General features: G+C 43.6%; 4 protein-coding genes and 1 long non-coding RNA gene across 9 annotated transcripts; 3 read left to right on the top strand and 2 right to left on the bottom strand.

Moving 5' to 3' along the window:
- Positions 1-21,017: 21,017 nt before the first annotated feature.
- Positions 21,018-45,794, top strand: HSPA4 (heat shock protein family A (Hsp70) member 4). The gene is made up of 19 exons (XM_082212174.1): positions 21,018-21,520; positions 28,221-28,278; positions 29,203-29,343; positions 29,588-29,710; positions 30,850-30,949; positions 31,789-31,922; positions 34,655-34,899; positions 36,534-36,610; positions 37,212-37,363; positions 37,877-37,983; positions 38,285-38,418; positions 38,827-39,008; positions 39,919-40,023; positions 40,338-40,490; positions 40,636-40,761; positions 41,081-41,188; positions 42,120-42,239; positions 42,613-42,774; positions 43,812-45,794. The coding sequence occupies exons 1-19, from the start codon at positions 21,414-21,416 to the stop codon at positions 44,016-44,018; spliced, it is 2,541 nt and encodes an 846-aa protein (XP_082068300.1). The 5' UTR covers positions 21,018-21,413; the 3' UTR covers positions 44,019-45,794.
- Positions 45,470-47,650, bottom strand: LOC309526271. The gene is made up of 2 exons (XR_014216699.1): positions 47,445-47,650; positions 45,470-46,426 (listed from the first exon to the last, which is right to left on the bottom strand). It is a non-coding gene; the product is annotated as an uncharacterized lncRNA (long non-coding RNA).
- A 797-nt stretch (positions 47,651-48,447) lies between these two features.
- RNF14 (ring finger protein 14) lies at positions 48,448-61,466 on the top strand. Of its 4 annotated transcripts, none has more exons than XM_082212176.1 (9): positions 48,448-48,607; positions 50,259-50,410; positions 52,870-53,032; positions 55,703-55,854; positions 57,383-57,883; positions 58,604-58,832; positions 59,722-59,894; positions 60,791-60,921; positions 61,280-61,466. In XM_082212176.1, the coding sequence occupies exons 3-9, from the start codon at positions 52,879-52,881 to the stop codon at positions 61,329-61,331; spliced, it is 1,392 nt and encodes a 463-aa protein (XP_082068302.1). In that variant the 5' UTR covers positions 48,448-48,607; positions 50,259-50,410; positions 52,870-52,878; the 3' UTR covers positions 61,332-61,466. The 4 variants fall into 4 exon arrangements, with proteins under 4 accessions (XP_082068302.1, XP_082068301.1, XP_082068304.1 ...); XM_082212175.1 differs by having other exon boundaries at positions 48,491-48,631; XM_082212177.1 differs by lacking the exon at positions 48,448-48,607 and adding an exon at positions 48,655-48,827.
- Positions 61,467-62,997: 1,531 nt separating this feature from the next.
- On the bottom strand, positions 62,998-70,458 carry GNPDA1 (glucosamine-6-phosphate deaminase 1). 2 transcript variants are annotated; one of them, XM_082212180.1, is made up of 7 exons: positions 70,336-70,458; positions 68,116-68,245; positions 67,214-67,315; positions 65,622-65,804; positions 64,900-65,084; positions 64,033-64,207; positions 62,998-63,506 (listed from the first exon to the last, which is right to left on the bottom strand). In XM_082212180.1, exons 2-7 carry the CDS (start codon positions 68,237-68,239, stop codon positions 63,409-63,411), a joined length of 867 nt encoding a protein of 288 aa, XP_082068306.1. In that variant the 5' UTR covers positions 68,240-68,245; positions 70,336-70,458; the 3' UTR covers positions 62,998-63,408. The 2 variants fall into 2 exon arrangements, with proteins under 2 accessions (XP_082068306.1, XP_082068305.1); XM_082212179.1 differs by lacking the exon at positions 70,336-70,458 and adding an exon at positions 69,564-69,587.
- A 5,842-nt stretch (positions 70,459-76,300) lies between these two features.
- Positions 76,301-105,748, top strand: NDFIP1 (Nedd4 family interacting protein 1). Its single transcript, XM_082213524.1, has 8 exons — positions 76,301-76,632; positions 94,503-94,590; positions 95,639-95,769; positions 95,957-96,044; positions 96,522-96,646; positions 98,489-98,555; positions 100,531-100,636; positions 104,791-105,748. Exons 1-7 carry the CDS (start codon positions 76,570-76,572, stop codon positions 100,632-100,634), a joined length of 666 nt encoding a protein of 221 aa, XP_082069650.1. The 5' UTR covers positions 76,301-76,569; the 3' UTR covers positions 100,635-100,636; positions 104,791-105,748.
- Positions 105,749-122,592: the final 16,844 nt, after the last annotated feature.

Here is a 122,592-nt window from a genome sequence, read left to right as displayed (position 1 = left end):
TCGTTCTCCCTTGCGTTAAGAGAAGAACTCCCTGCAAGTGGAAATCTAGCACTGCAGGGAGGACCCGAAGTAGTTTGCTTTCTTGCGAGCGATGTTGTTGTGTGGTATCATAAATTGTGCGGCCCATCTGCATACTTGAGTTGGACAGTCCGCTTTACAACCTTTGAATAACAACGACGGAGTGTGCCGTTTCAGACTGCAGGTGGTCCATATAATGGCTGATTACTCCACGTTTAAACAAATTGCAAGAGGAAAACTACCTCATCAAAGAGAAACATTTGCCATGCCCCTTTCCCTGCTGTCTAGTTTTCTACTTACAGGGCACCCTGTTTTGTTTTAATGTCAGACAGCATCTGCAGTACTAAGTGATCCATTCCATTCAGTCACTTCAGAACTCTTTCCTCTAATTCCTCACCTCTGCTGCATGTGTGGATCCAACCTGTAATATGAGAAATCTATAAAAACCCAAGCGAAGCATCACTTTAATTGATAGCATGCTGCTCACAGCGTAAGATACAAACCTTGGTAGCTAACAAACACCATAGATAAGGTGTGTCCTGTTCAAGTGTTGGACTAGGACTCCAGATTCCTGCTCAAATCTCCACTCTGCTATGAAGCTCACAGGGAGATCGGGTCCCACTATCTCAACTTGCCTCTGTTACAAGATGGTTGTGAGGATGAAATTGGAAGAGGGGAGGAATGAATAATGTATGATGTCCTGAGCTCCTTGGGGGAAAGGTGGACAAAAATAAAATATTTAACAAGTAGGTTTATGTGACATACATGCAAATACTGTAAACAGTGCCAAGCTATTTTGCACCCTTGGCACAGCTAAGGGCTTCCTCCACCCACTCCAAATTGCTAATATCAGTTTTCAAAAATAGATGTCTGGTATAAATGATCAAATTCTTCAAAATATAAAATAAAAATCAAATATTACCAGAAATTTGTAAGATATACCAAAAACTAATCTGAATAAAACTGTGCCCCTCAAAGGTCAGTATTCTGCACCCCTCTGAAGTCTGTACCCTAGGCAGTCGGCCTAATGACAGCACTAGCCCTGACTGTAAGCCATACATTCTGGGCTTCATTTATGTTCACACCCCCTACAGACTAAATCTCTGCTGCACAAGAAGTTAACTGAAAGTAAAGTAAAGGTACCCCTGCCCGTACGGGCCAGTCTTGCCAGACTCTAGGGTTGTGCGCTCATTTCACTCTATAGGCTGGGAGCCAGCGCTGTCCGCAGACACTTCTGGGTCATGTGGCCAGTGTGACAAGCTGCATCTGGCGAGCCAGCGCAGCACACGGAACACCATTTACCTTCCCGCTGGTAAGCAGTCCCTATTTATCTACTTGCACCCGGGGGTGCTTTCGAACGGCTAGGTTGGCAGGCGCTGGGACCGAACGACGGGAGCACACCCCGCCGCGGGGATTTGAACCGCTGACCATGCGATTGGCAAGTCCTAGGCACTGAGGTTTTACCCACAGCGCCACCCGCTTCCCTTCTAACTGAAAGTAGACTTCCATAAGGTTGCACCTCTGTGCATTGCAACCTCTGCCATCCTATCTTGCTACTACAGAATTATACAGCTTTCTTCTGCTCAAATATATTCGGCTCACTGACACACACACACAGCTTGCAATCCAGCTCACAGATTAGATACAATCACAGTTTACAAGTGTAATTGGCATCATAGGACACAGAATATCCCTTCTTGCTGGTGTTAAAACTTGCCACCAATTTAAGCTACTACGTATCTTCAAGTTGATATGGTATTGTGTTTATCTGTATCTATCAGACTTACATACTGTACTACCTTTTGTCCAAAATCTCAGGGGGGTTGCAAGCATAAAGACAAGTGAAAATCATACAAAATGTAAAAGTTAAACATGTCTGTTTATTCAATGGGTTAGCTTAAAAGGGTTGTACAAACAGATATTCGGCTGGCCCTTAAAGTTATGCAGTGTTGGCACCAGTTTAACCTTCAGAGAGAGGCATTTCTATAACTGAAATGCTATTGGGATGACAGGCATAGGATCACCCTTTATTTAACTATGTGGCTTAAAAAAAAACAATGAATGTTTGCACTATTACACAAGTTCGATGCTGCCTGTTTTAGATTCTGCCGGGAGGTTTTCAAACATCCATGCTGTATGGTTATAAACAGAAGCTCTGTGTCTTTTTAAGATGCAGAAATCAATAAATGAATATTTCCCTCTGTATAGCGATGCAGTGATGGAGAGAAAGTTTCTTCTATTGACAGATGCCCATCATACTACTAATTGAAGGCACAGAGCCTTTGCTCAGAAAAAAATAAGGCTGGCAAGCTTATATCCCACGAGGGAGGTGAAGGCAGGTACCCCCAAATATCATAGGGTATGGCTGTGATCTTCTGCACATGGATTTAACTTAGCAGTCCCATTTGTCTCAATTGCAAAAGAAAATGTGATCGCAATTCTCGGTGTGTAATGCAGCATGGGAAAAACCAGCAGAAAAGAAAAGTAATTACATTTTAAGTAATTACATTCAATTGATGAAACAGAAGAATAGTAGTTACCATCAATCAGATTACTTACTTGGGGGAAATTGTGAATAAAATCCAAACTAGTATCTGAGTTTTGTCAGGCTTGATCTGATGTATATTGAGACAACCCTGTACAAATAAAATGTTTCTTGTGCAGTCCTTCCACGACTATGAGTGACGTAAATGTTCAGATAATGTTGCAGCATCTTGAGTCATCCATGTTCACATATCATAGCTTATTTAGATGGCAGCTTACCCACTAAGCTGCAAGTGAGAATAATCCTAGGTAACTATTGTAGGTAGGGCTGGGAGTGGGGAATGTTTTCAACACTGACCAAATGGTGAAATGCCCTCCTGTAGCTGTTCTGGCATCTTTGGGTGGGTGGGGAATGCTGCCAACTCACTTGCAGGTGAAGTTAGCTGGGAAATTGGTTTCTGGATACAGTAAAGCTGTGCTTCCTCCTTCCACTGTTGGAGGCAGTATATCTCTGAATATCAGTTGCTGGAAACCACAGGAGGGGCGAATGCTATGGCACTCAGGTCCTGCTATGGGCTTCCCATTGATTTCTAGCTGGACACTGTGTGAACAGAATGCTGGGCTGGAGGGACACAGATCCTGATCTGGTCCTGGTCTGATCCACTGTTCTCATGTTATGTGCTGTTACAGAGATAAGGCAAAAATGGGATTGATTTATTTTTTAAGTGCCAGGTTGATGTGAATGATTTTGGGGCTAGGGAGGGAGTATCAATGCTGTTATTGGGAGTACAGTGGTACCTCGGGTTACATACACTTCAGGTTACATACGCTTCAGGTTACAGACTCCGCTAACCCAGAAATAGTACCTTGGGTTAAGAACCTTGTTTCAGGATGAGAACAGAAATCGTGCTCCGGTGGTGCGGCAGCAGCAGGAGGCCCCATTAGCTAAAGTGGTGCTTCAGGTTAAGAACAGTTTCAGGTTAAGAACGGACCTCCGGAACGAATTAAGTACTTAACCTGAGGTACCACTGTATTGTTTTGTTTATTGTTTGTAATTTATTACTGTTAAGCGGTTTGGATTCCCCTCCCCCATACGTTGTATGGAATATATGATCCTCCCCCCCCCATGGTTGAATATGTTTTGTGTGTGTGTGTGTGTGTGTGTGTGTGTGTGTGTGTGTATTCAATGTAAGATGCTTGGAGACTCTTTGGGTGACAAGCATCTAATAAGTTTAATAAATAAATATGTACTGAGCAGGGAATGTGTGCATTCAAATTATATCAGCTGTACATAAGATGATACCTCTGTAGAGATCCTAAGTCTCCATATCTCTCTCTTCCAGCAAAACTAATCCCTGTACTCCTCAGTGCTTGGGGAAGTGAGGCATGATTAACAATACAGTACTAAGTATACGTGTGTAATATTTGGGGAATTTTTGCTCCTGCTCATATAGCGCCATTTGGACAAAAAGTTTGTTTCCAACAAGGTGTCCTCTGGCAGATTAAAGTTTAGGCATTAACAGCCTCACTATTGTATTGATGCTCTAGTTTTCCTTCTGTATGCACGTCACTGATAAGCCTGATCAATAGAAACTCTTGAGTCTCTTATGAGCATTCCACTTTTAACCATTCATTTCAGCCTACGGAATTATGCTGTGCAAAGTAGCTTGACTAAAGTGATAATTGTCTGTTCTATTACTGCTCATGACACAATGCCAGTCATGAGAAGTGCAAACTGAACAAGCCAGCACCAATACATTTTGTTGCCTGAGGCAAAGGACAAGCTGGTGCCTCCCCACCAATCCATGTATGAAAACTGGAATCTTACATCAACTCTGGCAGTGGGATAAATGCCCTCCACAGCAGGCTAGCTTAGAGGATACAGGACAGGACAGGATACAGGAGAAGGCTCATACAGCTCTGTCTTCAAACACCTCACCACTACTCCCTGACACACACCCTCCTCCATGTTGGCTACTTGATTTGGCTGCCTTCCGGTAGGGCAGGCCTGAAAGCTCACTTTGGACTCTGGTGGAGACAACCAAGGGAGGAGACAGAAGAGGGAATGGAGAGGCAAAAGTAACAGAAGTATTGCATTCATATGGAGGAGTGAAGGTCAAAGGTAAGGACGAAATGGGAACTATGAAAAATAGCATGGTGCAAAGTCACTGAGAGCTTTAAAGATAAGGGATGCACGCATTTGTGCTGAATTCATAAATGGGCAAGGATTTAACAATATATGTAATGAGCCACATAAATAGATTTTTTAAAGCAACTACCGGTACTCTGTATTTAAAAATACTGCCAGTCTTAATGTGCTACCACTAGATATTTCATACAAAGACATAACTGTAGTATGACAATCAGTTAGGATGTGCGCTGCAACAGCCTAACATAAAAGCATTGACATAAGAAGCTGAGATGATTCCTTATGCTAATCTGAACAATCAGTTCTATGATATGAATTTCTATTAACGGCACATATGACAATAGCTTACAACAAACATTTTGGGGAAACTTGCTTTCCAGCGCTATCAGAAACTGAAGTTGGGGCAGAATTTTATGACCCACTTAAAAGCTGGATAAGAGCTGATGTCACAAATGTTACACCTGCGTACACAGGCCTGCTCTGACTTCTTAGGCTTTCCAACATGGGCCTATTTCAGGACTCATTTTGTGCCATGAATCTAATGCATATTCTAATATGCTCAGAACTGAATCTATATTGCTTTTTCCTAAGAAATACTAAGTACCGTAATTGTTACTGATGTTCAAACATTGACTCAGTAAAACTAGCACTTAACTGTTTCACATCAGGAATTTCTGAAGGCTTGCCATATATAAAAAATGCTTTATTGATTTTGTTTAAGGAAAGAAAATACATCCCCTTGCCTCACCTGCCATTTAAACTAATCAAGATTTTGATTTGATATTCAGGCCTCTAAATTATCACTGTTAATTACTTCATGACTCATGACTGAATCCCAAAGCAACTCCCATTTCTGAACATTTTAATTGTAATGTTGAATAACTGCTTGTGTGCTTGCACTCTTAATGGTGCTACTTGATAGTTCTGCTCCTTTTCAGTTTTACTGCTTGATTGTCGTCTATATGATACCATGCACTTATATTGTGATTACTCATATCTGCCTCTTGTTTTCCACCACTGCAACGTTTACTGCCAAATATCCAGTACAGTACTTCATTTAAGATGCTTCCTAGACTGAGCAACCTAAATCATGCTTACTGGTACTGCTACCTCTCAGACTACTCCTATGGACCCCTATGCCCATAGCTGTCAACTTTCCCCTTTTTTAAAGGGAAATTCCCTTATTCCGAATAGGATTCCTTGCAAGAAAGGGAAAAAGTTGACAGCTATGCCTGTGCCAATAAGCAAAAATCAAATGTAAGAATTGTAGCATTAATGCTACTTTTAAACCAATGTGCTGCAGTGACAGAGCAGTGTCCTACAGTATTGGTAACCTCAGCTATTAGTATTTGTGGTGTAACAGAAGTAAGCTTGTTGTTACATGAAGATGGCATAGCTAGGGGTGTGGCTGTCAGAAAAGTGGGACAGGATCAAGGACAACTCACACGTGACATTAAAGGTCACTGAGACACAACAGAGGCAACACTTCAGAGGTCAACACCTAGAAACACCCCCCCCCCAGTAATCTAGCTGATTGTGGGTAAAAGCCTCAACTGGCCCTGTTTTTGCAAATGCCTTCAAAGCAGCAAAATCTATCTGACATTTCCTTTTACAGCCCTGAAGGGCTACTGGTTTACTAGCTAGTTGGGATATATCACCAATGGATGGACATTCTGTTGGCATTATTTCAGGACAAAGGAGAACTTTAACAAGATACTGCAATATATTCTCATCCCCTCCCAGGAGTGTTGCTGTTTGGGGCCCCAGCCAGCCAGCCAAGCCCACTGACAGAAGCCATTCCATTTTCCCTCCACCACCCAAGTCAGTAATTTTTCTTCTCTAACCCAAACTCCACATTCTGTAGCTATTGAACATGGTCAGTCCCCAGCCCTCGTTGGGTTGGTTTCTTTTTCTTTTCTTTTTGCAGGGTGCCCTCTTAGGGTTTGGTGTTTTATTTTTGTTTTATATTTCTGAAACTACAGTGCTATTCTTACACCCCCCCCTTGTTTCTCAAGAGGCTGTGCTTGGCTCATTTTCTCACCACCTGAATATGCTAACAAGAGGGAGTGATAGAGGATTTGGCGAGGGAACTGTTTGATCTTGCCTTCAGCTCATGCCTTCCCTGTCCTTTATCCCTCTGCTTCAGCCTACTTCCCTGGATTCCAATCTTACCTCAAGCCTAGCTAACCGTGATGATTACCTTTCCTCTGAAAACTAATGCGTACATTAGCATTAGCAATTCAAGCCCATCCCAATCTGGTTTTCACAGTCTGGCAATGGCACTGACTGTGTTTATGACCCAGACTGATTATCTCCACCTAGAGTCTGATAAGAGGCACTGCACCCTCTTAATCCTCTTCCATCTTTACTGTGACCTTTGATACAGTTTACCATGAGATGTTGACGATGCGATGCTCTGATTTGGCAAGGAGGACCTATAGTTTGGTGATGGGTCATTGCTCATCAGGTGGTTCCCTGTGACATTCTCCAGAACGTCATTGTCTCTGCCCACTGAATGAGGCACATGTCTCCCGGTACCTCATTATAGGGCAGGGAGGGAAAACTGGATCCTACCAGCAAGCCACATCTTTATCTACTCCACCCCATGTCCCACAGGCCAAGGTTGACAGGTGGGTGGGGCCCTCTACCTGTCAGTCACCTGAAGTCACAATGACTTGTTTTTGTCCACATGGTTTGAAATTGAATTGTATGGCTCAGGGCACAATGCTTTGCAAGCTTCAGTGATTACCGTACTTTGTATATTGAGCATGCAAAGTGCAGAGCTTTGCAGGCACTCAGGATCAGGTGATCTTGGGTGTTTGCAAAGCCCTGTGCACAGCACTTTTGCACGCCTCAACGATCAGCTGGTCATCAACACTTTCCAAACAAGGTGTGTGCAGCTTTGTGGGTGCCACTCATCAGCTGGTGGTTGGTGTCTGCAACCTCCCACCCTTTCGGCTCAGTTGTAGGGGGCAGGAGGGTGTAGCTTGGTCAAAACAGGCTCACAGGCCAAATGAGGAGGAGTGGCAGGCCATTATGAGGCCCACTGTTGTTCTAGGGCCAGCCTTGATAGTGATGACTTTCCTAACTTTGGGTGATTTAGCACTGATCAGTAAGAAACCCATATCAATGTGCTTGCTTATTTATGGAAGATAAAACAGTTTAAGCATAAAAAGTGGCTTTTGAGGTTTAGCATGCCCTTCCAAAAATATAGAGAGTAAAAAAATGTAATAAGACCTTATGCAGGCCACCCACTCACATTGCCCAGATCAGCATGTAGTTATAGGAAGGGAGAAGGCTGAAGATGGGGGGTGACCTTATATGGAGATGTGGGGCAGAGCTTTAAGGATCCAGCTTAGCTGGTGGGGAGGAGAGTGAGAGAAAGAATCAGAAAGGGGACGAGTTCACATTCAACCCACTGGCCTTCTTGCTTTCATCATAACTGAGAGAGAGCAAGATTAGGGGACTAAGGAAGTTGGAAAGAAGTCATAGACCTATGGGGTGCTCTGTGGTCAGAATCAAGAATCAGAGCATTACAGCACAAGATAAGAAGGGGGCATTTTGTGGCAAGTCTAGCTAAGAGAGGCCCACAAATACTGTATGTGGAGTTCCTCTGGTGATACAGTGGGTAAAGCAGGGTTGGGGGGGGCAGAGAGGGTGTAATGAAGACTAGGAATCCACTAATGCAGCTGTCGTTCCTAACAGTGGAAATCACTGCACCCCTGCCTTGCAAAAATATATAGTTGCAATGGCACTGGGCAAGGGCTCTGGCAAAGATGCTTATTATAAATGGTATGTGTGAACATTGCTGATAAACAATAATGCCTTTTTCTTTTTCTTCTAGACACCATACATGTGACAGAGAAAGCTGATAAAAAGCATAGGTGTGCTGATCCCTAAGGCAGCATAGAGTTTGCCTGTATGTAGGCTGCTTTGGGAGCCTTTTTGGCTGAAGAGTGGCAGGACAGGTACTCTAAATATTTGTTTTATTTGTTAGGAAGCTATCTCACACCTTTCTGCTATATTGTGTCACAAACACCCAGCACCTAATAGCCAGTTGGCACCTAACGCAGAAAGTCCTTAGTGCGGCATGCCCAAGTATCTGTGTTATGTATCACAGTTCATATGGACTTGGGCTGCTGTCACTAGCATGAAGGCCTGGGAACCAGAAGCCAAGATCACACTGAAGCATCCCACAGCTGCGACCATCCCACAGGACCACCCTGGGGGGTGGGGGTAGATAGGTGCTGTTGTCCCTCTGCAATATGTGCTCCTCGTCTCTGCCATTCATTTAAAGCTGTGGGTGTTTGACCTGTGCATCTCTTCTCATGGTTAGCAGAGAGGAAGCCTCTCCCATATTACTCACTACAGTTATTTCCAGGGTTGCCTGGGTTTTACGCTGCCCCACCCACCAAGGCTGAGAGACATCATCCATTTCATGGCCTTGCCACTGGAGGTCCTTGCAGCTTATAGTCCTGCTAGTTCTCCTTCTTCTCTCTCATTATTGCTAGCAGGACAGCAAACTCACACACTGGGATGCCGTAGGGTGAAGGGAGAGGGAGAGAAACTACTCTCTAGCCACTTTCTCCACACCACTCTACCCAGGTGTTATGTACTGAGTTGAATAGGATCCAAACTGCAGCACTCTGATTGGTCCTAGAACAATAGGATCCAAAATACAGCAGTCTGATTGGTCCTAGAACAATAGGATCCAAACTGCAGCAGTCTGATTGGTCCTAGAACAATAGGATTCAGAATGCAGCAGTCTGATTGGTCCTAGAACAATAGGATTCAGAATGCAGCAGTCTGATTGGTCCTAGAACAATGCAGTAGTATGATTGGTTGGCAGGAACCACCCAATCCTGCTCCAGATAGAAGTGAATCCACAACCTGATTGGCTTACAGTAGAATTCCGGAATTAGCCAATCATGGGCAGCCCATGTGTAAATAATGTATATAAAGCAGAGACTGTGAGGGGACTTTCATTCATTCCTCCTCACCACTATGAGCTGAATAAAGAGCGTGAAATCACTTTGCGACTCTGAGTATATTTCACCAGCAGTGGGTTGAGCCAGATAAAGCCCAGAAGGTCAGTTTCATGGAAGCAGACAGAGCAAAATAAAAACATCTATGGTTGGTGGCAACCATGATGTGAACATGAAGGAGGAGCTTGTTTTGCGTGCTTCCCTGCCCCCTCAGTCCATGTCTTTATTGCCCCCTCGTGGTGAGAGCTGGTACTCAGCAGAAGAGAATGAACTAATTCAGAAAATACAAAATAAGAAAACAAAATACATAGTAAAATAAAAACAAGAACAAACCAATAACCCCCCTGGCAAAGGCACATTTAAAAGGCCATACATAGATTTGTTTAAGCAGCCAAAAAACCCATCGGGATGATGGATTGAATCCTGATACTGTACTTTCAGAGAAGAAGCGCAGGAAAGCCTTGCAGCTAGGGGGATGTGTAAATACTTTTATTGTTCTTTGGGGAAGAGGGTGGTTAAAAGGCGTTGGGAATTGGAATGATTGACTGGGGTGGGTGACAGTTTCATGTTTCTGCATGCCATCCACTCCTCTTTCATGACGTTTTGATGATGATGTGAGTGGTGTATTATGGGAAATCTGGGAAAGTTTCAAAAGTCTGTGCAGCTCCATGCTCTTGGTTCTTTCTCTTTTTGCATTTGAACCTTTGTTGCAACAAATAATGACCAGGTCTACTGACCGCTGATTGGCTTCTGTAACTTGGCTGAAGACTACTTCTTTGCTGACTGGAAGGACCCGCGGGGAGTGGCACCCCGACGAGCTGGGTTGCGGAGTAAGTCCTGTACCCCCATTATAGGGAAATGTTTTCACCTTGCGCCTAAAGATATGTAATGAAGGCACCAGGCAGGCCTATTTGGGGAGTGCATTCCACAAATAAGGACCCACTACAGAAAAGGCCCATTCTCATATTGTCACCTTCTGGACTTCTTGTGGAGAAGGCACCCAAATAAGGGCCTCAGATGATGATTGCAGGGTCCAGATTGGTTCATATGAGGAGAGGCAACCCTTGAGGTATTGTGGTCCTGGGCCATTTAAGGGATGATGAATATTTTTTTCAGACAAAGCACTATATTGCCTCGTGGGGAACCTTCCATGGGTCCCTCTCATGACCTCATAGTTACTAGATCCAAACATGGAACATAATATATTTTGCTGGGTTGTACGCCAAGCTGTATGAAAAATCCATACAGAACTCCCCTTTATTTTATATATGGTTCTATAACATAATATTAAAAAGTGAGGGAGTTGGTAGAATATAGAAAGGATTATCCAGGTGTAGCAAACATATTGATTAGGACCAAGCTGCTTCAGTACTCAAGGGTCAACAAATCTTCTGTTGGTTTTTGTTCTAATTATCTTTTCTCAGGCCTTCTGTTTCATGCCCTGTGAACCTGATACTACTGATTCATTTTAATGTAATGTTCCCATGGAAACATGCTGTTGCCTTTCTGTTTCCTTAGTAAATGCTTGCATGGTGAGTGTCCCAAGCATTGGACTATAAAGATCTGCGGTATTTTTAGATGCTGAACTCACATTTCAGTGAACATGGCGTATCTCTGTGTGGCAACAGTTCACAAACAACACTGCTAGAATGTGATGTTTGTGGGTGTAAGAAGGATATTACTGAGGTGAATTATTATTATTATTATTATTATTATTATTATTATTATTATTTTATTGTTTATACCCCATCCATCTGGCTGGGTTGCCCCAGCCACTCTGGGTGGATTTGCAGAAGCATACAACTTTCAACAAATTATTGGAATGTATTTCATGTTTTATGTACATCTACAAGTGTTTCTCTTGTGCAATAAATCTCAATCTTTAGTGACTATGAAGCCTGCCTCTATGTGTGAAGTGGGTAAGTAAACATTGGCGAAGGAGTAGTGAATCATTCAACTGTCTTTGCTGTACTATTCCCAATCCAGTTGGTGTTGTTATAGTAATCTGCCAACATGACTCCCAAGGATATTCCTTTTATAGCTCAGAGGCACCTCTGTCATTCCCTTTAACAGAAAACTTAGTCAATGCCCACTGGGCCCAACATCAGCACCCAGCATACCCAAGAAGCTATTGGGATACACCTGCCACAGCACCTTGCTTCGACTCCCATAACTACCCCACCTCAGCATTGTGGTGTTTCACACCACTGCAACCACTGTGCACCTTGCTGGTGGCCCTGAAGATCCTGGATAACTTGTCATCTGCTCTACTCCCATGGCCCTGCTATTAACAAGCCCAGGCAACGTGTCGGTCCTCTGGTCGGAAGGCACTGCAGGAACAGTGGGCTCTTTAGGATTGCTGGTGATGATGAGTTTCTCTGGGAGCCCTGTTCCTCCCAGAAGACCTCAGGCTCAGGATGGTAGATGCCAGCAGAAATGGAGTCCAATGGGACTTCCAAGAAATGAGAGGATAGCATGTTCACAGAAGTGTTTTGTTTTTTTAGAAACCAATAACAACCAAGAGTGGGCACCCCCCCAAAAAAAAAAGCTGCCCAGTGAGGACTGATCATGCTCAGTGGTCACTGGGAGCTGCAGAATGTTGAGTGTCCGCTGGGGGCAGGGGAAACCGAAGCTGGTAGGGGGAGAGGGACTTGGCCTGTTTGCATGCCTTACAGATTATAGCTGCCAGGCAGCCTTGCAAAAATGTCACTGTCAAATGGCAGACTAAACTGATGGAATATGCAGAAGTGGCAAGACTGAGGGGGAAGATCAGAAACCAGGAAGACCAAGTATTTTTAAAATATTGGAATGACTTTTTTATATATGTAAAAGACCACTACAGCTAGCTGAAATCATTGGCAGGAGTACAGTGACACTTGTAAAGTGAAATGAACTTTGGTTACTATGATTGCATACTAGATTGATAACGGTAAAAAGATTCAGGGGGGAAGGAATAAATCTTTAGAAATGGAACCCATGGAGGGAGGGGAAGAGATCTGAAGGTTCAAAGGAACCTTTTTATTTTTATGTTTTGGAATGGATATGGTCAGTGGGTTTTTTCTTTAAAATGTTTAGGGGTACTCTCATTTTGACTAAAGAAAATCACCATTTTATACAGTAGTTCAAATCAGGAAAAACAAATACAGTATATGGGCAAAAGTACAAAGATTCACAAAATGTTTAGGGGTATGCGTACCCCTGCGTACCCCACAGAAAAAAACCCCACTGGATATGGTTATTGTGTATAACTTTATGTAAAAATAATTTTATGTTATTTTATTTTATTTTTAAAAAGAGAATTCTAGTCAGCCTTATGGTATTGTGAGTCATACCAGTTGGGTATGGTTTAGTAATTCCGTTCATGTTCAATAAAAAGCGGTGTACAAGGGGAAAAACCACACCCACCAAAACCTGAGGGATAAAAGTTCAAAAAAGAACCCACAACCAGATTCAAAAAAGAACTCACAACCCGATTCTTTTCTGGTGCTGTTTCAGATCTTTCATAAAAGTTGAACTATCTGTGTTAGGAGAAAATATGTGACTGGAAGGAGAGGTCGGCATAGGAGACTTTCAAAAAGATAATGATGTTGTGTGGAGCCCTGTGAAAACCCCCATAATGAACCATAAAGAAGTCACTCTGCTTGGAAGCACCCTTGGATTATTGACAATAAAATAAGATGCCACTGAACTTATAACCAGGCCTTTAAAACAGAGAAGTTTTATGGACCATATAAATAAAATACAAATTTCCTACAAATATTTGGAAACTTGTTCTGGTGGAAAGTGGCTTACATACAACTTTCAATTCCACAGACAGTTGGGATGTTCTGAGAACTGTGTAACATTATCTGCCGACGATTTGAATGTGGCCTCTGAGAAACATGATATTCCTGAGTGCAGGAGACTACAAACGCCACTTGTGCATGCACACCCGAGAATAGCACTATGAGCAATATGTTACATGACATGCTAGGGCTGCGTGCAATGACATCAGGATTGATTGAGACAAATAGTAGCTATGGTTTATATTCAGGTCACATCTATTTTAACGCTCAGGCATCTATCAGTGGTTTTCAGGCCATGTCACAACATACAAGGCCAGGACATCTGGACATAAGCCAGGATATAAAGGCAGGCAGGTGTGAAATGTATTCCTGCACTATTTTACTTTTTCACAAGGTAAATAAAAGGAACAGGAGAAGGAGTTAATAATACCCATATGCTCTAATTCTGTAAGTGGGAATAAGTGCCATTTAGCTCAATGTGACTGACCTCCAAGCCGATATGTCTAGGATCACACTGTTAATCAGATACAGTACTTTGTTTTCTAACCCATTCAGTCCTACTCAGAGTAGACACACGGAAATGAATAGACCAACATTACTTATATCCATGATTTCCATTGGCTACAACAATAATGCTGGGAACTCTTTCTGATAATGAAATATAATTGAACAGAAAGGATGACTTATTAATGAGAGAAGGATACGCGCTGGGAAAGAAAGGGGCTCTTTCTCTGGTTTATAAATTTATATCCCAGTCATATAGAAGGCAGAGTTTTCACAATAGAGCCTGGGAACCTCTCTGATGCAACATAGTCTGATGAGGCCCATGGCTGAGACCCAGATCCACCTCCTCCTTGCTGTTTCTGCCTATTCACTGCTGCCTCCAAGGCTTTGGTGGGGCTGAGCCAAGCAGTGATATCAACAAGTAGGACTAGCACCTTCAAGTGCCCTGCCCTCTCCTTCTGGGCAGTGGTATGGATTGGGCCCAGAGGGAGACAGTAATGGCAATGGCAAGAAGGGGGGACAGACTCAGGGATGGGAGGCAGCTGAGGACATCTTGCCCAAGGCTGCCGTCTCAAAACTGTGGAGCTGCTATTGGTGGTGCAAAGGATGGCACTCACGTTATGCTGGCATTAGCCCTGACATAACAGCCGCTGGGATGTTGGATCGTAACAGGATTAGCCTGCCACAGCCATGTTCTTCTGATGGAGAGTTTCCTTGCCATATATAACTATCAATATATATTTTTTTCTAGCAGGGAGAGCTTCACTGAGGTGTCAAGTGACATGCAAAACAGGTGTGAGGAGACAGTTGTAGGCTATTATATCAGCATGAAAGATCTTGTGATGCATGTGGGCTGCTGTATCCCATCCCGGTCATGTTCTGGCAAGGGATCTCTTCAAAAGGAAAGTGAAAAAAGACAGAAATACACATGACGTCAATGTTAGCTTTCACAGTGACTTTGGTTTATTCTGTCCTGTAAACTACAGACTTTCCCATTATCATTATGTTTATACTCCACCTTTCCTCCCAGGGGCTCAGGGTGGAGCACACAGTTCACTCCCTTCTCCGTTTTATCCTCACAACAACCTTTTGAGGTAGGTTAGGCTGAGAGAGTGTGACTGCCCCAAGGTCACCTAGTGTCACGAGAACAATTCTGTTCCTTAAATACTCAATCAACTGCTGAAGATATTTAGCACGTAAGTCATATGACCTCAATAATGATACTTATCCTTTTTATTTCACTTACCCTAAGTGCTCACATGCAACCTCTACAGCAGCTTTATAAGGTGTTTGGTTCATTTCGCCAATACAGTATAACAGGAGGCAAGAATGAGGGCGATAACACTTGTCTAAGTGCCTAGAAAGCATGAGTCTGACCAGATTTCCATTTGCCTTGATGCTTTCCCTGGAAAACCCACTGGTTACCACTGAATCAGAGCTAATGTCAATCCACAAAAAAACCCTGATTTATGTTTGCTCTGATTCAGTGGTAAACAGCAGGTTTTCCCTGGGGGAAAGTGGCAGGACAAGCCAATGTGTGGATGAGCCCTAAGGCTACCTATGACATTAAGTCAGGGGCTTTCAGCTCACCATTGTGCTTTTACCCAATTACCAAGCATTGCATTAGAATTCGGTCTCAGGGCCTTTAGGTAAAGGTAAAGGTACCCCTGCCTGTACGGGCCAGTCGTGTCCGACTCTAGGGTTGTGCGCCCATCTCACTTAAGAGGCCGGGGGCCAGCGCTGTCCGGAGACACTTCCGGGTCACGTGGCCAGTGTGACTAAGCGGCATCTGGCGAGCCAGCACCAGAGCAGCACACAGAAACGCCGTTTACCTTCCCACTATAAAGCGGTACCTATTTATCTACTTGCACTTAGGGGTGCTTTTGAACTGCTAGGTGGGCAGGAGCTGGGACCGAACGACGGGAGCTCACCCTGTCACGGGGATTCGAACCGCTGACCATACGATCAGCAAGCCCTAGGCACTGAGGTTTTACCCACAGCGCCACCCGCGTCCCTCTCAGGGCCTTTACAGACTGCTTTATTGCACGTGTCTTTAATCCCATAGCACAGCATTAATGATAGATTTATTTTGCTTTCTTTTTTGTTCTGTGATGCTTCTCCAATGCTTACCACACCATTGCTATCTGGAGGGGTTATAACCAGTGCTTTTGTTTCTCTAGGAAAAACAGTGCCGGTGCTCAACAGAGGTTCATGGTGATCTGCCTTCCACCACCGCCATCCCTTTTCACAGGGGTGCATCACGGAGCCCCTCAAAATGTCCGCCACCTGATGAGCCAGACAGCCAGACACCTATCCTGTCCCTTCCCCTCATAGCAGCTAAGCCACACTGTACCTGCACTGCCGCTCAGCCATGCATGCACATGCTCACAAGATTGTTTTTTGGGGGAAGGTGCCAGTACTGTGTCCCACTGAGTAACCACCAGAAAAAGGACTATAACACAACAAAAGCAGCAACCCCTTCTACACACAAAAACACCATAAGATTTGTGGCATGAAAAGTTATATGATTTCAGCAGGAAGTTACAAGCTATTCACTGATGGGAAATGAAGCAGTATTACTGCTGCAAAGCCTCTGCAGACGCAAACGGTATTGAAATCAGGAACAAATTGTTGTGAATGAACAATAAAAAAGACGTTGAGGGGCACTGAAGTTCTTCTGACTTGCAACCCTTCCACCTGGCTGCTGATAAAGAGTTAGGGCTGGGAGTTCACTCGATTGGCACAAGTCAGAGACCAGCTTCCACTCAACTGTTATCCTCCATGAACTACCCTATTTTTTGCTCTATAAGACTCACTTTTTCCTTCCCAAAAAGTAAGGGGAAATGTGTGTGCGTCTTATGGTGTGAATGCAGGCTGCGCAGGTATCCCAGAAGCCAGAACAGCAAGAGTGATTGCTGCTTTCCCTGCACAGCGATTCCTCTTGCTGTTCTGGCTTCTGGGATTCAGAATATTTTTTTTCTTGTTTTCCTCCTCCAAAAACTAAGTGCGTCTTGTGGTCTGGTGCGTCTTATAGAGCGAAAAATACGGTATTTCCATTCAACCTGGTCATTATAAGAACTATGTAAGTTTAAGAATTAATACTGACTCAGTTTGCATAACTTTTCTCTTCGAACCTCATTCCTTTCCCCTTTCGTGTCTCTCTTACTAGACTGTAAGTCTGAAGAAAGGGGTTGCCTTGGTTTTTTAATCACAGTACAGCACTAAGTAAATTTTAGTCACTTCATAAACGAGATACCATAATAATCATAATATTTACTTACCGCAGAAATCCTGATCCTCCCCACCTCCCTACGCAGGGTCATGAGAATGTACCAAATCCACTTTATTTATGCAGCCTGAATTTGGTGGAATGCAAAATACTGACAGTCTGGCAGCTGCCTATGACACTCAGGGACAAAATATTTTGGTTTTAAGCCCTGTAAAAATGTGGCTTTCTCACAACAAAGGCATGACTAAAAGATCTTTGAATCCCATGCTGCAGTTGAGGAATTATTCTCTCCCCATCTTCCAGTTTCAGTGGAAAGCAGACCAAATTCTCTTTGATAAAGCAAAGTGAATGTCAAAAGTTAAGCCCACAGCAGGTCCTGAAGTTTTGATCTAATAGATGTCAGGCAAAGATTCAGCTGGCGCACCGCTACCCACACCTGGCCGAGGGGAAGAACTACAGGGAAGTAAATTAGCCCACCCAGACCCAGTGATTTGTCAGTTTTATTTATTTATCAGCAAGGCCTAGCACTTTATTTCTTGCCATTACTAGTTGCCCCTGCTCCTCTCCTCTTGTTCTCAAGAAAGCAAGTTCAGGCATAAGGCTCTGACCTACATCTTCTGACCCACAGATGCATCTTCTCTGTAATCTCATTTTCACCCTTGACCATATCTTTGACTTCCTTCTTATCTAAAGGTCCAATCTACTGCCTAGTCTTACTACTAATGTAATTTTAAAAAAAACACACATGTTGCTGCTCTTTATGTTTTTAGCAATGTGACCAGTTTCTGCTTGCATTTCTTTTGCTGAAGTGTGTTCTTTTTCCCCATTTGGACTTGGGAGTCCTATATCACCACCCACAGCAATTCTGTGGAGCAGTGTGGCCCTATTGGGATTTCTGGTTTTTTGGACTCTTATGCCCTTTTTGCACCACCACCTTCAGAATGCCCTTCCTATGTCCCATTGCTTCTTTCTATTTTACTATGTTTTATTCCATTTTACTATGCTTCCTACTGTATATTTATGCCCTCCTCTTAACACCCAACACTCCAGCTTGCCCACCTGGGCTTGGAGACTGCTGGCATTAGCATATAAACATAGGTTATCTCTCCAAATGTCTTCCACACATGTTTTACCTTACGGTGCTTTGGGTATCATACAAAGATGAAACCTCCTCCATGTGACACCTGCCATGCTTCTCCAGGTTAAGATTATCTTGGTCCTAGTGTATATGGCCTAGATCATGACAGCTAGATCATAATACATCCTTCTACTACTGCTGAATTGTTGGATAACTGCTCTGTGTAGTGTGGGTTCTGCTCCCTTTGACACAGTCATGTTGCTAGGCAGACATCTAAATGATGACTGCCTTTTATTCAGACCCAGGGACCTGCTCACACCATGAAATCATAATCTATAGCCCTTCCTGCTTGTTAGTGGTAAAGTGGGTGACAACCAGAGAAGGATGTTTTCAGCTGAGTTTCCTTCCATGGGATGCCTTTTCTAGAGACTTGTCTGGCACCATCCTTGCTTTCTTTTAGGTACAGCACAGAACCTAGTTTACCCTCCCAGGCTTTCAAGATATTTTAGGCATCTTAAAATATTGCTGATTGTGCTGCTTTATCTGCTGGCTGTTTTTATTGGGTGGTTGTTTTTTGCTTTTGTTATATGAACACTGTCATTGTGGAAGAATGTTTCTTAAATGAATTTCCATGGTAGGGTTCAGATCTGAATCATTTGCCATACAAGCGCTCTCCTTAGTGTGTTACTAGCATGTTTAAGGTGCCGTTTCCATCTTGCAACAGTTGCTTCATTTAAGCTCCCTGACAAAAGACTTTGAATGAATATTGTTCCTCCAACAATAACTGCCAACACTTGCTACATGTTATATAGGTTGGGGGGGGGGGGAACCTCCCTAAACCATAGAAATTAATACAGTGGTACCTCGGGTTAAGTACTTAATTCGTTCCGGAGGTCCGTTCTTAACCTGGAACTGTTCTTAACCTGAAGCACCACTTTAGCTAATGGGGCCTCCCGCTGTTGCTGTGCCGCCGGAGCCCGATTTCTATTCTTATCCTGAAGCAAAGTTCTTAACCTGAAGCACTATTTCTGGGTTAGGGGAGTCTGTAATCTGAAGCGTATGTAACCTGAAGCATATGTAACCCGAGGTACCACTGTACAACCATACCTTGGAAGTCGAACGGAATCCGTTCCGGAAGTTCATTTGACTTCCAAAACCAAAGCACAGCTTCTGATTGGCTGCAGGAAGCTCCTGCAGCCTATTGGAAGCCACGGAAGCCATGCCAGACATTTGGCTTCCAAAAATCGTTCGAAAATCAGAACACTCACTTCTGGGTTTCAATCATTCAGAAGCCAGTTGGTTTGGGAGCCAAGGCTTTTGAGATCCAAGGTACAACTGTAAATAGTAGGATTCTGACTAATTGGGACATGAAGAGAGAAATACAAACTGGAGAGGAATTCCTACTCTAGCCTATGCCAAAACAACCTGGCTAAGCAAGGGCCATTAAGAAACAATAGAGGGTCATTGAGGGCCACTGGCAATGCAAGAAAACTGTCCTTCCCTGCTGCCCTAAGGTGTGAACAGAGACAGGAGATTTGGAAGGTTGCCAGCATAACTGGACATGATGTCAGTGGAAGAGTTTGGGGCCTTTATGTAAATATGGCTTGCAACCATATAGCAAAAAGGGGCCATGAGAATTCAGTGGTGAGGAAAATAAAGTATTTGTACGCTCAGATGGATTCTTCTTCCAGCGCCAAGGCTGGCACGGAAAACTCACTCTTGTGTGTATTTTATAAGTTTTGATGCCAAGTCCTGGCCCAGATTCTACCCCTCCCCCCAAATCAGTTTTGAAATGAGCACTTTGGAAAGTGTAGGTACTGGGGAGATCCTTGTGGATAACAGCACTGCTGCAAGAGAAGCCCAGAGACAGATATGAAGGGATTCCAGCACACTTCTGAGGCAAAGGCTAGCAGTGGAAAATATTTTTCAGCCTTGGGACCACATTCTTCTGTTCAACCTTCTGAGCACTGAATGTCAGAAGTGGGCGTGGCCAGGGCCAAAAGTGGGTGGAGCAAGAAATGTTATAGGAGGAGGCTAGTTTCCATACATCCCCCTTTCTAAGCCTCCATCCAGACAAACAAGAAACTTTCCAGCCAGGCCCCAAACACCTGGGAGTGCAAAGCAGGGTCAGTGAAGGGTGTGGCCTGGGTCAGATAAAGAGGCTGGAGGCCCTATTCCTCCCTCCCTTCCCGCCCCCTCCAGTAGACAAACTGTGAGTGTTTTATGCTGAAGGGATGGCGCCGTCAGGGAGAAGCACATTCGGAGTCTGAGTGCTGGCGAGTTCGGAGGAAGGTGCGAACTATGCTCCAATCAGCGACCAGTCAATTGACTGGTTGGTTGTAAGTTGCCTTGGGTTGCCCTGGGCAAGATAACACGACTAACAAATTACATAAATAAAATAAAAGACCGACTAATAAGCTGCCATGTATTGAGTTAGATAGACCACTGGGTCCATCTAGTTCAGTCCTGTCTACACTGAACTCCTCTGGTTTCAGGCAGAGGCGACACCAGGGATCGAACTCGCCGCACACGAACCTTTGCATACAAACCCCAAGCCCCCACCACTGAGCTACGGTGTCCCGGCGCGCCCCACCCCGTGCAGCCAGTGACGATCGGAGCGTGCGCAAGAGCTGCTTGGGGGGGGGGCTTTCGGAGTGTCCCACCCCCTCCCGCCTGCCTTATCCTGGCTCCCTCCCACAGCAGCCGCTGGGGGGGCGGAGCCACAGAGCTTATAGACTACGTACGTGCGTGCGTGCGTTGCGTGTGAGAGCAGGACTGCGCGCGCACCGCGGGAACCCGCAGAAATGGGAATCTCGCGAGACGCTTTCCCGCCTCCCCTTCCTCTGGACGGGACAGGATCTTTCGAGATCTCTCTCTCTCTTTCTCTCCCCGGCTGCCTCTTGTAGCGCCCGCCCTCCTGCCCTCCCTTCCCCCTCCTCGCGAGGAGGCAGCCACAGCCGCGCGCGCCGCTGCCGCCGCCACTCATTTAAAACTGCCCGAGCGGCCGCTCTGTGAAGCGAACCGAGAGGCGGAGGAGGAAGACGGGACCTGTCCCTGGCCTGCCTAGCCGGCTCTCGCGGCGAGCTTCCTCCCTTCCCTCGGGGGCCCCTCAGGCCGCCTTGCTCCGTCTCCGCCGCCGCCTTCGCCCCCTTTCGCCGCCTTCGCCCCCCTCAGGCTCAGCATGTCGGTGGTGGGCATCGACGTGGGCTTCCAGAGCTGCTATGTGGCCGTGGCCCGAGCGGGAGGCATCGAGACCATCGCCAACGAGTACAGCGACCGCTGCACCCCGTGAGTAACGGCGGGCAGGGAGGGCGGGCGAGTGTCGGGGGGACGGACGACGACGACGAATGGGGAGAAGGGCTTCCTGGGGGCGGGGGGGGGGAAAGAGGCTCCGGGGAGGGAAGCAGCGCAGTTGCGGCTAACTTGTCACGCCGGATCACCCCAAGGAGCCAAGTATGCGGGGCCTGGAGGAAAGGGCCGGCTCTCATCCAGATTCCCCCTTGCCTTCCCCTCCCCGCCCTCCTTTGTTGAGGTGGGAGAGTCTTTGCACAGGGTCTTTGCGACACCTTTTTACCCCCTCAAAAAAATGGGAAGAAAGCGGAGGCTGAAGGTTTAGTCTATGAGTAAGACGAGCCCCTGCGCCGAGGAGGAGGAGGAAGTGCCTTTCTTTTCCCCACCCCTCTCCTTCCCCACGTGCGTGCGCTAGGGGAAAGATGGTGCATTAATGGTTGGAGGCGACCAGCCGGGGGAAGCTGCGCTACCGCTTTGCGCAGAGGGGGCCAACCGGGAGGAAGCGGGATCTCGTGCTCTGCGTTCGTGGGGTTGCAAAATGCAGCCCATGTGGAAGCGTCATTCGTTGTTTGTTTCGAGAATATAGTTCTGTGTTGCTCCCATACTGTCCTTTGCTATTCTTGTGTGTCTGCTTTAAATGCCTGAAACCATCTGTGAGTTGATAATTGACCTTTCGGATTTGTAAATTTACCCCATAAGGATGGCTTTCTCAAATGGTATGTATATCTCTGCATGGTGCTGATTTGTGGGTCCTTCTGGTGTCAGCTGTGACAGCAGAAGTAAAAATTTCTGCCTATGTATTTGGGTGAAGAGCTGAGAGGCTTGTGTTAAAAACCACAAGTAAAGCTCTCCGCAAAAAGGTGAGGCAGCAAAACACATGCATTATTGGGAAATAAAATTGCAAATGTTGTTGAAGCCAGCACTTCTCAGCTGGTATGAATTCTGAGTTTGCTTGTTTGGTTGCCTTCTCTTGTTGTATTTTTGGGATAGTTTTCTTATGCACCACACACTATGACATTTGTATTGTGCTTTTTTATTGAAAACTCACCAAAGTGTCACATAGTTGTGGCAAGCTTGATTTTCAGAGTGGTCCCAATAAAGGCGTGTCCCATTATGGTATTTTAATCGACCAATATGGCTACCTTTCTTTTTATTGTCTGGTGAGCTTTGATATCTCACCACCAACCATGGTCAAGAATGCCTGTGTTCCTTTGGGAGGAAGGGTAAGATATAAATTGATGCAGAATTCAGTAACCAGGTTGTTCACCGGGGCAAGACAGTTTGAGCATATTACACCAATCATGCCCTGACTTTACTGGCTGCCAGTGAGTTTCTGGGCCCAATTCAAAATGCTGGTTTTGACCTATAGAACCATAAATGGCTCAGGACAACAATACCTCAAAGACTGCCTCTCCCCATATGAATGGGTCTGGATCCAGTGGTCATCTGAGGCATTCTTCGTTTGCCTCCCCCATGAGAAGTCCATTGGGCTCCCCTTTTGAGAAATGCTCTGCCAGAGGAAGTTCTCCTGGTGCCTTCATTATACAACTTTAGGTGCCAGGCAAGAACATTCTTCTTCAACCAGGCCTTTTGCTGACATCCTATATCCTTTTAAAGGTGTGATGGGGAAGGCGTTGCTGGCAGCATTCGAAATGCCCATTGTTCTAGGTGCATTTTGCGACAAGGAATTTCATTAATGTGAGAAGTTTCTGAGCTCTGGGTGCAGTACTGCGCCTAAGATTTCAGATTAAAACTGCCACTGCTGGAACAAAAGAAGGACCTTTTTCTGCCTCCCCACTTCCAGCTACTCTCTGAGGACTAGAGAAGGGACCCTCATAAGAATATTAGGGAGGTAGGCAGGGGAAGTATGGTTTTGGTTTTTGCAGTCCTCAGATGAGGACTAGACCATGTGAAAAATGAATATAAGATTTTAGTTGCAGTTCATTCATTATTAGCTTTGTATTCTTGTTATATAAAAAGTGCCCCTAGACATTCTGTTGTGGCACCCATAACCTAGGTTAAGTTGCCATTTAGCTTTCATAGCAGTTTCTAACACTGGTTGCTGGTTTGTTTTGTTTTTATGTATTTTATGTTTTTAAACAGGTCAGTATTAACCATATATTGCAGATATTATTTGTGAGTGAGTTAGTGAGAATTGACTTGCCTACCTAGTAAGCCTGTAACTGAGGTGAATTTTGAAATTGTGACCGTGGCTCACATCAGCTCTTGGTACCAACTTGCTAAAAATTGGTTTTTTTATCCCATGGGAGGCCAGATGGAAGCTAAACTTTCAGAATGTCAAATAGATTGTCTTAGCTACAGTACTTAGTGAACCAGGAACAGGTATACAGGCAACTCCCTGTTGGCGCGGGGATTATGTTCCGAGTCACTACGTGTGTCAGCCAGTGTTTGAAATTAGCCAGGTAGCTCTCGGCCACTTGCTACCAAGTGAAGATGCCTGGGTGCTACGATGGCACATGACCTGACATCTCCACCATGTGGAGGTGCATGCCTAGGGATCACTGGAACTTGACAGTTTTCACACACTCATACCACATCCTGTAAAATTCTGTCAGTTATAGTTATCCGCACAATCATAATAAATTTCAGGAACCAAAATGCTTTTTCTGTGCAGCCTGAGAGGGAGTAGTGAACAACATTATAGGTACAGTAATTTTTGTAGCTTGTCTTCACTTATCCCACCCCACTACCCTGCTCACAGTTGTGAAGAACATTCATACGTTATAAATGGTCAGTATCATCATTAAGAAAAAGAGGTAGGAATAAGCCAATATTTATGTGTACTGTCCCTGGATAAAGTGACTTTTCTTCAAGTTTTCAAAGTTTTTAACCTAGCTCAAGGTTGTCATCTCAACTAGCCAGATGTTTAACTGATAATCAATCAGTCCATTTGAAAATGCCCCCAAATGGCAACTAGACATTCCATTTTGGCAACTGTAACTTGGTTTAAGGAGTCATTCAGCCCCTAGCTTTTATATCTATATCTGAGTTTTTAACGCTGCACCTGAGCCTCAAGTGACAGCAAAGGATCCAGGAGTACCCCAAGCTACGTACCCACTCCTTCAGAGGGGGCGTAACCCCATCAAGAGCAGGTGACCTCAAATCCATCTGGTCTAGGGAACCACCTGCTAACAGTGCCTCAGTCTTACTGGGATTGAGCTTCAGTTTGTTGGTCTCATTGTAATGGAAATGATGTATCAAGGAACCTAAGAACTTTAAAAGTCTTGTATTCATTTACTTATTTCTGAGACTTTTATCCTATCATTCAGTGTCTGATATGCATTCTGAGGGTGGCATACAAAATAAATACAAGTAAGTTGCTATTAAGCCTTTCTAAAACTGGTTTTTGCAATTAAATTTGCACTTTCTGGTAATCTTTTGAATTCCTAACACTTAAATTGTGGTGAGGAATGGCCTAAATTTCAAGCAAAACAAGGAGAAAGACAATCCAAGTGCAATTTGCTTGAAACAAACTATTCTTAAAGTAGGAAAGAAATGTTAACATCTGATAAGTTGTGATTTATGAACAGTTGAGAGCAATATAGTGTTACCTTAGTTTCTGGGTGATGTCAATGCTTTTTATGGTTTCTGTTTTTATTGCCTTTTATAGTGCACTTGAGGGCACTGCTAATGTTGCATAGTTTATTTGAGTTTGCTACCAAGATGGAGATTGCTGTCTGCCTGGAATTGCTGTTACCAAAATGATGGCACTACGGCGCTATTTTCAAGAGCTAATTTGGGTTTAGGCACAATTTTATTCTAGGATCTCCTCTTGTGAGATACTGTATCCGTCTCAGTACACTGCTTAAAGGGGTTTGGATGTGTCTCATTGTGTCCACATCATACCCTCTGACCACAGTTTGCATGGTGGTCTCTGCAATTAGGGCTGTTGTTGTGTGTTACTAGACCCTTAGTAGGCTAGTAAAAAAATGCTGTTTTTAATGGGCTTTTTGATTTGTGCACGGCTGCCTATATGCGCAGTGCCAGGAAATAATTAAATGATTTGATTCAAACCTTAAAATGGTGGAAGAGAGCTGGAGAGTTCTCATGGTGCATGAGGAGATCCCTTCCCGGAGCCCAAAGAGGACATCAGTGAGGACAGAGGAAGCCCCCAAAAGGAGGCACAGTGGGGCTTTGTTTACACTGCCCAGCCTCCCCTCCTTACTGCTGATGTGTGGGGTTGTGCAGCAGAATGGCCTCCCGCTGGCCCCAGAGCTTCAATTCCAGTTGTGGATATTTTTGGATACAGTGCAGTGGTGCCCTGCAAGACGAATGCCTCGCAAGACGAAAAACTCGCTAGACGAAAGGGTTTTCCATTTTTGCGTTGCTTCGCTAGACAAATTTCCCTATGGTCTTGCTTCGCAAGACGAAAACGTCTTGTGCTTTTTTTTAAAAGCCACTTGAAGAGGCGCAGTTGCGACGGACCGTGCTTCGCAAGACGAAAAACATCGCAAGACGAAAAGACTTGCGGAACAAATTCTTTTCGTCTTGCAAGGCACCACTGTATTTTTGATTGAAGAGAGACAGGGTTTTTAGAGGGTGCTCCCCACACAATTTCACTTATGTGTTTGGGGGCCTGGAATATAACCTCCACTAAGTGGGGTGTCGTCTGTATTTGTCTAGAAGGAACCTTTACTCAACCTGTCCAGATGCAAGACTGGTGCATGTTTAATGTCATCATGGCCTTTGCTGTTAGTCTGACATTGTAGGTTTACCCTGAGAAACAGGTTGGTGGAGGAACTCATCTCTTTTGTAAATACTAGCATTAGTTTGTAAAACTTGCCATGTACAGGAAAAGTATACATTTTGAATATGTTAGTAAATATATAGTGATGAAGTAAAAATGGTTAGAAACATATTAGTTAAAGTAATGTCATCAATACCAGAAAAAAATTGCATGGGCTCAAAATGCATGTTTACAGAACAGACCTTCTGTTTTACATCTAAAGGTTTTTTTCAACAATTATTGAGTCATGCAAGTTATAAATAAAAAGTGCTTTGTTTGCCTGGAACACGGGGGCAGTTCTGGCAAGTGAGGTGTATTCATAGCAATAAGTTGCATGGTTGTCATTAAAACTGATGACAAAACACCCTGACAGTTGTGCATAGGTTAGTTCAAAGGGGACATAAAATCTAATCTCATCAGATAGTGATTTATCCATGACAACTGAGTTATTGTCAGCTCTTCCACCCACAGCCCACCTCCTACTGATCTAGTACAGAACACTGGATTTGTGTGTCCTGCTGTATGCATTAAGCCAGATATAATTTGGGACAGGCCCATGAAATCCCAAGCCACTCCAGATATAGTGGCCTTGGCATGTATGTTGAAGTCCCCCCTAGGCCAAAAGCCCCCAAGGCTTGGTCAGGGAGACTCTTATGCAGCAAAATAGGTGGTATCCTTAACAGAATCTCAGTCCTGTTAACATATCCTTGCCTGACACATCCACTGCCATATTCTGTTTTGTATTACCTGTATAATTACTGTACATGTCCTTGTAATGGCTTGATATTCATTTCCCTTTGAAATGAATCCCCAATTCAGTGGACCTAACTAAAATAGCATAAAAAGCAATATAAATAAGTATGGTATCATTGTTCAAGAATATGCAGATATTGGCCTAAATGTTTACCCATGAAAAGTGTTGCACCCTGGGAATCACTCAATTGAACGATATAAATAAATGTCCTTTATTTTGAATATTTGTATCATAATAAAGCTGTATCTAGTTTAAGGAGGGGTGAGTGGATTTACTACTTCTGTAGCATCAAACATAGTATTATATTAAAATGCAGTGTGCCAGTATCAAGCATATGTGTAAAATCAGGGTTTTATTGCCTTAGTCTGATTGATATATTTTAGAGGGCCATTAATCTGTGTACTTGATAGTTTAGAAACAACAGGCAGCACAGTCTTGCTATTTTGCAAAGTTATTTTTCAGTATTCTTGTGATTTCAATTTTTGAAATAGTCGAATGAAGCAACATCTTTCTACACAGGAACCAATAGTGCTGATATTAACTTGGCTTCACCAGATGGGGCTTTTCTGTCCCTGTTACTTCAGCACTCCCCCAATCTTCAGGAATAGATTTTTGGGTAACCCTTGGGCATGGTGTGGGGGAATCCACCCTTGTGCAAACAGAAGGGGAACTTAGGATCCAAACTGATGATGCAATGAATAATCGTTATAATATGCTTGCTTTAGCAGTCAAAGTTAATCCCTGAGATAAAGGAGACAATAACAGCTTAGAAGAAAGTTGTGGGTGGATTGTGTTAATATTTTAATTCAGAATAAAGGCATTCATAACAAGTAGATGTCAAGGAAATAAACAACTATCTGATTTTTAGAAGACATCTGAAGGCAGCCCTGTATCGGGTTTTTATTTTGATGATGTAGTACGTTTCGAAATATGCTGTGAGCTGCCCAGGGTGGCTGAGGAAACCCAGCCAGATGGGTAGGGTATAAATAATAAAAATATTATTAGTGGCTATATTCCATAGAAGTGATCTATTGGTGGCAATTTTAACTTTACCTAGCTGATAGAAAACCTCTTACAAAAGATCTAGTATTAAAGCAGATATTTGTAAATGGATCCCTTTGATTATAATGTTTTCACATCAGGATAAATTGTTTTCAACCTGTGTCTTATAACTGAACATGTTCTTCTCATTGTAGGTCATGTATCTCCTTTGGACCCAAGAATCGTTCAATTGGAGCTGCAGCTAAAAGCCAAGTAAGGATTATTATTATTTTTGTATTTGGCAACAATTAATAGAAACACCAATATAATAAATAGGATAGTAGTAAAAAAAAACCCCCACACACAAAAATACTGAAAGCAGAATTTCATAATGCAGTTTTATTAAATATTTTCTGCTGGCTGTATTGTTTTGACTTTTTAATGTGTGTGTATGCTGTATGCACTCTGTACTGTATAGCTGTGTTGCATATCATGATAAACTGGCTGGGGCTGATGGAAGTTGGAGCCTAAAATACCTGGAGGACATCAGGTGGGTGGAGACTGTTTTACAAGATAAATTAAAGAATGTGCCTGCTCTTGTTAGGGCAGCGCTAGGGGCCAGAGTTGCTCTGGGGCTTAAGGAGTTACTGAGCCCTTTCCCCACTGAGAAACACTAGTTGTGGCACTAACTTTTGGCAGGTGATTTGGCCTGCTTTCTGAGCTAAAGCAGGAGAATGAGATCTCTGTGCTCACCAGTTCTGTGATCAAACTGTACTAGAGAATTCAAATAGAATAAATCTCATTATTTTACTGATAGAAAGCTAATTGTAAATGTAAATTTCCTGAGGAGCGTGTTAATAGAATTATCAGGAATATGCACAGCTGTCAACTTTTCCCTTTTCTTGCGAGGAATCCTATTCAGAATAAGGGAATTTCCCTTTAAAAAAGGGAAACGTTGACAGCTATGAATGTGTAATGGTAGTATCTTTTATATGCCACTTCCAGTAGATTTTCAAATGGTTTTTGCTGGCTTCTGATTGCTTTTGTGATATCTCTCCCCCCCCCTCCCCGAAATGCACTTGTTGCTTTATATATAACACGGAAGAACAAAATAGCTATAAAGTATGATTCATCAGGAAGTATTAGAAATCTTCTATGTTACAAGATGAAACTAAACTTTTTTTGTTTTTTTTATAGGTAATTTCAAATGCAAAGAATACTGTACAAGGTTTTAAAAGATTTCATGGCCGTGCATTTTCGGATCCCTTTGTTCAAGATGAAAAAGCAAAGCTTGCTTATGAACTTGTCCAGCTTCCCTCACACTCAGCTGGCATCAAGGTGAGTTGGTATGTATGTGTGCATTCAAACACACATACAAATATGCACATTATAGTGCCCCCTCCACGCGGTGATGTTTGATAGAAGTAAAAACAGTAGAATCCTTTTGGAAAATATCGAAAAACAGATATGGATGTGGTTTACTTCCTTTAGATGTTATTCTGATCAACACTAGAAATGCTTAGGGCTTTCTTGAATGTTGCAACATTAAAATGTGTTTGCTTTGTTTTATATTTCCACTAAGGTTATGTATATGGAAGAAGAACGAAATTTCACCATAGAGCAGATGACAGGAATGCTGCTTACTAAACTAAAAGAAACTGCAGAGAACGCGCTTAAGAAACCTGTAGTTGACTGTGTTGTATCTGTAAGTAGACAATATTTGCCTTAGTTTCTGTATGGATCTTTTGTAAATGGAAAGAGTATAATGGAATTTCAATCAAATTGAATGGGCACTTTGTTCCTCTGAATTTGGTTAACATGAAAATCTCCTGACTAGATTTTAATTCCTGTTATTTTAGGAATCTTTAGTTTTCTCTAAGTTGCAACCAGATTTCTTTGTGCTACTTAAGAGTACAATTAGGCAAATATTTGATCTAGCAAACCATTGTTTAAATTATCACATCTCGTCTAACATTATTGATAAGAGTTCATCTGAGACGGTCATCAATGTTGAACAAGATGACTCACCTTCATTACGTAATAGTAATAGTAGGGGAAGGAGAGGTGCCATTTACAAGTTTACAATTGGTCTGCAGATATGGCAGGGGCAGTTGAATTGCAGCTGGAGCTTCTGGGAAAGGCAAAGGAATAAAAATGCATTTTGTCCATTCAAAGCTATGTGGAGGTCTGCAGGCTCTCCGCTTTTCTGGTGTTAGGAGCTCCCAGCAAGGGCAGAGCCAAAGCTAGCCTTTAATTTTCTAATTTAGAGCTGGAAGGGGGATGTTATGCTATGGAATTCACATGCCCCACGTTTAAGTTTGGAATTTCAGAAGTGCAGCATGTAGTCAAGTACAAAACTTACATGGAAGGAGGGTCCTTGTCCAAATGTTTGGCTTCCAAGAGCTGCCAAACTCTGTGAACCTCTGCTTAATATTGCAGCTTCCGTCAATATTATTCTGGAAACCAGCCTGTGTGATTTCACCCTGTAGTAAAGAAGTGGGTTTGTTTGGGGTTTTTTAAAGTTAAGAATTGGTATGTTAATGTTCAAAGAAATGACTAGTGTTTTACTAATGAAAAAGTATTATTATTTATTAAATTTGTATACTGTTCTTCATCTGAAGATCACAGGACAGTTCATAACATAAAAATACAAACGGAACAGAAAATACAGAATAAAACAAAGAAACCAATAACCCCCTCCCACAAACACATTATAATGTGTTACTGTTACTGTAAACTGCAGTTTAGTTTAAAAATATGTACCCCAGAATTTGAAAAACTTTTTGTTAGACTTTGTTTTGGAAAATTAGTTTCTGTAAAAATATGCTTTTGTCTCTCTTTCAGGTTCCTTGTTTCTATACAGATGCAGAGCGGAGATCTGTGATGGATGCTACACAAATTGCTGGACTCAACTGCTTGCGATTAATTAATGAAACTACAGCAGGTGACTACTTAATTGTAATAAATACAGTGTGATGGCTGTTCCCATAAAGCTTAAATCGTTCAGGTTCTTTTGTATTAGGTTTGAAGGGTTCACCTGCTTTATTGTTGGTGTTGAAGGGTGAAATAATTTCCAGACACTGGCTGAAAACTTTAATTTTTGACTTGGGGCTGGCTCACACATGAATGACCATCACTTGCTTACTCGACTTTTTATGGCTATTTCTGTAGAAGGGCTTTGAGTTGGCACTGGGTGAAATGAAAGTTCTGTCTGGTAATAAAGCTTTGATGGCTTATTCATACATGGTCATCACTTGATGACAGTCAATGCAAGGTGAGCATTCGTATGTGAACTTGTTCTCTGGATGCCCCAGAAGCATGTAAGACATGCTTAGATTAAAAGATTTGAGGAAAACAAATGCTTCTGTTTTGTAGTTTTATTTGGAACTTTGCAAAGCAATTAATATTAAGACTTGTTTGATAAAAATAAAAAAAGCATCCAGAATCCCAAGGAAATCTTTATGGAAGCATCTAATGAGTTTATAGGGTAAGGATGGGGAACCTGTTTCCCTCCAGATGTTTCTGGACTACAACTCCCCATCATACTTGCTGGGGTTTATGGGAGTTATAGTACAACAGTATCTGGAGGGCCACGGGTTCTCCACCTCTGTTATACAGAGCATTTGTGCTTTGATAGCTTAGCTTTCTAATACTTTGCAGCCATATAAAATTTTATTTTATTGTTGCAGCTACATAATTGGGAAAAATCATTTTGTTTAAAAATAATGTATCTAGCTAGGAATGAAAATGTATTTCACTCATAGTGAACTGAACTCTCTCTAGTTGCTCTGGCATATGGGATCTATAAACAAGATCTGCCTTCATTAGAAGAGAAGCCCAGAAACGTCGTGTTTGTTGACATAGGCCATTCGGCATATCAAGTTTCAGTATGTGCATTCAACAAGGGAAAATTAAAGGTAAGTAAAGCTATGCACTTATTTTAATAATGGAATATATTGATTTTCTGGTATACAAAATGTTCGAGTCAAGAAGCATTGCTATGTCAAGATAACAAACTGGGTCATTAAATACATGTAATGTTCTAGTAGTTGCTGCTCTGTCATCACTTCTGCAAAAGAACACAAAGGTGTGATGGATCAGGCCAGTATTCCATCTAGTCCAGTATCTTTTTCTCATGGTGTTCAAGCAAATACCTATGGAAAGCACAACAGCACTTTCCCCTCCTGCAGTTTCCAACTACTGGGATTCAGAAACATATGGTCTCCAGCAGTGGCATGTATTCTGCTTAAAAGAAAACTCATGAAAGGTGTTAAGTTTTTTTGTGGGTTTTTTTTGGTAGATAATGCATTCTCCACAGATGAAGTCAGTCCAGTTTTTTCACTGCGCCTCTTACGGTATCTCATCTTTCTTGTAAAGATGTCTGGATTGACTCCAGTGTCAGAAATGCACTGTTTGCACAGGCAGTCATAAAGTACTCCTCTTAAAAGCGGCAGTGAGAGAGGGTTCAGCAGCTGGTGTTCAAGCTAAACTTTCTTCTCCCTGCCCGCAGTTATTACCAGAGCACTACTCAATAACCATATTGTAATCCAGCGGTTTTCAACCTTTTTGAGTCCACAGCTCCTTTGACCAACTACATTGTTTCTGTGGCACCCCTGTGGGGCTCAGGAGCCCAGTTATGTCACCCCTTGCTTGCAGAGCTGGAAGCTTCTCACCCTTTTTTCAAACACCTTCCCTTGTGGCGTCTTCCCTCAGCACCCCGACCATCATTCAAAGCACCCCAGGGTGCCACGGCACACTGGTTGAAAACCACTGATCTAAACCATTTGTGAGGGTCACCTGAGAAGTGGTGGATAAATAACAAATATGTAATGTTCCATTGCTGTTCAAACCTGTCATATTCTTATTCCCAAAAAAAATTTCATCAAAAAATATGTAACACACTTTGCACACAACAATGTGTAGGCAACTGCTTCATTGCCTTGTCAGAACAACTCAGTAGCGGTTCATATATAGAGGGCTATATATTCCTTCAGGGGTTCACCCATAAAAAAAATAACAGCTGATTGGATGGCTAACTTCTGTGCCTTCAGTGACTCACACGTTTAGTTTAGCTATCATTTCAAAGAATGTTGGTTTTGAAAGGTCTCTGAGTCTGGGTGAAACTTGGATGCCTTCCCTGAAGAGGTTCTATGAAATAATGGTAGCCACATTAAATGTATGAATGGCAACTTAGAGTTGTATGCAGTGAAGCCATCATTTTTGAACAAGGACTTCCACTTGCACAACGAAACTTCTTCATCACTTCTCCCCCCGTGCCCTCAAAATCTGTTCTGGGGGTTCCCCCAACTAACTGAACCAGATTTGGTGGGGAGGAGAGGGAGGGGAAATTCCATTGTGAAATTGGAAGTCCTTGTGTGAGTGGGTTGACTTGGCTGAATATGACTTTGTGGTTGGCCAGGTTGCATGCTGACACAGACGACATGGAAGTGGATAGGCTGGTGTAAAGCTTTCAACGTGCTGGTAATTTTCTCTCACACCTGAGCGTCCTGTTAGTGGTCTGTAAATAGTAGGGATGTTGTATAACTGTTTAAATCCTTCGAAGACAGAGGTCCTCTGGCTGGGGCGGGACGATATGGGATCGAGGGGGCAACTCCCATCTCTTGCGGGGGTGCAATTAGTGCCAGCACCATCCGTTAAGAGTTTGGGTGTAATCTTCGATACCTCCCTCTCTATGGAGGCGCAGATTACAGCTATAACAAAGGCGGCATTTTTTCATCTCCGCCAAGCTAAGCAGTTGGCCCCTTATCTCTCTCGTCCTGACCTAGCCACTGTGATCCATGCGACGGTCACCTCCAGACTGGATTATTGTAACTCGCTCTACGTGGGGCTGCCCTTGAGACTGACCCAGAAACTCCAGCAGGTGCAGAATGCCGCGGCGAGACTCCTTATGGGGTCTTCGCTGCGAGAGCACATTCATCCGGTATTATACCAGCTGCACTGGCTCCCGGTGGAGTACAGGATCAGGTTTAAGGTGCTGGTTTTAACCTTTAAAGCCCTATACGGCCTAGGACCCTCGTACCTACGGGACCGCCTCTCCTGGTATGCCCCACAGAGAAACCTACGGTCTGCAAACAATAACATCCTCAAGGTCCCAGGCCTCAGAGAGGTTAGGCTGGCCTCAACTAGAGCCAGGGCCTTCTCGGCTGCGGCTCCAACCTGGTGGAATGCTCTGTCACAAGAGACTAGGGCCCTGCGGGACCTGACATCTTTCCGCAGGGCCTGCAAGACAGAGTTGTTCCGCCAGGCCTTTGGTCAGGGCGCAGCCTGACTCCCTCCTCTGGCAACCTGCACAGAATTTTGCTTAATTGGTTGCCATATTTGATTTAATTAATTTTTATAATGAAATATTTTTAGATTTTGTGATCATTTGACTGATTATTTGATTGTTGTTAGCCGCCCTGAGCCCGGCTTCGGCTGGGGAGGGCGGGATATAAATAAAATTTATTATTATTATATTATTATTACAACGTTCTGTGTTACAATAAGCAATAACAATCATTGTGATAATTTCTAAACCAGGCACTGATTTGAGTGAAATGCCAGTTTGAGCTAATCAAATCATTAGTGATTTAGAATATTGAAAAGTAATCGTATTTAACTGAGATACTTTATGCCTTCTCTTGTAAAGGTTCTTGCAACAGCATTTGACACAGTACTTGGTGGCAGGAAATTTGATGAAGTATTAGTAAATTATTTTTGTGAAGAATTTGGAAAAAAATATAAACTAGACATAAAGTCCAAAATTCGTGCACTGTTGAGATTATCTCAGGAATGTGAGAAACTGAAAAAGTTGATGAGTGCAAATGCTTCTGATCTGCCACTGAACATAGAATGCTTCATGAACGATATTGATGTCTCTGGAACTATGAACAGGTAACTTATTTTAATTCAGTGTATTCATTTTTTTAATCATATGAATTCTGAATGTCTCTGAATGTCTTTCATAGCTAAACCAATGAAATTGCTACTAGCCAGATGGGCAGGGTATAAATACATTATTATTATTATTATTATTATTATTAGTAGTAGTAGTAGTATTTATTTATTTACATACATATAGCAAGATGTGATTTCCCCCCCCCCCCAACCCACAATGTACTTGGGGATATTACTAATTCAGTGCTTAGATTACCTAAAGCAATAGAAACTCATTCCATATTACAGATTTAAGATAATAGAAAGAGGAATGTTTGCCACAACCTGTTTTCATCATGGTCGAATATGTTGGATGCAGCTCTCTAACCCTTTACTAGAACTGGGGCTGAAGCCTGGAATAGGTGAAGTAGTAATAATCTCAAAAGAGGAGGTGGTTTCTGAATGCAGACTTAGAATTTTTTTTCAAGAATAACAAAATTTATAATTGACAAGTGCAAATATGAAAGAAAATATGTGTAAAACGAGCTTAACACTACAAAAAATTCTGTAAAGTATATGCTGGGTATGATGATAAATGTTAAAGGTGTGGATCACCAAAGGGAGATATGAACCACATTTCGTGGTTGTGGCCAGTGATAGACACTTTTGGGGGAGGAACTGATGAATCTCACACATGAACCTGGAGCTAAATGATTAATTAGTATAAATTGATTTATGGGGTGTGTGTGTGTGTGTGTATGTATATATATATATATATATATATATATATGCAGGTTTTGGTGTCTTCGGGTGTCTTCCCGTGTAAGAGTCGGGGTGTCTGTGCGACGTTTCGACAAGGTCTCACTCGTCATCTTCAGGCTGGTGCTTTCGGCTTCTTGTTACTGGAACAGAGCTCTGTTCCAGTAACAAGAAGCCGAAAGCACCAGCCTGAAGATGACGAGTGAGACCTTGTCGAAACGTCGCACAGACACCCCGACTCTTACACGGGAAGACACCCGAAGACACCAAAACCTGCATTCCTGTACCCGTGAAAATCTACGAAAGCATATATATATATATATATATAGTGAATTATATATTTGTAGTGTTACAATTTAGTAGAATCCTGTACAATAAAAATAAATATAGGATAATATCCAATGCTGGTAATAGTAAGAAAGAGTGTTATTGGAATCAATAGATTTAAGTAACTTAAGATAATTGATTTCAGTAAGTGGGTGTACTTGAATATGACATACCATACTGTCCCAAATATAAGCCGCACTTTCCCCCCAAATTCCGACCATGAGAAGTTAAAGTGCAGCTTATATTTGCAACCTTGCGGTATGCAACCAGGAGCGTGACTCTCCCCCCCCCATGCAGCCAGGAGCAGCGAGGAAGGGACTGGCTTATATTTAGGGTTTCTTTTTCTTTTTCTTTTCTCCCCTCCAATTTTAAAGGCGCGGCTTATATTCGGGCCAGTACAGTAATCAATCACCAATAACTGTAAAATTCTTAACATTGCTGCTACTTCAAAATACACGTGGTGTCTGTACCCCTTTACGTGCAACTTTGTAAATTTTGGAGAGGCAGGATTTAAGAGGCTGCAGGAAACAACTATATTTTATTTTCATATTTTAACTTACCCACAGGAGCAAATTCTTAGAGATGTGTGATGACCTCTTGGCTAGAGTTGAACCACCACTTCGCAGTGTTTTGGAGCAAGCTAGTAAGTGCCACTTTAGCTCAAAGATTAAAATAAATAGGAAAGGATTACACAAAGTAGTATAATATATAGAGGATTGGTACATTGAGTGTTCTATAATAAAAGCAGTAATCTTTGTTTTAGATGTCTTGTTAGCTTTTTGCTAGGCTGGCTTTGTATCCTCAAGGTAATGTTGTGGTTAACTCATTTTAGAAAACTAATAATACATATATTAAGTTTTTTTTTTTGTTTATAAGATTCTTTTATGTTAGAACAAGAGTTAAACTTAATATAGACCAATTGTTCTCTGAACTGTTGGAACAATAACTCTCTTAGCCATGAAGTCCACTTTCATTGGCAGCTGCTGCCCAGTTTACAGTATGTGAACAGAGACTTTCTTGGTGCTAATGAGTGGATCTAGCTGGGGTGTTTCAGAGGTGTTCATCTTCCACTAGGGAACCTATTTTCTTTGGAGAGACAGTAAAGTAAAGTTAACTTGATTTGTGTGTATCAAGTATAGCTGCAATTCCAAAATGCACTTGTAACTCACATTTCATCTGGTCAGATTCTTCCAGCTCAAATGAGTTCAGACTTTGAATGTCTCAAGTGTCTTTTCTCTTTACAGAGTTAAAGAAGGAGGATATCTATGCAGTAGAAATAGTAGGAGGGTCTACAAGAATACCTGCTATAAAAGAGCGTGTCAGTAAATTTTTTGGTAAAGAGGTCAGTACAACTCTGAATGCTGATGAAGCTGTCACCCGAGGCGCTGCCCTGCAGGTAGGAGCCACTCTTGGAATATTGTAGACCTTTATTCAGTGTTGCTTTGATCCTAGTTTCTTGACTGTTGAGACCTCTGGGTATAGGGCGGTATATAAATAATAATAATAATTAATGTTGGAAGAAGTATTCATTTAATTGAAAGGTAATACATTTATTTCCTACCTCATCAAGTGTGTTGTGTTGTGCGTGTGGTTTGTTTTTAAAGGATGTGCTGCTCAGGACACTACATGCTTTTTTGCAGCTGAAATCAGGCAACTTTTTTGGATTTTCTTAAAATCCAATGTCTCTCAACAGTTAGACTACGTTTTTGGGAATGCAATACAAATAGAATCTACTTGAAAGTTATTTTGAAATCCTAGCTTAAAGAGGTCCACTGAACCACAATAGCAGATAGACATTGTCAAATCAAATTATATGGGGGGGGGTAATAAACCATCAGTGCTTTTATATTACAGCTGACCTGTGCTTTAATATTGCACAACTTATTTTAATGTTTTTTCCCCTTTGCAGTGTGCTATTCTATCCCCAGCTTTTAAAGTGAGAGAGTTTTCTATCACAGATTTAGTGCCATATCCTATATCTTTGAAATGGAATTCCCCAGCAGAAGAAGGACTAAGGTAAATATTTAACACTTTAAAGTGCTTCTGAAAGACTAGCTACTACTGTCATACCTAATTTTATACTATATTATGTAGATGTGCATATGGAATATTTGAATACAAAAACTTCAATCTCAGTTGTTTGGCTTATAATGAAACATGCAATAAGTTTATTATAAATTGCTATGATTGTTGTAGGATATAACATACGTTTTCTGGGTCCACTAAACATAACTGCCCCTGTCTGAAATGGCAGGGTAGCATGTTCTTAAATAGTTTATATAAAGATGTACACTCAAAATAACCTCCCTTCCTATAGTGATTGTGAAGTCTTCCCAAAGAATCATGCTGCACCATTTTCCAAGGTCCTGACATTCTACAGAAAAGAACCTTTCACGCTGGAAGCTTACTATAGTTGTCCTAAGGAATTGCCTTACCCAAATCCTGCCATAGGTATGTATGCATAAGAAAGTAATGTTGACTTTGTAATATCACTGGAGTGAGAACCTAATTGCCAGTTTCCCTCTAATTAATTCTGTTGGTGAGATTCTTTTAATATTACTGCAGCTTCCATTGTGCCTAGGATTTGAATGTGTAAAAACGGGGAACTAATGTAAATATTAATTTGGTGTAAAGATGCCTACTAAATGGAAAGGTAAAAGCTATGGAAAGATGAGTTTTGGAACCAGTTTTGTACTCTGTTGGGGATGGGTAGGTGTTGAGTGCATGCCAAAATCAAGCTTCTCACTCAAATCACAAAATGTTTTGCTACTATTAAAATAGAACCACATGCTTGCTGTTAAGAACCACCTTAAAATTACTGAATTTGCTTATAATAAAGTTACTTATTTTCCTGTTTAGCTCAATTTTTAGTTCAGAAGGTAATTCCCCAGAAGGATGGAACCAGTTCAAAAGTTAAAGTTAAAGTCCGAGTAAACATCCATGGCATTTTCAGTGTTTCAAGTGCATCACTTGTAGAAGTTCATAAATCCGAAGAAAGTGAAGAGCCTATGGAAACAGATCAGCATGCAAAAGAGGAAGAGGTAACTTCTGTTCATTGTCATATGCCCTTGTTAGCCTAGCTTTTAGCAGTACAGTCGTACCTCCGCTTATGTATCCCTCCGCTTACATAAACTTTGGGATACGTAAGCGGCAACCCCAGGTTTTTGCCGCACGCGCAGAAGCAGTCACTCCAGTTGCGGAAACCTCGGGATCCAACCAGAGCTCCAGAACGGATCCTGTCCGCATCTGGAGGTACCACTGTCTCTTACCACTGATACGGGTTGTCCAGAATAATGAACTTTGCAAACACAGGATTTGAAACATTCCTTTAACAAGGAACGCTGAAGTTGCTGACAAGTAACTTTGACTGCGTCTTCACATGTTCAGTGAAATAGACTATGCAGCTGTCCCAACAACATAAATACATTTAGGAAACTAGAATGTACCTACAGGGATGAGGAACCTGTGGCCCTCCAGATGTTGCTGGACTGCAGCTCTAATCATCTCGTAACCATTGGCGCTGATGGGGATTGGAGTCCAGTAAAGGCCCATGTTCTCCCCATCCCTGATGTACATTTTTTAAAAAAACAAACAAACCCTCAAGTTACTTGTAAATAGTCTTTAAAAGCCAGAAGAACATATGTTATTGTCAAACGTATTGTGCTCTTGCTGAACATTACTGTTAGGGGTATGTGCTGTCTCTGAACTTTAAAGTGCTTAGAGAATTTGCTGAGAGAGGACTTTGACAAGTGAGAGAGCCTTTGCAGTATATGAGAAGTGAGTTCCTCCCTTTGCTCTGAAATGGAGAGCTTTTCTGCCTTCCTTTAGTAGTGGAAGTGTAGAAAGAAATGCACTACAAGGACATGAAAGAAATTCAGTTGGCTTTGTCAGTCACATTTAGTAAGATCTGTTTCCTTGATCTATATTCAAAGCTTTATTCACTAATTTCAGAAGATGCAAGTAGACCAGGAAGAACAACAGAAGGAGCAACAGAAGACTGAGGAACACCAGCAACAAGCACAAGCTGAAAACAAGACTGAGGCTGAAGAAATGGAGGTAAAAATTGTGTGTTAAACTAAAATGTGTTGACCAATAGCCTCCCTATCTTTGTGAGAAAGTTAGAACATATGCTAGACTAAACAGGCATTTTCTCTGTTTACATATTACTTCAATTATAAAAATACTTAACAGGACACAGGTAGCCAAAGGGACTTGAATAACAGTGATTTGTTTTAGTGTTGAGTTCTTAGTGAGAATGCTGGTGCCCAACATAAAAAAGCTTCAATAAAAAGAACTTGAAACAAATGTCTAGAAGCCACAATTGATTTGTCACGGTTTCTTTTTCTGTTTTGAATTCTGTTTTAATGCAGACAACTCAAACTGGATCAAAAGAGAAGAAAACAGATCAACCTCCTCAGGCTAAAAAAGCTAAAGTAAAGACTACGACCGTTGACCTTCCTATTGAGAATCAGTTGGTGTGGCAGATAGGAAAGGATATGTTGAACTTATTTATTGAGAATGAGGTAAGCACTAATGTCAGTGGAGAAAAGTTTTTTACAAATTACTGGTGGTTGATGCTGAGGTGAGGGGATCATGTAATAAATCACAAAGGCACAAAGTAACCTTATTTAAATTGAAATGAAAATGTAATAAGTATGTTTCTGACAGGGCAAAATGATCATGCAAGATAAACTGGAGAAGGAACGGAATGATGCCAAGAATGCTGTAGAGGAATACGTTTATGAAATGAGAGACAAACTCTGTGGCGTGTATGAGAAATTTGTTAGTGAAGAGGTAAGTGCTTCTAAAAACAAGTGCCATGAAAGTTAGGATCTGACCTGTTCATCCAGTATCAGCATTGGTGGCTTACATAGCCCACTAATCAGAGAACTTTCTCTATAAATCATTGATGGGCAACCTCTGCCATATTGGCTTAGTTTTCCCCAGCATAGGTCCTAATTTGGCCAAGAGGTGGTTCCACCAAGTTATGCCTACCTGCTACATACAGAATGTCATGTGAGCTAAAGATTCATATCACTTTAGTTAAGCTGAAATGCATTGTTCGGTAAAAAAAAAAGTACCCACAATTTGCTTTATTTAAATTTTTTCCTAGGATCGTAATAGTTTCACTCTCAAGTTGGAAGACACAGAAAACTGGCTATATGAAGAGGGTGAAGACCAGTCAAAACAGGTTTACATTGATAAATTGACAGAATTGAAAGTAAGTGGGACTTCAGAAACTGTCAAACTTGACTTAGCTGAAACCTGATACACAAGGGTCTATCTGCAATACATGAATGCTGCTTGTGCATTGTAATTACCGTGGGAAAACATTCTGGTGGCTGGGGTGGAGAGTGAACTAGCTGTGCTAGGATTATACAGGCTCATCCAGGTTGGCCAGATTGTATACAGCATCCCTCCCAACATTTTAGGAGGGCAGTTCAGGGTACCCTTTCCTCGCCTGCTCCCACTCCACCTACCTTTCTCCAGTCATCATCCTCCACAGCACCCATCCTGTGCCATGTTGGCAGAAGCAGTGCAGGCCTGGCCGACCTTTCGGCAGGCCACACCCAGCCTGCACTGCGTCTCTTGATACGGCGCAGATCCAAGCACCCATCTTGGGATTGGGAACAGAAGCCAGGGCGGCTTCTGCCAATCCGTCATGTGCCAAATAAATCGGGACACTTGAGGGGTCTGATACAGTAAACCTGCAACTTACACACATTTAACTTGTGTGCATTCAGCTTTGTGTGCATGGTGAAAGACACAAGGTTGGATTCAGTGAGTGGAGTGACATTAGCAATCCCACCCACAATTGAACCCAGTGTGTTTTGTCTATATGCGATTTTTGCTTTAGGCACGATCTGTAGAACATAACCCCTGGGTAAGTTGCAGGCTTACTGTATAATTGTTAACTTTAACATGTAAATTATACACTTGTAAAGCAATCACAACAAGCATCTTGAATCACCAGCTTTCCTTACAAGATATTATATTTAGAGCTTTTTTTTCTATGTTGCTACTACAGTTCTCTTCAATCAAGACATAAGCTGCTTTTAAAATTAATATGCTGTGTCTATCTTCAGTCCAAGTGTAACTCATCTTACAAGTGTGGTTCAGATCAATAACTGTCTTGGTAAACTTTTCTTCAGGCTGTGGGACAGCCTATTCAGGTACGATTTCAAGAATCTGAAGAAAGACCAAAAGCCTTTGAAGAACTTGGAAAACAAATCCAACTCTACATGAAAGCTGTTCTTGCTTTTAAAGCTAAGGTATCTTTATCTTTTATATGATGTTAGTATTTCAAAATTGTCTTAAATATTTTCAGTAGTGAACTTTAAGGCAGAAATCCTTTTTCCTTTTCAGGGCCGTATACGATAAATTTTCAGGTGATGGCTATGCTTGGAAATTGTAGTCTCTTCCTCTAGCAAACAAGCAGATTTTACTGCTTATCCTCCCTCTTAACTTGATATGTTTTAATCAGTACAGCATGATATAGTGCTCTTTGTTTAGTAGACCACCAGGATTCATTCATTCAGATTATTTTGTCAAACTGAGGCTAAAGTTTTTTTATGATTTACCAAAAGGAGGAAGTGTAGAATAGCATTACTCTACAAAGTCACATTTCACTACTTAAAATTTTAGGATGAACAGTATGACCACTTAGATCCTGCAGAAGTGGCCAAAGTGGAGAAGAGTGCAAATGATGCAATGGAATGGATGAACAACAAACTCAATCTTCAGAACAAGCGAAGCCTGTCTTTGGACCCTGTTATCACAGCTAAGGAAATTGAAGCAAAAACAAAAGTAAGTAATAAGTTTGAAACTGCAGGGGAATGATGAAGTTAAGAACCTAGGGAGCTGCCGCCTTATATGAAATCAGATCATTGGTCCCATTTAGCTCAGAACTGTCTGTACACAGATTCTCTCAAGCATTTTGGACAGCAGTATTTCCCAACTTTACCTGGAGAAGCTGGGGCATTTGATATGCAAAGCAGGTTCTTTACCACTGAGCTACAGTCACTCCCCATAAATTGAGTTAAACTAGTGTTGCACAGTGCCTTTAATTAGTATATTGATATTCTTGAATTTTCTACAACTGAGAGAATTGCAGAAATTATTGTACATTCTGATTCAGTTGGTCCATTCACATATAGTTTTTCAACTGTTTTCTTAACCTTATGTTATGGTTTATTTATCGACCACTTTTTGTCCCAAAGGCCTCCAAAGCGGAGAACAATGTATTAATCCATATCCTGCCCACTGCAAACATACAGCTGCTCCAGCTTCTCCCCTTGGAGCAAGCCAACACACAACTATGTTATTATTTAACAAATTCATAAACTGCTTCAGAGCATGAAGTCATCAGTGTAGAAGATAAAAATGGAATAAAGCACAAAACCACAAGCTCTAAAAGCAATAAAAAGTATAACGATCTAAAAACAATAAAACTATCTCTGCAGACATACAATTAATAATCTGTAAAAGAAACCACTCGCCCACATGGCTCCTTCACACTTCTCCCACCCCAAAGGAGGCACCCAAAGCTGGTGGTGACCAGCTGCCAATTGTGACCTCCAAAAACTAGGTTTCCCTGCCTTCCCGCTCCCCACCCCAAAATGTATTGCTGTGGAAAGTTCTTAGGTGTCACCGGCAGTTTGCCGGCAAAACCTTCCAGCCACTTCAGGCTGTTTTCCCCCAGGTACTATAGAAAGAAGCTAGGGAAGCTAATGTTGGTATCTAGCTGCCAGCCATGGTCCTGCTACTGCTACATTTTGGAGAGCAACCTTAACATAACTTTACTTAATTTCCTAGTGTGATGTGTTCTGGTTCTTTCATTTTAGGAACTGATCAGTATGTGTAATCCTATAATCAACAAACCTAAACCCAAGGTGGAACTTCCAAAAGAGGATCAAAAGCCAGCAGAACAGAATGGTCCAGTAGAAGGCCAGGGGGATGGCTTCGGAGCGTCACAGACTACAGAACAGAGTACTGATTCAACAGCCCAAACATCTACAGAAAAGAAACTTCCTGAAATGGACATTGATTGAATCGCAGTTCCTTGTTTATATTAGAAACTACAATAAAGCTTTAAGTTTGTTAACTTTATTATGTTCTGAGTATAAACGGGGAACCAAGTGAGAGCTGCAGCTTCTCACACTAACTCTTTTTAGATCAGATTGGTCAGTGTAAAGCATCTTGACTCTTGGGTAGCTTAATTAAACGGTCAGATAGGCTCGCTCTTTTACCATGACTTTAAAAGCCCACCAGTAACCACTTAGATTTGCAGTCACAGGTGATCATTTTAAAAGTGTGAGGATAACAGGAAGATAATTTTGTTCTAATCTGCCACTAGGTTTCTGTTGTGAATTGCAGCAGCTGCATTTATAAGTATTGATAGACAAGTTCCAGAAGTGTTTGCAGTTCTGGTTTTATTGCACAAGAGTAATATAGCAAAATACAAGTTTGTGATCTGTCTACAATTACAGAGGCAATAATGGCATGTTTCCTAGCTGGAAGTATAATTCATTTCACATTGTGCCATTGATAAGTTATGTGAGGTATATGGCGCCATGGATCAGATTACATGTTTGTGCTAAATTCAAAGAATTGAAAAGGCTGGAGTGTTTTTTCCAGTTCATGTCCGCACTCCATTATTGATGTCCTGGGCATTGTATCAGATTGTTTATCTGATATGCAGAGTAGCAAATATATACCTAAACCTGCTATTAGATATGCAAAAATGTATACTCATGGTAAAGTCGCCCCAGCTATATGAAATGCTGTATAAATTTCTGTCTCTAGTTGAAGTAGTTGCTTATGCGGGGGGAAAGAGGATACTGCTTGCTGTCCACACTTCTGGATAATTCTGATTGTTAACCCTGAAGAGGATATTTGCTTCCTTCATTTTGGAAGTGCTTAGCTTTATCTTCTGGGCAAAACAAGAAGTCTGACAGTTTCTCTCATGTGCTCCTCTACACTTTGGCTGTTTTGCTTCTAGTATTGATAATTGTCATATAAACTTGTATGTGTTGAAATAGGAATGGATACATCCATACACATTGCAAGAAATAAATGCACTGGATTGTACTGGATTTTTTAAAAACCCATTTATTGGTGAAAGACACAGCTTGGATTCAGAAATCTGCCAACAAAAGGGGGTGAGCGGAAGCCCACTTTACTGTTCCCCTGAAGTTCGGAGAATCCTGATAAGTGGTGTAAGGGGGTATTGCAGAAAAGTGAGCAGGTGCAGGGTCCTTTGGTCCTCTAGGAGGGGGAGATAATTTTGGGAAGCTGTAGGGACTGGCAACAGGAGGCAGGGGAAGAAATGTCAGCTTCTGCTTGCCTCCTTCTATTGCCAAATCTCTCTCTTTTTTTTAATCTCAAGAAATCTATGAGTTGAGTCCAGTCTTTTTGCAAATAGCTTCTTGTAAAGCAAGAAAACACTACCACACAACTGAGGTGGATTGTTTTAAGAAAGTAATGTTCTTTCATCAGTTAAGTCATACCTTAAAATCACACATGGATCAAACAATCGGTTCCGTTAGTTTAGACTAAACTGGTACTCTGCTACAGCAAAGTATTGTGTGCTAGTATCAAAGTGGTTCTTTAACATGCAGAAGTCCATTTTTTACCTCTGGAAATATCCAACTTTTAGTTAAAACAAAAATCATTGATTATGGGCTAAGAGAAGACTCCAGAGATCACCTTGAGTCTAAATGACAACTCAAAATATTATTGCTGTTTTTTTTTACCTGTTCATCAACTGCTGCCTGTAATTGACTGGGCAACCCTTCTACTGAAATAAAAGCTTTAGGTCTATGATGCCCCATTGTTTTGTCAGCTTTTATTTCATCGGGGGGCGGGGAATAGTGCAAGTTTCCTTAAATCTGAAAAAAAAATTGCTTTTCACTGTGCATGAAATGATAATCATACTGCTGTACATCTATACAAATATTTAATCTTACCATATTTATGTATGGGCTTGTATGTAATGTTAGAGCTAAATAGGGTGTGTTCTTCCCAAGTTTTTCAGAAATTTGGAAAGGGTGAGAGGTAGAACCAAACTGGAATGAAGGGGAATATTTAATGTGGGGAAAGACAGCATATGCAAGGGAAGAAAAAGGTGGGAGTATAAATATACAAGGTGCTGGTAGAAGGAATGGGAAGTCATGGGGAATAGCTGATATACAAGGTTGCAGCAATAGAATAAAGCATCTTAAGGTGTAAAGGTTTGCTTAGGAACAGTATGCTGCTTTCAGTATGTTGCTTAAGGCAAAAGGAGCAAAAAAAGGGGGGTTTCCTCTTTATTTCAGAAATGTTTTTAGGTGCAGGGTTAATATTTGTTCATCAGTGATCCAAAGCAGTCATTCCAATAAAATTCTGGTGGTGAGAATCCTGAGGGCATGAGGTTTACAGTAACCCAATGGCAAAAGTTTCCTGCAGTCAGCTGCTTCTCCTATGGAGAAATAGTACTAACTGAAATTACATCTATTTCCACAGATCCTTTTGCAATGAAGTCCATCTCATTCTTCCCACCTTTTCAGTAGTATTCATTTCATTACAACTACTGTATGCATCTGGTGTTTTGATACCCTTATAATCATCTGTGGAGAAAAATGTTAATCTTGGACAACAAAAACTATGATGCAGTTGTATCCTGCACTAGATAACCTGACCACTATTATACGTCCCATTTTGCATAGAGAGAAACAGGACAGATGTGTGAATGTTGTACTATGTTTTATACTAGCCTTCTAAAGGTGTGTGTGCGTTGAGGCTGATACATGCCTAATGCTCTTGAGTACACCTATTACATTATAAGCAGACTATTCCCACTGAAATTAATAGACCTGTTAGTCATGTCCATTAATATTGAATATTCTCTGAATATGGCTAATGGACAGAAGCCACTGAAATCTGTGGACCATTTCAATAGATCTATAATATCAGCATATCTTTCCAGGGACAGTCTCAGAATTACAGAAGCTGTCCCTGTTTCTGATGTGATCCCAGAATGTCGGTGTTTTCCTTTTTCCTCCACATCTCGGGAGAAGAATTAAAAGTGCAAAACTAGGTCCTGTTTATCCTGAAAATAAAATCCCTGTACCAAATTAAATTGTGAAGCTGGCATACAAAGCCCTTCCAATAATTTTGAAGGAAAAGGTTACGAATCCACTTTAAATTATTTCATTGCAATGCTTCAGCAGCCAGCCATTTCTCTGGAAACACACGGAGTGTTTATTCCTTTACTGTAAATGGAGTCTTACACTGTCTTTACTCAGAAATAAGTGCCACTGTTTTCAATGGAGCTTATTCACAGGTAACTGGGTCAAGACCAGGCAGCCTTACACTGCACTCTGAAGCATTTTTACTTAGAACTAAGTCACACTAAGTTCAATCGGATTTACTTTCTGGCCAGTCTCACAGTTTCTATTATTACTATTATTAATAATAATAATTACAGTATATCTCACCTCCTCCCCTGTCAGGGACTCAAGGCAGCTTACTGCTAAAACTTTATTTCATTCCATTCATTTGTGGAAGATGTTAAACACGATCCCTTCCCTCGCACATTTTTTTCTTTACAACAACCCGGTGATGCAGAGCCACCAATATAAATGTGTATATGACGTCTTACGTGGTGCAGGCGATCAAACGCACGAGAAGCTTCCTGATGGAGAATAGGTAAAGGGACCCCTGACCATTAGGTCCAGCGGCGCTCATCTCGCTTTATTGGCCAAGGGAGCCGGCATACAGCTTCTGGGTCATGTGTCCAGCATGACTAAGCTGCTTCTGGCGAACCAAAGCAGCGCATGGAAACACCGTTTACCTTCCCACTGAAGTGGTACCTATTTATCTACTTGCACTTTGACGTGCTTTCGAACTGCTAGGTTGGCAGGAGCAGGGACCGAGCAAAGGGAGCTCACCTTAGGGATTCGAACCGCCGACCTTCTGATCGGCAAGCCCTAGGCTCTGTAGTTTAACCCGCAGCTCCATAGGATGTTCCTATTTTCATCAGAGAAATGTTGGGAGGGTATGTGGTATCGCCCTGCGATTAATAACAGTTTAGACTGCAGTTCTAACCCCACTTGCTTGTAGGGTATAAATCGTACCGAATTCAAAGGGAATGACTTAAAGGTGCTTATGATGCCACGATCGCACCTTTCAGCAAATTCAACTGTTTTGTTGGCGAAACGCAACGTCACAGACCCGGATCTCCATGTCGCGCCGTAATCACACACTGCTGCTAAGAGGCAGCAGAGCCAAACTACACACCCAAAAAGATACACAGGTTATTTACGACAAGTTAAACTGATTTCGGCAGAAAAGGGCGTCTTGCCAAACACGTTTGCAATCAACCCACGTTCCAAAGCGGCCCAAAAGTTCTCACTGGGGTCGGGAGGGCGATCCCTCTCCCCTCCCCCCGGCCAGCCGGACACGAACGCGGCTGCCGCTCCATTAACTCCCAACCCCTCCAAGAACGTTAAGATGGAGACCTCCAGTCAAACCGGAAGCCGAAGGGCGCGCATGACCCGTAGGCTGCCAACCGTGCGGCTTCTCTACCCTTCTCCCCCCCCCCCTCTCTCTTCTTGCCGCTCTAGGAGTCGCACCCGGAAGCCGAGGGCAGGCGACTTAGGTGAGGGAGGGGCCGCTTCGGCTGGTGAGTGACGGGTCGGGGCCGGGGTCTCCGCGCGCGCCTGCCTGCGGGGCGAGCGACGCCCCTGCTCTGCTCCTGGCGGCGCCTTCTGGGGGCTTCTGGCGAGGCTGGAGCGGCCACGGGAGCTGGCAGGGGGATTTGCCTATAGGAGAGGCACGCTGGCGTTTCCTTGTGCACCGGCGGGGTCTGCCACGCCCAGGTTTCGAGACTCTTCGGGGTCTGGCCGGAAGCTAAGCGCAGTCTGTATTAGGAAACTAATCTGGAGTAAATGGTAGCCTGGTTGGGGGGGAGAATGCACCCCCCCAACAGTGAAGTCTAATGATTTGCACACCGGCTTCTTTTGTCCCCACCTACTATAGCACAAAGTCCTACATGCTGGCATTTTGAGTGTCACTGACACCAAAAGGATGCAGTTTCCCCGCCCCTTTCTCTGCATTTGTGCTATTTTTGTTTACTTCTCCCTTAATGCTTTAAGGACACGGGGCATCTAGCTCGTGAGAGCCATTGCAGTCAAGGGAACACTTTGCAGGATTATGCGAGAGTAGGGTTTGGCGATACATTGTCCCAAACCAGTTAGTAGTCAACATTGTGATAAGCGTTTCATAATATATCCCGAATCACAATGTTTTGTGTGTGCTATGTAAAAAATCACAATGTGGGAAAAACTGAAGCTGGTCATCGCTTCTCTCCTGATTCCTGCTACCCCTGTTGCTGTTCCATAAAATAACAGTCTTATCAATATGGTAAAGGTAGTTAAAAATGTAACAGTTTTAGGCTGCTAAGTAGTAGCAGTTTCCAGGACATGACTCCACTGGCCTCTACTTATTTTCATCATTTCAGACATTATGATAAATCAGTATATCGCATGGTTGATATAGCACAATGTTGAAAACCAGGTATCGCCCAGCCCTACGCAGTAGCTAAGGGAAGCTAAGGGTTTTTAGACACTGTGTAGGCATTTGTCAGGAATGCCTTGTTCTCCATTTTCTTCTGACGTGGAGCAGGAGTTTGTAGTAGATTTTTGTTGTTGCCTTCTGTTACACCACTATGACTTTGATTTTTGTCTACACATTAAGGGTTATATCCAGTGATGTCATACCATTTGGGCAAGGACTTCTGCTTGCACAACAGAGCAACACCCCTCATGTGCTCCTCAAATCTGTTTTGGGGTTCGCCTCAATCCTCCAGATCGTATTTTTTGGGTAAGGGCAAGAGGAAGGAAAGGGACAGCAAGGCTTGTTGCACATGCCAAAGTCATTGTGCAAATGGAACAACTTCATTGGATACAATCCCATCTTTTAACATAGTATATACTCTGGAACGTGCTGTAGAGTTAAAAACTAGCCAGATTTATAGTGCAGTTTTATATGTGCCTGCTCAGAAACAAGTCCCTTGAACTACAATGGGAATTACTCCTACTAAATGGGTTTGCTGGTTTAGTAGGGTGGAGCCTTTCTAAATTCAGTAAACCCTGTTGTGGGACTGAAAGCACCCACCAGGAATTTTATATTTTAGCAGAGTAGAAGTAATGTTAGAATCATAGAATTGTATAGTTGGAAGGGACCATGAGTGTCAAATAGTCCAACCCCCTGAAATTCAGGATTCTTACCTTTTATTTCTTTTTCTGCAGAAAACAAGCACTAAGCATCATTGACCCTCTGGAGACCACTTAAGACACCAATGCCATTGTCTTCAGCAAGAAGTTGTATTCCTGTTGCCCTAGATATTCAGTGGATAAACAAGTTTGATGATCAGGCCTTACTGATGTGACTAACTAGAAAGGTACCAATTTCTTACGACATTCCTCTGCTAAAATGAAAATCAGCAACGTTACACATTGGAGTTGCTTGTGTATTATTGTGTGTAGCTTAAGAAATAATTATTTTGATGGAAGAAAATGCATTTTTAATGTACCTTTAAGAAAAGATTGCTGTGCTGTCACCAGTGCGCATTTCACTTTATCAAGTATGAGGGGATATGTAAGCCCCAAGGAACTTACAAATTCAAAATCTGACACAAGAGTCACAACAGAGGATGAGAGAAGTAGGGGCAGGTATAAACAGGGAAGTAATAGGAGGTGTCAGGGTTACTTCCAGATCCTAGCTCACAGAGGATCACGCTAGCCAGCGATCGTTAAATAAAAGTCTTTATTGAGTTACAGTCTCCATTCTCGAGCTGCTGCGTGCAACCCTACGTCTTATGCTTAGATCGGCGAAGCTCCGTCTGAGTCTCCGCCCCTTGCGCACCAACTTAATATCCTAGCCCTGCTCCACCTTTTCCGCCTGACAGTTCTCCTCTGGGTCCCTCTGCCCCCCTGGGTCTCTTCCTTCCGGGATTCTTCTGACGCTGACCCCCCTGACTCTCCTGTCTCCTTGCGCCGGGCTTTAGGACCTGGCTCCCTTTCCGGGCTGCCTACTGCGCCACCTTCCTGTGCATTTGAACTTGGCGCGCGCGCCCAACCTTCCACTTTCCGTCTAACCGTCACTTCGCTCCCCGATGAAGGTGTGGCCACTCCTGACTCGTGCCCTCCCTCCTGTTGCGAGCTGCCAGCGCTTGCTCCCTGGCGCTCTTCCTCTTTCCTACTCTCTGGCGGTGACGTTGGTCCCGATATCCAACTGCTCCCCTCTGAGTCCCCTCTGGCTTTTTCTTCCTGGGGTGTCCCCCTAGTCTCCCCCCTTGCCCTGGCCACTGGTGCTCCTTTTTGTGAATCTTCTGATTCACTGGAAAGACTCGGAGATCTCGGGTCGTCGTCATCACTCATCCTTTCTTCTGCCTCCTCCCCCTCGCTCTCTGTTTCCTCCCTTGCCCTCGCCTCTGCTCCTGAACCCCTGACAGGAGGGTATTTAAGTTACATGTGCTTAAACTTAGAAAACCATTGCTTTCTAGTCTTGCTTTCTTCCTCCCTACTATTGTTGTAATGGACATGGGTGGTGCTGTGGTTTAAACCACTGAGCCTCTTGGGCTTGCTGATCGGAAGGTCAGTGGTTTGAATCCCTGCGACGGAGTGAGGTCCCGTTGCTCTGTCCCAGCTCCTGCTAACCTAGCAGTTCGAAAGCACATCAAAGTGCAAGTAGATAAATAGGTACCACTCCAGCGGGAAGGTAAACAGCGTTTCCATGTGCTCCGGCACTTGTCATGGTCCTCCGTGCGCCAGAAGCGGCTTAGTCATGCTGGCCACATGACTCGGAAAACTGTCTGTGGACAAATGCCGGCTCCCTCAGCCTGAAAGTGAGATGAGCGCCACAACCCCATAGTCACCTTTGACTGGACTTAACCGTCCAGGGGTCCTTTACCTTTACCTTTTTACCTTATTGTTGTTCCACCACTTATTTCTTGCCATTAGGTTCAGTATACAGGAGAGAGGAGAAAAGACAGTAGGAAGGCAGTTGAAGTTCAGAAGAGGTAACTGGCCACAGTGGTCCAGGAGGGAGGATTCCACTCATGAGACCTGTCAGTGGAAGCCCACAGAAGGACTTCTACTTGTGCACCCCTTCATGCCCCCCCCCGATTTTGATTCTTGGGTGGGGTGAGAACCCTCCCCCCCCCACAAAAAGTGTGCTGGTGGAGGTGAGGGGGGTTGTTCATTTGGCAAGCTGAATGCTTGCACTGATGGAACATTCGACATGAAGTTCAATTCCTCACATGGAAAGTGAATTTTGAGAAAGAGGTTGCTTGACCAATTAGCTGAAGGGATAACATCTAAGCTGGCTATATAGTAATCCAACAGGCTAAAGCTCACAGTAAAACAACTGTGTAACAGGAGGAAAACATCTTTGTCAGCATACAGCATCCATAAATTTTAAAGAGCCATCCCTAATTTTGTGGAAGCAGTGAAGTTTTACAGGGCTGACTGCAGCATGCCTTAGCACAAGGCCAGTCTTGACCCAGCATGGGTTCCAGTTTTGTCCCTAAGACAATTTTTGTGAACCATGCCCACCTATCAATCAGATGACATCACCTTAATGGGTGGGTGACATCTGCTGCTGGGCAGGTTTGATGGGTACGGTGCAGAAATCTGTATTTAACCCCCTTGCCCATTCAGTCCTGCTTTGTTGGTTACATGTTCTTGTTTCCTATGGCCAATCCCTTCAGAAGCCAGGATTATTGGTGACGGCTCATTCTTTCACAGTGCCGATCACCCTCAGATTGCCCTAAGCATGATCTGAATTAATGCTGCAATAGACCATTCTTGTTACAGAAGTCTGCTTAATTTATACTGGGGATATGTCCATCATTCACAGGAACTGTAAATGTCTTCAGAGGACAAAGAAGCTCAGGAAGATGAGCTACTTGCTTTGGCAAGTATCTATGATGAAGATGAATTCAAGAGAGCGCAGTCTGTACAAGGAGGAGAAACTAGAATCTCTGTGGAATTGCCACCAGGCTTCACCATATGTATGAGTGGTGAGTCCATTTCCGTGGATACTTACCTTCTTTGAGTTTATTGCAATACTATTGTATGTTCCAAGTGCTTTATTCAAGAAGTAAGGGCTGATTTGCACAGTGGCCTGATATGTTCATTCTTCACATGGTATTGCACAGGACCAAGCCTTGGGATCACCTGCTCTCCCTACCTCCACCCCCATATGGTGTGAGCAGATGGCTATGCCACATCCATGGATATATGATAGATGGGGGCAAGTATGTGTGATACAGGTTAGATCATGCAACACATTTTGTTGGTATAGGTCATGGGTAGGCAAACTAAGGCCCAAACGCCTTCTAAATCTGGCCCGAGGGTGGTCCAGGAATCAGCGTGTTTTTACATGAGTAGAATGTGTCCTTTTATTTAAAATGCATCTCTGGGTTATTTGTGGGGCATAGGAATTTGTTCATTCCCCTCCCCCCCCCAATATAGTCCAGTCCCCCACAAGGTCTGAGGGACAGTGGACTGGCCCCCTGCTGAAAAAAATTGCTGACCCCTGGTATAGGTTGTGTGAGTGTTACATGTTGGGCCTGAAGGTGAACCAGCCCTAAAACATTTAGCTAACTGTAAATTCTATAAGGGGTAGGTGCATTGAATGTTTGCCAAGAAAGCTGCTCAGGTTATGTGAGATCCCAGTCTGCTTATATCACACATAATCACAGAGCTTTGTCTTCAAAATAAAATGGCCTCCGTAGAGTGGGATTATTTGGGGACGAAATCAATATTGGGCTAAGGCGGTTGCTCCATCAGGGCAAGCATTTTGACCTGCCAGACGGATCAATCCTCCTCCTGCACACTGCTCTAGGGATTCTCCTGAAATCCCCTTCCCCATTTCAGGTTTTTTGGGAGGGGGAATGGAGGGGAAGCCCCAATGCACAAGCAGAAGTCCTTGCAGAAGGCTTCCGTTGATAGAACTCCCTAGTTTTTGACTGAATATGGTTGTGCTGATGTGATGCCAGCACAGATTGAGATGTTGCATTGACATAATATTGTGTTTCACCCTGCCTGTATCTTAGCTGACATAGCAACTTAGAGGACTGAAGCTTACTTACACCTAAAGAACTGAACCTCACACTTCTTTTTAAAAAATTATGTGCTTTTCTATTAATTTTTCAGTTGTGTAGTATCTTTCATCAGAGCTTCTTAGAAGAGTTCTTGAAATATTAATTGGTAGAAAGAGAGCTGTTGGAGCAACCCTCCTGTCTAATATTGCGTATAAGCATTGGAAATGATGCTTATGTTTATAAAACAGCTGCCGCTGACAGAACCATGCTATTTTTAAGATTGTGAGCTCAACAACATTTTCCTACCGTTCTCTTCATTTTGCAATGCTCTTTTTACAGAGCAAAAGAGGGAGGAACAATTTCCTAATAAGATATAGAAGATAGACACTGAACTTAAGATCCTAGTTTAAAGTTTTCCATTACCTTATTTTGAAAGCTTTGTGGATTACTAGATATGGTTGGTATCATGTTGTTCCCTTCTGAAATATTTTATGCATACATTTATTTAGTTTGAAATCATGTGCACAACTAAATTGCCCCACCAGTATGAATGCACCTAACTGTATGGGATGACAGTGTTACTTAGGCTGAATTTGCTTGTCTGGCTTTTCTGTTTTGTTCAGGAGCATCTAAACCAGGCTTCCTCAAACTCTGCCCTCCAGATGTTTTTGGCCTACAACTCCCATGATCCCTAGCTAGCAGGACCAATGGTCAGGGATGATGGGAATTGTAGTCTCAAAACATCTGGAGAGCCAAGTTTGAGAAAGCCTGATCTAAACCATTCTCCTTTTGGGGAATTCAGAGAAAGGAATGGGCTTTTTCCCTAAGCCTGGAGTAGCCAACATGGAGCCCTCCATCCCCCTCAGCCAGCGCTGCCAGCTGTCAGGGATGATAATGTCCACAGCATCCACAGGGTACCACATTAGCTACCCCTGCTCTAATCACAGTGGTAGAAGAATTAAGAGGCTTCAACTGTTGCTTAGAGCAGGGATGGGGAACAGAAAGTCAGATCTGGGAGTGGCCAGCCCAACACCTGACACCATACAATGTTAGGTGAGTCAAACTTCAAGCTGAGGTTGCAAAGAAAAATTCTTCCTTTGCATCCCTGGCTTGAATTCTTTCTGAGGTTTCAAATATTTTATTGTCAACAATAAGGTGGGTATGGTTTGGCCAAAACAACCTGCTGGGCTTAATTTGGCCCACAAGACAAGAGTTTCCCTGTCACTGGTTTAGAGACATGTTATTTAGCTAAGGCCTGGTTCAGACATTGCAAAAATTGCAGGCTCACATCCTCAGACATAGTTTCTTGCGATGTCTGCATTGGGCCAATGACTGTTACTTACCGAGTGGGTATCTCATTCTTTGGAGACAAGACATGGGTTAGTGATAACCATGATATTTTTGCTTAACATCACAGCAAGCAATGGTTACTGTGAACCAGGAATGGGAAAAGAGAATTAAAAAACATGTTGGAAGGAGGGACCATGCAATCCAAACACCTCTCAGTAGAGTCTGTGTGAACTAGTTTTATAACAGAAATATTTCAGATGAAGGGAAACTTTATGAAACCATATCAAACAATTTTGTTCGGTAGTAGCACAGCTTGTTGCCTCTTCCTGACACTCAGATTTTTATTTTTTTAAGGCAACCTGACAGAGAATCTCCAAAACAGCAAGTTTGAATGCAGAGTTTGTTTTTTGCCTCCGATTGTGCTGCATTTTGAATTCCCACCAGACTACCCGTCAACTTCCCCACCTGTCTTCACCCTCAGTAGCAAGTGGCTTTCTCAGGCACAGGTTTGATACAGATCTTTAACAATTCGTGTAGTTCACCAGAATGGAAATATTTCTTGTTAATGATTAATATCGTGGTTGGTTATTAATCTGGACGCAGCAACAAAAAACTACTTAGAAGAAGCTTAAGAGCTAACTAGGAAGAATAATGTATTAATACTTCTTAGATGTATCACTGTCATACTTAAAGTCAGATGGTGTGAGTTTAAAACGTTTTTAATTGTTCTTAAAGCTGCTCTAAATCCTTCATGTCCAATGAACTTCGGCATGATTAGCATTGCTTCTTCTTTTGAAAAATCCTACCATAAATGGTGGTTTTCCTTTTCCCTTCTACGTCATCTATATATGTGCATCCATAATATTCTGCACACAAAGGGTTGTTGTGTGATGTGGGACATGCAGTATGAACACTGCACATGATGAGCAACTGTGCTCTCCTAAAAATGGTATGAGTACAGCAAAGTCCCCAGCCTTCTAGTTATCCAAACTCACTTTGTGCCCCATTCTTAGTTCCAAGTAAATAGTAATCCAGTTTATCAGAACACTGGATTTTCCAAAGGTTTTCTTACTCTATGTTTAGGACCCAAGTCAGGAAATAAAGGGGTTTCAACATTTGACATCAATAACACTAAAAATGCTTCATGAAAGTGAGAGTTAGATGCTGTTGCCTTACATTAAAGAAATAGCTTTTATTTTAGAACTATTGTTGTTTATGAAAGAGTGAGAGAGGTATGTACATTTTGGTTTAGTTTATTCTATCATGAGAAAAGTGTGTGGGTGATATCCAATGTAAGTCATGATCAGAGTAGACATTGAAATCAGTGGAACTTAGCTCCATTAATTATTGCAGTAACAATAGTGGATTGCCAAATGAGACTCCTTTCTTCTTTACTAGAAGTCTTGCCAAATTCTCTCTAGCTTTCCAGCTTACATTTTACCAATGTAACGTGCTAGTGGAATGAAGTTTTATGTTTTAACATTGTACACTGCTCTGGTATTTATTACATCTGGCATTTTATAAATAAAATATAAATACAAAGGACACTTAATTGCTTCTGGAATTGCACGTATTTTACACCCTGTGCTGTGGCTGCTGTCAGGGAGACCTCTAAATTCTTACTATATTATTAAGGCTGTAGCGCTAAGCTAGGAGCTTCTGTTCAACAGAATGCTCCATTGCACTACATTGAGTTCCAACCCCAGGAAGGAATTCAGCATGGTGCTATGGTAATCATTCTGTCAGCGCAAGCATTTCAGCTTTCCAGATAGAACAATCTGCTGTCTCCTCCCCCTGTTTGCTATTCTGGGGGTTCTTCTGACTCCCACCCCCCAGCTAATCGGGGGTGGGGGAGAGAGAAAAGCCTTGTTTCACCAGTGGAATTCCTTGTGTGGGCTTCTGCTAGTGGGACCCGTTACTTGAATCCAACCCCTAATCTGGAAATGGTATGCTTTCTTAAAAGATAAAGTACGATGCAGATCTCAGGAAGTGTAGAAGATGCTCTCACGTCCCTGCCGTTTGTTTTTCTTCTAGCTCTCTGCGCTTTGTAAGCATTTGGACAACTTATGGGAAGAAAACAGAGGCTGTGTGATCCTGTTTGCCTGGATGCAGTTTCTCAAGGAAGAAACACTTACGTATCTGAACATCAGCTCACCCTATGAGCCAAAGATATGTGACCAAGGACAAGAGCAAAGCAGGAAAGACAAAGAGGATGGGGCAGGCGCCGCAGCCGCGCATGAAGAAGCCCTCGATGCAAGAGCTGTGCAGGATGTTGAGTCTCTGTCCAGCCTGATTAGAGAGATTCTGGACTTTGATCAGGCCCAAAGGCAAAAGTGCTTCAACAGTAAAATGTACACGTGCAATGTCTGCTTTTCTGAAAAGCTGGGAAGTGAATGTATGTACTTTATGGAATGCAGGCATGTGTACTGCAGGGCTTGCTTGAAGGACTACTTTGAAATTAAAATCAAAGATGGTGAGGTCCACTACTTGAATTGTCCAGAACCGAAATGTCCTTCCGTTGCTACTCCTGGGCAGGTAACAACAATCATTTCTATGGCAATCCATTTTTTTTTAAAAAAGAGTTTGATTTTTTTGTTTTTAAGTGCAGCACTGTTCTCAGCCCCACAATAGATAGGCGTTAACCCAAAGAGGAAAGCCTGGACTTCAATGCAAAAGATTTGTGGCTATAAAGGACTAGGACGATAGTTTTGTGAAATAGATTTGCACTTAGACTAAGCACAAACTTAAATCCATGTTTCTAGTTTTCTGCAATGAGTTATTAGGTAGATGGCCACGGTAATTTGGAATGGGTGTGCTACCTGGAGCTTTTTGCGAATCTTTGATGCTGTCTGGAATTTGACTTGGTCTGGTACTGGAATAACTGGAACACATGTAGATATGCTGTCTTGGGCACTGATTGCTCTCTCCTATGATCTGCTAGCTGAAGCTCCTGTGAAAAGGCAACAGGTCTAACTAGAAAGTAGCTGATGAATACCTCAGCAGTGTGTCTTTTGCTTCTCTTAGCAAAGCCATGACTGAATCTTGCTAGGCAAATAAAGCCATTGCAGGCTCCTTCTTTTTCTGATAGTTGAAACTCATCATTGTGAGTTGTATCCAATGGCAGTCAAACTTAGCATAGACCCATTGAAATGAATGGGTTCATTCATTCATGGGTTCATTCATTTCCGTGGATCTACTCTTGACTAGAATGTAGTTGGATCCAACCCTAAATTTTATTGATCACCTTCATTTTAGGTAAAAGAGTTGGTGGAAGAGGAACTCTTTGCACGTTACGACCGCCTGCTGCTCCAGTCGAGCTTGGATATGATGGCTGATGTGGTATATTGCCCACGACCATGTTGCCAAACACCTGTAATGCAGGAACCATCTGGCACGATGGGCATCTGTTCCAGGTGCAATTATGCCTTCTGTACGTTGTGTAAGATGACTTACCATGGCGTCTCCCGGTGTAAAGTCACTGCAGGTGAGTTGAACTCAACAAAAGTAGTCTTTTAACTGTGAAATGTTTGGATGTTAAATGTATGTACTGTTCGCCTTTTGAGGTAGACACTTTTTTGATGATATTATTTCCATAGGATCATTTAAGTGGAGTTCTCTGAAGGATGTAGTTTATTCTGTTGTCTTCTGCGTAACATGTTCGTCCCACTGTTTCTGCTGTCTCTCCATTCCACTGGCCTCTTCACCCCATTAGAAGAAGAAGTACTGCCTCTAGTTTTGAGATTCTGTTGTGTACAGTCAGATGTGCACCAGAGTGGGGTGGGGAAACACTTTCCGGCCTGAAGGCTCCATTTCCAACCCTCCAAAGGCCACATGACAGTGGCTGACAGGGCTAGAGGCAGAAGAAGGTGGAGCAAGAAATGTACATTTTACCTTCGTACAGTAGAGCAACTTTCTACACACACCACACACTCCTCTTTATCTCCTACCCAGGGATGCCAGGAGCATTTTCAGACACACTCGATCCAGGTAAAAACAGTCGGGGTGCAAAACAGGGCCATTGAGGGGCATTGCCTGGAGAAAGAGGGCGAAGCTTGGGGAGAGCCCTGATAGCCAGACAGAGAGGGCTGAAGGGCTGTAATCAACTCCTCAATTAGCTCAGTGCTCTTAATAAGCCCTGAACTAATTATGTACATCAATAGTTTTGGAAATCAGTTTCGGTGGTGGAATTGATTGAGAACCCGTTGATTGCCCATGATTCAGCTGCTTCACAACCCCTGTTGATTGTTCCATATGGGATAAGCTGACCGGTAATGGCATTTGTTTTGTTTGAGAAGTGGAGTTGGGCACGTTTGTGAAGTTCGGTTTTGGCAGACTTGACCAGCGCCTTCTGTTCATTCTATTGTTTCCCTCAGAGAAGTTAGCAGACCTGCGCAAGGAGTACCTTGAAGCAGACGAGGCCACGCAGAAGTTTTTAGAGCAGCGCTACGGGAAAAGGGTGATTCAAAAGACACTGGAGGAAATGGACAGCAAAGAGTGGCTGGAAAAGAATTCCAAATCTTGTCCTTGCTGTGGGACTCCTATAGAGGTGAGAACAGGGCAGAGGGGGAAATGCTTCAGAGAATCAAAGGCATTTGTTTTAAGGATACTAACACAGATTCTTATAGGCAAGTAACTTAGAAACTTGAATGTTTCCTTCTTTAGCACCCATGCACAGTCTGTTTTGTGGGGGAAAGACTAAACCAAAGCCAGATTTCCCTTGAAGCTTTGGTATTGGGGTTCAAAAGCTGGAACACACACACACTTAGAAAATTGGCTTTTGTAGTTTTTAAGGAACATGATGTACCCAGGAAGGCAGAAGGAGAGGAAGGGTGTCCCCTTCTATTGGCATCAGGACAAGGGCGCTTGGAAGTGTAACTCTGAAGGGAAACTATAATTCCCATTATGCGGGAAGCCATGCACTTCAAATGTGTGTTGGATGTGTTTTAAACATGTGGTGTAGATCTGCCCTAAGGCCTGAATTCAGACTTAGTCATGTTTAGAGTAGGCCCATTAGAATCAGTGGGGGTTAGGCTAGTTATGACTAATTTGAATCCCACTGATTTCTGTGGCTCTACTCTAAGCATGCCCAAATCTGGATTCAACCTAGACAAATTTAAACAGCATAAGCATCAAATAGACCCTGCTTTGTCAGATGCATGGTGTGTTCTTCTAAATTGTGTGTGTGTGTACATCTGGGGCGAGAAGAATTGCAAGCTGTTTGTGCATGTGTTTTTCTCTCTGTGCAACCCCCTGTGGAAAGATCTTAAACTGAAATCCTGTGTGATTGTGTGTGAGAGAGCAGAGTTAATTTTCCCTAGAAGGGAATCAGCAAGTTTCATATTTTTGAATGTGCTGTGATTACAGCACAGATGACTGGGGCATAAGACATAATTGATGCTTGAAGTTGTTTGCCTTTGTGTCTTTCTTTCTCTCCACTGTCAGAAGTTGGATGGCTGCAACAAGATGACATGCACTGCTTGTACACAGTACTTCTGTTGGCTTTGTATGGGTTCTCTGCCAAGAGGAAATCCATATATGCACTTTAATGATCCAGCATCTCCCTGTTTTAATCGGTATGTATACTTCTGCAATACTGAAACTGTAAAGTTACATCAACTGCATTTGGGGCCAGTTTATTTGGATCAGCAGGAGCTGAAACCTAGAAGGATTTCAGCGCAGATTATTACCTAGTCGGCCTTCTCTCTGACATGCTCTCTTTTGGTGACCAGGCTTTATATACGAGTTTTGTTTGTGCTGAGAACATGCTGCCTGAAATATTGGAATCCAAAGATGTGCTTTTTCAGCACATCTGTATGAATGGGTCCTTCAGTAAGAGCTGAAGGAAGCTGAACCTCAGAGTGCATGTCTTGTTATGTATAGGTCCGTTTGGATGGTTTCCTGATTCAAGAGTTGCTTTCTTGTGTGTTTCAGGCTATTTCGAGGTGGGGAAGATGATGGCAACTTCTGGGAGGAGGAGGGCTAATCTGTACCCAGATTCCAAAGTGAAAGAAATCAAAGAAAAACGAAGTTGTGCCACCCATGATGTGTTCAAGATTGTACTTAAACATTGGCACTTGAGAAGAGTATACATACGCACTGAAAGAGTATGAATATAGAACTTTTTTTTTTTGGATCATCACTAAAAGTCTTCAAACTGGGGCTGGGGAACCATTTCCAGCAAGGGGGCTGGAATTTACCCCACAGGCCGCTGCCCGCCTGTCACTCAACTGGCATCAAGTGTGGTGCAGGTGGGTGTGGCTAGGGGAGAAATGGCCCGTAGGCCAGAGGTACTCTATACCCACTTTAAATTCACAGGCTGATTTGAAATCCTACGTAATTTTCAGATCCTTGCACCTTGAAAAAATAGAGCAAACTCACTAGAATGCCAGTTCTTGCAAATGTCTCTGCTGCCACTGAAACAAGTGGAAAGTGATTATTATTGTTATTTACCCATACTAAGGAGAAAGTGGCATTATAAATGTGCATTGCTATAAAATCAGGGATTCCTTAATGGTTAACAACTCAATCATGCTAGAATCTATTCCAGCAGGAGTGGAGATCCTCTCTGGCTTATGAACCTGAGAGCATGATTTATTTGATTTTTACCTTTCATTCATCACCTCCTGAAGCACTTTCCAACACTGAGGTTATTTGAACTTTTGGGACTCTTCCCATATTCATTTCTGAAGCTGGCCTTCCACACAGCAGATAAATATTTGCCGTCCTACTAGCTCACCCTACTGAAGGTCAACAGGTGCTATAAAATAGCTTCATATATATATTAAAATTACATACAAATTCACTTTCACCATCACACCTGCCTCTAGATAATCTAGTTTACGGCTAAATGATGCACTGGCACAATTAAGTCCTCAAACTATTGCCAGCATGCTAGTTTTAGGATTGTGTGAGAGAGGCGGCAGTTTCTGCCTGACAACCAGGTTGGCCTCAAGAACTTGCAAAATAGGGAGCAAGTGTCCTTGTCTCTGGAGAAGGCTTTGCAGTTAGTCAATGAGGTGTTTATTTCTGCTGCAGAAAGAGATGTATACCCTGGAAATGCACTAAAAATCTGCATTATCCCAAAAGATGGAATTAAAGAAGAAACGGTTCCATTGTGAAGAGACTAAATCAGTGCACTGTACATTTAAAGAATTTTGGTGTGCAACCTTAATTTTCACGCAAGCTATATACTGCTAGTATGATATTTGATGTAATAGAAAAGGAACCAAAACAGAAAACAAAAACTATTTACTATCCTGCATCCCCAGAAGCTGTTGTCGGTCTTCCCCGTGCAGGTGCCCTCCAGCTGTTTTGGATTATTACTCAGTTCTGGCTGGGGCTGATGGGTTTTAGTTCAAAACATTGGAGGCCAGGTTGGGGAAGACTAGTCCAGGCAGTAATAGTAAGGAGAGTTCAAGAGCAGGCTGGTCACTGGCATGGGCAATGTTTTGGCACCATGGAGGACTTAGAAGTGGGGGAATTATATAGTCATTGTATATGATGCACTACAGAATTGTGGAAACTTTAAAAAATTGTGTTCTCTGGATGACTTACAATTCTTGCTTTCTCTGATTATGTTTCCTTAGTTCCCAATCAGCCCCCAACAATGTTTCAATCCATCTTTCCAAATCCCACAGAATAAATACAACTTGATTTGGAAAAATGTACGGATTTTAATGTTAAAAAAATTAGTAGCAAAAGCTCCACATTTTCACGTTCCATTCTTGGTTACAGATCATCTTTTTGTTATGCAAACAGATAACAGGTTCAGATTTCCTTCTCGGTAATCCTTAAGTTATACAATGCTCTGTTAAGGAGAATAGACAGCCTCTGTTTTCTCATTTGGTCCTTAAAAAGGGGGCAAACTGACAGTTAGCTCTGCAGCTGAACAGTGCTTGGTGTAGCTGCATCCGTTGCTACTACCTCACCATTCAGAAAATGATGTTTTCCAATAACGTGTTTTGCTGTCAACCGTTCCCAAGATACAAAGGCAGGGTGTTTTCAACCAGCTCCATGTGAGTTTAAGGACTGCATAACCAGTTGGTCCAAATCGTAAGAGGCTAGTCACTATATGGCTTCTTGGACTGCCTTTTTTCTCCTCCCATTTCTTTCATACTGTATAGTGGATCCACAAGTTTGTTGTGAACAAGCATCAAACCTGAATTAATTGATACAAAACAGCAGACACTTAGTTCTAATGCAGATATTAGAGGAGTCCCTCAATAAAACTGGCAGTAGCTTCAAAGGAAATATTTCACATTCTGCCTAAACTTACAGTCACTACTAAAATAGCTTGGGGTGGTTACCAGTTGAAATGTTTTCAGTTCATAGTAGTATACTGTACACCCCTTGGAGCTTTAAAAAATATAAGCTGCACTCCTCAACATTTCTAAAAAAGAGTAGCAGCAAGTAAAGGAAAAATAATTAGTGACTCCCCAGTGAGGTAACAGCTTTCCAAATAGGAGAATGGACCAAAACAATCTGCATTGCATGTTATGGTCTCAGAAGATTCTCCTTGTATTTAAGGCTCCCAAAAGATAAAACAGGTGAGCAGTGAGCCGTACTTAGCAACCCAGGGGTAGTTCTTGTAAAGTCCTTTTGAGTGACCATATTTCACTTCCGTGTTTTAACGGCTGTTTACACACAAGGTGACCATCTCTGATCCTTATTACCAAGCTACTGACCTTGAAAGTACTTCACAGTTTTTACTTTAAGTTCCAGTGTGGCATCTTCATCGCATACAAAGACAGTGCGGGGATGTTGCTGAAAGGCAGACACTGTCCACATGTGATTTACTCCTTCCTCAATAGCCTTGTACAAAGCAAATGCCTTATGGGCTCCTGTGATTAGAATCATAACCTGAATTGTAAGACACAAGAGGGTTAGGCTTAGGTTAGGCTTAGGGCTTTTGTCACCTTCCGAGATAAGAAAAATGTTCCTTGCTACTCTCCAATATGTACAGATTTTAGGGTGGAGAAGGAGATGAGAGAGGGACGTGATTTAGAAAACCAACATTTTACAAATAAAGTAAGAAGAAGAAGAAGAAGAAGAAGAAGAAGAAGAGGAGGAGTTTGGATTTGATATCCCGCTCACTCCCCTTCAGGAGTCTCAAAGCGGCTAACATTCTCCTTTCCCTTCCTCCCCCACAACAAACACTCTGTGAGGTGAGTGGGGCTGAGAGAATTCACAGAAGTGTGACTGGCCCAAGGTCACCCAGCAGCTGCATGTGGAGGAGCGGAGACACGAACCCGGTTTCCCACATTACGTGACTACCGCTCTTAACCACTACACCACACTGGCTCTCAAGGGACAAAAGTTAGCGGATACTACCAATATTTGAGAGTGTCTGCCAACAAGGGGCAGAGAGAGCAAAGTAGCAACTAGAGCTATCAACATTGGAATGTTCATCATAGTCAGTGTGACGTTGATTTCCACTCTAAGATTCCAGCCCCTGTCAGTATTGCTAATAGGGATGATAGAAGCTGGTAGTTCAGCAACTTCCGGAGGACACAGGTTCCCTATCCCTGAAATTAAGGTACTGTTGTGCTAACCTCTCTGGCATCCATGACCGTACCCACTCCAACTGTAAGTGCCATTGTGGGCACTTTGGAGAGGTCTCCATCAAAGAATCTGGCATTAGCCAATATCGTGTCCATAGCTAAGGTCTTGACTCTGGTTCTGGACACCAGGCTTGAGCCAGGCTCATTGAAGGCAATATGACCATCTGGGCCAATACCTGTAATGGAGACAGTTCATGTTTAGAATCTAGCGAAAAGAAAGGAAACATCAAGAATACAAGAAAGTGATTCAGGATTAGGTGCTTATTGGGCTCAAGAAAACATAACAGGGAAGTTGCAAGTCGACTTTAGCTCATAAACCATCCTGTGAAAATTTACATACCCCTGATAAACATTTAGGAAAAGCATCTCCCATATCCCATTAGTGACCTGACAAAGTCACTAAAAAAAGGAATGGGTTTATCTACAGGGTAAGCAGAAATAATGAAACTAGACTGCCACAGCAATCTTCAATTAACTGACACTATCTGCCTCTTCTGTACAATATGTGTATACCACTTGGTATCTTATCCCTTCATGGCTCATCACTCTGGTTGCAGCATAAAATGAACTGCTTTTGCTACAAAGCACATGCTCTGAGGTAGAAACAAAAAGCCAGTGTGGCAATTTGCTGATCTATGAAGGTCATTTCACCACCTGCAAGTCACTGAGGGATGGCCACGCATGTTCAAACCTTGCCCCCTCTCAATGTTCACCTCCAACAAAGAGTTCGATTCCTCCAGCCTCTTTGATTTTTCTTTCAAAAGCCTCACACTCTGCTTCTAGGTTAGCTGCATTTCCATCCAGAATGTGTGTGTTTTCAGAGGAGATGTCGATGTGCTTGAAGAAGTTGTTCCACATGAAGGAGTGGTAGCTTTCTGGGTGATCCCTTGGAAGACCTGACAAGAACACAAGGTTAGCTCAGGGCTATATATTCCTGCATTTCTGTGAAATGAATGCAGCAGCAACAGACCAATGTTCTCCTGTAGTATCCAGCAGGGGGGAAAGTTGCATATTTTATTGTTGGTTTTGCAGATGAGTTTCTCTCCAGATGAGTTTCACACTCCCTCCACAGATACTATGTCACTACTTGATGACCCACGCTCCTCCTCACCCATTACACAGCAGTCTAAAGTTCACTCTCTATGGACCCATGATAAGAAAGTGTGGCCAAACAGAACAGAACAAATCTTTGGAGCTTGTTTTCTAATTCACAGCAAGCAAGGATCATGGGGAAGTGTCAGAACCTGCAGCATTCAGATTATAGCAGCTTCAAAATGTTCGTCTACATTACACACACTAAATTCTTGCTTCCTCTCCCAAAGGCTAAGTTTAAAAACACGGAGAAGCAATTTAATGAATATTTCTTTTATATATATTTTGGGTGCTTTGTCAGCTTGAATGAAAGCAACAGCAATGTGAAACAAACAGACCCCTGCCCACAAAAAAACAGACTGCTGAACTAACAATGTTTGGAGATAAGCAGGAATGGATTTTTGAATGAAAGGACCATGAGCCCTGGTACTAAAAACAAATCCCTTTGCTCAGTAGCTACTCCGAGGCACCTGGATCTTTAATTGGATGTGTATTTATGGAACTTTACAGTAGTATCTCTGCTTATGGACAATTTGTTCCGGAGGTCCGTTCTTAAGCTGAAACCGTTCATATCCTGAGGCGTGCTTTTGCTAATGGGGCCTCCCACTCCGTGCGCACCTCTGGCGCGGGATTTCCATTCGCTTCCTGAGGCAAAGTTCACAACCAGGAGCAGCTACTTCCAGGTTAGTGGAGTTTGTAACCCGAAGCGTTTGTAACCAGAGGTACCACTGTATGTCTTTTATACCTACAGTAGGTCAGATTGGTGGATCTTGAGGTTTTAGTAAAACAACAACAACAAAACAGATCCTGCAAGCCCAAAGTCTGCCCTCCCCTGTTTTGCTGTGCTTCATTCTTTGCTACTAGAGTTTGCTATCTGATAGTCCACTATTCGTTTCTGAAAGACAGTTCTTAGGTTTTCAGCATTCATACATTATCTCAGTAATCCTCACAACCACCCTTGCAAGGTGGGCCGTTATTATTGTCCTCGTATTGCAGATAGGGAAAAAAGGGCTGAGAGAGAGTGACTTGCTGCTAAGTGGCGAGATGCGAACCAGCCATTTCCTGGTTCATAAGCTTGGTTCTTGCTTCCTGAATCACTGCAATACTGTATAGAAATAAACCCTTATTGAGTTGATCACAGTAAATAAATGCTGTGGGCAAAGAATAGCAATTATTTCTCCCCCCTGCAGTTCTCAACAAAAAGGTGACTCACCCACATACTCATCCATATTGAAAGTTTTCACATACTTGAAAGAAAGATCTCCATTCTTGCAATATTCTATCAGTTTTTTGTAGCATCCTAACGGAGTACTTCCTGGAGATTAAAAAAAAAGCCTTGCACAGTCAGGGAGATCTAAATCTGGACCACAGAAATGGTAAGCAGCATGCATTTGACTAGAAATCACTGTGTGTGCTACTACAGAACAACAGCTCAGATGCCTGTGGGGCTGCTCAGTTCTAGCTCCACCTGATTCATTCTAATCAGTACTTCCATCAAGGTCTCCAAGACCATATTGGCACCCCAGCTCCAAAACACATTTTCTTGAAAGTGTTTTCTGTCAATAGTACTGGAAGAGTCTCTTAAGTGCTGGCATGCAGAGAAAATGATTTCAATCTGTGCATATACAGTGGGGTAGTACATGAATCAGGAATTTGGGGACGGTGTATGACGCAACACAAATAAGCCAATTAAGTGACAGAATCTTCATCACATGATCTAACAGAGTCCATAGTCTGTACATTCCAAGGAAGATGCTATCCCCCACCATCATTGCACCCCATCTTCCAGTTCTACATAGCCCATAGGATTTTGAGGCTGATTTGGGGTTATGTAAAACTGGGAATAATATGTGTAGCATGTGAGGGTAGTGGAGCAGTCGCACAACTGAAAAGTGTTTAAAAAAGAAGTTTCCATGGATCTTGATTTAAAAGTAGTTTCCCAAAATAGAGATGCCCTCAGAATAGTCACTTCTCATAAGGAATGGCAAATACCCTATATAAAGAAGAATGTCTATTATATAGGCTGAGCCCTCCAGCTGACTAATAGCAAAGTAAATTAGGGGAGGAAAACTGAGGTAAGAGCCCTTCCATCACAAAGCCAGGCTTGTCACTTACCAGTGGGAAGTCCAAGGGTGAAATATTTGCTTGGACCAGGACTAAACTGGATGATCCGATTCCTAATGTACTTTGCTGCCCATTCACTGGCTTGAGCATAGTTCTCTAGAATGATGAGTTTCATGCTAACCTGCAAATTTGAAAGAAAGGTTTGATTAACTGATTGCTAATAGGTGGCAAGCTATCAGCAGCATCACCACCTACCATTCCCTCCTAAAGCCAACAGCACTTCTTCTGCTTGGATGCATTTGGCCTGCTAGCCTAAAACTGCTCCCAGGTAAAAACAGTAATAAGGGTATTTTTAGGAAAGAAAATTCAGCTTATACAGAGTCTAAGGAGGGGAAACGAGATCAGCTTGGAACAGTGATCCTGAAGGATCAGACACAAAAGTGGTTTCTCTCCTGCAGGTCAACAACAGTACACTGTGAAAAGCAGTAGCTCACTGGCTGAGGAAATATATGCAAAAGGTCCCTGGTTCAACCCCGGCATCTCCAGTAACGGCACTCAAGTAACAGGGATGGACAAACCTCTGGTTCAGATCCTGCAGAGCTGCCACTGCCAGTACACATGACAGCATAGCATGTACTGCAAGAGCAGCAGTGGATGAATCTACTCAGCTGATGCTCTTCTTTCATCAAAGCCTTGGGTTATTCCATTTCATGCCTCACTCCACTCACTTCCTCCCCTTTTCCTCTGAAGTCTAGACTCTAGTCCTGTGATGCCTCAGACACCTGCACTTCTTCCTTGTTGCCAAGTGTTTATACAACATCTACACTCATCTTTTAGCTCCGATTTCTGCCTCTCCTCCTCCTGTGTTTCTCCCCTGCTACTGTAACATACACATTTGGCACAGGTTGGGTGGGTTGTAAGCCAGCGCACAGGGTTTGCTCTTTTCAGATTCATTTGTGTACTATGTCCAGTGTTGAGTAGATTAGATCAACAGAAGAGAAGTGGAGGCAGAAGAGAGCATGAAAGAAATAATGTTCATGCAAAGTTCACTGGTAAAAAAAAATCCCATAGGGCATAGACTGTGATGGTCCAAGAAAAGCTTTGCAGAAGAAGTAGGTTTTGAAACAACAACAATAGCAATTATTATTTGTTTGTACCTCGCCCATTTGACTGGGTTGCCCCACTCACTCTGGGCGGCATCCAGCATATATAAAAACATAATAAATAGCACCAGAGGGGTGATCTGAAAGGGAAAAGTGGTTTGCTAGATGATGAAAGGATCTCCAAATAACCCAATGAGAAGGGCAAGTGAAACAAAGGTGTTCCAAACCTTTATAAAGAGCCTGCTAAATCAGGCCATCCTGTTTTCACAGTGGCTAACTGGATGCCAGTGGGAAGCCTGAAAGCCAAACCCAAGTACAAAAGCACCCTCCCTACTTGTGATTCTCAGCAACTGGTATTCAGAGGCATAGGCCTCCAACCGTGGAGGTAGAACATACCCAGCGTAAACAGTAGGCACCATGAGCAAAGACCCGGACCTGGATATTTTCCCAGTACAATTCCCACCTGATGTTGTGAGTGTGTTTATATAACACACACACATTCATATTCCCTCCAGTGCACTGAGCAGAAGGCAGTAAGCAACAGGTTGCACGGGCACTTTTAGATCCACTAAGCAACAAAAGCAGCTAACAACACCTAGGGAAGAGTGCATTATCTGTCCCCCACATTATATCGATTGATCAGAAACACGGCCAAGTCTTAGTTCCTGATTCATAGCCATCAACCCAGGTTACGTGTAAGCGTGTCAAACTTAGAAAGCCCTCTTTCCCCTTTCTCTCTTCAACCCCCCCCCCCCCGATCGCGAGGCGGATGAGCAGTTTAAAAGGAATGTTGCTAGGAGGCATAGCGGAAGCCACTGCAGGAGGGAAGTAACCTTTAACTCCTACCTGCATGCCATGGGCTCAGAGATCAGAGACCAAACCGCGGGAAAGGGAACTTTATTTTAGAGCACTAGATGGAGAAGAGACGACGAGGAGGGAGACAGACAGACAGACAAACACACGCAAAAGGACCCCTCTGTACCAGCCCCGCAAGGCAGCCGCGTCCGGCAAGAGACCCAGGTCCTGCAACAGGTACCGATCTTCCGGTGCGGAACACGCCTCGACACGTCATTCAGCGCGTCCACACATGCAGGAACAGGCAACACCCCGGATTCGCATCCTGGATCGCTGCCCACACCGAACGCCCGGCATATTTCCTCCCACTTACCGTTCCGCTACAGCCCCGACTTCTCCAGTTTACTCCTGACCCGCCTCCTCGTTGAGCCTAGGCGGTCATGTGAACGGCGGTGGGTCACGTGGAGCCAAGAGCAGAAGCTCCGCCCCCGGCCCCCTCCCCTTCGATCGCCCGGCCGCGGCCGCCGTGCAAACAGGAACTGCTGAGCTTCGCACTTCTTCCTCCCTTCCGCTTAGTTCAGCTCTTCTTGGGGAGGAAAAGCCGAAGGCACTTCTGCTTTGCAAGCGGGGCCAGGCTGGCGACGAAACGGTGTAGTGTGTCAGCTCCGATGCGCCAGCCAGCCACGACCTTTCCCAGGATACTCCATTCTGTTTGCCCTCCCATCCCACTTTTCTAAGTTTTCATTGTTTATTTCCTCGAAGGTGTTGGAAACTGCTTAGAGGTCTTCATCATTTGAGGCTGGTTTCTAAATCTTGTCAGATAATACTAATGAAACAAATTCCTTCCCCAATTTTTTTCCTCGCAAGAACCCAGTGAGGTAAGTAGGTTAGGTTGAGAGGCAGTAACTTGCCCAAGGCCACCCAGTGCATTTCATGACGGGGTGGGGATTTGAACCCTGGTCTCCCAAGGCGCTAGTCTAGCCGTTTAACCACTGATTACTATTGCTGTATCTGATACAAGCTCAGACTGTTTGTTCATAATTAAATCTTTGGTCCAAAGGAGTTTTACAAGCTTATATGAATTCTGAAAACCTACTGAGTCTGTCCATCCTCGTCATCAATATGAAACAGACACACTTAGTGCAGCAGTTTCTGTAATTTGGCACAGTCAAGATTGTTAAACAGTCTTAATGGGGTGCAAACAGGCAAAGCTCTTGACAGTATCTACAACCAGTCTGGACTTTGCCTTTGTAAGCGGTTGGTACAAAGTAGACAAACTTCAATGGCCAGCATAGGAATGGGTTACCAGGCAGACCGCAGTGGATTCTTCCAGCAATAGCTCTTGGAGCAGAGGAAGCTACTTTATCTGTGTCAAAGCATTGGGCCATCCAGCTCAGCTTTGTACTAAACTGATTGACAGTGTAGAGTTTTAGACAGGAAGCTTTCCCAGCCCTACCTGGAGATGCTAGGGACTGAATCTGAGTCTTAGACATCCCAAGCAGATGTTCTGACACTGTACAATGGACTCGCTCTCATATAAAAGCTACCACCTGCAAGGGAAACTTGATTTTTAACACTGCTCTTTTGTGCGAATGCATTTCTGTGCAAAAGAGCCGTTTTAATTGTAAAAATAGAAATACCATAAATGTGCCTTCAGCAGTTGGTTGTGGGGAAAGGCAGACTGCAGCCTTTCCTTTGGGCTGATGGAAACAAAATGGAAGTAGGGGGCATGGAGGGAGACAGCACCCAGAAAAACATCACCACAGGCAGGGAGTTTCTTCATCACAGAAACTCAGTTCCGGCTCCTCTCAGGTGGGCACTTCCTACTGTAATTCTTGTGCCATTCATTGAATTTTAATAGGCTTCTGAGGAAAATAAAGTAAGATGCTGCCATCACATTTCCTTATGAAAGAAAACTTCTTATACAGTTTTATATGGATAAATATGCAAAGTTCTATTCTGGTGATGTTTTATAAAGGAGTCACATGTCATTCTGGAATGACCAGCACCACCTGAAATGTAGGAATATATGCAAGGAGACTTTAAATGATGAGGAAGATGTCTGGGTGTTGGCAGGCTACTTCAAGGCCCTACTGTAAATACATTCAACCCTAGTATGATACTTTAATACACCTTCAGTTTGTTCACCTCTGCAGGAAAATTAGGGAGGATGAAAAAGGCATTTAATAGGTTATACTGATTACCTCAATGAAGAAAAAGCTGCAAGTCACATACACATAGGGACTGTGATCTTATCAAGTCAACATTACAATAATAGGGTGCCCTTCTTGGGTTTGGGCTTATTAATCAAGGAGCTTTTTTGTCCTTACCGTTAATATCCTGAAGGCGTGCTTCTTCCTATACAGTGGTACCTCAGGTTACATACACTTCAGGTTACAGACTCCGCTAACCCAGAAATAGTGCTTCAGGATAAGAACAGAAATTGTGCTCCAGAGGCGCAGCAGCAGCGGGAAGCTCCATTAGCTAAAGTGGTGCTTCAGGTTAAGAACAGACCTCCGGAATGAATTAAGTACTTAACCCGAGGTACCACTGTACTGTACTGTCCTGCTCATGCATTTAAGATCTTCAACTAAGGCCCTTCTCCAAGTGCTGTCTCTTTGTGTATTGTGTTATACTTGCATGAAGGAGACAGCCATTTCCTGGTTGCACTCTAATTTTGGAAAACCCTCCTTAGATAGACTTGACTGGCATTGACATTACAATATTTTTGAAAGCAGGTCAAGTCTTTCTTGTTTGCCAAGTCATTTTAAAGGGGCTACATTTTGTTTTTAGCTATTGTATTTTGATCCTTGTTTTATGATGGCTTATGTTTTGGTTTTGTGATGGTTTCTCTTTTGCTTTTATGGTATTTTATGATTGATGTTATAACTGTACGCCAGCCTTCCTTTGCTCTGCAAGCTATCATATACTTGCTAAGCAAACAATAAAGATAAAATTCAGTTAAATAAAACATAGAAATAGGAAGGTACAGACTAACGGTACTTTGGAAGCTGTTTTACATGTGATGTTCCTAACTGCAGGAAATAACAGACACAATATAATTCTCTTGCATAGCAGTTTCAGATGACAACATCCAGGCATTTTGCTCTTATCAAGTCAGAAACCCATTTGTTACTAATTGCTGAAAATTAGCAGGTATAAAATCATGTTTATCATCAGGTTTGGTTACACAGCTCCTGGATAATTCATACCATATTTGGAAAGCAAATGACTAGAGACAGCCTTTATTCAAGAGATGTTTCCAACTTCATACTTTCATCCCTGATGTTCCAACAAGGCAGCCTTTTACCAACTTTCTTTCAAATTACCAAAGCATCAAGAAAAAGAGCTCCAATGGGGTCAGATTTTTCAAAACTAATTTTAAATCCTATGATCCAGACAAGCTAAGTGCAGCTACATTCTATTGGTTACACTGAGGAAGCTGAAAAGTTGCATATGGTTGCAATCCTGTACACATTTATTTGGGAGTAAGTATCATTGAATTCACTAGACTTTGCAGTTAACATGCATAGGAAGGGGCCGTAAATCTTCTATTAGTATCAACAGGACTAAAAAACACATGACTTTGGCTGTATTGAATCTGCCATATCTGATTACTAAATACCTGAAGAGGAACCTAGCCAAAGTTAACCATTTTTAGGTCCTGTTGATTTCTATTTATTGTCATTGATCTCTTTATACAATGAATTGTGAATAAAGAAGATGAAGAATTCCTTCAGAAGATGCAACAACTGGAGCAGGTACTGAGTGTGCATCCTAGTACACTGGTACCTCGGTTTAAGAACAGTCCTGTTTACGAACGATTTGGTTTACGAACTCTGCAAAACCGGAAGTATGCGAACTTTACCTCGGTCTACAAACGGAAACCGAATGGTGGAAGTGCACTGGCGGCGGGAGGCCTCATTAGGGAAAGCGTGCCTCTGTTTAAGAATGGTTTCAGTTTAAGAACGGACTTCTAAAACGATTAAGTTCATAAACCGAGGTACCACTGTATAACCAATATTCCCCTGGAGCTGTGCATTGCAGAGGAAGATCAGAAGTGGACCCCTTGACTTTCTGCAACGCTTGTCATCCTTCCATTGAAGAACCCATGATATGTTTGGAAGGAACCCCCAAGTTCCCTAGAACACAATTGAAAAGGCATGGCTAAAAATAACCACAGAGGTATATGCTGTATGTCAGTGTCACTAATTTATTAGACAGCCATTTGATATAGTGAACAACAGGTTCCAATGTCTTTGACTTCATTAGTGTTTTCATTTGTTCTCTCTCTCAAGCTCCCCTTTTTCTAGTTTTCTTGGTATGAAAAGTGACAAATCAAAGGTATAATTCCTCATCTATCAGCTAGTTTAGCTGACCACTTGGCAAGGTAGAATCAACAGCTAGCAGGTGAACATTTAGAGTGCATTGGATTGGCAAAGGCTGTTTTATTAGGATCAACGAAAATATCATTTATTCTTTTCATAGTTCTTTTTAATAAAACAACAGCAACTTATAAAAAAGCCAACAACTAGCAGGTGAAGAGGAATCTGAAAATGTCAGAAATATTTTATACTAGAATACTTGAATCTGATTTGTAAAGTAAATGCTTTTAATAACATTTTCAATTTGGTTTGTATTTCAGTACCTATGGCATTTTATGATGTTTCAGTATGGGGGGGGGAGAGTTTTACTTTCACAGAAAACAATGACTTAAATTTCTTAACAAATTTCCACTTGTACAAACCCCAGAACAAAATTGTTGATATGGGTGAAGAAAGCTGGAATGACTCACACTGAAGCCTTCGCTTTTATGTTACCTTCTGAGTACAGTGGTACCTCGGGTTACATACGCTTCAGGTTACATACGCTTCAGGTTACACACTCCACTAAGCCAGAAATAATGCTTCAGGTTAAGAACTTTGCTTCAGGATAAGAACAGAAATCGGGCTCCGGCGGCACGGCGGCAGCAGAAGGCCCCATTAGCTAAAGTGGTGCTTCAGGTTAAGAACAGTTTCAGGTTAAGAACGGACCTCCGGAACGAATTAAGTACTTAACCCGAGGTACCACTGTATGCTCTTGCAGAAGGGATGGCAAACTGTGAGCTGGGAGCACACCAACCTGGATTGCAGCAGCTCCTGTGATCTAAAGGAGGAGCGGATGTGATATCAGAGGTTCAGAATGGTACCTCACTCCCACCTAGAACTTTTTAAATTGCGCCATGAGCTCCCACGGCCTGACTTTATATAAACAGGAAAGCTGGAGGGATTCACAGGATCAAACGAAGTCAAGCCAGGCTCTGAACTGGCTATGTGCACCGTAATTACAATGTATTGTGTAATTGTCAGTCTGAGCTGCCTAATGACTGTTGATGCTGATTGTCCTTAGGATAACCTTAGCTCCCGTTCTCCATCCGTAAAATGGGCAACCGTTTTCTAGATGCTTAATGCCTTGGCCATACAATATGGGACTTGAGCAAGCAGGCTGGTGTGGCTTGTCTTACTCTCTTATCTGCTCTTCGGGCGAGTTAACTGGTTTTTGGATTCTGGCACAGTCCGAATGATGTGGTTATAAATTATAATCACTGGGTGAGGTGGGGGTGTCTGTTCAGATGATGGCACTGCTTGGTGGCAGGACGCTGGCAAGCAAATGTGGCTGCCATGCACCTCAGTTAAAGGGCCTGTTTCCTGCAAGCTCCATCACTTGAACCCAGGGCCGGATTTAGGTTGGATGAGGCCCTAAGCTACTGAAGGTAGTGGGACCCTTTATATGTCCAGCTGTCCTTTGTCAACAACAAATTGTTGCTTTTTTGTGTTGAATATATGCTATATGGTAATTTATGTACCTAATAGGTACTGTTGCTGTATGTAGGTTTTATTTTATTTTTTATCTTATATTTTGGAAATGTACATCCAGTTTTTTTCCCCCTTTAATTTTTTTTGGGGCCCTAAGCGATAGCTTGTTTAGCTTATAGATAAATCCGGCACTGCTTGGACCCAAGGAAGGGTGTCGTCGTTCTTACTGTCCGCATTTCAAGATCAGCGGCGAAACACTCTCCTCACGCCTCATGGCGATGATAAAACGAGCTCAAGGGAGGAACACTGGCATCCGATCAGTTCACGGGATGCGAAAAGCCGCGAGAGATTTTGCGCGGTCCTTGCGGTCCAAATGAAACCAGGAGGAGAAACGAAGCCGCCAGGGATTCTTGTGTGGAAGGTTCGCGCCGCGGCCTGGGGAAAGAGCGGGCGCGAGGGCCGTCGGAGGCGCTGCTGCGCCGGGGATGGCGAGGGGGCAGCAGCACGAGAGCGGCTGCCTGGAGGAGGAGGAGGAGTGTGACGGAGGAAGGGGAGGAGGACGGCGACCAGAAGGGGTTGGCGCTTCAGCAGGCAGCGGCAGCAGCAGCAAGTGACCTAGCTGGCTGGCTGCCGCCCTCCTCCTCCTCCTCCTCGGCCAAGACCAGCCCCGGCAGCGCCCATTCGGGGACGGGAGTTCGCGTGAGCCGTCCCCAGCGGGGCCCCCGCCCGGTCTCTCTCCCTCTCTCTGCGCCCGGCACTCCAGGCGAATTCTCTCCCGCCTCACTCAGCACGCTCGCTTCTTGCCCAGCGCCATGGCGGCGGCGGCGGCGGCAACAGCAGCAGCAGGCGAGCCTAGCAGCGGCCGATACCAGCAGGTGAGGAATGCGCTGGGCAAGACGGAGCACGGCAGCGCCGAGGCTTCTTAGGCCGCGGGAAGCGAAACGAAGAAGGAGCTTGTGGGGAACTGGGGGGGGGGGGAGGCTGGTTGTCTACGATCCACATTGAAGACGTGGAAGCCGAGCCCGGAAGGAGCGGGGGAATCGCTCTCTCCACCCCCCCCCGTCACGGGCCTAATCTTGCTTTTTTCCCTATCTGCTCCAGAACAGGGTCCCCCCCCCTCTCCAGCTGCTGCTGCTTGGGCCCTTTATTTGCGGGGCCGTTTCATTTGTTTTCCCACCCCCTTGCTTCGGATCGCCCACCCCGGTTCCCCCTCCCCTTGCTTCTGAAGGCCAGAAGCGGAAGCCGCCCCGATGAGAAGACGGCGGGGAGGCCCTTTGGCTCCCGGGCTCCTCGGGGATACGAGGCCCTAAGTTAAGCCTCCGTTCGCTTTGCTGGGGAGGGACGGTGCTTTTAAGATCAACGAGTTGCCCGGCTGCCTTCTCATTCCCACCCTCGGCAGTCGGGTCATTAAAGGCAGAGTGGCAGGGGGTATAAGTGCCCCCCCCCCGCCTTTCAGTGTGTACTTGCTTATTATACGGGGATTTTAACCAGCCTCGATTGCCAATGATGTGGAGATGGCTTGGTAGTTATCCCGGATTAATTGACATCGAGTACAATGAAAAGATCCTGAAAGCAATTCGATCCTGGCGTTTGTCACCTCCACCCCCCCCCCTCGCCAATCCCGAGTTTTCCAATGTAAGCAGTAAAAATCCAGCAGCACCAGTTTGCGGGCGTTTGTTGTTTTTAGGTTAAGGGGCGTTATGCATTCCTATGATCCTTGAATGTTCACAATGTTGAGATGTAAACACAGCCTCCCAGCCCACCTTGTGCCAGGGTTTTCCAAACTTGGGCCTCCAGCTGGTTTTGAACTACAGTTCCCGTCATCTCTGACCACTGGTCTTCCTAGCAAGGGATCATGGGAGTCGTAGTCCAAAAACAGCTGGAGGCCCAGGTTTGGGAAACCCCAAAACACTCTTGAATTCCAGCATTTGGGATTGTGTTTTGTAATTCCAAGGTCTCTTCTGTCCAAAACTCTGAAGACAATACTGAACTAGTTTGACCAGTGCAATCAGTACACAGTACCTTCCTATTTTGATTAAATTTGCAAAAGCAAAAGTTGACATTTGCAGAAAAGAACTGTGGTGGGGTGGCATTCCGTGGATAGTTATACATTTGCAGCATATTTCCTCTTCATGGGAATTACAGAATTTCCAGTGTTTCAGTAAATTTAGTGCTCTGAAAAGGCCCAAACTGTCACTGGGATGCCTTTGTTTATGCTTTCCTGAGTGCAGTTGGTGGGAGCCAAGGAGAAATGATAGTTGTTAGTCTTTGTTTGCAACCTAAATATATGGAAGCAGGGAGATTTCAATAAGTGGGTATCTTCCCACTAACAGCCACATATAAAAATAACGATGCAGCTTTTTGTTTTTACTTTACTCTTGTTTTAATCGGTTGGTTTTATGTTTTGAGTTGACCCTTTCCCTGTTTATTCCTGGACTGAAAATTTCAAGGCAACAAATGGTCATCTATTAAGTGCCTTTTTAAGGACATTTTTTGGGGGCTGAACAAATAATTACTCATAATTTGCTTACTCAGCAGTTTCAGATCCCTATTGAAGGGAGTCTTGCAAGCAAAGCTAGATTTCTCAGGTTAGAGGGAGGAAATTTATTTTATTTGGAATTAATGCTTATACATGTAGTTTAGCATACAGTATGCTAGGCCTAAAAATGACTCTGTCTTCCTTGCAGCGACATAAAATTTAGATGTGTCTGATGAGTGATTAATGATTAGCTCTAGAAGACATGCATTTCTGTGATAGCACATGGCCTTTTAACACTCTTAGTTGTGTGGTATTTTGTTAGAGCACATGATTGTTGGCACTAAATGACATTGTTGGAAAGAGAGATAAGCGCTCTTCCCTCCTAATATGAGCTCTAGCTGTGTTAGCACCCTATGCTCAAAATTATGGAATTTTTCAGATTTAATTAATGTATTCTACTTTTTATTTCATTTCTGCAAATTCTGTAAACAGGTCCCCACACCCCATATTTTCAGCCATGTTTCACCAGATGAGGATTTGAGTTTGAATTTATAAATTTAATTTGTTAGGATTCTGAGAACAGTCTCCAGACTACATATTGCCCACCACCAGCATAAATGATGGTCCTAACATTACACTTTGTGAGGGAAACATATTAAAATTTTCAGGACAGAATATTAGTTACTAACAATAATTAGTATCAGTGAACGTGAACATTCTGGACTACTTTGTTTTTTAGTTACTTGCATATTCTGTTCAAGGAACTTGGCAATATACATGGAGTTTCCTCTTAATTTTTTCTTACAATAACTCTGTGACGTAGGTTATGCTGAGAGCTAGTTACTGATCTAAGGTCACCAAGTGAGTGTTATGGTTGTATGGGAATTTGAACCTATGTCCAATTCCCAGCAATGTCTACTACATTACACTAGATCTTCTACCAAATCATGCAGCACCTCATAGTATATATTTCAGATTTTGATTTTGTATAGCTGTTTCTTCAACTTCCCTGTTGTACCTCAGATTTGGGCCTCTCAAGTGGAAATAAGATGTTTGACTTATCTGCAGCTTATACAGTTCATACTGTATTGTTAAAAAAGATCCAAGAGGTTATGCATTACATATAGTTTTATTGTTAAAAATGGTCCAACAGGTTATACATTTCATATTCTGTGGCTGTTAAAAAAGCTCTACAATTTGTACAATCAATAACAGTAAAATTGATTGGGTGTTATCTTCTTTCATTAGTGGTACTTAGCAAAGCTTGAAAAAATAGGACTGCTTATCCTGTAGTTGTTTTCCTACCATGCTTACCTGTCGAATTTATTACAATTTTTAAAATGTAAAATGTACCCTGCTGGGTTGAACCCTACTAAAATTTCTGGAGAAATTAATGTGAATAAGGACTTGCTGCTGGTGCATGAAAAGCCCAAGTAAATGTGATATAGGGTACAATCCTATGGTCCCTCACAGGGTGTCCTGAGGGTGAGCAATGGGATTTTGGAAATCTCCTCTGTGGGAAGAGTAGAAGGCCTATTCATTGCAACTGTAGAAAACTGCAGCTGTCTCTCTCCAGTGGCGGAAAGGACAAAAAGGAGACATGTTGCGGATGGATTAGAGGAGGTTTTGGATCTTTCTTTTCTCTCCTGTGGTATGTAATGGGATGAAAAAACTTGAATAAAGAAAGCTGTTGACAGTAGGTGTGGGGGGTAAAATGTCATGTGCCCTTCACAGTATTAGCCTGGCAAGGTTTGGGATTTGGCAGTTCACCCAGCCTTGATTGCCCCTCCCCAGACCAGGTAGGATTATTCTGAAAACTTAAACATATTATAGAATTAGCCACACTGAATTCAGTTATTTTATAAAAACATGCAGTGTGATGATGGTAAGTTTCCATTTTAACCTTTTAATGTTGCACAGTCAAATTTCCATGGGGTTTTAAAAGATCATACAATCAAAATTACCAACCACCAGAGCCTTGATAAAAGCTTGCATTGAAAAGAGAGAGAGAGAAATGAAGGAAAAGGAAAGAGAGGACAAAACACAAATGCGATTTTGTAAATGTGTGGCCCTCCAGAGGTTGTTGGACGCCAACTCCCAACAGCACCAGCTAGCATGACCAATCGTCAGGAATGATGGGAACTGTAGTCCAACAACTGGAGAGCCGCAGCTTCCCCCATCCCTGGAATTAAACATCAGTGTTCACAATTCAGATTTCAGTATCAACCAGTTCTACAGAATTTTGTGGTTCCAGAATATAGTGTACTACAAGCAGAGTAGAGCAATTAGATCTCATTTGATTGCAAGATGACCAAGTCCTGCCAAAATGATGTACTCGCAAAGAAGACACATGCTGTTCTTACACCACAATCCTATGAATGCTTGTGGCCCATGTGAAGTAGGTACGCATAGGATTGTCGTTCAAAATGTGGTAGATATTTAATATCCTACCAGGAATGACCTTTTAAACTGGGAGGGTGGGGGTATTGGTTTTTTTTTTTACTATGTTACATATATTTGTGTTTTTATATTGTAAACTGCCCTGTGATCCTCAGATGAAAGGTGGTATAGAAATTAAAATAACAACAATAACAATGGTTATATATCCAATTTGATTTGTCAATGATAAGTTCAAGTTGGAGCAAGTGTAAAGAACTAGAATGAGTGCAGGACTGATGTGAGGCCCACATCCTCAGGCTGAGGCAGCATAGAAGGGTGTGCTGAGATATCCTCACAGAGTAGACTGACTCATGAGGTGTCTGAATCTGAGGTCTCCTCAGGCAACACTGGGATCCTGAACATGGCAGTGGGCTGCCCACTGGAAGCCATCACTCTTCTGCCACTCACTTGCTTGGATGTAATTCCTTATTGTCAGTGACTGGCATAGTACACATTTAAACTTCATAACAGTTTTAGTACATAGAAAAGCAACTGATCTTTACAGATCATTTGGAAGGTAATAATGTGGAATGATTTAAAATAGTGTAGAGGCAACATCTGGGGATGAGGTACCTAGATGTTTCAAAATGGCTGAATAAATGTATGTTGAAAAATGAAAGGCATCGGCTAGAAAATGACAAAAGATGCGGGTAGGACTGGTGAAATGAGGCTTTTACCGTGTGGGTGTGACCCTGCATTTCTTTCAGCATTGAACAAATGACAATCTAGGTGACTTCTGCCTCTGTTTGATGCGTGTGTCTTCCTGTTGTGTCATTTAATAATCCTTAATTGGCAGCATCATGTATACGGCCTCACCTACAGGAGGTAGCGTCCATAAACTGGAGCAAATCACCTTGCTCTTCAGCAGGTATGTTTCTAAATGTAGTCATATACAGCTATGACATAAAGTGAAGAGGCACATTGATGAGGATATATGGTTCAGAAAGCTAGAGCCAATAAAGAAATGACTGGCAGTAATCCTCAGATGTAATAATACATTATGTTCCTATGGATTGAGATACATGGGTTGTATTTTACATGCTTTGTTGTGAAGTGCTAATGGTGTATTTTAAACATACCTAGAAGAGATCTTTGAGAACTCCCCTATGTTGCCATAGCAACAGGATGAGATTTGAGGAGTGGTATCTCTGCAATCTAGAGGCTCTCATGATTTGTCATTCTGGAACCAATAATTAATTTTTGTACACAAGTTAAGGCAATAGAATTCAGAAATAGAAGCCTATGTTTAATATTCCAGCTTTCTTTGATAGTTTTGGTATGAAGGCTTGCATTGTTCTAGGTATGTACATAAGCAGTTGTAAGGTAATGCCTGTATTGATTCTGTTGTTGCATGTGCATAAGAGGTTTGTTGTGTTAAAACTCTTGAGGAATAATGGATTAGCTTTTACTAGAAGGAATGAAAGAAAAACATAGGTTAGGAAATATTGACCATTCTTCTAATTTAATTGAAGTTTAAATGCCAGTTGTTTGTGTTTTGTTTTGTTTTCCCTTTCTACATTGCTTTGTGAATGTGAATATGAAAATTGTAATGGCCTGACCTTTTTCTTTTCAAATAAAGAAGCATCCTAATGGCTAGTGAACCAAGTATCCATTTTCCATTAAAATAGAATAAACCAATCACAGGCTTGTTTACACATTCTAATCTGAGTAATTTGAATAAGAGTAAGAGGCGCAAATACCTAATGAAAAGGGCACATCATTTTAAAATGTCATGAATAGTATCAGAATTAAGGAGTACCTAGCAAAAAAATGTACTCAGAAATTTACGCATTTTCATATTGAGCTAGAAGGATTATAGAGCAGTGCTAAGAACAAGGTGAGTGGAAAGTGAAGTTGCAGATATTCCAGCACCTCCCAGGCCCTGTCCTGGCCAAGGAATGTCCTGGCCAAGGGTGTTCTCTTCATTCTGGTAGTTTTTCTTCTTGTTGTTTTTAATTCCCTGCATTGATTTATTTTATATTGAGATTTTTTTATTGGTTCTTTGTTTGCTTGTGGGGGTACTATACCACGTCCAGATTGGTATAGTTGATGGGCCTGGATCTTGCAGCCTCTTGGAGAAGCAGAGGGCCTTCAGATTCATTTGACTCCTGACGTCCTCTACTGCTGGAATGCCTTGTTTCAGGGCCTGCTTCTGGCAGAAGTACTGCCAGTGGTAAATTTATGCCTGCAGAGCATCTGTGAATGGAGGTGCCTCCCTTTGATGGTGCTCCTCCCCACTGGCCGATGGGTCACTTTGAACCAATCCTAACCCCTTAGATTCAACAGATGGGGTTTAGGAATGGTCTGTTTTGCTCTATCTCCATGTTTTAAAGGAAGCGTAATTAACTACTGGCCCATGTGCCTGATCTGACCCATCATAATGTTTTTGACAGCCTTCCTGCCCTGAATACAATTTTCTGTGGGTGCTCAACAGCAAAGCACCCTTCCCTTTTATGATGTTATTTTAACTACCATTGGGAACAGAAAAGAGCACTCCAGAAACAGGAAGGAACTCTTCCAGCCTTTCTCAACCTTGGGTCCCCAGATGTTGTTGAACTACCAACTCCCATAATCCCTAGCTAGCAAGGCCAGAGCTCAGGGCTGATAGGAGTTGTAGTCCAACATCATCTGGGGACCCAAGGTTGAAAAACACTGCGCGGCTGTTCCAATGTTTCATGGCCCTTTTGTTATCACCTGCACTTGGGAAACATTATAGCAAATTGGAGTGCTGCTTCCTTTTTTTGGAGCACTCTGAGCTGCTCTCAGTGATGGCGAAGAAGAGAGGATGAGCAGGGTTTGAGAAAGAACCCATGCAAAGATAAAGCAGATGGAAAAAAGAAGAGTGTGCAACAAATGAAAAAAGCAGGACTAATGTGAGATAAGAAAAGAAAAGTAAGGAGGAGCATTTAAAAGTAGCAAGTCAAGCTGAATGCTGCCTGGAGCCAATGAATAAAATATTACAATGAGGAAATGTGATCATAGTGACATGGGCATTACATTAACCAGGTGGTCAGATTTTGATCAGAAGTTAATGGAGAAAGATGGAAAGGGAAGAGCTGATAGTAGAATATATTGCAGTAGTATAGATCAGAAGTGGATTCTAGTCATGCCATTATTAACTGACAGAAATAACAAGAACAAAGAGAGTGCCAGTTTCGTTTTTGAATCTCTTGTAATTGGGCACTTTTGCATACAAATTATGCTGTTGGAGGAGAGTGCTGTGCTGATATTTTGCCACAATCTCCGCTGGCATGCGATTCCGGTAAAGGGTTGCCTTGACCCTTGGGCAGAAAAGGTTAGCCACCTCCATTTTAAAGTAAACCCACTTCACCAGTTGCAAAAACACAAAACAGTCATTATCCTGGTTGCCCCAAACTTTGAGCAGGCCTTATTTTCTACCTTTCTGTGTTCCTCACCATCCAGTTGCTAATTCTCAAAAAATAAAACCGTATTGCAAGTGACAACTGGCCAGTTTTATGCTATTAGAGCAGCATTTGTTCATGTAAAAGTGTATGATATGATCTTCCTACTATGTGAATCTTTACTGTGCTAATAAGCACTTAGCTGATTTTAGATGGCTGGCATTGTTGAAAAAGAGGCTGTGTGCTTTGTCCATTAAGAGGAGGATCATTTTCATGTTGCTGGCAAGATGTAATGTTGAGTCTTGGAATTTATAGCTTGCCTCTTAATAGAACAACTGAATAGGAAGGAAGGAAGGGGCCTGTAAGGAGAGCCCATGTAACTTTCTGGACTTTGAAAAATGTATTGCATCTAAATTACCTAGACTTTGGTGCATTATAAATATCGTGGCAAAATAACAAAATTGCAGCATATTAACAGAATAATTCAACACCACTATTATTTTACTCTCATTTTCTCCGTGTGTGTGTGTGCGCGTATGCACACATATAACTATCAGCATCGGTGGAATTTGCTTGAATAAAAAAGTAAAAAAAAACTTCTTTTACTCTGCATAACAGAATTGTCAGCATGTTTTCTTGGTTGTTAATCTCCACCTTTCCTCCTCCTTCATTCTGTCATTCTTTCTATCTGATATTATTATGTCACCTCTTCAGTGGTTTCCCAGGGTTGACACTTAACTCTTAAATGATCTCCCCACCCCCACCCCGTTCGCCTCCAGCATGCCTTTCCTTCTTGCACCTAGAATGCAAAAGCAGCAGTTCTCCCATTTCTCTAGGGGAATTACCTTAACCATGTCTGTGGCATTTCTTCTTTCATTGCGTGCACGGCCTCAGATTTCACTCTCACTTCTTTCACAGGTTCTTCTGACTGTTTCTTCCTGTTCACAGAAATATATTCAAAGTAATCACTTCTCATTTATCTAATGGCTGTCCATTTTTTTTTGCAAATGTATACAACATGTAGCTGCTCCAGTACCATAACTCCTGTCCCTCATAACTATCTATCAGAGCCATAGACTAAAGTTAATGATTGCAACTGGTGGTCTGCAAGCCAAGTCCTGGTCTGCCATTTCCCATCTGCAACCACCTTCCCCTCTCACCCCTCCCTTATTTTTCTGCCACACCATTGTTGCTCTTTTTGGGTGGTGCAGGAAGTAGAGATGATTTCCAGCTTAGCAGCAGTCTTCCATGTTCTTCTGGGTTAACTGGAAGCTGAGAGGGGGAAGGAAACACCATCCCTAGGCTTGCAGTTTGAGAGGCATGGCCTTCCACTTCAGCCTAGTCATTCCACAATTCTTGCTGCAAACAATTGCTTTATGCCAGGAATGGTTGACTCAGACTGCTCTCTGCTCCTGTGGTGTCACAGGCTTTGGTGTGCGCCTTGAGAAGGAAGGGAGGCAACCAAACCCATCCCTCCTTCACCACTGTCACCAAGCAGTTCCTATTTTTCTTTAATTGGGCCTTTATTGAGAAGAGTCATATGGCACTTAAGTGTGAGGTGAATAACAAGTTCTCAACCGAAACAAACTGCTCTTTTACCTCAGAGTTTTTGTAAAGCATCAGACAAATAATTTTTTGGAAAACTATTTTAGAGAAAAGAAAACTTGTTTAGCATTTTGCTTAGTTACCTATAAGAGCATATAAAAAGAAACACATAAACACATCCAACTATTCTAGAGACTGTTTTTCTAACCAAGCCAATACTTAACAATTTATACTCTATAGTTCTAGGTCTCTTGGCATCCTCTAAAGCTATCTAGGTCTCTTCGCTCTTTCTCTTCAATTCTTCAACCACAGCTCTTCAGCTCTCTCCCTTACTATTCTGTAGTTTTACTTATATACATCATTTTCTGTCCCCTCCTAACTTTTTAACCAAATCACAAGGAGAATTGAGTCCTAGTTATAGTTCTGTTTCTCCTTAATTGCTTACTCGCTAAATGTTGGCTCCTTTGTTAAATACTGCAGTCAATATAGGCTGTACAGTGGTGCCTTGGGTTACATACGCTTCAGGTTACATACTGTCAGGGGTTCAGAAGCAGAGACGCAGAGAAGGGTGGAAACAGAGAGCGAGGGGGAGGAAGCCGAAGGGAGAATGAGTGATGATGACGAACCGAGATCTCCAAGCCTAAGCAGTGAGTCAGAGGACTCCCAAAAGGGAGCCCCAGTGAGCAGAGCAAGGGGGGGATCCGGGGGGACACCCCAGGAGGAAGGGAACAGAGGAGATTCAGAGAGCAGCAGCTGGAAGTCGGGACCCACGCTCAAGACTGAGAACAGCAGGGAGGAAGGCAGCCAGGCATCGGGTTCCGGAGGCCGTCAGCAGGAGGGAGGGCACGAGTCAGGGGTGGTCACGCCCTCCTCAGAGAGCGAGGCAACGGTCAAGAGGAAAGTAGAGAGTTGGGCGCGCGCGCCAAGTTCAAATGCAGCGGAAGCTGGAGCAGTAAGCAGCCCGGAGAGTGAGCCAGGTCCCAAAGCCCGCCGAAAGGAAGCGGAAGGATCAGGGGGGTCAGCGTCAGAGGAGAGTAGAAGGGAGGAGTCCCAGGGGGGCAGAAGGACCCAGAGACGTAGGGAGAGGCGAAGGAGGTGGAGCAAGGCTAGGGTATTAAGCTGGTGTGCAAGAGGCGGGGACTCAGATGGGTCTTCGCCGACCTAGGGCAGAAGGTGTAGAGCTGCACGCTGCAGTTCGGAAATGAAACCTGTAACTCAATAAAGACTCTTTTAAAGTGGACGCTGTGTGGCGTGGTCCTATGTGAGCTGGGACCTGGTAGCAGCTCTGACAGTAAGACCCATCTCATCAAAGCTTCAGAAACCTGAAACCTCGCAGCGGGAGCAGAAGCCGCTAGGGGAGGAAGAGGGGTGTCTGTAAGCAAGCTCACAAAGGTTAGCAAGATGACGGAAGAACAGAGGATCTCCGCGTTGCAAGAGGCAGTGACCCAGTTGTCCTCAGAGGTATTGGCTTCCAAGAAACGGGAGGAGGAGACTACAGCCGCCTACAGAGACCTACACGCCAGGTTTGAAATGCTTGTTAAGCAAGGGCAACCGGGACCCAGACCGGAGGGCGTGGGATTGGCACGGAGAGCAGGAGGGCTTGTGGCTCACTTCGATGGGACTTTGCAACAGTACCCTAATTTTAGGGCAGACGTAATGTGCGCACTGCAACTGCTGGCAAAAGACTTTAGAGATGAGGAAGAGAAGGTGGGGTTCATATTGTCCCATTTGCATGGGGATGCCAAAGCCTGGCTGCGCAATTTGTGGAGGGATAAAGATCCGGCGCTTCAGAATGCAGATGCCTTTATCAAAGCGATGGATGAGTGTTTTTTGTCTACTATTGATGTGGATCTTGCCAGACGGGAGATTCATGGACTAAAACAAGGGAGGGCGAGCGTCCGGCAGTATCACGCCCGATTTTTTGCGCTGGTCAGTGCTTTAGAATGGGATCGGGATTCGCCCCCTGTCAGAGACCTCTTCTGGGAGGGTCTAAGTTCTGCGGTTAAGGATGAAATTGCAAGGGGGGAGAGGCCCCGAAGCACGCAGGAGGTGGTCCAAAGGGCGCTGACTGTGGGGGTGAGGCTGGAAGAACGTCCATGGTGCAGAGATGAAGGACGTGGAGGGCGCGAAGCAGCGAGAAGTTTCTCTTTCGTTCCGAGGGAAGCAGCGCGTGCGCAATCCACACCTCCGCCAGGAGGGGGAGGGGAACCGATGGAGGTTGGAGGTGCAAGGGCTCAGTCAGCAGCCAGAGCCCTAGCACCGGCAGCAGTGAAAGCGAAGCCTCCTAGAGGGAACAGGAAGTGTTACATCTGCGAGGATCCAGGCCATTTGGCGAAGGAGTGTCCCCGGAGGCTCCACAAGCACACTGCAGCCTCAGCAATGGTGACTGCAGCAACGCAGCAAGGAGAACCACAGCAGGGAAACGACGATGTCTGGCTGGAGACGGAGGCACTGGGGCCCAGCCAGACGCATCTGTGAAGCAGTCCCCAGCGATATTGCAACCCACGGATCCCCTCCCACCCAAACCAGTAGTGCAGCTCACAGCATCTCTCCAGCTACCCGACGGCGTCACTATCGAAGTGCCGCTTTCTGTGGATTCTGGAAGCAACGCAGACTTTATAGCGCAGAGCTTTGTGGAGCAGCACGCTATACAGCTATTGCCTGCCACTCTGCCCCTGCAAGTCGTCACAGTGGATGGCAGAGAGTTGCTAGGGGGGCAGGTGGTGAAGCAGACGCCACCGATGGTGATGCGCCTTGGCAACCACAGGGAAGTCATCAGTTTTAATGTCACCCAACTGTCGGACACGCCCATTGTGTTGGGCATGAGTTGGCTGGACAGGCACAGTCCGACACTGGCTTGGTACCAGAGACAACTGATCTTCGGCTCCTCTTATTGCGCAGAACACTGCATCCTGCCCCGACGGGAGGGAGAGGAGGAGGAATCACAACTGCAGTTGGGAACGTTGCAAGCGGTCCCCCACAAATACGCGAGCTTTTTGGAGGTCTTCTGCGAGAAGGAGGCGGACAAGCTACCCCCTCACCGGCCATATGACTGCAAGATTGACCTCCTACCGGGGGCGACGCTGCCGAAGGGGCGGCTATACTCCATGTCTGAAGATGAAATGCAGGAACTCAAACAGTTCATCGAGCATAATCTGGAGCGTGGCTTCATCAGAGAGTCCAAGGCAGTGGGGGGCAGTCCCGTTTTCTTCGTGAAAAAGAAAGACACGCCCCAAAAAAGACTAGTTGTGGACTACCGCCTTTTGAACCAGATGACCAAACCGTCTGATTACCCCATGCCCAGGATTGACGACCTCCTCGCGACGGTGCGCAAGGGACGCGTGTTCACCAAGTTGGACCTGCGAGGGGCGTACAATCTCATCCGCATGCGGGAGGGCGATGAGTGGAAGACGGCCATGTTCACACCGCTGGGCACCTACGAATACAGAGTTATGCCCTTTGGATTACAAAATGGCTCTCACTGTTTTCAAGCTTTTATGCATCACGTGTTGGAGGGACTCCTCTACAAGACATGCGTCTGCTTCCTGGATGACATCCTGATTTTCTCTGACTCGCAGCAAGCTCACGACCGAGACGTGAGGGAGGTGCTCAGCAGGTTGCAACAACATAGACTGTACGCCAAGCTGGAGAAGTGCCAGTTCGACACGACGGAGGTGGATTTCCTGGGATACAAGTTGTCGGACAAGGGGATAGCCATGGACAGCACCAAGGTTCGTGCGGTATTGGATTGGAAGAGCCCGCGCAACCGGAAGGAGGTCCAGCGGTTTGTCGGCTTCGCCAACTTCTATCGCAAGTTTATCAAGGGGTTCGCGATGCAGACGGCAGCAATTACGGACACGCTCAGCTCCAAAAAAAAGAAATTCATCTGGACGGAGCAGGCGGAACAGTCCTTTCAAGCGCTCAAGCATCTCTTCGCATCGGAGAAGCAACTGCTGCATATCGACCCCAGTAAACCGTTGAGGGTAGAGACAGACGCGTCAGACAGAGCCGTGGGAGCTGTCCTGCTGCAGCGAGACCCGCAGGGGGTGTGGCGGCCGGGAGCGTTCTACTCCAGAAAGCTCAGCAAGTCGGAGCAGAACTACACCATCTGGGACAGGGAGTTGCTGGCCATTCATGCAGCTTTCAAGGCGTGGAGGCACTTCCTAATCGGCGCCAAGCACACGGTGCAGGTCTGCACGGACCACAAGAATCTGGAGCACTGGCGCACGGCTCAGTTCCTGAACCAGAGGCAGATACGTTGGGCGGAGTTCTTTGCTGACTTCAATTTCCGAATAGAGTACGTCCCAGGCGACACCAACATCATGGCGGATGCACTGTCCCGAAAACCGCAATACCTAGAAGAGGTGACGCCAGCGGCGGCCATGCACATCTTCGCACCGACGGCGTGGGCGTGTGCTTCAGCTACAGTAGACCTGGATGCGGTGCGACGTGCATTGCGGGACGACTCATTCGCGCAAGACAAGATGGCGGAACTGCTCAGAGGCACGGCTACCACGGACGAGTTCCAGGTGCGGGACGGCTTGCTCCTACGCAAAGGGGCTGTCTATGTACCAGGAGACGACCTTCGCGCCAAGGTACTGCAACAGTTGCACGACGCACCCACGGCCGGTCACTTTGGCACAGAGAAAACGATGGAATTAGTCGCGAGAAACTTCTGGTGGCCCAGGCTGAGAGGAGAGGTCGCGGACTACGTCGCGAGGTGCGACACCTGCCAGAGGGCCAAGCCGGTACACAGACCACCGGCGGGACTGTTAGAACCGCTGCAAACACCGTTTGAACCGTGGGAGAGGGTGGCCCTGGACTTTGTGACGGATTTACCCAGCTCGAGAGGCAAGACAGCTGTGCTAGTGGTGGTGGACTTGTTCACCAAGATGGCACATTTCATTCCGTGTGCGAAGGTGGCCACGGCGGAACAAACCGCCAAACTGTTCATAGATCACGTGTTCAAAGTGCATGGCCTGCCACGGTCTATCCTGTCCGACCGCGGACGCCAGTTCATCTCGTCTTTCTGGCAGAAGCTGATGGGTTTTCTAAATGTCAAGGTCAATCTGGCATCAGCAAGACACCCGCAGACCAACGGGCAAGCAGAGAGGGTCAATGCCATCATGCAGCAGTACCTGAGATGCTATGCCAATCAACAGCCTGCGACGTGGGTGGATTACCTGCCGCTAGCCGAGTTCGCTTACAACAACACGAAGCACGTGTCCACAGGAGTGACGCCGTTCTTTGCCAACAATGGGAGGAATCCCAGAACCTTCCCGGGACTGGAGAGAGTGGGGGACGGAGAACCACAGACGGCGGACGCGTTCGCGTCAGAGCTGCAGGCGGTCCACGATCAACTCAGACGGCAGCTGGAGCTAGCTAAGCACGCCTACAAGGTGCAAGCTGACAAGCACAGGCGGGTTGGCGAAGTGATCCAAGTGGGAGACTGGGTCTGGTTGGCAGCCCACGCAGTGCCGACCAGGTCACTTGCCAAGAAGAAGTTGGGGCACAAGCAGATCGGTCCGTACCAAGTCGAAGCGCAGATCAACCGGTAGCCTTCCGACTGGCGCTGCCGGAGGGTTCCAGAATGCATCCGGTGTTCCACAGGTCGGTGCTCACTCCCTACAAGGCACCTCACAGGTTCCAGGAGCCAGGGACGGCGCCAAGTCCGCTCCGGGAACGGACGGAGACGCGGGAGGTGAAGCACCAGGACCACATCAACGAGGTCACGGAGATTTTGGACTCCAGATGGGGGGAAGAGGGAGTCGAATACCTCTTAGCCAGAGAGGGCACCCGGGCCAGCGCCAATAGCTGGGTACCAGACTACGCTTTGGAGGAACCCCTGCTCAAGGACGAGTTTCATGCCCTCTTCCCACACAAACCCATGCCAGCGAGCTTCTTCGACGACTGGTTGTTCACACCCACACTTTCTTCCAGCACGTTCCATGGATTCGACTCAGAAGGGGAACCCGCACGGAGCACCCGTTCCCCAGAAGGTTCACCGGCAGGTTCGGCATCAGGCAACTCGTATTGGTGGGACGATCGACCAGAGGAGCAATGGCGCAGGAAGTGGCTGGAGAGGCCAGGTCGAGCGACCGACGCAGAGACTGACATGGACGTGTTCGGGGAGGACCTCGGGTTCGAGCACGGCGGTACAGAGATGGAAGAGCAACAAGTCAACGTCGACGACCGCGAGGGGGAAGACTCGGAGGTCTTCAGTTGGCGGCCACCCACGGGGAGCGACCTGTATCCAGCATTCCCTCCCATGATGATGGAGCGCCCAGCACCCACACCTGACAGCGGGGAGGGGGGAAGGGGGGGCTTCGAGGGGGGGATGGATGTCAGGGGTTCAGAAGCAGAGACGCAGAGAAGGGTGGAAACAGAGAGCGAGGGGGAGGAAGCCGAAGGGAGAATGAGTGATGATGACGAACCGAGATCTCCAAGCCTAAGCAGTGAGTCAGAGGACTCCCAAAAGGGAGCCCCAGTGAGCAGAGCAAGGGGGGGATCCGGGGGGACACCCCAGGAGGAAGGGAACAGAGGAGATTCAGAGAGCAGCAGCTGGAAGTCGGGACCCACGCTCAAGACTGAGAACAGCAGGGAGGAAGGCAGCCAGGCATCGGGTTCCGGAGGCCGTCAGCAGGAGGGAGGGCACGAGTCAGGGGTGGTCACGCCCTCCTCAGAGAGCGAGGCAACGGTCAAGAGGAAAGTAGAGAGTTGGGCGCGCGCGCCAAGTTCAAATGCAGCGGAAGCTGGAGCAGTAAGCAGCCCGGAGAGTGAGCCAGGTCCCAAAGCCCGCCGAAAGGAAGCGGAAGGATCAGGGGGGTCAGCGTCAGAGGAGAGTAGAAGGGAGGAGTCCCAGGGGGGCAGAAGGACCCAGAGACGTAGGGAGAGGCGAAGGAGGTGGAGCAAGGCTAGGGTATTAAGCTGGTGTGCAAGAGGCGGGGACTCAGATGGGTCTTCGCCGACCTAGGGCAGAAGGTGTAGAGCTGCACGCTGCAGTTCGGAAATGAAACCTGTAACTCAATAAAGACTCTTTTAAAGTGGACGCTGTGTGGCGTGGTCCTATGTGAGCTGGGACCTGGTAGCAGCTCTGACACATACGCTTCAGGTTACAGACTCCGCTAACCCAGAAATATTGCTTCAGGTTAAGAACTTTGCTTCAGGTTGAGAACAGAAATTGTGCTCCAGCGTTGCAGCAGCAGGAGGAGGCCCCATTAGCTAAAGCGGTGCTTCAGGTTAAGAACAGTTTCAGGTTAAGTACAGACCTCCAGAACGAATTAAGTGCTTAACCCGAGGTACAGTGGTGCCCCGCAAGACGAATGCCTCGCAAGACGAAAAACTCGCTAGACGAGTTTTCCATTTTTTGAGTCGTTCCGCAAGACGAATTTCCCTATGGACGAAACGTCTTGCGAGTTCTTGCGAGTTTGTTTCCTTTTTCTTAAAGCCGCTAAGCCGTTAATAGCCGCTAAGCTGTTAATAGCCGCTAAGCCGCTAATAGCCGTGCTTCGCAAGACGAAAAAACCGCAAGACGAAGAGACTCGCGGAACGGATTAATTTCGCCTTGCGAGGCACCACTGTACCACTGTAGTTAGAACAGACAACGCTTCCCTGAGTTAGAATGTAACAGGGAGCTGTGGAAAGTTCTAAAATGAAAGTGGAAGCTTTTGTTCTCCTCCTTCCATATATGGAGGAAGAGGGGAGAGAGTGCCCAGGATTAAAGTTCACACAGGCTCTTCATCATAACAGAAATTATATCTGAATCAGCAGTTAAAACCTGCACTTGGGCACTCAGGAAGTTGCCTTCTACTGAGTCAGAGCTGGTCAGCCTAGCTCAGTATTGTCAACACTGACTGCTAGTGGTTATCCAGTGTTTCAGGCCAGGAGTCTTCTTTCCCACACCTACCTGGAGATGTCAGGCATAGAACATGGGATGTTTTTCATGCAAAGGATGTGCTCAGCCACTGAGCTACAGCTTTTGCTCTAAGGGCCCCTTCAGTGTAAAAGAGAACATTCCCTCCTGAATGTAAAATAGAGAACTATGGGGAGAAATTACACACTATTCGTTGCCTTCTATGGTTGTGGGCCTATCATCCAGGAGATACGGTATTGTAAGTCCCCAGATCCATAGAGGCAATATTTATTTATTTAAACAAATCTGTGGATGACCTTTTACTCCAGCTATCTGAGTTCGTCAGTGTTGTAGAATATTTGTGACCCTTACCAACCAAACAGCATGGGCATTTACTTTCTATCTCATGGAGAAACATTGTTTTGCCATTGCTTTTTAACAATTCCGGATACCTACAGCTCCATTCTATGCATGTTACTAAGTCCCAGTTTATTCAGTGGAAGTTAACTTTCAAATAAATATGCATAGGGTTGTAAACTTAGACTTCAAGTATATGATCTTGCTCAGGATCCTTGCGAATGTACAAAGAGAACTAACCATACTTCTTTTTCTAAGTACCTTGGTCACAATTCTGTTGCACAAAGATGCATGATCTGTTTGGTCAAATGTTCTGGATTATGCTCACATGTTATATAAAGACTCCGTTGAGTTGCAAATCAGTACATGTAATTGCTACAGTAGCCAGAAAGTATGCATTCTTGTTTAGGAAAAGTATAATTTAAAAACTGGAAACTTGACTCAGTTATATAAATTTTCTGGGAGGGGAACTGGGGAGTTAAATCGTGATTTAAATCATTGATTAAATGTTCTTAATTTATGAAACATCTATACACCATTTAAAACATTTTAAAGTATGTTTATTAATCGGAAGAATACTCTGTTGGCATCTAATTTCTGCCGTCACAGTTGAAATTTATCTGACTTCTTTTTATCTATGCCTTTAAGATAAAAAATGTGCACTCTTCATCTTGTCCTTGCCATGTTAAAACCAAAAATGTCTCTGTTTAGTTGCAGAATGAGGAGGAGCCTTGTGAGAACCTGCAAATTGTAAATGATTTCCCACCACCTTACAGCAGCATTTCTGGGGAGAACGCAGGTATTTATTTATTTTTTAAATGCTCACTGATTTTCATTAGTTGATTATCATTGCTAATGGTTGGAAGGATAGCAAAGTTATGTGCAGGCAACATAAATTCATGGGAAAATAATGTGATTTCATAAACCACCTTTCTTGGCTCATCTTACATTCCTGAGTGCTCTGTCTTAGCATAGAGAGGAAGGTAGCATTTCATTCTGTTGCCAATTTATATTATACTGCATTTGTGGCTGTAAAACTTGATGCTAATGGTGTGTGTATCAGGAAAGGGAGAGGGAGAGTTTTTTTGCAGCTGGGTGACTGGTCTGCTCTACGTAGTGTTGTGGACCCAAAAATTCTGTTGCCACCTCTGAACACACTTTGAAACCATGGATAATTATTCCTTGCTGCTTGCAGAGTGCATCTTTCTCCAAGTCTTCATTATATCTGTGAGGATTCTGCAGACATGCTTGGGTTGTGCTCAGCTGTTATGACAGGCTAGGATCATCCTGCAAAGTTCCAAGTCATCTGGGTCTCAAATTGGCACCTGGGAATATATTTGCATGCAGTGTAGAATTAATAAGATGAATCAAAACACCATAATCTACTTCTAAGTGACACTCATTATATGATTATGTTCATCATTTACATCAGCCTAGCCTTGACAACCTTGCATTTTGGAAAGCAAATTAACACTGATTTGTCTGACGAGGTTGTGCACAAGGAATCCTGCTTTATCCATTTCTATACCTGAATAAAAGACCATAGAGCAGGGGTGGCTGATCAGTGACTTCCCAGATGCTGTTGGACTACAACTCCCATCTGCCCCAGCCAACCTAGCGAGGGGTCAGGAATGATGGCAGCTGTAGTCTAGTGCCATCTGAAAGGTCACAAATTAGCCACATTATGTGCCATAAAGCTGGGTTGCTGCCATACACACGATACTTGCACTATAATCATTTCATCTATCCTTATTTTTTTATTATCAGGAAGAAATATTAGGTTGTAATTTTTAGTATGTAGGTATTCTAATAATTAACCTATCTCTCTCCTATCTATTTCCCCGCAGTGTATTTTGATTATAAAGATGAGGCTGGGTTTCCTAATCCTCCGTCTTACAATGTAGCCACAACCCTGCCTACTTATGATGAAGCAGAGAGAACCAAGGCAGAAGCTACCATACCTTTAGTTCCTGGGAGGGTAAGTGTGATGATTTTGTGTCATGTGCCTTTAGTTATGGTATCTCAACCATGCGATTTTCAAGGAAGAGTAAGCATTGACAGTAGCTGCACTTTAGCTTTCTTTTGGGGGAAAGTATTGTAAACCTAATGCCGGTAAATTAGTTTGTCTGACATTTGCTACCCACCTTGAATTATTTCTGTCTTAGGAGGAGGACTTTGTGGCACGGGATGACTTTGACGATACTGACCAGCTGAGGATAGGAAATGACGGCATTTTCATGCTGACTTTCTTCAGTAAGTACATTAAAAAACACACACCTGAATCTTTGTGACAGAACTGTTAACATGATTGAACTAGCATTTTACTTTCTTTTTTCAAAGAGGTGGTTTGTCCATATAGTAGACTGTCTCACCTGAATATTGATTTTCCATGTTGATTGTGTGCTACATGCCTGCTTGGGGTGTGGTTGCTGTCCTTGCTAGTGCAGATGGGCAACTTTTATGACAAGCCAGCCGTTTCTGGGCAGAGAAGGGATTTGTCGTTACTTGGGATGCATTTTATATTGGAAAGTTAGGAATGAAACTTTCAGAAAAATGGAAGGGTGGAGTGACCATTTCTGCTTAAAAACATATGAAGTGCATTGCTGGCTCAGATCAAAGATCCCTCTACTCCAGCACCCTGTTTTCTAGTGAGATGCCTCCATGAAGCCCACAATTGGAACAAATTGAAATCAATTGTGATTGCTGTATTCTCCCTATTTTTTTCCTTAGTGGCATTCCTTTTCAACTGGATTGGATTCTTTCTCTCTTTCTGCCTGACTACCTCAGCAGCAGGAAGATATGGGGCTATTTCTGGATTTGGTCTGTCTCTCATTAAGTGGATCTTGATTGTCAGGGTAAGTTGAGGAGTGGAAAAAGAAGGCTGCATCAATAGGCGAGTGATCTGTGTATGATAGGCATTGCAACAAATAATTCCCCAGTGAGTCCTCCCTTTGTGAAAGTCCTAAAGACAAAACATGTACAAAGCATATGAATATGTCTTTATTACATGAAGAAAATGCATCTTCATTGAGTTACTAACCCTGTGTAAGCATTCTGAAATTCTGAACACCATGATCTTTTCAACCACCAAACATGATTTTTGAAATGGAAATTATGCAGATTTGCACAGTGTGCTTGTTTCAGCTAATTTGCATAGTTTCAGATTACCAAAAGGCAGCTCCATTGAGGAGTAATTGAAAAAAAAAAGATATCTGAAATACTTCGCTGTGTAATTATGTGAGGTGAATGTTGTCTCAAAGGGCATGGATACTAAAATCACTCGTGTTTGGTGTAATGGATTCCCACAAATAGTGGGAACAGATTGGTTAGATAGGTTGATGTAGAGGAGCGAACAAATTCTGTGATGTAAACTTTCCATTTTTGATGTATGTAAAACTGTAAGGAGAGACTAGATGCCCTTCGGAGTACTGGCTACAGTATGCCAAAATGACCTGCCCATTTTATTGATTAGATTTTATTCAAAACTGCAATAAAAGTTACTGGCACGGTTTGAGAACCAGTTAAAAATGTGTGTGTGTGTGTGTGTGTGTGTGTGTGTGTGTTTCTTGAATCACAGCATGGCTTAATGAAGCCAGACTTGCCTGTTGTTGGATAGATAAAACTACATGTGTATAACGTAGCTGTTTGTTAAGTGGTGCTTATTTAGAATTTCACTGGCCTTGTAGCTTTTAATTTATGAAGTGGAGATAGAAGAGAAAATGCCTATGCAGAAGCAATGATTTGAGTGGCTGAAAGGATTTACTGTCTGCAAAGCTTATATTCCCCGCTGGAAGTTATTGGTGTTGCAGTGAAGTCACCCAACACATTCTGTATGCAGTTCATGGACTGGTTTGTGTCAGGGTGGCGATAGTTTGAGGATGTGCAAGAAAAAAATGTGATTGAATTGATTTTTGATTTTAGAAGCCAGAGAACTCATGTTTGGTCCTTAATTGTACAGTCTTTTGTATTTCAGTAGTTGCATTTTGCACATGCAGGAGCTTTCTGTTTTTGGCCATTAAGCACATTATTGTGGATTCTTGATTTACAGCCGCTCTTATGGATCTCAGGCAAAGAAGCTCTTTTACATCACCTGCCACCTTAGAATTCCTCATCCAGAACAGGTTCTGAGATTAGCTTTCCTACTGGCCAAAAGGACTCTGTCTTGTCTGGATTAAGTCTGACCTTGTTAGCATACATCCCAGACCATTGCAACAAGAAGTGCTTGTGTGTATCTGGAGAGTTACCATATTTTTTGCACCATAACACTCACTTTTTTCCTCCTAGAAAGTAAGGGGAAATGTCTGTGCGTGTTATGGAGGAAATGCCTACGGGTGGCATGCCTACGGATTTTCCTCCTCTAAAAACTACGTGCGTGTTATGGACGGGTGCGTGTTATAGAGCGAAAAATACGGTACCTCTTCACATAGAGATTTTTCGGATCATGTCCTGTCGCCATGCAGTATTAATTTTTGCAGGGATTTAGGAACTTAACCCTGAGTTACTGGTGGAGTGTGTGTATAATTTTACAAAATTTACATACTGCTTAATTATTATACTAAACAGTTTACAGAAGAAATGTGTGCAATAGCAGGAATTTATCCGGCAATAACTGCTGCTAGTAACAAAATGCCAGTGCAAAAATCCTGCAACTACATACTGATTGACCTTATTCTCCCCCCACTTTTTTTTTTTTTTAGTTCTCCACCTATTTTCCTGGTTACTTTGATGGTCAGTACTGGTTGTGGTGGGTGTTCCTTGTGTTAGGTAAGTGTTAAACGTTCATTTCAGTTTTTACCTTAGGAATTGTGCATGAACCTGCTCATATCTAGTTGTTATTCCTTTCTTGTAATAATGATTGTAGTGTATTTTTAATGTTGATTTCAGAAAGGGGCTTTTCTGCCAGTCTTTTAGGTTAGTTCCTATGCTGGCCACTTGAGAGAACTTTGGCAGATTTTTGAGATGTTCCTTTCAAGAAATCCTGCCATCTAGTGGACATTTCATTCTTTGCAATAAGAAACCCACAACCTTGTTTGACTGTGGAAAATGACAGGTACAGTGCTGTATCTGTCTCTCCTCACCCCTGAAGGATAATAGCAACTCTGGGAGTCGTGGTAATCGGGGGGGGGGGGGATAATGTAGTGCTCAGATCCTGCTTGCAAACTTCCCATAGGCATCTGGGCACTATGAGGACAGATGGGCCTTTCGTTTGATCCAGCAGGGCTTTTGTTCAGTTCTTAAAACAACACAGGAGGAAAGAATTAAATACCCTCTGTGATCAAATTGGCATCCACACCTGACTTTTTGAAATAAAGAAGGAAAAAAGTGGGAAATTTCTTCCACAGGTCTGTTGGGTCACAGTTTAGCCCTCATTGACTTGGAAAAAACATTAGTGATGTTAACTATTTAGGAAGAGCGGCTTATTCAAAACGGAGTAAATCTATCAGTGGTGGGTCAGATCCTCTCGGGAAGCTGGGAGGATGTATTTATAACAGGCTTAGAAAAATGAACACCACAGATTTAGAAACGAGTTCACGATGATAGCTGTGTGGTTAAATAATAGTGTGAAGAAAACCATAAAAGGCAAGAAAGCTTGCCTTAAAAAGAAGAAGTCTTGCCAAAATGAGAACAAAAATTATTCCTAATTCCAGCAAATAAATGTGTCAAGCAAGAAAAGGGGGGAAATGAGGAGAAAGTTGGTAAAGGCATGAAAACAAATATTTCTTCAACTACATCAGGAACAAGGAACTAGCCAGGGAAGCAATAGGAACTTTGGACAACAGAGTGGTGAAAGGAAAATTAAAGGGGGATGCAGAGATGCTCCCATGGGTACAAACATGGGCCTCAGCTTCACTTCCCCTTCCCCACTATGCATGAAGTGGTGAGATTTAAAACTTCCTTTTCTGATTTGTAAGAAACTGTTGTTTGTCATTGCATTAAAACCTGGGTTGTTTGTGACTCATTAACAAAGCATGGTTTGAACAAACCACCCTTTGCCAGGTTTGGATGCACTTTCTTCTAAACAGGGCATGGAAACTTTCAGTATATTCTCTCACTCAAAACAGTGTGTGGAGCATGCAAGGTTCATAACCATAAGCCATAGTAGGTCCAGATAGTGTGAACCCAAGAACTTTTGCTCAAAATTGAAACTGCTGAATTTTCAATGACAGTATACCACGTCATTAAACTCAGCCTCCTGATGAGAGGAATGAAAGGTACATTAGCCAAAGATGTACAAATGTGCCTCTGATCATGGCCACCTGATCCTTATCAGAGGATTGGAAGGTAACCAATATGATATCCCCTTCCTCAAAAAAAAAGAAGGGACTGAGAGGGAAGGGGAACTGAAGAAATAACAGACCCTGTCATGCTAACCTTTTTTCTAAAGTTGGTTAAAAGTCATTTTGAAGCTGGAATTATTAAGCAAATAAAATAACAAGTTTTTCAGTCAGCATGGCTTCTATAAAGGGAAGTCCAGTTTAGCAACTTTTTCAATTCTTTGAGAGTATCAACAAACATATAAGTGGTTCAAAAGATATATGGTTGGACATCCGAAAACATTTTGAGAAAGTCCTTCACTGCAGGTTCCTGGGTAAGTGTAGCAGTGATTGGATAAGAGAATGGGTAATCCTGTGGACCAATAACTGGTTAAACGAGAGGGAACCAATTGTAGGAATGAACCTTGCCTTTCAGAAGAATGGAAGATGTGTATGTGAAATATAACTCTGTTATTTTTTGTTAGGGTTTCTCCTGTTCCTCAGAGGATTTATCAATTATGCAAAGGTTCGGAAGATGCCAGATACATTTTCAACTCTTCCCAGGACTAGAGTTCTCTTTATTTACTAAAGGTAATTCTCTGGGGAATCTACTTTAATTCTTTGTGTTTCTTTGCTTGATTTAAAAAGCAGGACATCCCACACCCTATATACCGTCTTCAGTGTTGTTCACCAAATAAGAGTGGCTGGTTTATTTTTTATTTGTAGAGCACCATTTGCTGTTATGATCCTAGACACGTTTTGAAGTCCCATTGATTTCAGTAGAAGTCACTTCCTCCAACTTCTAATGTGCACTAATTGGTAAATTGGTATTAAATTATACCAATTTAATACCAGTTATACCAATTTAATATTAAAGTAAAGGTAAAGGTACCCCTGCCCGAGCGGGCCAGTCTTGACAGACTCTGGGGTTTGTGCGCCCATCTCACATCTATTGGCCGGGGGCCAGCGCTGTCCGGAGACACTTCCGGGTCACGTGGCCAGCGTGACAACGCTGCTCTGGCGAGCCAGAGCCGCACGCGGAACGCCGTTTACCTTCCCGCTGGTAAGCGGTACCTATTTATCTACTTGCCCCCGGGGGTGCTTTCGAACTGCTAGGTTGGCAGGCGCTGGGACCGAGCAGCGGGAGCGCACCCCGCCGTGGGGATTCGAACCGCCGACCTTTCGATCGGCAAGCCCTAGGCGCTGAGGCTTTAGCCCACAGCGCCACCCGCGTCCCAATTTAATATTAAATTATACTAAATTATACCAATTTGAAAGGACACATATGATAACATTGCTTTCATTTCCTTTTTCCTGGAATCTGGGTAGTGTCTTACAGGAAACCCTTGAGTTTATTTATTTTATTACATTTATATATCACCTTTTCTTCCAAGTTGCTCAAGTTGCTTTACGTGGTTCTCCTCCCCATTTCAACCACACAACAAACCTGTGAAGTATGTTAGGCTGAGAGATATGAACTGGCCCAAGGTCTCCCAGTGGGCATCATGGGTGAGTGGGGATTCGAGCCCTGGTCTCCCAGATCAAGAATTGCTAGAGCGGTAGCCTTTTTAGAGTCTAGGATCTTAAATGGTGGAGCAAAACCCAAGGAAGGCATGGGATACAGTGGACTCTAGTCCATGAAAGCTTATGCCACAATAGATTCCAGATTATTTGTATTCACTATGACTCATCACTGTACTTTGGATTGTCCACCATTTGGTAGCCAAGCCCAAAACCAAAAGTCTCATATGGATGCATTTTGGCTTGCCTGCTGCTGAAAGTGGCCATGAGGTGATTGATAATATCATCATTTATTAGTTTTCGACCGTAAGTAGTAGCAGTTGCCAGGACATTGTCCTATTTGCCTCTGCGTAGTTCTTTCCTTATTTCAGATATTGTGATATATCACAATGTTTAACTGGTGATATATCGCGATATTGAAAACCAGTTGTTGCCCTGCCCTAGACACCACAAAATTTGACGTGGGAATCTCTGTATGCACCTGCCAAGCAGATGTTGAGTGCTGGGTTAGAAGGGCCTAGAAGCTGAGAAAAGAGTACTGTACTTAGTTCAAAATATTTGAAAGGCGTGCCCTTGCCATTCCATAGAAACTGTTACCCTGGAGAAACCTGGAGATATTCTGTCCAGGACAGTAGTGGAAAAATGAAAGTTTCAACTGGATGTTATTAAGCATGCATCCTATAAAACAGAACCTTAGCTTTCCCTTTCCACTTTTCTTTTTAGCTGGCCAGCAACCGCACAAGCTGTAAAAGGTTTGCCTTTCCTTCCAGTAGTTAATGAGATACATGGCTAGACCACACACAGAAAGAAGATTTCTTTAGCAGTGGTGGGACACTTAAAAAAACCAAAACCAACCACCATCATGACATGGGCCATGTAAGAAACGCAGTTGGCACCCACCACATTAGAACATTTGAGCTGGAAAAAGCTATTTAAAAGAAGAGAAATGCTCTGTGGTTAGGGTTTCTTTACTTCCTTAGTAAGGTTTGTGGTGTCCTCTGTAGTCCTTTTGGATCTGAAATTCACACTGAATTACAAACTTCCCTGCTCCTATGTTCCCCCCCCCTCAGTTCCAATGTTAGAAACACCATTAACTAGTAAGCCACTCTTGTTCTTTTGCTCTTGCTGGAACCATTAAATATAACTTTTATCTGAATGTAGCTTTTTCATGCAACTTTTTTTTTGGGGGGGGAAGAGGGGGAATCGTTATCTTCTTAGCCTAACCTACCTCATGGGGCTGTTGTAAGTACAGAATAAAATTGGGAGAGCCATGTACAGATCTTGTACAGCTCCTTCAAGGAAAGGGGGAATTGAAAGGTAATAAGAAATAATACGTTGAAGCTGCTTGGTTCTTTATAACAAATTTCACAGGACTAGAAAGATGACTAGTTATTTGAAGTGCAGTATAATCCTGGGCATGTTTACCCTGAAGTAAGTCTGACTCAGTTCCATGGAGCTTACTTGAAAGTAATCTTAAGTAGAATGGGAGGCTTGACCTTGTGCTCCTGGGGGAGGCCGTTGGCTGGTGCATATGTAACCATAGTTAAGGGCTTAGGAGCCAGCCACAGGACTGCATGCTTCCCATGTCCAGTCTGTCCTTGTTCATACACAAAATCACCCAGCCTCTCTTAATTCTTGCTTAACAGCACAAAGCAGTGTATTCTAATAACTCCTCCCCCCATATACCCCTCCCCACCTTTTCCCCTGACAGGGACTCAAGGTGGCTTACAGATAAAAAGAAAACTAAAAACACAGAAATAATAATAATTTAAAAACAATTAAACATTGATAGAATTAAAACTCTCTCTTTCATTCTCTCTCTACACACACACACACACACACACACACACACACAAAATCTTATTAAAACCATACAAATAATTATAATAAAACAGCACTGTACCAGCCCTCTCATTAGGAGCAGCCCGTTCCCAAAAGCCTGTTGGCAAAAGCCAATTTCCTTATTTTTTTGTTTCATATCCATAAGATCAGCAGGGCTTTCAGATTCCTGTCTATCGGAAATAAATGTACTGCTACTGTAATTTGTGAACAAAACACCAGATCAGCACTTGTCCTTGTTTTTACTATTTACACTCTTGGAGGTTCTTCTTCTTTAATCTTCTTAAATTCCCTGAGAACTTTAAAAGGCCTGTGGCCCTGATGACAAGAAAATGTTGTTTCTTGTAATAGTTGGTTACTCTGCCCACATCCTCCTACAGCCTAAGCAAGAACACTGCTAAGAGGTGTGCTTAGAAATAATTTGTATAAAAGTTACCCAGCCTAGCGCAGGAGGGGGAACAGTGAGCAGCCACGTATGAACAACAGTGCCGCCCTTTGCCTGTGAATGGTTCCTTTTGGAGCTACTTAAACTGGATGGTAAAATCCAGCATATCGTTACCAATCTTAATCTTTTGAAAAGGTATAAAAATTGCTTGATAATGAAAATTTACTGATTCTCCCCCCCCCCATTATGCTAGGGATACCATATGTCTGGGGGAAAACCTCTTTTTTTGGGGGGGCCAACATGCCCATCCGAGTGGACTTTTACATTTCAAAGGAAATGTTGGGGGGGGGGTTGTTTGGACTCGTAGTTGGAGGGCAGCTTGGGCTGCTCTGCAGGCTGCAGCAGCTGCCAGCCCAAGCCGGGGAAAGAGGCATGTGGGCACAGTGACCACGCCCACCTTCACCCACCAACTTCTTTCCCCAGCTCGGACTGGCAGCAGCTTGGCCTGTCCTCTTTTTTGCTCTTCAGCCCTAATTATGTAGCTCTTAGAGACACAAACTCTGATACACACACACACACACACACACACACACACACACACGGGTGTATGCTTTTGATGTGGTCCAGATTCTGGGTGATTCTGCTAGTTTAAAGTATTTTAATTCTAAACTTAAACTCATGTAATCAAGAAGATTTCTCTCCTCCCCTCCATCCTCGGTTAGGTTTTTTTTTGTGTGGGTGGGAGGAATAGGGTTGGAATTTATTGTACCTCTGTTCCTGTGCCATACCAGAAATAAAGTTTGACCGTGTACATTTTGTTCATCAGTCACAGAGGCACAGGAATGAGGTCAGAATTAAATGTAACAGGCAAGGTGGGAACTAGAAACAAAGGATTCGAAAACTAGTGAACAGTTGTGCATTTGCGTATGAAAAACATATTCTAAGATTGTAAACATCCTTCTCTTAGCTAAAATAGTAACTGTGCTTTTGCTCTTTTCAGACTGATGTTTTCTGGCAACATTTTCCTGCATTGATGAGTTCTCCCTTAAGTGGACACCTGCAGGAAATAAATCAAGACTCTCAACACAGAAGGAAAAAAAATAATCACCCGCTTTAAAATGAATGAAGTACTGTTGGAAAAAAGAAGCATTTCTTTCTATTTGTTTCTAGATGTAAAATTTTAATAGTTTAATGCAGAACTCCTGTAATCATTGAATCATTAGTGGCTAATGTTTGAAACGGCTCTTGCAATCAAGTCTGTGATGTTACTAATAATGCCTTATATAGTATTTGTAGTTCTTTAAATAGCATGAGCTATTGCCCTGCAGCCAGAAGGGGTCAGTCTTGCTTTTTGTTCTCCTTAAAATTGAACTTTGAATATGTTTTCTTAGTGTAAGATAAGTAATAATGCTGGCCATTGTGAAGGGGTGTTCTTGGAACTTTAGAAATTTGTTTTGACTGTATTTCTGCACATAGTATGTATCTGTTGTTAAAATAAAATGAAAACAACCTGGAAATAAAATCTACATGTACCATGTGGATGTTTTTAAGGCATAGTAGTGAAAGAGCATTAAGAAGCTGGTACAAGTATTAACTCTTGGTAGTATGTATTCAGTATTTCTTACTGTTGTACTGCACACTTTTTGGGTAGGAACTCTCATAGTATATGTTGGTGGTATCAAATTCAAAGAATTTGATAATGTGGTGTATAAAATGCGAAAGCACCTAAAATAATTTGATAATGCAGTGCATAAAATCAGAAAGCACATCGCCATTTTTGTTGACTTTAGAACTTGAAATGGTTCCTAACATAGCTGTACTTCTTGCTTTTCTAATTTCTGGTGCATTCAAATATAGATTAATGTGCACTTGTGTGATTTCTGCAAAGCAGTAATTCAGAGTTTTATTATGTTAAAACTGTAAATATAGCAGAATGTTAATAAATGTCACTTATATTACTAGGGCTTTCTTTTTGCTGTACATCAGTGTTTACATGGGTGCCTATTTTTTTTCTTCAGTGTAAATTCCCTGTAAATTCATGGCAACTGAGTTACATAGACATGATGGTAGCAGCCAAATAATAACTATTTTGCTATGATTTTCTTACTAAGTGGGGCATCCCACTCTACTGCCTTTGAAGTCACTCCATTCTTAGTTATTTGTGTTTCATTGTCCTAAACACTTTGACTTCCTTTGTGGATCCCTCTATTTGGGAACATTGGGCCTTTCTAGGGAGAAGTTGCCAAAGAAGACGCAAACTTTTCCTGACTAACCCCAGGCAAGTTTGTGTGTGTGTTGCTGAATCAAATCTGGAGCAAAATCAGGTCCCAGCTCTTAATATTACAATATTGGTGGATGCATAGAGTTTATTTTCCATAAACCTGTTGCTTCCATTGCCATTAATTCGGAAACTTGAAAGCATGTTGGTAGTTTTCTCGGTCCTCAAAATGTCAGTCCTTATGTAGCCAAAATGGCACCATCCAACCAGGGTGGGGGTATAAAATATGAGCATCTGGAATTATGAACAGGAGCATTCCACACTGCAACTTTTTGTTCAGGTCCCCCTTGTTTCAATCTTACTTCCACAGTTCAGCATAAGAGTGCTGTTATGTAGCCAAAACTGCACCACCCACACACAAGAGGAGCATTTCAACAGGATTATGGGACACCCACTGTGCTTCTTTTTCCCCCCTTCCTTTTTTACATATAAATGCTTGTGAACACCACAATTTAGAAGCTTTTCCCCCCATTTTGTTCTAAGGCATATCAGTCTATGATATGGCAATGTCACCTAAACTCTGCCTCCGTATCTGCTGACATGGAAAATCTGTTCTCCCTATTGACCTGTGACAAAGTGTTAAACGTGCAGCACAGTGGCAGATTGTACATTCTGGATGATGCAATATGTACAGGAGACTTGGTGATGAAAGTTTTATAACTGGGGTGGCATAGCTTCATGGCTCACTCTGTATTGTTATCCCTCGTTCTGCAGTGCTCTAAACCTTTTTGCTTACTATTGGAACAAGGAGCTTAATGAGTTTCAACCTTTCATAGTGGCCTATTTAGATCAGGATTATTTCCTTCCCACCAAAACACCATTTAAATATTCTGACCCTTGTAAGAACTTTTAATTTATTATATTTAATTTTTTTTTATTAAAAGAAAATAATCCTCTGCAGTGTATAGCTTCCAGCATTCTTAATTGTAAAATGATTCTGAGTATTCACTGTTGTCACCTTCAATAGATATTCATTGTTTTTGCTAAAGAGGTGTCACATTCCCTCTTCCTCTGGTCATTTCCTAAGAGGTTTAAGGAAGCATACTTGGTAATGGGTAATTTGACTGTCCTGGCAGGGCACTTGGTGAACACAAATTATTTCATTTGCAAAGAGAAGCCAATCATTTACAACTTCAGCTTTGAAAAAAAATGTGCATGCATTTCGAATTTTAAAAATAAACCCTACAGTGGTGCCACTAAGTGCCCTGACAATTTAGGTACACCTTACTGCAACTGAGCTGTTGTGCAGTTTGTATCAGTGAAACTTACTCATCCTCACTTGGCTCCAGGGAAGCAGACTAATTTTTAATGTAGTCACTACCTCAAGGAGAACTGCCTCTCTCATTTATTTGGTGCGTGGCAGTTTTCACCTTAGTAAAATAAAGGACCCCTGACAGTTAAGTCCAGTTGCGAACGACTCGGGAGCTGACATTTGGCCACAGACAGTTTTCCGAGTCATGTGGCCAGCATGACTAAGCCGCTTCTGGCGAACCATAGCAGTGCACGGAAATGCCATTTACCTTCCCGCCGGAGCGGTACCTATTTATCTACTTGCACTTTGATGTGCTTTTGAACTGCTAGGTGGGCAGGAGCTGGGACTGAACAACGGGAGCTCACCCCATTGCGGGGATTTGAACCGCCAACCTTCCGATTGGCAAGCCCTAGGCTCAGTGGTTAGACCACAGGGCCACCCGTGTCCCATAGTTTTCACCTTAGATTAGCCCTATCCCACGACTGCCTAATCCCGCTCAATGAGTACGAGGCATCAGAGCCCATATCTGAGAATTGCCTGGTTATGCTACTTTTATGGTGACCAGCTCAAAGTTACATGTTACAATCCTATCCAGAGACAAACCTGCCATGCAACTACATCATTAACTATCTTTTAATAGAAGGTGCCCTTGTTTTTATTGTGCTGCTTGTGTGGATGAAGAGAGACTGCTGACTTGGCAAATCTGTTCTCTGTATATTCACTCTATTAGCAGTCAGACTGCCCAGATATTAAGAACATTTTGAGGTGGAGTGTGCTGGGGGGTGGGTTCACAGGGTGCGCTTTATGGATAACACTTATTACTCCTCTTACAATAACACAGAGCATATTAAGGAACGAGGAAATGTCATTAAGTTCATCCTGAGTGATCTTTAGTGAAATGCATTTTTAAATGCTGCCATTCTTTGGTCCAGAAACAAACACAGCAACATAATTCAGGTTTTGCTTCATAGAAGTTTGCAAAATGGGGTGGTACCCAAATATCTCAATTGACATCATTAAAAATATGCACTATTTCTTGTAGGAGAGGGAAGCAGCAGTGACCTTACTGTGGGTCTGCCACAGATCTCCAAGCCAGGTAGAAGACTTGGAAAATGCCTTCCTAGAGCAGATTACTAAACAATAAAAAAGAAAGGATATAGTGATGCAGTAACTGGCAGTATCTAAGCTTGCTGGTTTTAGATAGTAGGGTTGGTGCCGAGTGAGTCTCAAAGGCTTCCATTCATATAGGCCAGAAGAGGTAAACCCTTGGCCTTCCAGGTGTTTCTTCCATTAGTCCCAGTAAACATGGTCAATGGCCCGGAATGATGGGAGTTGGAGTTGAGCAATGGCTGGAGGGCCAAATATTCCCCATGCCTTAGCAAAGTGTTTCATAAACAGGCTTGGCTATTTCAAAACATTCCCCTTCTGGAGAGACAATGGCTTGTATCATCCTGCTGTGGGGTTAACAGAGTTCCAATTATTCACAATTCCAAGGAAGCAGGGAGCTTATAATGCAATCCTATATAATGCAATCAGAACTGAGTTCAACATGCGGCAGGTATGTAGCCTTAGTTACATTTGCTCCTGTGGGCAAGCAGCCAGATGCTGTGGTTGGGCAATTCATGAATAGTCATAGAACCACAGAACTGTAGAGTTTCAAGGGATCCACAGGGTCATCTAGTTCAACCCCTTGCAATGGAGGAATCACAGCTAAAGAATCCCTGACAGATGGCCACCCAACCTCTTTAAAAAATCCAAGGAGGGAGTGTCCACCACCTCCCAGGGTAGCCCATTCCACTGTTAAACAGCTCTTACCATCAGAAAGTTCTTCCTAATGTTTAGTCAGAATCTCCTTTCTTGTACTTGTAGGTTTGAGTCCTACCTTCTGGAGCAGCAGAAAACAAGCATACTCCATCTTCTATGTGACAGCCCTTCTTAAATTGTGGTGCCCAGAACTGGAACACAGTATTCCAGGTGGGGGTCTGACCAAAGCACAACAGAGTGGTACTATGACTTCCCTTCAACTGAACACTAATATTTTTAGGGACAGAGGGAAAAATAATGTGAGCATTTTAAAGTGAGCCTGCTTAATATGCATTTCCTGAACCAGCGTATATTATGTGACAGGCACATGAAAAGGTTTTTCATGCTAACTTTTCAAAAAAGCCAACCCAACAACAGCTGCAAACTAGTGTGTGAATGTGGGGAGCTGAACTCAAGACTGGAAAAATGAGAAAATAAACACAAATTGACAGATTTAGTCCATCCCTACCTGCTTTTTGCCAGAAGCGGCTTAGTCATGCAGGCCACATGACCCGGAAGCTGTCTGCAGACAAAAGCCGGCTCCCTCAGCCTATAGAGCGAGATGAGCGCACTACCTCAGAGTCATCCGCGACTGGACCTAACGGTCAGGGGTACCTTTACCTTTACCTGCTTTTAACAGGCAACTAGCATAAATCTAGGATCTGGGAGAAATGGATCCTGATTTTCTGCTGGTTTTCTGGCAATGAAAAACAACTGCAACTCTTTGGGCTTTTGGAGAATACATGCCTCTCCTTCAGACTCCAGGTGTTTACCTCAACGAACACTGGCGTGGAGTCTGCTTAGTTATGCCAAATGAAAAGAAGCGCCAAGTCTTAACAACATGAAGAACACAAAAGTGCATGCTGTCATAATAACTTATGTGCCGCTCAAGCAATATTGACAGCAGAAACGGGGCAGAGGGAATAGCCGCGGATGCACAGCGGACAAAGGAACGTTTTGTGTGTTACTCTTGAAGTGTTCAAATAGGCCTGCCGGAAGCACCAGGAACAGAGTATCAGCACCTTATCTCCCACTGTGTTTATTTGCACCTAGCAATCAGCCACATGTTTACCTTGCCTTGATGGTGCAAAGTTTAGAATTTCATTTGGGTCATGGTGGGGCAACTTGGCTTGTCCTCTAGTGCTTCCAGGTGAGGTGAGGCGGGGTAGGGAGGGAAGGATGTTTTTGTGTAACTGGAGAGGCGTGGCTTTCTCATGAACTTTTTGTTTATCATTTCCCTGGATCTGCTTGGCTTGAATGGTTTACGTAGGAAAGTGCAGAAAGACACTATGATTGACTGTGCTATGCACGGCACCTAGAACAAAATGCAAGCTACCTGCATTTGCTGGGCAAGGCCTGCTGTGCTTCTTTGCCATGTTGGCACCAGAACATAAGAAGGGCCCTTCTGGATCAGGCCAGAGGCCCTTCTAATTCAGTATCCTGTTCTCATAGTGGACAACCAGACAGTGGTGTAGTGTGGTATTGGTGGGAGGAACAGCGGCGGTTGCGCCAGGTGCAAAATTGTTAGGGGCACAAAATTCCAACACCCAGTGCTGCATTATATAGCGGCATGTGTTCGTCGCTGGGCTCTGTTGAAAATGGCTTCTCCATGCGAACCAGGAAGTGACCTTTCCAGACAACAGAACCACTCTTCTTTTCTTATCTCTGCTGCTGCAATCTCCTGGGTGATGCAGACACCATTAGGCAGTTGAATGCACACGCATATTCCACCCATCCCCCCCTCCACGCACCCCCAGACTCTGGCAACCCACACCACACCACTGCAACCAGATGCCTGTGGGAAACCCACAAGTGGAACCTGAGCAGAAGAGTACTCTCCTCTCTGTGGTTTCCAGCAACTGGTATTCAGCAGCATTGCTACTTCTGACTGTGGAAATAGAGTACAGTTGTACCTTGGAAGTTGAATGAATCCATTCCGGAAGTCCTTTCGACTTCCAAAACATTCGAAAACCAAAGTGTGGCTTCTGATTGGCTGCAGGAAGCTCCTGCAGCCAATCGGAAGCCACGGAAGCGCCGTTGGATGTCTGGCTTCCAAAAATAGTTCGCAAACCGGAACAGTCACTTCCTGGTTTGTGACGTTCGGGATCCAAAACATTTGGGAATGAAGCTGTTTGAAAACCAAGGTACGAATGTATAGTCTTCATGGCTAGTACCTCTGTCTCCATCTCGTTACCAATGGAACCCAAAGAGCTATTTTAAATGTGCAGAGGAGCTTGGGATTTGTCAGTAAGTTTTTTTAAAAAAATCTCCCTTCCTTTGAGCATCTCATTTTCTGTTTCTCTCCCCCTCTAAGTCAAATCACTGGGTTTTTGTGGGGGTGGGAACACCCTAGATTTCAAAATCCAAGGAAGTGGGTTGATCAGCCAATTTAGGCCTCACTGCTGGTCCCATCACTTCCTTTCTGTAGTGCAGTAGTGACATAGGAGGAAAGGTACCTATACCTAATAACTGTCCTGAGATCCTGACTGAGCATTCTAACATTCGATTGGGAGCAAACAAAGGTCCCCCCCCCCTGTGCAGTGGCAGCTAGGCAGGGATGAAACTAGGCTTTATTTCACCAGGGTCAAAGACCCAGTATGGCAAACCCACCCCCATGTATTTGCGTACATACACACACAGGCTTCAGTAGAGCCCCTCTGGAAGCTTCAACCTGGCTAGCCCCACCGTACCCAAAGCTCTGCACTAGGACTGGTAAAGTGGCAGGTAGGGAGACCAACAGTAGGTGGAGTCAGAAGCAATGGCAGGCAGATCCAGCCCCACCCCTGATTGTGTGGCTGAGGTTACTGGGGAGCTGCCCTGTCAGCCTAATGGACCAGTCTCAACTGTGTCTGTGTGTGGATGTTACTTGAAAATGGGCCCAGGCAGCAACCACTATCCTTGAATATAGACTTATGCCATCCAGTGGTGTAGTGTGGGTTGTCAGGGGCAAGGCAAGTAATTTGCACCCCCTAACCCGTGGATTTGCGCCCCCTAACCCTAACCCCCAGATGTTGCGCCCAGTGCGGCCGGGCCCCCCTGCACCCCCCACGCTACACCACTGATGCCATCTGGAAAATCCTGTTTTTCTTTCCTTCCTTCCTTCCTTCCTTCCTTCCTTCCTTCCTTCCTTCCTTCCTTCCTTCCTTTTCCTCTTACCAAGATCAGGTTGGAGGACAGTTAATCTCACTATTTTCAGAAGAGACAGATTTGGGTAACAGCTGTGTTTTATGTTTCAGCCATTGCTTCTTTACCTCTGAATCCTAGGCATAACCTGATACCTGCAGCTCCAGATGGCTTACTTATGAGTAGGCATGTATAAGGTTGCACTGTATGTTGATGCTTGGATGGTTCCCAGTATCCCAGAGTCCTGGGTTTTTTGGGGGGTTTTTTGCTTAACTGTTGCTTTGTAATGAATTCTGACCTTAACTTTCTCCCATATCATTGACCTTGGCTTGACAAAATAACTTTGGCTCAGCTGTGGATAGATATTGACCAACTCTAGATTATCTCTTGCTGTGGACATAACTTCCTGTTCTGACGCTGCTGAGCTGTCAACATGCCATTCCATGCTGTTTCTACTGGTGTTTGATAACCTTGGGATTTCTAGCTTTGTTTTTCTCCTTTCTTCTATCACCGACTAAAAGCCTGTTTTTTGCTATGACTATTCTGGCGGTACTCCTCCCCACACCATGCCCCTTTGTGAAATGCCCTCCCTGGTGAGGTGTACCAGTCTCCCTCACTATTAACTCTTAGGAGAAATTAAAAACCATTCCTGTTTGCCAGTGCATTTTATGGTTGAAAATTCTATCCCTGGCAACCCTGAAATTATTAGTTTGGCAACAGCTGGTTGCTTTTAGGTGTTTTCATTGCTTTTAGGAATTTTTTTAAAAAACTATTTTAGAAGTTTTTAATTGTGCTGTTTTAGTACTGACATGTCTGCTATCCTGGGCTCTTTTGGAGGGACGTGTAGGATATAAATTTGATAATGACTAAATAACATATTTTTTTATGTTCCAATGACCCAGGCCTGCAAATCAGCCTGATCCCTGTATGCCTGAAGGAGCGTCTCTACCCCCATCGTTCAACCCAAACACTGAGGTCCAGCTCCAAGGGCCTTTGGGCAGTTCCCTCACTGCAAGAAGTGAGGTTACAGGGAACCAGGCAGACACCCTTCTCAGTAGTGGCATCTGCCCTGTGGAATGCCCTCCCATCCGATCTCAAGGCAATAAACAACTATCTGACTTTTAGAAGACATATTGAAAGACCTACATTGGCTCCTAGTATGTTTCCGAGCGCAATTCAAAGTGTTGGTGCAGACCTTTAAAGCCCTAAATGGCTTCGGTCCAGTATACCTGAAGGAGTGTCTCCACCCACATCGTTCAGCCCAGACACTGAGGTCCAGCAATGAGGGTCTTCTGGCGGTTCCCTCACTGAAAGAAGCCAAGTTACAGGGAACCAGGCAGAGGGCCTTTTCGGTAGTGGCGCCTGCCCTGTGGAACGCCCTCCCATCAGATGTCAAAGGAATAAACAACTACCTGAAGTTTAGAAGACATCTGAAGGCAGCCCTGTTTAGGGAAGATTTTTTGGTTTTTTTTAAAATGACTGATGTTTTAATGTATTTTTAATCTCCTGTTGGAAGCCGCCCAGAGTGGCTGGGGAAATCCAGCCGGATGGGTGGGGTATAAGTAATAAATTATTATTATTATATTATTATTATTATTATTATCTGAAGGCAGCCCTGTACAAGGAAGTTTTTAATGTTTGATGTTTTACTGTTGTTTTATAATTTGTTGGAAGTCACTCAGAGTGGCTGGGGCAACTCAGTCAGATGGGTAGGGTATAAATAAATCATCATCATCATCATCCAGCAAAAGAGAATCACCCACATTAGCAGTCCTTTATTTTCAGAATTTTGATGCCTAATGAACTGGGTGGACGTGTGTTTCGATGCACATGGGGACCTGCATTCTGGGCTGTCAACTGTTCTGTGTTAGTAGTTTGACCACAATTACAGCTGGATATACCAGCTTGGTATACCTCCAGGACTGGACTCACCCTACCCCTACACGCCAGCTGCTGGGGAACAACAGCTGCCTTGCCTGTGGGCTTCCCTCCAGCATCTGGTTGGCCACCCTGGAGGCAGGATGCTGGACCAGGTAGGCGTTGGGCCTGATCTAACACAAGAGCTCTACTTGTGTATATCAACTCTGTATACTTTGCATGTTATTTAGCTGTGAAAATAAGTTGAGAGGCTCCTCCAACATCAGGGACAGCTGGCCGAGACAGCTGGCCATATCGTTGTCATGTTATTTATGCCTGTGTGTGGATATTGTTCAAGCTGGGGGGGTTGGAGAAGCGGAAGAACCTCTGGTTTCACTGCTGAGGTCAGGAAGGAGGGGTCTGAGGCGAGGGAAAGGGCCTCTGCTCTCCAGATGTATGTGCCTGAAGCCTGCATGTGTTCCCTCTCTTCGGAAACGAACTAATGAGAATGTGTTTTGGAAACAGCAGTTCCGCTCAGGAGAGCGGAGTGCTGTGCCTTGTATATTCCCCTTTGCAAGAGGGCTAGCATGAATTCAGCGCTGCGCTTCTCGCCGTGTGGGGCAGGGTCACCTGAAAGAGGCACAGGGGAGAACAGCAAACTGAAGCAGCATATTAATGCAGTGGGGAGGAAATATTTATAGATATATATCCTGATGCGAAGAAATAAAGAAATGGGCAAAGAGACAGGACCTCTCTGGTGAGAATCAGGAATGTTGGGAGAAAGGCTGCTGAAGGCTGGGGTGCTGGTGGATGGGATCAGGCAGAGTGAAAACCTTGGCTAGGGTAGGATGAGGCCAGAAGGAAGGAGAAACTAGGAGAGGGATAGAGTCAGATAAAGGAGGTGGCGAGGCAACTCAAATCAGCTCCTCTGAACTATTAGTGTTGTAATGGGCTTCCAAGAATTCGATGTGAATAAGGGAAAGAAGAAGAAGAAGAAGAAGAAGAAGAAGAAGAAGAAGAAGAAGAAGAAGAAGAGTAGTAGTAGTAGTAGTAGTAGTTTGGATTTGATATCCCACCTTTTACCCCCTTTCACTCAAAGCGGCTAACATTCTCCTTTCCCTTCCTCCCCCACAACAAGCACTCTGTGAGGTGAGTGGGGCTGAGAGACTTCAGAGAAGTGTGACTGGCCCAAGGTCACCCAGCAGCTGCATGTGGAGGAGCGGAGACACGAACCCGGTTCCCCAGATTACGAGACTACCGCTCTTAACCACTACACCACACTGGCTGCCTGTTTTGCACCCAGCACCAAATCATGAAAGGTCAGTTGCATAGGTGGTGGTGGTCGCATCAGGCACTCAAGGCATGCAGGCACTTGGGTTACAGTTAGCGCCCTACCTGAGTCCTTTTATAACAAAAAGTTCCTCCTGGTGGCTTCAGGGCTGAGCATTCATCTTGATGTACTTGCATAAAGCTCACGGGGAGCTTAGACTGTGTCTGGTTTTTATTGAACCTTCCTTCTGAAGAGTTTATATGACATTGATCCTGATCTGCTTGTGCAGTGGCAGGGAGGGAAGGTGAGGCAGCTGCCTCAGGGGACAGGATCCACTGCTGTCATACACCCCAGTGTAGATCTTGGTTCCCCCATTCTTCCTGTTGTAGATCTTCACTCACTCATGGTGGGAGGGGAGTGCCATTTTGTTTTTCACCTCAGGTGCAGTGGTGATAGGTCTCGTTGTCAATCATTTGTCCATCCCATACTTCTCAGTGCATTGTCCCCTCACTTTCTTAACTGCCAAAAAAACCAAACTACAGGGTGACAGAGCACTTTAATCCACTTGAATTCCACCAAGATAAATTTCTGGTGTGCCTTTGAATCCCTCCCACAAAACACTGAGAAGTATGGAGTCTCTTGCTCTGCTGTCCCATCAGTGTTTCTGCTGTGAGAAAGCCAGAAAACCGTTGTGAGGGCGCAGAAGGTATGAATGTGTTGGTGGGGGAACAAAACTGCACCAAAAAGACAATCTTCAGATGACTCCTGTTACTCAGCCAAGTGCACCCCAAGGACCAGGCTGTTTCTGGAAATATCATCTGCTGGCCTCCCATGCAGTTTGGTTTTTAGTAAACACCTAATTTTGAGCCTTACAACTCTTTCCCAAGGGTGAAACCCATTTTGGCAAGCTGCGAATATGCAGAGCCTCCTCTTAAAATGGGCTATAAGCACAGCCCCCCCCCTTGTTGCTGAAGCTCTGTGCACCAAAAGCAACAAAAGTGCACACAACTGACCGTTTGAAACCCAACAACAACAAAGCACAAAAAACCAGAAGCAGCACACAATCTATAATTAAAGACTCGGCGGCTGTAATGGGAATGGATTTCTGAACTCAAGGCAAATCCCTTCTGGCACTTCCTGTGCCTAATAACCATCAACAGAAAAATCAAACAAATCCAATTGGCTCCAGCTGCTAAATCTATAACTAGCAAAAGATTGCAGCAGAGGCAAGAAAGAAAAGCAAACCCAAGCAACATCACTACACACACACACAGTTGAATGTGTGTCAAAAGCTGGAAAACAGCTCATTGGCCAGGGCAGTGATTAGGAACCTTGCCTCAGCTGGCCCTGTGTAAGTACTGTGACTATGAAGAGGCCAAAGCCCTACCATTAGGCAGAGTGACAGGGAAGCCTCAGGCAGTTGAAATGGGGTGTCTTGAAATGGAAGCAAATTGGTAGTTATTTAGTTTAATATTGTAATATTATTATTATTATTATTATTAATAATAATAATAATAATAATTCTATATCACCTTTCATTCGAGGGTCAGAGGGTGCTTTACAAAATAAAAACACAATAATAAATACCATAGTAGCAAACAGAAACAATGCCCCCCCCCAGTTTAAAAGACCATAGATTAATTAGCCAAAGGCCTAGGAGAAGAGCAATGTTTTTGCCTGGCACCTAAAGATATGCAACGAAGGTGCCAGGTGAGCTGCCCTGAGGGTAGCATTCCACAAACAGAGCCACCACAGAAAAGGCCGGTTCTCATGTTGCCACCCTCCAAACCTCTGGCGGATGAGGCACATGAGGAAGGGCCTCAGATGAAGATCATGGGATTTGAGTCGGTTCATATGGGGAGTGGCAGTCCTTGAGACATTACGGTCCTGGGCTGTTTAAAGCTTTATAGGTCAAAACCAGCACTTTGAATTGGGTCCAGAAACTAATTGTCTGTGCAGTTGGCCCAGGATCGGTGTAATATTCTCAAATTATCTTGCCCCAGTGAGCAACCTGGCTGCTGTATTCTGCACCAGCTGAACTTTCTGAACCGTCTTCAGAGGGAGCTCCATGGATAACACATTGCAGTAATCTAACCCAGAGGTTAGCAGAGCATGGACGACAGAAGTCAGGCTAACGTAACCACTGCCACAATCTAACAGAAGGCAACAATTTGACTGCCACAGATACTATGGATGTTGCCTTGGTGGTAAGGGGTTCCGTTTGCTTTTCTATCTCAGGCTACAAAATATCTTGGTCTGGCCCGGCCAGCAATGAGTATAGCACTGTAGCTGACTTTAAAAACCTTCTAATGTCTGGTTAGAACATCATACTTTTGAGCTATCTTTAGGGGGTTAAAATGAGCTGCAGTTCCTCAGGGCTCCATTTCAGAACCCATTTTGAATGCTCGGTTCAACCTCAGAACACATGAAGCAATTACAGGAAAGAGAGTTCCTCTGAGCATTTGGCAAATGTCATTTGCAGTGATCTTCACTCCCTCAGCTGAGTAAAGACAGCCAAAATCTGAACCTCTCGCCCATTTGGGGACAGCTGTTACAGTTCAGAAGCTACAGTTTCCTGGCTCGAGTCTTAGCACTTTTCATTTTAAGATGTTAAGCGCTGGCCCAAACAGTTAAAAACCAGGCCAAAATGGTCAGGGGCCAAAAGGACTCGTCTTCAGGATGCCTCTCCCTTCACCTGGGCCTGCCAGCTCTCCTTGTGGCAAAAGGATTGCCTATCCTCTTCCTCTGGCTGGGGAACAGAAAGCTATTGTAGACCAAGGGAGTTGGATCAGGGGGTCAGTCAACACAGCTGGCCATGCGTCAGGGCTCACACCCCAGCAGGATGGGGTCTTCCATGTAGAGCAACCTAAGGCCCGTGGGCTGTATCTGCCCCAATCGCCTTCTCAATCCGGCCCACGGACAGTCCAGGAATCAGCGTGTTTTTACATGAGTAGAATGTGTGCTTTTGTTTAAAATGCATCTCTGGGTTATTTGTGGGGCATAGGAATTTGTTCATATTTCCCCCCCGAAATATAGTCTGGCCCCCCAAAAGGTCTGAGGGACGGTGGACCGGCCCACAGTTGAAAAAGGTTGCTGACCCCTGATCTAGAGCCTTGTGGTCCTGCTTTTCCTCACCATTGCTCATCTGCCCCCCCCCCCTCTTGCTGGTTAATTCAATTGCTGTTCCATTGGTTAAAAATCAAGTTCCAGCTTGCTACTCTTTATTGTCTGTGATTCTTCAAACCTCACTCTGTCTTATAGTGTGGAGAAGTAGCAGTGCCATTTGGGCTCTTTGCTGTTTTATTGTTTCGGTGTGGGGGAGAGGGGGGTGGCTATTGGCTTCTTTTGTCTTTGTTATCAGTGTTGTGCTTTTATCTTGCATTTTCATTCTGCGAACTGCCCTGAGATCAAGAGATGAAGGGCAGCATGCAAACTTAATTTAAAAAAAATGTTGTTTTATAATTTCAGTTTGCACACAGCCTTGAGACAGATTATATTAGGTGGTACATATTCCACCTTATTTTAAACAGTGCCAAAATGTGGTGATGCTTGCCAGAGCTCCAAGGAGAGGTGATTCCATAGAAAGGGGGCTGCCGCAGAGAAAGCTCTCCCCCTGATCACTGCTACCTTGAGATGGCCACACAACCAAGAGAACACCTCCCTTATTAGGGTTGGTACACATAGTGGACTCAGGGCACCTTAGTAGTTGGTTCCACAGTCATAACATTTAACGTCACTTACTGTATCTTTTTTTGCTAATCTGCCACTGTTTGCTGATCAGAAGCTGACAACTATAATCTGTCAAGTGTTTATTATGGCTGATTGACCAGTTAACATGGTACAAAATATAAAAACCACAGCCTCAGGGGAGCTAAATATTAATTAACTCTGGCAAGTTAGGAACTAACATTCATAGCAGGTCCGAGAGATAGGGTAACGTTCAAATATTTTGCCACCTGTTTGGTAATAGATCTATTAGTCCCCTCAAGGAAAATAGGTCTTGAAAGGCTGCCCAGAATCCTCTGCTCCTAGTAGGATCAGCTATGTGTTCTCTAACCACTTGATAAAATCTGCACCAGATGAATGTATGGGATCTTGGAATAGTTGTGATGACAACACCTATCCCTGAGGAGATACGGTTCTAGAATGTTCTGGTACTAGCAGAGAAGCAGTGGCAGCTTGGTTGGCATCAAACAAACATTGCTACAGTCAACAAGATTAGCAGAGTGCTTGCTTTAATCAACAGGTCTGGGAAACTGAGGGCCAAACTACACAACATTCTATATGCCCTTAAAAAAAATCCAAATAGCATTAGTTGGCAGATGAGTAAAAAAAGAGAGAGAAAAGAACAGGATCAGGGCAAGCATGGAGATGGGATATAACCCTGTGCTTCCTCATTACTGTGATCCTGAGGAAAATGTCTTTTCTGAAGCTGCTGTTTGCTGCTATCCCCCTGCTCCCACCCAAAAAGCAAATACCATCTACAGAAGCAGCATTTCCCTCAGGATTTGACTCTTCTCTCTCCCTTACTGTAGCAAGGGAGGGAAAAGAGTCAAATCTCCTCTTTCTGTCTGTCCCAGACTTGTTACTTCTCACCCACCTACACAACGGATACAACTGGCATTTTTAAAATTAAAAACAAAAACACCTGCATGTTACAAAAGCACATGATATCAGTATAATGTGTAGTTTGGCCCTCTGACAATTCCTCAGCTCATTTGTGTTGTTTCTGGACTTGCATACATTGAAATTAAAGGGGACAAGTCTGTACATTTGTGGAGCTGCAGTCAGATGAGCAAAGCTTCCAAGCTGTAGTTCTGAGACCTACAGGTCACATACGGAGCTACTGGGCTAAGCAGGCTTAGAAATTGTGCTGTTATAATTTTGCTGTTATCTGACTTTACAGCAAAGCATTTGGAATCAGACCCCCAGGGAACATGAAAGCGATCTATTCTAACCAGCCACACCAAGGCCAGATCATCTATACCTAAACATTCTCTAGGGTGGCTTTTTCCAAGCTGGTGGCCTCCAGATATTTTGTACTACAATTCTCACCAGCCCCTGGGGCTCATGGGGATTATAGACAGGGCTTTCTTTCAGCCGGAACTTGCTGGAACTCAATCCTGACACCTTTCAGATGGACATCATTGCCATTCTAAGAGAACGAGGGAGGTGTTCATTGTGCGTTCTGGTGCCTCTTTTTTCTAGAAATATAGCACTGATTATATCCCATAATATCTCAAGGGCGCCAAGTTGGTGAAGGCTGCTTTACGTCTTAGAATATGTTGAGTAAGGAACCTCAGCTGGATCTAATCTTGCAGTGGTAACAGGCAGCAACAGAGAGTGCTGTTATTTGACCCCAGTCCTTCTCATAGCTGGAAAGATGTCTGTGGAAAAACAAAACAAAACACATGCAGTTGGAATAGCTCTGTTGAAAGCCTTCGGGCTAATTGCAGAGCATCTCTCTGAAGAGAAACATATCTGTGTTTCAGCTTGGAGGCCGTGGTTGCTCACTTCTACCAGTAAGTTCTTGTATATGGAAAGCTCATTTCCGTTGCAAGCTGAATCCTCTGTAGGTGTACCTGCCTTTCTTTTATAAACATGTTGTCAGAAATCCTAGGCAATATAGAATACATATGCAGGTTTGCATGGAGTACCTGGTAAAATGAGGGCAATTGCACCTCCATTTTATCCCGAGATTCTGGTGCACACACCTCCCTGAATCAGGAAGGGCTACGCTAAACAGGGGAGGGAGGGGGGTCTCATTAATTTGGCATGAGATGCTATGCAGGTGTACACAGAACCCTCTGGCAAGGTAGGATAAACAGCTTCCCAGAACCAACTTGCTTAAGTCTAATTAAAGCATGAAGGGGTTAATGCCATAGAGTAAGCTGTCTTTCCGGCCATAGCTAGGTCACTTCCCCTCACCCTGGAGGAAGGTAATTAAGCCTATTGTTGTACCCCAGTCTACCTGAGATGCTCAGCATGTAAAGAGGTCTGCGGTAGTTGCTCCAAGCTCTAACCGCATGGTTGGAGACCACAAGACTCTAACAAGCCTTTCTTGAGTTCTTATACCAATACTGTAGGAACCTTCACAGTACATGACCTTGATATACTTGGAGGAAAGATGGGATATAAATGTAACATATAAAATAAAAAAGTATAAATAACCAAATGGAAGATGGAAACATAGTAAACCTCTGTAGAAAATGTGTCTGATTTCAGTTCTGCTGCATTTTAGCATTATTGGATAAATATCAAACATCTGCAGATACAAACAGCATTCTAGGTGCAAGGATGTCAGTTTTCCTTTTTAAGCATGAGCTCTGCGCCCTTCACAGCTGCATGGGAAGCAGACTGTCAGTAGCTGAAAAAAGCCTCACCTCTTGAATTTCTGCCTGCTAAGCAACAGTTAAATGTTCAGGAGCTCTACCAGAAAAAAAGAGAGCTGATACTAATTGCTCATTGGTGGGTCCAGAAAGCAAAGGGCATGCTTTCCATCCAGAAAAAGATCACAGTTTCAATCTCAATTTAAAGGATCTCAGAGAAATGGGGTTCTCTTTGCCTGAGAGCTGCTGCCTCAGGAGTAGACTTTATTGGACTGGATGGCACATAGTGTCTCTGATTGCCATGAAGAGGGTGCCTTTTTGGGGGTTGGGGTGGAAGCAACCTCTGCCTCCCACCTTAGCCCTAGCTAGTCAGAGTAGACCAGCTTTTGCCAGTGATGCATCCTTCGGATGCTGATTGGTGATGCTAATCATATATTATTTCAGACTGGTTTTCCAATTCTGTGGTATGGCATGCTATGGCTGTTCCCAAGAGCAAGTTACACAAGTGTTTGGTGATGTTCACAAGCAGGACGTGGGGTTTTTTTGCCCTGTTTATTAAAAATCTGGCCCAATTGTGAACCTTTACAAGTATCCTCAAGGGAGCTTTAAAACATTACCTTCCTTATCCCTATTCCTTCCTTCCTTCCTTCCTTCCTTCCTTCCTTCCTTCCTTCCTTCCTTCCCCTGAGAATCGTTTCATAGCTACCATCTCTTTTGGTGGGGGTGGAGCAGAATGCTGTGATCTTGAGCAGCTCACAATAGTGTAACATGGGGCAGAACAGGTCCTATTGAAGTCCACAGCTTGGCATTGCATTGTGTTTTAAAATTGCCATGTTTGTTGCAGAAGTTGAGGGGCAGATAGAGGAAATGTCCCATGCAAAGTTTACACA

This window comes from Podarcis vaucheri (genome assembly GCF_965113315.1).
Source record: "Podarcis vaucheri genome assembly, chromosome: 2".
NCBI classification, from domain to species: domain Eukaryota; kingdom Metazoa; phylum Chordata; class Lepidosauria; order Squamata; family Lacertidae; genus Podarcis; species Podarcis vaucheri.
This window is presented reverse-complemented; position numbering and strand designations above follow the sequence as displayed.

What these genes read in the sequence shown, in the direction of transcription:
- GNPDA1 (XM_082212180.1), bottom strand. Translation starts at nt 68,239, where the DNA reads ATGAAACTCATCATTCTAGAGAACTATGCTCAAGCCAGTGAATGGGCA. An exon ending in CAATATGGATGAGTATGTGG is followed by an intron (nt 65,805 to 67,213) that starts GTGAGTCACCTT and finishes TGTTCTTGTCAG; the next exon opens with GTCTTCCAAGGGATCACCCA. An exon ending in AATCGAACTCTTTGTTGGAG is followed by an intron (nt 65,085 to 65,621) that starts GTGAACATTGAG and finishes TCTCCATTACAG; the next exon opens with GTATTGGCCCAGATGGTCAT.
- RNF14 (XM_082212176.1), top strand. Translation starts at nt 52,879, where the DNA reads ATGTCTTCAGAGGACAAAGAAGCTCAGGAAGATGAGCTACTTGCTTTG. An exon ending in CTTCACCATATGTATGAGTG is followed by an intron (nt 53,033 to 55,702) that starts GTGAGTCCATTT and finishes TATTTTTTTAAG; the next exon opens with GCAACCTGACAGAGAATCTC. An exon ending in CCGGTGTAAAGTCACTGCAG is followed by an intron (nt 58,833 to 59,721) that starts GTGAGTTGAACT and finishes TGTTTCCCTCAG; the next exon opens with AGAAGTTAGCAGACCTGCGC.
- HSPA4 (XM_082212174.1), top strand. Translation starts at nt 21,414, where the DNA reads ATGTCGGTGGTGGGCATCGACGTGGGCTTCCAGAGCTGCTATGTGGCC. An exon ending in CCCGAGGCGCTGCCCTGCAG is followed by an intron (nt 37,364 to 37,876) that starts GTAGGAGCCACT and finishes TCCCCTTTGCAG; the next exon opens with TGTGCTATTCTATCCCCAGC. An exon ending in CTGAGGCTGAAGAAATGGAG is followed by an intron (nt 40,024 to 40,337) that starts GTAAAAATTGTG and finishes GTTTTAATGCAG; the next exon opens with ACAACTCAAACTGGATCAAA.
- NDFIP1 (XM_082213524.1), top strand. Translation starts at nt 76,570, where the DNA reads ATGGCGGCGGCGGCGGCGGCAACAGCAGCAGCAGGCGAGCCTAGCAGC. An exon ending in CATTTCTGGGGAGAACGCAG is followed by an intron (nt 94,591 to 95,638) that starts GTATTTATTTAT and finishes ATTTCCCCGCAG; the next exon opens with TGTATTTTGATTATAAAGAT. An exon ending in TTTCATGCTGACTTTCTTCA is followed by an intron (nt 96,045 to 96,521) that starts GTAAGTACATTA and finishes TTTTTTCCTTAG; the next exon opens with TGGCATTCCTTTTCAACTGG.